Consider the following 144179-nt stretch of genomic DNA (forward strand, 5'->3'; position numbering starts at 1 on the left):
AAAAGGCCATAGACATGATGAGGAAATTTGGTAAAGGTGCTAACATGGCGAAGTGCGACATAAAGTCTGCTTTCAGATCGTTGCCTGCACACTTGAATGAATTCGAGCTGCTTAGTATGCGTGCAGAGGGTATGGTATTCATGGATAAGGAGCTTCAATTCTGAAGAAGGAAGGAGAAGAAGATGGAAGACATAACTAAGAAATACTGAAGCCAATAAATGTTTGTAGTTGTATGTTCGTAGTGACATGTTAATTGAAATTTGCTCAAAATTATGTACTGCTGATTTTGAAAGATTGTACTAATCCCTGAAGAGCGGACAGGCAATTAGATCAATTATTTTTGATTATTGAGAATAAGCAGGCACTTGAATACAGCGACCTTTTTGCAACAAAGAGCCTCTGGTTGGTTGGTCGTCACCCCTCCAAGATACACATGGTCTCTGTGCAATTTCATTCTGGCATCTCTTAGTATGCATTGCATCTTGGATTGAAAGGGCAAATCACTCCCCTTCAACCCTTGGTATTGCTCTACAGGAATCTCGAAAAGGGGTGAGAAAGGTAGGGGTGGGCGGAATTTGCGTAGTCTCGCTACGCAAAGCTCAGCGAAATGGTAAAAAATCTACGCAAGCACGTATAAATTCCGCAAACATGCGGGATTGCTTGTTCCGCCTGTTCGCGATGCTTTTTTCTTGTTGGCGAACGCTGTTTGTGTGCTCGGGGAGAAATATCTCGCGAACACGCATTTTGAAAGCGCGAACAAGCAAAAAATTCCACGAAGCCGCGGATCGCAGAATTTTTGGCAATTCCGCGTTCTCCGCGGAACGCGAAATTACCCAAATTCCGCAAATTCCACGAGTGGAGCGGGATTTACCGCGCAGGCCTAGAGAAAGGTACACAGGTTCTTCGGCCACTGCTCTCTTGCTGGAGAGATCAACTCAGTCCCAACAGTGTGTGTACCAATTTCTTGTCTGTGCCAGTAAACATACCAAGCATTGTTCATTAAAGGGTACATGAATTGTGAGGTGATCCCAAGGCATGTGTTCTGGGATGCACAAGAACACCTCTAACATGATTACCCAGAAATCCAAGCTAGCAGGGACAGGGCACACTGTCTTTTAAAGGTGGGATTACTTCCCATTGCAATGTCATGGCTGCTTGTGGTGTGGGAATTGGAAAACATTTATACTGGGATCCCAAGTTGTAGCAGTAGAAAACAGGCTGAGTCACGAGTGACATGGTCACGAGGAGCTGAGTTTGACAGTCACAACATACATTTATATTTTAAAGACTCTGCCTTAACAAAATTGACAAGAAGAACACATATGATGGTAAATCTGTTCAGCCTTAATTGGTAACAAAAAGGTTGCATTTTATAACATCAAGGGCAATAGCCACGTCCTGCAGAGATCGTTGTGTATACAGCAATAACTAGGGTATAATAGTCGTTAGATAACTCTGATGGTTAGTGTAGCTTAGCAAGTAATAAACCAGTCTCAAGGAGCTGCTTCAACTGAAAGGCATAAGTTTACAACCTTACAGGGTATTGTTTTGCCGTATACTAGGAGCTCCTTTGTGTCTGGTCAAAGCTAAACCTCTTTGAAGAGCTATAATGATAACAAAACTCATGTCAGGGGTAGCTTTTATCAATTCCAGGTTGACATGGATAGCATTTTACCAATCCACCGCTGTAATACTGTGCCTGGAGTTGTAAAGGGCTTTTGTCATTTTACAGCTCACCGCGGACGGCACAGTGCTAGTCCTATGCTTAAAGACTTTGCTGTAGAAATGGCAAAATACTTTATCCCTTTCTAGCTCAGCGTGGATACACTGTGCTAATCCTATGCTCAAAAACGTTGCTAGACAAACATACAACTGAGATGAGCAGATTCAGTGTCGCTGGTGTTGTAGGGTGCTCTATACCTGAGATGCCTTTCACATAAAGTTGGGAACTACCCAGAGTTCTCTGCTCATTTTTTGTGCGCATACACACACACACACACACACACACACACACACACACACATGCACATGCAGATGCATTCATAGGTGGGCTTTGGGCGTGCCCTCTTCATCCAATGCACACAAAAGGAACTGGGAAGAATGCATGCACTTTGTCTAAATAATGGCAATCACTAGCAGTTCAACTCATTGTTCTGTTACTCACCATACCAACTCAGAGTAGAGCAAGCCATATGCAAATCAGCCTTGACCCTGCTCCAATAGGAACAGTCCAGCAGACACTGCCAAGCCAGGTCCTCTCTGAACTGGAACCCAAGCAACCCAAAACCTGTTTCGCCCTGATTGGGGCTTGTCAGTCACGTGTAGCTGGGTTCCAGTGGGACAGTGAACATGGAACGCATGTCTGGGAATATCCTTGCTCACTAGGATTTTACATCAAACACACACACAGTGATGGGAGGAATGCTTGCTGTTTGTCTAACTACTGGCAATCACTGAGGGTGGCACTCCAACCCATTGTTCTTTTTCTACCATGCCACCTTGAATTAGACCTACCCATAATCAAATCAGCCCGACGCTGCTCCAATAGGAAAAGCCCAGCCTGAACTGCCAATCCAGGTCCTCTCTGAGCCAGGAAACAAGCCATCCAAGAGTGGTTTAGCCCTGATTGGGGCTTGTCAGTCAACTGTAGCTTGGTTCCAGTGGCACAGTGAGCCAGAGACCCTCGTCTGGGCATACACTGGGACACCAGGGCTCCACATCAAACACACAAAAGGAGATGGGAGGAATGTTTGCAATTCTTATAACCCCTTACAATCACTTGGGTAGCACTGCAACCCATTGTTCTTTTGCCCACCAGGAGACCTCGGAATAGATCCAGCCTTGCCCTGCTCCAACAGGAACAGTCAGCCCAAGCTAAATACTTTCTGAACCGGAAACACAAGCAACCCAAGATTGGTTTCGCCCTAGTTTGGGCTTGTCAGTCGAGTATAGCTTGGTTCCAGTGGCACGGTGTGCACAGGGCCCGCATCTGGGCATATCCTAGGTCACTAGGGTTTTACATAAAGCACACAAAGTAAACGAGAGGCTGCTTGCCATTTTTCTAACCACTGACAATCTCCATGGGTAGCACTCAAACCCACTGTTCTTTTGCCCACCATCCCACTGCAGATTAGACCCAGCCATAAGCAAATCAGGTCTGATAGCACTCAAATACGAACAGTCCAGCCCTGGTTAGAGCAGGGTCATGACTGATTTGCATATGGCTGTGTCTAAACTGAGGTGGCATGGTGGGCAAAAGAATGATGGTTCGAGTGCTACCCTCAGTGATTGCCAGTGGTTAAACTTATTGCAAGCATTCCTCCCATCACCTTTTGTGTGTCTCTTCATCCATTGGTCAAGTGGCATTCACATTTTGCTTCAACGATAACTGCATACAGCATGGTCTGTACTGTGAGAGATGGCGTTTTGATTGATCACGTGCATATCTGGAAAAGTAAGAACTGTTGAATGAAGCAACTGACTTGACGCCAACCCTACTGGCCTGTTCACTGTTCCCGACAATTGCCCCAAAGCCGACTCCTCCTGAGAGCTGCTGTGCCTCCAAAAGCCTGGGAGAACTACCAGCGCTTCTGCCAAGACTGAGGAACTCCTGTGGAGCAGTGGAGTGTCTTCCCGGCACCCTGCAGATACCAGAGAAAGAACTGTGAGGACTCCAGACTGCATAAACCCAATACCACTGCACCCGTTGCTGCAAACCCGAGTTGAAGCGGGCAATCGGTGCCAGTGTGGTCCCCCAGCCCTCCAGAGAAGAAACCCACCTTGTGTTTGCCAGAAGAGGACTTCTCGATGCCACCTGCAGCCTCTTTCTGCAGCCCCCTCTGACAGGGAGTGACCTGGCTGAACCCGACACCCCAAGACACCTCTGCGCCCGGTGCCCCTGGCCGAAGTGGAAGTGGATCAAAGGTGTCCACAAGCATTGTCAGACCTGAGCCCCCTTGCTTGTTCAGCCTGACTGGTTCCCGAGTCCAAACCAGCAACCTCTTTCCGACTAGACCGATCCCCATTGACTAACATTGGGCATCCAACGCCATAACACAACTCTGCACCCGGATGCCCTAGAGCCTCCTGAATTGACCTGTTGGATTGGCCTTGGACCGTGCCCCATAATCACCTGAAGACAAGGAGATCGGTTCCATAAGTCAAAGTGAAGTGCCCAAACGCAGTACAATTCCGCCCCCGCCCCCCTTATAGAATAACATTGTTAGAATAATGTCTGAGTTTAATACTGCGTCCCAAATATTGTCTACAAAAATATTGCCTGATTGGCAATCATAACAGAAAATTTAGACCCATTTGTTTTATACTTTTATAAACAATATTTAGGACACAATATTATGTCAAACGCTATTTCATATACGATGTTCTAAGATAGAACACTCCCAGGTTCTGGGCTGATTCAGATGAGCACAATGTTCACAATCAGGTTCCCCAAAAAGGAAATATTGAACCAAACATTAAATTTAAAAGCAAATACCACATTGTGTCCACATAATGACAGTCTAGACGATTGGTCAGAAAGGGGTAAAGAAGACATGAACAATGATACTACTCACAACAAATGGGCATTTAACCTTTTTTCTGAGTAGTATGTTAGGTTGCTTCCTAGTTTTTAGCGGCAGAGTAAAAGCCTGGATTGAAGTGCTGCTAGAAGGGATGAGGGACCCCCATGCGTCAGGGTTTATCTGTGGCTAAAGCCTGGATTGAAGTGCTGCTAGAAGGGATGAGGGACCCCCATGCGTCAGGGTTTATCTGTGGCTAAAGCCTGGATTGAAGGGCTGCTAGAAGGGATGAGGGACCCCCATGCGTCAGGGTTTATCTGTGGCTAAAGCCTGGATTGAAGTGCTGCTAGAAGGGATGAGGGACCGCCATGCGTCAGGGTTTATCTGTGGCTAAAGCCTGGATTGAAGGGCTGCTAGAAGGGATGAGGGACCCCCATGTGTCAGGGTTTATCTGTGGCTAAAGCCTGGATTGAAGGGCTGCTAGAAGGGATGAGGGACACCCATGCGTCAGGGTTTATCTGTGGCTAAAGCCTGGATTGAAGGGCAGCTAGAAGGGATGAGGGACCCCCATGCGTCAGGGTTTATCTGTGGCTAAAGTGTGGTAAATATTCTTTTTACCGAAACTGAATTTCATACGGAATCCTTAAAATAAAGTAAAATAGCTCAGAATAACAAGAGGCAGAAATCCGTGGTATAAGAGGTTTCTAAATGGGCTTTATTCCATCCAAAATGGCCGACTCGAGTCGCGGCCTTCAGGTTCCGTCACCACGAGGGTTCAGGAAGTGAAGTACAATACTTTATTGACAAGAAGTAACTTTTATAGGTCATACATTTACAATGAAACAAGTGCAAAAAGGCGTAACAATTGATAAGATAAATTAACATAGTGATACGTAATTGAAACTAGGCGTAATAAGGAGCAAAAAGAAACATGATTGGCTCTCATTATCTTACATAGGTGGATCTATACGATAATACTTAACATGGATGCGTGCGCAGCAGCATGACGTGTGATTGACGTGCAACTAGGGGGTGAAGGGGACTTGACATTTAGCTCTACATGTGGAGACGAGAAGTCTAGGGGGTCATGTCAACCTAATCCCAAATCATATCTAACATCCTATGTTTAGAGAACTATGTTATCCACAAGGAAGGACTCTCGGACAGAATCTATTCTATACTAACTGTATGTGCGTGTACAAGCGTCTAAGTGTTTATATGAGAAGCGAGGGACAGAAAACTTTCCATGGCAACAGGGCTATGAATCACTTGCAGGAGGACGGAAAGGCTGAGTCCTTTGCTTGTGAGCTAAAGGAAATGTTTACCTAAATCACTAGACAGGAATGCATCGGCTGAAGAGCAAAATAGATAATTCGAAGGTGAAATACAGCTTCTTGGCAGGCAGGCGAAAACTGGCCGAGGCAGGCACCGTTAGCTGCACAGGGAGTAGGACAAAGTTCATGGATACAGATGCGAGCTCAAGCTGAAACTGTCAGAGACAGAGAGCAGGGAAAGGCTTTGAGGAAAGAATCGGGCCTACTTGCCTGAACTGTAAAAATGGAGTACCTTAGCCATATAAAGTCGGTGGCTTTTCATACTTAGGAATTGAATATCCAGCCCATTGATGGCGGATCTGACAGAGAACATGTCGTCGGTAGACACACATATGTTTGCGTCTTGGAAACTGGAACTGGAGGGAACATACATGTACTTGTGACATGCACATAGAATCGTTGGGGTCCAAGATAGGGGACATAACTGATCAGGAAAATCCATATTTCCACATTCCCTCCTTGTCCCCTACTTGCCCTTCAAGAGATATCAATCTTCATTATTCCATCGATTTGCTCATGGAGCATCATTTCTTCTTCCTTCTTTTTCCGGCATTTTGAACGAGAACTTTGATATGGAATGCATGATGTGGCACACAGACCACAAATCGCTGGTCCACATTGCAGGCATAAACAACAACTGAAGAGCATAAGAAGGCCAATACCTAGGAAGGATAGAACTCTCCATCCCCAGGCTGATATCACACTCCAAAACCACCCGGACCACGTCCAAGTGCCTGGATTCTCGTGTATCTGGCTTACAATCTTATGAAGGCGTGTTATAGCTTTATATACAGATGGCGAATTTTCTGGTATGAATATGCAGCAGCTGGATCCGATGACCCTGCAAGCTCCGCCCCTATCGGCCAGGATGACGTCAAGGACAAGACGATTCTGGAGAACAACAATTCTCATCACTGATTGTTCCTCTGTCAGATTGCCTAGGGCGGTTATAGTCTCGTTTACTACAGCTTCAAGAGTCTTGGTGAGTCTGCGTATCAGCTTACTATTTGATATTGTACCTATATAGGGAAAGATACCTTTATTGAAATCTACATACTTGTCCCATGCCGTCTCAGTATAATCGACAACTGGGAGATCTCTACGCTCTCTTTTGTGTACTAAATGAACATTTCGATAATAATCAGGGGGAGCTAGGAAAACAGGTGGCAAAAGGAATGCTATGTAACAGGTACCATCCCAATCTAGAGGCAGACGCATATATGCCGTCTGACCACATATAAAGTAAGAATGGCGAGAAGCTCTAAATGAAGATTTCCCTTGATCACTATATTCTACTGTAGTAACACATTTGCTATGGCCCATGTGTATGGAACCAACTTTTCTCACACATAATTCACCCTTAACTGGAAATACTGACATAGTGGGCAGAATTAATTCAACTTCGGATTTGACGTTCAAAATCATGAGGTTAGGCGTAAAATTACCTAATTTATACACTTCATTTTCTAAATCAGTTCCTGTTCTACTGGGGTGACCTTCCTTATTAGGGTGACAGACTTTGAATAAAACTAGATTCAGATTTCCCCATATCCAATGTTGTTGATAAACTGCTGTGTCTGGGTCTATGGAATTTAGTAAACTAAACCATGCTCCACAGGAGCCATTGTGTGTGAACGGATGTGGAAAGAAAGGCAGAACTCCTTTGTTATTCTGATAGGGAGGGAGTCGGCCACACACCCAACAATTGGTGGCATTACTAGTCTGATGGGAATGATGTAACATACTAATGAAGGTGTTATTGCGCAGCGCAAGTCTATAAGATAATTCATGTGGCGGTAGGTCACTAAAAGAATGTTCAGCAGTAATATTATAAACATGTCTAGAAATAGGATGATATATGTGCAAAATCACACTCGTAATGATTATTAAAACACTCAATAAAAACAGAATTAATAATGTCCTCACACAGTAGCTACGCAGTGATTTACAATACGCCTGTCGTTTCAACATTTCTCTGGTATTTTCTCTACTCAGGTCCAAGGGATACATGTCAGAGACAATTCAACCGCTTCACCTTGGAGAGGACTTAAACAATCAAATTGCTCGACTGTTTGGGCCTAAGTTTTAATTTATAGTTCTGAGAGTCATTCCTTTCAACAAAGGGAAGTTTTGAATCAGTCTGTGAGGGAGTGCAGGGCACAGTGTCTATATCCGAGGATAGTCCATGAAATTTCTTAACGTGACTGGAATGTATCCATCCTTTGCGGCCCTCCACTTTCACGGCTGTTCTTGTGGTCAGCAGGACTAGCTTCGGTGTTTTCCACCTGGGCTCCAATTGGGTTTTCCGATCGAAATTCCTCACAAACACCAGATCCCCCGGAGCAACGTCATGGGGTTTCACCTCAGTGTTGTCAGGAAAAGCTGCAGCTACCTGTGAACGACAAGATTGTAGTGCAGACATCAAGGAAGCCAGGTAATCTGTCAGCATATTACAATTAACATCAGTTATTTTACGTGGTACAGGCGTCCCCCACATATTTGGTGGCCTTCCGAAGATCACCTCATACGGGGATAGCCCTGTTCGAGAGTGTGCTACCATTCTTATGTAAAATAGTGCAACTGGTAAGGCTACTATCCAGTCAACACCTTTCTCCTTACATATTTTAGACAATCTGATTTTCAAAATTTGATTATGTCGTTCCACGAGACCTGCTGCCTCGGGGTGTCGGACACAGTGGAACTTCCACTGATATCCCAACAAAAGTGAGACATGTTTCATTAATTCGGATGAGAAAGGCTGGCCGTTATCTGAATATACAACACGTGGTAGCCCGTACCGTGGGAAGAATTCTCGAACTAACTGTTTGGCAGTAGTCGGGGCCGTGTAATCTGATACTAGGTACGCCTCAGTCCATTGGGAGAGAGCGCAGACAACTACAAGAACATATTTGAATCCTCGACATCGTTCCATCTGGATATAATCCATTTGGAGCACTTCAAAAGGATGATCAGGAGTCTGGAATCCACCCTGTTCTACGGGAACACTTTTTCCCGGGTTGAACTGACAACATATCATACAGGTACGGACCTTTTGTTTAGCTGCTGCTCGTAAATGTTTATTGAACCAAATGTGTTGAATGCTATCTAGCATAGCTTTTTCTCCTAAATGCGCCGGGCTGTGAATTGTAGCTATAATGGCTTGGACCATAGAGTCAGGAAGAAACCATACAGATTTCTCCTTCGTCATCCATCCCTGATCTGTCTGGATCCCTCCTAGTTCAGTCCATTTCTTTAATTCTTCTGCAGTAGCATGTGTCTGTATGTCAATTACGTCAAGTGCGGGATCCTTAATTGTCATACACTGTGTTGGTGTCTGAACTATTGGCTTTGTCATGTCTAATGTGCGATTCTGAGCAGTCTGTTTAGCTGTTCTGTCAGCTAAATCATTGCCTTGAGAAATGATATCAGTAACCTTCGTGTGTGCTTTACATTTCATAATCGATATAGCAGTGGGTAGATGTATTGCGTCTAACAAGGCATGAATGAGGGGTCCGTGCTGAATGTGGGCACCATGGGAGGTTAAATAACCTCTCTCTCGCCACAGTACGCCGAAGTCGTGTACAACTCCGGATGCATAACGTGAGTCAGTGTATACATTAACTTTCTTATTTGTGGCTTGAATACAGGCTTGTGTTAGAGCAATAAGTTCTGCTGCTTGGGCTGACAAAGTATCTATACAATTTGTCTCAATAACTTCAGTGTCTGTTGTGACTGCATACGCGGCCACTAAATCTCCTGTACTTGTTCTCATGCACGATCCGTCTACATACAACGTCAGGTCTGGATCTAACAATGGAACGTCTGTCAAGTCTTGTCTAGGTTTCGTCTTTATTTCAATGATTTCAACACAATCATGAGCTAGTGGGTCTGTTCCAATTACAGGTAATAGTGTAGCAGGATTCAATGTATTACACCGTCGGATCTCTATGTGTGGTTGAAACAATGTCAGTTCATAACCGGTAAGTCTTGCTATGGTCAAGTGTTGTGTTTGTGTTCGGTTCACAAGAACCTCTACTGCATGTGGTACTTGTACTGTCAATGGATGTCCTAATACTATGGCATCGCTTTGTCTGATTGCTAAAGCTGTCGCCGCCACTGATTTCAGGCATGCAGGCAAAGCCTGAGCTACGGGATCTAATGTACTGGAAAAATAAGCACATGGCTTGCGTGATCCTGCTTGATCCTGAGTGAGTACTGACAAGGCAGTACCTTCACGTTCTGTAACAAAAAGTGTAAAATGTTTGCTATAACATGGTGTTGCTAAAACAGGTGCTTGACATAAAGCTTCCTTTAGGCTTTCAAAAGCTTGTGTATGTTCCTGAGTCCAAGGGAGAACAGTCGATGTGGCTGCCTCCTGTGTGGTTAACTGAATGAGTGGTTTTGCTAGAAATGCGTACTGAGGGATCCACTGCCTACAATATGAAGTGAGGCCTATAAAAGCCCGCACTTCCTTTTGTGTCTGGGGTATTGACATGTTAGCAATTAACTGGATGCGATCTGGTGTAAGCTGCCTTCCCTCCTTGGACAGCGAGTGACCAAGATAAATAACTCGCTGGACACAGAATTGCAGCTTAGAAGGAGACACCTTGTGCCCCTTGTCGGCTAGAAAATGTAAAACTGTCAGAGAAGCCTTTTCACATTCAGGTTCGCTTCTCGCGGTGATCAGCAGATCATCGACATATTGAAGCAGTGCAGTATTGACTGGCATGTGGATACTGTCAAGTTCTCGTTTCAGTGCTTGGCTGTAGATGCTGGGGCTTTCTGTGAATCCTTGGGGAGCGCGTGAGAATTTAAAGCTGCGCCCATTTAAACTGAATCCGAACAAATATTGGCTTTCCGGATCTATTGGGACGCTGAAAAAGGCATTCTTGAGATCAATTACAGTAAAGAATGTTGCTTCGGAATCAATTGCTGTCAATAATGATGATATATCAGGGACCACAGGAAATTGTGGTACAATGCACTTGTTTAGTTCACGCAAATCAATAACCAATCGGTATACTGGTGGGGCAGTAGGATCAGTTCGTTTAAGAATCGGAATTATCGGTGAATTACATACATTGGAGTCTGTTTCTACAACTACTCCCTGGGCAATTAGCTCATCAATGATTTTCAGCAAAGCCACTACAGCATCATGTGGCAACTTGTATTGTCGCATTCGTGGTAGTACCACTCCTGCTTTCAATGTGACTCGGTATGGTGTAATGTTCATGCAGCCAACATCCGTAGGGCCTTGTGCCCATAGATGTACTGGTAAAGTCTGTAGTCGGGGATCCATGTCCCTAGACACATAGTGACCTTTAAAATCACGTAGAAACAACCTTACTCCTTCCGGAGAACAACATATTATGGCTCCTAGTGCTTTCAGAGTTTTAATTCCTAACAGATTTTCTGGGCATGATTTAGTAAGCAATAAATCTGTAGTTCGTGTCAAAGGTCCTATCGTAAGTGGGAGAGGCTGTGATACTTCATTAACAATAGGTTTTCCTGAAAAACCAAGGGAAACATTTTGAGAGCCTGAGAGGGGTGCCCCTGGAACTTCACTACGTTTTATAGTTGTTCGACTTGCCCCTGTATCGAGTAAGAATTTTCTATCTTGACCTAACAATTCACTATGTACATACGGTCCTTCTTGATCTACAGGAATCTCGATGAGCGGTAAGTCAACTTCCCTCTCTAGGCTTGTTCATGCGTAACGCTGATACTCAGGATATTCATATTGTGCAGTCTGATACATTTGTCGTGTTGTGGTTTGTGTGGCAGTAGCAGGCAACGGTGGTGCAGCTGGCACAAACTGTATGGGCTGCTGTGAGGCTGGCATGGACTGTTGCTGAACTGGCATGGACTGTTGCTGAACTGGCATGGACTGTCCATGCTGCATAGCTCCTTGTTCATTCTGATCTTGTCTAACTAATCGTGGTCTCTCTTTTGCAATACCTGTAGCTATATTACGTTTCAGGACTGGACAATCGTGTACATAATGGCCTAGTTGCTTACAGTAATTGCAGGTTCCTTTTACAGGAGCTGCAGAATCACCAGAATGTGTCACACCCTTTTTGTGACCCTCTGCTGGTACTGTCTGAGAAACTAGCATTTTCATTTTTGTATCCTTCATGCGTCTATGCTCGTGTTCTTGTTCATCCCTAATTCTATTGTGATGATACTGTAACATTTGTAGCATTTGTGACGGAGTGTTACTTTGCCAGGTACTCTCGAATTTCAATATTCTATTCTTCACTGGAGGCAATGCATTTTCCACTAATTTTGTCACAAATAAATGTGGATATGAGTCACTACTTGCTTTTATACCACTGTTTATACCAAAACATTTTTCAAATCGAGCATAATAATCGCTTGTGTCTTCATCTTGCTTTTGTTTGCAGGCTGTGATTGCACCCCAATCTTCCTTTTTTGTAGTTAATAGACGTGGCAGTACCTGTACTAGTAAACCTGGTAACAGTTTAACTTTATCCCCGAGCCCTGAACCTGCAGTTCGGGCCCTTTCTTCCTCTGCTAATGCTGTCCAGTCTATCTTTTGGTCTCCCACTTCCCACTCTTTTTCTTTCAGTTTTTCATAGATGCCAGCAGGCAAAAGCACCTTTAATATCGTCATAATATCAGGAAAGGTGTACTCTCCCATTAGTAACATGTCTTTAATTTCTCGGTGGAAACCCGCTGGGTCTTTGTCATGACTAGGTACTACTTTCTTCATTTCTAATAATTCCATTTTTGATATGGGTGTGTAAACAAATACACGGTGAAACTCATTGTCTTCGCCTTTTATTGGGTGCACTTCTCGTAAAGGATTTTGTCTATCCATATAGTACGGCGTTCTTTCTCTGTGGGGCAGCGAGAGAGAATCCGGATTTACAAAAAGGACATACTGTTTACGTGACACTAATATCTCTTTAATTAGCTTGTTACTAGAACCTCTCCATCTGTTCGTGAGTAGTTCCGTTAATATATCAGGTAAAGGACCAGGGTCAGCATGTTGGCTCTTATATAATATAAGGAGTTGCTGAATCATATAGATTCCAGCTAAACGTTGTTCATCTGCACTGAGATTAAAAAACGTGTGTGCTACGGTCTCATCACCGTATATTTCAGGACTGTCAATCCAGTGAACAGCTGATCTGGCTAATTCTTGCTCATCCATGGAATCGAGGAGGTGGTAACCCCTTCGTTCTCGTAGTATTTTATCTGCGGCTTGAAACAAATGTTCAGGAGACTTCAGATTTATTACAGGCGTCGGGTACGTTCTGCTATTATTTGGGCATACAGAGTGTATGGGATCAGAAAAACATCTAGCATTATCACAGGATCTTCCTCTGCCTACATAGGCTATGGTCTCTGACTGTCTTGCGGAATTCCCTGATTCGGACACTTCATCTTGCTCGAACTCGTCTGTTCCCAATCTTTCTTCATGAATACGCTCTATTTCTCTACGGATTTTTCGGCACATGGCTATTATACAATTTTGCTTATCGTGTCTCCCTTCTGATATATTCTGGCTCCATCTTGTAAGAATAAGCATTGCATTCGGGTCTACCCCCGGACGGTCTTGATTTCTGATCACACAGTTTATGAGGAAACGTAACAGTTCCCCCTGTATCTCTACTTTCTGGAATTCCATAGCTCTGTTAATACATCCTGGATCTCGTCCTGTTTGAACAAAATGGTATATGTTATCTAGATGCGTAGTCATTCCTGGTAACCTTGCTAAATACTCTGCGGCTCGCCTGATGCGTAATGATGCCAGGACCATTTCGTCCTCTTTCCCAACCACCGGGTCATATCTACAATTTACAAGGAGTTCCTTAAGCGTACGTTCACTTACGAATTTAGGTGTACGTGAATGCGCTGATTCTTGAAAGACAAGTTTATTTATTCTGGGTGGTGTAAAGGTATTGCTAGCACCTCCCGTGGCCCCATCTGGGGCATCGGGTGTGAATGGGTTCGTTGAACGTGACACAGCAACTATGGGTGTCGATACCACTGTAGAATCGACTGCGGGGACAGATGTGCTTGCCGAAGCTTGTATCGGGACTTGCTGTTGCACGGGGTCGGATACCTGATCCTGACGTTGAACCCCTCCGCCAGACGGTCTATGTAGTGTGGCGTTAGTATACTCGGGAGCTGTGTCGTCTAGATATGAGGAAAGAAAAACATCTTCTGCGGTTCTGGGATGCCCTTTTTGATGTACCTTAATTGGAAATAACGGGGGTGGCAAGTCTTTTGGCATCCCTGGAACAGCCTTTGGTAGTCCTTCGGTTAGAAGGGGATACATACCATTCATAAGAGCATTTCTTTGTCTATTTACTTGTTCTGACTTCACTCGGATACCTTCCTCAATTAATAGATCTTCTTGAACTTTATTTGAACTTTCTTTACTCCTCTCTTCTTGTCTACGTGCTTTTTCTGTACGTCTATGAGATTCTTTACGCCATAACTCAACAGCGTCTTTCTGTGACTGTCTGACCTTTCTTTTCCATAACTCTTCCTCCACTTTCATGATGCACTCTGCATCCCAGGTTCCCGTTGCGGGCCACCTTTGACTTTCCGGCAATCCCTTGGTATAATCTACCCATAGATCAAGAAACAATATGGCATCTAAGCCATGCTTGTGGTACATAAAATGCCCTGGAGTGTCCCTAGGAGGAATAGGAACTGCTTCTTCAAGCACCCCTTTTCTGGTAGTAATCTGTCTTAACTTCGAGAAGAGCGGCATATTGACAACTGATCTGATACTTACTCTTGAATTCACTTAATACGAAAAACACAATAATGAACAGCGAACAAAGAACAATCATTCATACCACAATATGCAAGACATTTGAACACTTTAAACATTAAACATTAAACATTTTAACAATAACCGACAATGATGACAGTCTGCCTAACTAATCACCACGTTGAATTCTTGACAATAACTGAATACTTCGGAATACTTGATATACTGCTAAACAGTACATATACACTGCTAAACAGTGCCGACCGGATTTGTGTACCCAAATCCGTCTTGACCGGCACAACCTATGTGCGCGTCAACACGCCTCCTCGGCGATGGTACTCACCGAGTAGCTCCTTGAAACGGAAGGCCTCAGAGAATGGACAGGACTCGATAACTGCGGATAGCGGACCCTCTGGACATCGGGATTTCGAAAAACCTGGTGGGCTTCTGTATACCTCGGATCTTGCTCTCTCAGCTAGGCTCTGGTCGGGATACTTCGCACTTCTCACCGCCTCGTCTGGGTTGATCGCAGCCTCAGTCGCCCCCGCTTGACCGGAGGGAGCTTACAGGAAATCCTGCTGGTACGCGTTTATGGTCCGTCCAGCTGTGGCAGGAGACCGGGCCTGCAACGCACCGCCGGCGCGTGAGATGAGAAAGTGTCCCTATTCGGGCGCCATTATGTGGTAAATATTCTTTTTACCGAAACTGAATTTCATACGGAATCCTTAAAATAAAGTAAAATAGCTCAGAATAACAAGAGGCAGAAATCCGTGGTATAAGAGGTTTCTAAATGGGCTTTATTCCATCCAAAATGGCCGACTCGAGTCGCGGCCTTCAGGTTCCGTCACCACGAGGGTTCAGGAAGTGAAGTACAATACTTTATTGACAAGAAGTAACTTTTATAGGTCATACATTTACAATGAAACAAGTGCAAAAAGGCGTAACAATTGATAAGATAAATTAACATAGTGATACGTAATTGAAACTAGGCGTAATAAGGAGCAAAAAGAAACATGATTGGCTCTCATTATCTTACATAGGTGGATCTATACGATAATACTTAACATGGATGCGTGCGCAGCAGCATGACGTGTGATTGACGTGCAACTAGGGGGTGAAGGGGACTTGACATTTAGCTCTACATGTGGAGACGAGAAGTCTAGGGGGTCATGTCAACCTAATCCCAAATCATATCTAACATCCTATGTTTAGAGAACTATGTTATCCACAAGGAAGGACTCTCGGACAGAATCTATTCTATACTAACTGTATGTGCGTGTACAAGCGTCTAAGTGTTTATATGAGAAGCGAGGGACAGAAAACTTTCCATGGCAACAGGGCTATGAATCACTTGCAGGAGGACGGAAAGGCTGAGTCCTTTGCTTGTGAGCTAAAGGAAATGTTTACCTAAATCACTAGACAGGAATGCATCGGCTGAAGAGCAAAATAGATAATTCGAAGGTGAAATACAGCTTCTTGGCAGGCAGGCGAAAACTGGCCGAGGCAGGCACCGTTAGCTGCACAGGGAGTAGGACAAAGTTCATGGATACAGATGCGAGCTCAAGCTGAAACTGTCAGAGACAGAGAGCAGGGAAAGGCTTTGAGGAAAGAATCGGGCCTACTTGCCTGAACTGTAAAAATGGAGTACCTTAGCCATATAAAGTCGGTGGCTTTTCATACTTAGGAATTGAATATCCAGCCCATTGATGGCGGATCTGACAGAGAACATGTCGTCGGTAGACACACATATGTTTGCGTCTTGGAAACTGGAACTGGAGGGAACATACATGTACTTGTGACATGCACATAGAATCGTTGGGGTCCAAGATAGGGGACATAACTGATCAGGAAAATCCATATTTCCACAAAAGCCTGGATTGAAGTGCTGCTAGAAGGGATGAGGGACCCCCATGCGTCAGGGTTTATCTGTGGCTAAAGCCTGGATTGAAGTGCTGCTAGAAGGGATGAGGGACCCCCATGCGTCAGGGTTTATCTGTGGCTAAAGCCTGGATTGAAGTGCTGCTAGAAGGGATGAGGGACCCCCATGTGTCAGGGTTTATCTGTGGCTAAAGCCTGGATTGAAGTGCTGCTAGAAGGGATGAGGGACCGCCATGTGTCAGGGTTTATCTGTGGCTAAAGCCTGGATTGAAGTGCTGCTAGAAGGGATGAGGGACCCCCATGCGTCAGGGTTTATCTGTGGCTAAAGCCTGGATTGAAGTGCTGCTAGAAGGGATGAGGGACCGCCATGTGTCAGGGTTTATCTGTGGCTAAAGCCTGGATTGAAGTGCTGCTAGAAGGGATGAGGGACCACCATGCGTCAGGGTTTATCTGTGGCTAAAGCCTGGATTGAAGTGCTGCTAGAAGGGATGAGGGACCGCCATGTGTCAGGGTTTATCTGTGGCTAAAGCCTGGATTGAAGTGCTGCTAGAAGGGATGAGGGACCCCCATGCGTCAGGGTTTATCTGTGGCTAAAGCCTGGATTGAAGTGCTGCTAGAAGGGATGAGGGACCGCCATGTGTCAGGGTTTATCTGTGGCTAAAGCCTGGATTGAAGTGCTGCTAGAAGGGATGAGGGACCCCCATGCGTCAGGGTTTATCTGTGGCTAAAGCCTGGATTGAAGTGCTGCTAGAAGGGATGAGGGACCGCCATGTGTCAGGGTTTATCTGTGGCTAAAGCCTGGATTGAAGGGCTGCTAGAAGGGATGAGGGACCACCATGCGTCAGGGTTTATCTGTGGCTTCGCATGAGTAGATGTAAACAGCAGGGTTTTTAACGTTGACTTGAGATGTCTTAATTTATATCAAGTGAGACGGTACTGCAGACCCTCATCAAAATCAAACAGTTTCTTGTATTGAACTTTGAAGAACTGCAGCAAATACGTGTCACTTCCCGGCACGTGAGGCTGTCATATGCAGCATTCTTTTATACGTGATCGACAACGTAAATGTCATTACAGGCATTAACACGTGTCAACATAGTTCATATTTGTGCATTGAATTACGTATTTCATGTACGTTTGTTTACTGAGCATAAGTGCTGTTGGCCTGAAACCCAGTCTTCGAAATAGATGTCAGTATCTTTGCTGTATTTCGTGGAAACTGATGGATTATTTTGTGCACAATTGCCACATCTTCCGTTCTATGTAGCTTCGGGTAAAGGGAATAGATTTCCACCTGCCCTATAGAAATGCTAATGAAGGGCGGTATAAAAACTCGCCCTAATGTTGGAGGGTGAGAGAGAGAAACGCGTTGCAGGGAGGAATGCTGTCGGTTCAACATCTTTTGGTCTGAATGGGTCAGTAGAGCTGTGCCGTGGCACATCACTCAAACTCGCACTGTGACATGATGCCACCCATAGTCTGGGTACTTCCGGTGACGAGGAATGATGACCCTCTAGGGAGCTAGGCACGGCCAAGGTCTGCATACTTGTTTACTGGGAAGTCTCTACTGTCCCGAACCATGATCAACATGTTAAGAATGGTTTCCCTTATTGTTGCACTTTTATGGATACAACATGCATTCGAATAAGGTTATATTAAATGAATGATTGAATGGTTTCCCACGGGCGGGGGTGGGGGGGGGGAATATAAACTCCCTCCCACCGATCGAACGTGGCTTTGAAATACTAGCAGATCGAGTGCTATTTCTTCCCATCATCTTGGAATTGCCCCCCCCCCCAAGAGTAAAAACAAGCGTCATCACAGATGGTCTGACTGGAGTCTTGAACAAGCACAACTATGATGTGCTAGGAAGTCTAGAGTAAAAATAAACCTTATTATTATAATATGTTAAAAACTTCAAATTATTTCGCATAGTTTGTCCCTTTCCATTTTCTCTTTCATTAAAAGCAGGTTCTTATCGCTCCCTGTGATACATGTTTAATAAGTGGTTCATTATTACACATTCGGTCGTTTCATGGTCTGGCTTGACGACGCAGCTGTCGCAAGACAATTTCGTGAGCATTACTAGAGAGGGGCGTTGACACTGCCCACATGTTGGGAGCCAGGAGCACATGTTTTGATTGGACAGAAGTTGTGTGCTTCCACGAAAAGAGTGCTTGGCTCCAGACAGCTATGCTTGAACTTTAAGGGGCATACACATGACATTGGAATGCTATTAAAGTGTCTTAGAAAACTAGATCATGTATGCAGTTTTCCCTTGAAACCGCAGAGTTGTGAGAAGGGCAGTCATTAACCTACATGGATTTTTAGTTCTGGCTTAACAGTGCAACTGTTGCTTGACCTTTAAATCTATAACAATATTATTCCACAGTTCTTTGCTTACATACACTTACATATCTATTCCCATGCTATTTACTTGTAATGCTTCACATTACCTTGCTACATTCCTTTAAAGCCAGTCCTATTGTCATTGCCAGTGCTTGTTATGACACGGACTGAACTCCTGAGAGACAAGAAGGTGTCTCTGGTGATTTGTACCTCCGGATCCCTTCCCCCACACCCCTTCCTCACCCTAGAGTCTCTTTTATGATAAGTATCATTAGAATTCCACCAACATGCATGAACCACGCACCCGCCTCGTACACCTGCCATCTTATTGCAACGCCATTGTCTGCGTGCCAGCTTTGACATATTCTAAAACAAGTCCCTTCCCGCGATAGGAAAGACCTCCTGATCTGCAGGGCTTCATGGGAACTACTTGGCTCAGCAACAGAAGGAATAACAAAAAAAGGCAATAGGGGAGTTATAGATTAACTGGGTTTGGATATGTGAAGAACAATGCTCGAGGTGTTTCTATTATTCACTCTGATAATATTTGCAATTGCTGAGATATTCATTATTCATTATTAACATTTTCACTCACCTGGGTTGCAGAAAAATAGTACATAATACATACTAAATATTATAGAATACCTTTGTTAATGTGTGCATTAATATCAGGGGTTCGGGGCGTGGGCCCTTTATCTTTCGTCTGTTACAGCAAGAGATTCTCTGACAGGTCTACTCGATTCTAAGCATCCCTTCACTCTTGGAAGTACAACTCAGGAAAAGGGATTGCCAATGCCTGTCTGTTTACCTTTTATTTGAGAAGGTTAAAGTTTCCTTTTGGGACCAGAGAAATTCATCAGGTGTGACTCCCAAAAAAGTGGTGTTCTTACGACAAAGCAATGGGAAGTGATCCCCTATAACCATATCTTTTAGAGCACTTCAGAAGGCCCTAGTTAAGAGGCCTAAGACAGTACCATCAATCCTGACATCTGTAGGTCTCAGCTACAACTAGATTTAGGTGTCTGTAAGCCAGACCCACTGTTTCCAACACATTACAATGTACACAGAGTGCGCTTTGGGTCAGCCCTCTGCTCGTGATTGGATGGCTTTGTTGATTACCTCACTTCCCTGCTCTGGATTGGATGGCTTTCTTCCCTATTCTCGACTTTGTCTAACCCAGGAGCATTCTAATCTCAAAGTGTTTTGAATGGTTAATGTGTCGTGCTGACATCACTCCTTGCGTTGCATTACTCAAGGCTGTCCCTTCGCCCTCTCTCTCTCTCTCCTTGCCCCTCTTTCCTCTCTTACTGACCCCTCCATTTCCCTGCTCCCCATTCAGAGTCCTCTTGCCCCAGCACCCTCTTTTGCCCTCTCTTTCCCTAGCACCTTTGTTAAATTTCATCCATCCACTGCGCTATTTCTCGCTTCTCTCAAATTCCTCCTTTTTCTCATCATACCTTCTTTGACCGCCCTTCATATAGTTCCACCCTGCAGTCTCTCCTCATGTCTCCAGGACCCTCTGCCTCCTGAGCACTCTGTGATAAACTGTGACACTGTCACAGTTGCCGTTGGTGGTCACTGCAGTAGAAAATGCTACAAGTGCTTTTTTCCCCTTTAGCTACTCCCAGGCTCAGAAGGGGTAAGTAGGGGCCGTGAAGAAGTGTGAGGTTGCGGCTCTGTGATTGGCTGCAGAGGGACATGTACACCCCGAGCCTTAGACATTTGTAGCAGTACAAAAGGGGGTGGTGATGGACGGAGCATCAGAACCAATCAAACACTCACACCCAGTCAACAGATCTGGGTTTGATCCATCACCGTTCTTTAGCCCACTCTGCCAGTCCAGCCCGAACTGCCAAGCCATGCCTTCCCTGGACCGGAAACAAGCTTCCTAGGACCGGTTTCTGGTATTTCAGCCGTCTTCAGCCAGGCTTGCTTGAATCCAGTGGCAAAGTGAGCAAGGGACTCACATCTGAGCATACCCTGCCAACTTATGGCGAACAAAGCGGTACGAAAGGGGGTGGTGATAGGAAGCTTGTTTCCGGTCCAGGGAAGGCATGGCTTGGCAGTTCGGGCTGGACTGTTCCCATGAGGCACAGGGTCAGACTGATTTCCATATGGCCATGTCTGAACTGGGGTGGCAGAGTGGGCTAAAGAACGGTGATGGATCAAACCCAGATCTGTTGACTAGGTGTGAGTGTTTGATTGGTTCTGATGCTCCGTCCATCACCACCCCCTTTTGTACCGCTTTTAATACTATTGAGCCTCGCATCTAATAGTGCTGAATGACTGGGCAGTCTCAGATCATAACGACCCGGCCTTTTGGGGAGATCATTGGGATATGGGAGAAAGGGGCTATCCTACCGCATTAAACAGTAGAAATAAAGAAAGAGTACTCCCACCACACATGCAGACAGTAGTGCGCGCCTGGCGAGAGGCCGTCACACACCTAGGATGGAAGGGGTAGTTGACAGAGAGGACTATGGGACAGCGATCAGCTACGAGAGGTGGGGAACCTGACAGGGTTTAAAAAATGTGAGTACTGGGGATGGAAAGCCTGGGAGACATTTGATTTGATTGATTTGATTTGAGCATTTAAAAAGTGCACAACTGCCCGGAGGCGTCTAGGCGTAGGGGAGGAGACATGCACTACTTACGTTTGAGAACCTACAAACCGAAGACGAATTGGCTGACACAGAAAGATATAGATACTTACAGTTGGGCCATGCCCTGCACCAACATATTAGGGAAGGGGAAACACTGGTGGAGTATTCCCCACTAGAAGATAGACTAATAATTGAACACATGGCAACCAAGGCCACCTCCATTAATGTATAAGAAAATTGTATACAACGCGCCCAACCCAATAGATCCCCTGAGAGGAGCATGGGAAATGGAACGGGGACTCCTAGAAGACGATGACTGGGAGGAGGCAGTACAGAGTCCACGTGAGGTGGCGGTAAAAGCTAGGTTCCGCCTCATTCAGTTGCGTACCTGCTACAGGTCTTATGCCTACAGAACATTGCTACATCGATTGGGCCATGGTGTACTGTGCAAGAGGGTGTGGGGATATAGGCTCCTTCTTTCATATTCTTTGGGAGTGTAGGCACATTCACAACTATTGGAAGGAAATAACACGAATTATGGCAGAGGTCTCTGAGGTGGAGATCCCATCAGAACCCCGATGGGTAATACTGTGTGTGACAGGTCAGATAAAATGTCCCAAATAAATAATTATATGGCCTAAAATTGCGGCAATAGTGGCAAAAAAGGAATATTGACAAAAAGTGGGGGGCATCCAGACCTCTGGGAATGGTAGAAAGACTTAGATTGGTGCTCAGGGGCAGAAAAGGTAACATACACAGCAAGGGGGTGCCCACGAAAATGGGACAAAATATGGGGGTGGTGGAATACGTACAGAGAAATTTAAAAGAGTATAAAGCACCAAAGGAGGAAACAAAGCGGGCATAGAACATATATGGAAAGCGAAGATCTCAGTTACCCAGGTGTGTAATACATCAGATGACGAAAGGGTGGGAGATTACAAATAATAGTACACATTTATGGCATGAAAAGAGTGTGTTTGAATTCACTGTAATATTTGTGTAGGAAGATGTCCTGAGCGAAAATTAATAAAAAGTTGTTTAAAAAAAAAAAGTCTCTTCAATTACTGACGATTATAGATGTAGTATCCAGAAGAGTAGTTTGGCTTAGAATGCCAAAACTTGGGAAGACAACTTCAATGGGGTCGAGGTCGATTTAGACGGTAATGGGGTTCTATCAGAAAAAATACAGGTGGGAAATGGATTGAGGCAAGGGTGCGTCTTAGCTGCCCTATTATTTAGCCTTTTTGTTTCCTAATTTACCTTTGGAGACAGCGACTATGCGCTCCTTTGTGCTCTGTCTGCGGACGAGCAAGTCATAATGGGCTATAAGCCAATTGGCTCCTACCGAAACGGGATGCCCTTCACTCTTATTGCAATATTAATATATTAACAATAAATGTGGAGAAGACAAAGACCTTCCTCTTCCCCAAACAAAACAAAGACATTTTTGTGTTTTTTAAATAAGATTCCTTTGGAGCGGGTTAGAAACTATAGATATTTAGTTATAACATTTGCAAGTAGCTTGCATTGAGACAGTAACAAAGCTAATTTGAATATCTCACTACTTGCTACTGTGAATGCCTTAACAATATTTGATTGTCGTTTTTGGGGGACTCTTTGTGGAGCTTCTAAAAAAAAGGTCATAATTGGAAACACTAACCAGGAACGACACAGTGTTCTGTTCTGAAAAATTTAAGAGACTTATCTCAAAATTTGTGTCAAATTATAAATTGTGCACAGTCATATTTAATAGTGAAGAACTTTTTCCTCAAAATAAGTGGAAGAGTCTTTTATGTGTTGGGCTAAGAGAAGGAACATTCATTGGAGATCATTTGTACCTTTCTTCAAAGCGTTGTGTAGACCGCTTCTCCGAAAGTTTGGGTGAAGAAGAAACTTTTCCCTATTTCTCCAGGTTCCCAGACAAGTGTATCTGGAGTACCATTCTCCAGCTCTGGATAGCGCTGGTGTGCTGGAGGCACGTTTGAGTTCTCTGTCGTTGTCGCTGGTGCTCACTGGGATGCAACGGGCAAGGCAGGCTGGGTCACTCTTTATATGATGGGAGTCCGTTTGGTTTATTTTATTTAAAGGACAGAGGAAAGGGCAGCTGGCCTGTCCCCCTTTGCTCTCTCCTACACTATGTCTGACTATTTAAAGCCTAATCCCCGTAAATTAGAATGTGTTTCTTAGATAGTGCCAAAACTGGGCATGAGCCAAGATCTGTGCTTCCCTGGCCCATTTGACGTGGGGAGGGGAACGCCAAAGGACCATAAGAGGGAAGGGTCACAAACTGCCGAAGATGTCTTGCCAAGGCTGCGTGATACTGGGAACAGAATTTCCTCCAGGCTCTTCAGAGAACTTCGGGTGTGGATCTGCTGCTGGTGAAAGGTACCACTTTAAGGGCAGTGGTGGCCCTCACAGCAGACAGAGCTTCATCAGCAGGCCACCATGGGGTATCTGCAATGGGAGGAACGCTGGGAGATTTCATTTATTTAGAGTTCGCTCATTTGACATTTGCGTGGTTGGTGCTGTCCATGATGGGCAGGCTGGATGCCGTACCCTACAGAGGATCTTGCACTAAGGATGTCGCGGAAGAGTTGTCTGCAGAACAGACTGGTAGATGGCAGACTGACAGCTTACAGATGTAGCTGGTAACATCTAAGGTCTGTTTTAGAGTCAGCAGGAACGAGTTCAAATGCAGGCTGAATTCGATGGATTTAGAGATGGTGGGACTGATTTAAAAAAAAAAAAAAGCCAATAATGCAGGCACTCAAATAGGATGACGACGCAGGCCAGAACACACTTGCAGCATCATTCCGAGTGCTGATTGTAATCTAAAATCGGGCCAGCCACTGATTTCAGATTCCTAAATATTCAATCAGAGTGCCTTGGCAACGCAAGGTGCAGATGGGAGTTTGATTCAAATCAAGATGACAATTGTTGTGCTAATTTTTCATTCCCTCGACCCCCTCCCCCTGCACACATTTCTCCAAGTAATATCTGGTGGAATCTTATGCTGGGAAAAAAGCAATATACCAAATTACACAGCTTGGAATGGGGAGACCTATGTATGGTAATACCATGTTAGCTGCCATTCCAAGGTGCAGAACTCTTCACAACACCCAGTAAGTTATACACTCTGCAGTATTGGTATTTACCAGCTGCATGGTTACCTCGCCAAATAATGAGCAACTCCAAATAAGGCAAATTGCACACTGACTCACTCATGATATTTCACCATGCAAATCCCTCCAAGTATTACCTAGAGGAATTACTGCAAGAAAATTAATCTGAAACGTGTGCTTTCAATTGATAAGAAAACCATCACAGCACCTTATTACCCATTCTGACATTTGAAGCTAGGAGTCATAAGGAAAAACTGTCAGGGTGAACTGCAAGTGGAGACAACAAGGTCAGAATAAGAGGCTAAGTGCCAGATGTACGAAACTGTGATCACAGAATATTGATCGCAAGTTGCGACCAGTATTTTTGCAACCAGTGTGGAATTTTATGAACCAACCTCTGTATTGATAGGTTAGTTCACAAAATTCCAAATTGAATTGGCTCTGAAACTGACCTACCACATTCAAAACTAATGAGGTTGTTCACAAACTGCGACTCACTACGATTGGTGGTCATCACACGGATGGTGGCTGCTTGCCACCATGTGCTTTATAAAAAAAGTTTTAAGATTTTTAAAAGTTTGCTTGGTATTAAACCTTTTTTTTTACATTTGCAAAGGGAAAGAGTATCCTGCAGGATCAGTTCCCTTTTACAAATGGCTTGCTACCCCATGTTAGACGTTTGCAAAATTTTATTTTGTTTTGTGACCGGATTTCAGTTGCAGAACACTGATACATACCATAAAAAATTGCTATCTGAAAGGGATGCCATAAACATGCTCCTTCCAAATAGTGATTCGTCATGCCCTTTTAACCACATTTTGTTAAATGGGTTTAGAACATTCGAAAAAGACATGTACAGGTCGCAAACCGAGTGATTTAGCAAATCTAAGGGTTTGTGACGGCTCAATGGCTTTGTACATCTAGTCCTAATTTGTTGAATGAGATTCTACTTTAGACAAGGCCACCTACTTGCATCTCATCAATTTAGCTTCTGACCTGGCCATATTGTAACAGCAAATTCATAGATACTGGATGGTTTTCATCCCATACTGGAATAAAGGACTTCTCCGCCCTACTTATTTTACAACACCTGTTGGCGGCATTTGATGCAATCAACCGTAGCAGGCTTCTGCGTAGCCTAGAGTTTTGCACGAGTAGCAAAGGCTGTGGGCTGAGTTAACGTTCGCCTTTCTTTACTAATCGCCATCAAATACTGAAACTAGGGATAAGTTACCATGCGGAGCTCCTCGGGGTCCATCATTGCACTATCCAAGGTCTAGAGCCCATGGGCCTGGCCCGTGAGAGGGCAGGGGAGTCCTTCCATTGATATGACAATGACACCTATATTTATCTCAAAATGACCAATTGTTGTCATACCTCTTTTGCGTTCAAGTTGCGATGTGAGCCAAAACTGGATGATGAAAAACGTCCTACACCTGAATCCTAACAAAAAAAGTTCATCCATTTCTATTCCCCACAAAACTAAAGCTTCATCACACTGTACCAGAGCCCACGAAGCTCCAACACGCTCAAAATCTGTGAATTGACTGGATTTCTTCTTGGACCCTTCACACCAATGATAAAGTGAAAGAGGACAACTTCTCCCACCATTCTCTAAATAAAGGTGAACCCTCTCTTCTCGAAAGAACCACTAAAATTGCAGTGCATGCCCTAAATGATCCTCCCTTTCTTGCACCCCGCTTACTCTGGGGATCACAGGTGCATACAAAGGCGAATCGCCCTAATGATTGAAGTGGGCTAAACTGATCTCCCTCCACTCAAAACTGCTTCTTCACACGGCTGCAACGGCATCCTAGAAACTCGATCCCACCAATGACCTGATTACATGTCAACTGGAGTGGACTTAACGCGCGGAAATAAGTACCGCATGATTATAAGTTTGTAGGTTTTTACGGATGTGGGAAAACCATACGTAATTTTTCCGCATAGTCGCATGAGACTTTGGTTGCGGCAGCAGCCAAGTCTCCTCCCTGTCTTTTTTATGACAGGATAGAACATTCAATGAAACAGACTGGGCCAGAAATCACTCTATCCTTCCCTCTATTATGACCCTACTCCCTTCCCTCACTTCTGCCCCACCAGTGGTCCACGCATACGTGCGTTAAACCCCATGAAATTAGGAATTCCACGTGGTTTTACGACCAGAAGCATTGGTATCACATGGTAATTTCCCACCCCTGGGGGTCTAACTCTCAATTTGATAGTTCTGGGGCAGATTTACTGCACTGTAACGGTAAATCCACATGTACATGTTTAGTTCCCTAGTGCGGTCCAACTCATAGTCAGGGCCAAATCATCTGAACCCACAACTCCCTCATTTCCTTCAGGAAGCAGCTAAAGCCACACCTGTTCTGGACTATATTTTTAACCTTCCTTTGTCTGTTTTTCATCTGCCGCCTCACCTACTGGTCTTTGCAGCCATAAGAAACGCAGGCGTGGTCTACTCTCTCACCAGTGTAACTCCTACCCGTGTTGTTGCTATTGCTATTTGTAAAGCTCTTAAATACCACCAGGTACTAAAGCACTAAAGAATAATGCAAAATAAAAATATAAATACATCGATATGCACGTGGTCCGCCACTCCCATGTATTACATATTCCAAGCAATAGTCATTTAATCTGTCTGTTATTGTAGCCAGGTCTTGAAAAGAATCAACTATATGCAAAGGAACCATCTTGGAGATCCCTGTGTGCTCTGTATAACGCATGGACTCTGGGAGTGTACCGGGTGCCATTTATAGAATGGGTGCAGTGTACCACGCTGCACTTCTGCTCACTTTCCATTGGCTGCACCTAGCATTGGCGCAGGCAGTATGCCTTACTATAGAGAAACATATGCCCTCTCCCAGTGCGGGCACCACTGTGGCAGTGAAGCACTGGCAGGCAGATCAGCTGTTTGAACCCACTTGTTTGTCTTTCAGTGCAGAGAGACCTCCAGTTCTTTGGCTGTCTCTGCAGACGAGAGCAGTGAGTGCGTGCTCCCGCGTGCAGAGCAATGCCTGGGTAGTCTCTGGATCCTCCATGCGCTCCTCCTAACAGGTATACTTAGGAGTGCACCTCTTGCGTTCCACCTTATTTTTTTTTACACAGTTTTATATAGCGCGAACTTGACCCGGTATCGGGTATCAGAGGGATTTAAATGAGCACCAGTTGCGTTACATGAGGACACATTCATTTTTGTTGGGCACGGGGAGATTGAGTGATGTGCCCAGAATCAAAGGATGTTCAGCATCATTGCCTAAACTGATTCCAGTGGCGTCACTAGGGGGGTACGGGGGGTGCGGACCGCACCGTGTGACACCCTCACGGGGGGTGACACCAAAGGGCCGGTCCGGTCGGTGTGGTGTGGTGCAGAGAGAAATTGAAACCAGAAACGCAACAACGCAACCTAACTATTCAGCAGGAGGTGCCTGTGCGCAGCGCGCACTGTCTCCTCCTCCGCCGCGTCTGCGCGCCTCGGCAGTGATGTCGTCACTAGAGGGGTGCAGTCGGCTATGTTGTTTTGGAATACGGGAATCCGAATCCCGCATGCACATTGGGCCCCAAGTGCGCGTGACTTGGCATCACGAGGGACAAGGAGGTGAGGAGGTCTCGTCTCGTCTCAGGTCGCCACTATAATTTAATTTTATTCCAAGGACAGGAGCGGAGCCTGGTTTAAGGCTAGCCGCCGACCGAGGTAGTCCCCCCCCCCGGTCTGCCACCAACTCAGCAGGTGAGTGGCCTATTGCGTATTGCTAGCCTATTCACAGTGCCGCACCGGATGCCAAGTTCCGGAGGGCGCCATTTGTATGGAACCGAGTGCCGGGCCCGTTACTAATTTTCATTTTCACAGGTCAGGTTCCTGGAAACAAAAGAAGTCAAACAACATTGCTCACACGCTGGCGGTGCGCATTGACAGCAGGCCCGGTTCTAGAGGGTGGTCCGGGTGGGCCAGGCCCACCCAAACATGAGCCTGGCCCACCCAAACATGAGCCTTGGCCCTCGCAGTGAGGATATGAAGGCCAATAGAAAATGGGCACTTTAATTTAAAACGTTCCTCCGAACGTTGTTTTTCTTCATATTCTGGGAGATGCGTTATTGGGCCTGGGCTCGGGTGGGCTGTGTGTGCAAGTACAATAGGGGCATGGCAAAGGGAACAAATGCTTTATTTGACACCGAGTAACTTTGGCCTACCGTCCTGTGCTGCTGCGTGGATATTTCCATTTTTGTTCAGCATTTGAGAAAAGAAGTTTGTTTGTTTATTCTGATTCACCTTTCCTGACTCCTGCAGCTGCTTATCAGATCAGGCTGTGACACAAGGAGTAGGTCAGAGAATGTGTTACTGTTTGTTTTTATTTTAAAAATCTGCACAGGCCCAGCAAGGCACATCATTATCATGGCCATGGATGCAAGGCATCAATAAAACATGTCCAGAGATCTGGTGATTAATGATCCTGCTGGAGAACAGTCCTTTGCCTGTTGGTAGTTTTGAAATGCAGATAAACTGTATTTTATTTGGATAGCTCAGTGGGTTACTGCCTTTGTCACAGAGATTATTGTGTTACTTGCAGTTCAAAAGTTACAATCCTAACATAGGACAGTGGCTATGAACTGTCATCAAAGAGCTGCAGACAAACATGAATGGTATAGTTAGAACTTCACTTTTTTTGTGTTACTATAAAGTTAGAAATTCCCCAGTCTTTCATTATTTTAATGTTGCTAAAAAGAGTTTGGGCCGATATACATTTTTATTAGTAAAGCCAAGCCCCAACCACTACGGTATGCATTAAATCCTGAGTTTGTGCTTCCCCAGCCCAAACCCTCTTTAAATTTACTGCCCACCAGTATGGATGACATGTGATTCCTACATCTTGTAATCCTCATTGGCTCATGTGACATTCCCTGTAGACGGAATTACATACTAGCGATAAAACCGGCCCTGTCATTGCCTTTCTGTTTTTATTTAATTAGCAATCAGGTCATTAGGGCAACTGTGGAACATATTTTAAAGTGCGTGCTAATTATATTTACTGCTATATTTAATGTTTTAAGTTTGAAGGTGATTTTGCTAATGTTTTTTACGGGAATAATGAAAGTAGAGCTGTATGGGGCTGATATGGGGCTGGGGCCCGAAGGTCAGCTGTGAGATAAGGTACACAGGAGCGGGATGGTCAAAAAGTGGATAATCGGGCCTGGAAGTACTTGTATTAAAACCTGGCCTGCTGGAATTTGAGGGTTTGCACTTACAAACGTTACTAAGGATATTGTATGGTCCCGTTATTGCCAACTGTGTCCACTGGCGGACTCGGAGCGGAGGAGGTCCATGCGGTAAGTCGTAAGGGGGCGACACCAGGAGTTACCCGCACCGGGTGACACCAACCCTAGTGACGCTACTGCCCGGTTCCCCAGATTCAAGGTCGACCGTCCTAGCCGTTAGGCCAACTCCTCTCCCCTTATATGTGGCATACAATCAGTGCACCTCCCATCCACTTTCCTACCCCTGAGATGTTGTCTGTGATAAGATGCCAGTGCAAGGGCAAAGATCTCTCATTTGCATGGGGCCAAAGCATCATGCAAATTTAGGAACACCCGCATAGGAACGCACAGGCTCACATTTTGCAATCATTGATTCACAATGCTGAGGGGTTGCACCAGCGTCAGCGTTCCCTTCTGTACTACCAAAGTGCCTGAGGCCTCCTAAAAGAAGGCAGAAGCACCCCTTGCTCCCCAGGGTCACTTTGTGTAATGTGGCCCCAGTTGTTCATCTGAGAGAAGACATCTCTTCCCTCTGTACCCTTTTCTGCTTACATTCTAGGGAATAAATATGTTACCAATATTTTCACTGAGATTCTGGCAGGTTCAACAATAATAAAGTAGACATGGAACTGCTGTTCACTTTCCAAAACAAAATTCTCTAACTTGAGATCTCCATCAACTAGGATGAGATGAAGCTCTTGTTTCTAGCAGACAGCCCTGAACATGGCTGCAGGGCAATGACTGTGGCCATATGCCCTGTTCTTGTTATGTTATATTAGATACGCTTATGTAATGCACAACCAGTGATTATACTGGAGTTGAAGTAGAACTGGTGCAAAATGTAAAACAATTTCCAATAATATTTAAGGGTAAATTAGCCCGCGGCTTGCACCAATGGGAATGTCTGGTATCAAGTGCAGGTGCGGAGGACGCACGTTCACCACACCTGAAAGCCAAGCACACTGCGACGAGTTTCCAGGTAGTTTGACATTCTCTTTTGCACCAGTTGATGCACATGCAGCAAAGAGATCTCCTTCAGGTAGGTGAGGATCTTTCTGTATGGCAATTAGTGGTTTGACAGTAGTGGAAAGGGTCTCCATTGATTTGAAAGGCCACCCACCAAGAGCTAAATAACATCCGGTATTTCCCTTTTGGATGTCACTGTTCTAGTGCTTTGTCCCTCCTGTGGTGTATCTAAAAGCCAAGAGGTCATTCAGACAACAAATGATTCTTCCAAATTGCTACCCTGCAAAGGTGACACAACAAAATCAGATTGTTTGTGGCCCAGTCTGTTTCATTTTAAATAACCCTGGGCGTAGTGGGCGTAGTGGGGCTACGTGGAGCATCGCGTAGTGTGGCCAAATCTACGCACACTGGCGCGCTCCGTGTAGCCCCACTACGCGCCACCCGCCTCCCTCCCGCCCTCATTTTAAAATAAGTTAAAGTATTATAAAAGTAAATTAAATACCTTACCTGTTGTGCGGTGTCCCGGGGCTCCCTCTTCCTGCTTGACGACAACTTCTTCTCACAAATGCGCATGCGCTGACGCCCGCACATGTGCATTTCTTGCGAGAAATGCACATGCGCGGGCGTCCGCGCATGCGCATTTGTGAGAAGAAGTTGCCGGTCAAGCAGGAAGAGGGAGCCCCGGGACGCCGCACCGCAGGTAAGGTATTTAATTTACTTTTAAATTCTTTAATTTATTTTAAAATTAGGGAGGGCGGCGGGTGGCGGGCAGCTCTGCTTCACCCCGGCGTCTGCGTAGCGCTGCCTGCTACGCCTGCTTCGTAAACTGCGAAGCAGGCAGCGCTACGTACACTCCGTGGGCGGAGCGGAGTACTACGCCCGGGATTAATTTTAAGGACCTGATTGAGAGTTTGGTGTGAACTGAAAATCCTCTAATTCATGGAGGAAACTAGATAAGAAGGAGAATGCTCCAGCTGAATCCTCTGAAGCACATCCACCATAGGTGAAGTATTTTGGAGGAAATTCAGCCAATTGATTGTACTCCATCTGTAGGATTTCTTCAACTGCCACCTAACTCTAAAGCTCTAAGGGGCTTATTAACAAGCCCCTTATGCTGCTGGTATGTCACTTTTTCCCATATTAAAAGTGATGCATTTGTGGCACAAGGGGTATATAAATAAAGCCCTAAGTCTTTGTGGTGCCCAACATTCTTTGCACATCTGTCTACAGGTCTGACACCTGGCCTTTCAGGGACCATGTCAATACACATTTTGCCAGGGCTATTAATGACAGCTAAAGTGAGAGGTTGCTGTGAGGCATTTTCTCCAGGTCCATGGGCATTAAGTGACAACTGAGCAGTGCTGTTGATGAGAACCGCCATGTAACACTGATGTTGAAGATCCTTGGGTGGCATTGCATTCCAAATGGAAAGACTGGGACCCCCATTTAGCGGGCAGTGGGACGAAGTTTTCTCCCTGCACATGGGGCCATTGAGTTATTGTTAGCACAGGCATCCAGGCCTGACATGGCATTGAAAGGTAGTGAAATCTAGTCACGATCTTAGAATGCGGCCACATACACTATGACCCACAGTAGCAAAGGGCCACCATGTCAAGGATCAACACTGGCAAAACCAGCTGAGGTTCCACTGATAAAATACATCTAGTTACCCAACCAGGAAACCATGAGTTAGGTAAGATGGGAAACTCGCAGTTCACCCATGCTGGAAAATTCTAAATGAGGGCCCAAGTGCTTCCTTATTATGATTATGTGAGAAAGCAATTCTTTTGGCCCTGATCACCCCCATGTTTTGACTGATTCTGGTGGTAACTGACTCCGAATGTGCCCTGGGCTCTGCTAACCAGGCCCAGGGCCAGTGCTCTGATTAAAAGGTATATATTAATTAGGTGTAATTACAATTGATACTGACAACCTACCTGTAGCTATATACCATATGGTAGGGCTTATAGGTTTAGAGGCCCAGCAGATTTAATGCACTCAAGTGTGCACTGCTGTGTTGCAAGCTGTCATTTTAAAGGGCAGCTATGCTTTGCAAGCTGCCTTTAAATTGAAACGATATGCAAATTCGACTTTGGATTTACAGGTACTTCCAAAGTATCAAACTACCTTATTTCTACATATACGTCATCACTAAGGTGTACCTAGGCTTTCCTGTTTTCAATTTCTATTTTTGGTAAATTCTGGTGGGGTTTTTTCAGTTTTTTCAATTCCTTAAAAAACAGTGGTTATCAGTGGTTACACATTTTTGCGCCATTAAAAACAACAGAAACAGTGTTTTTCCGGTGTTTATGGAATTTTAAATTTAATTTTAATTATTGCTTGCTTTTGCACTGATAGTGCATGTGTATAGGTAGTGTGTGCACAGGGTATCTGAAGACCAAATACATTTTTAGTGCACCAGAATGAACGACTAAGTCAATAGCATTCTTCATTAACTCTGAAAATTGTAAAGATGCTTTCAGCATACCATCTAGCAAGTGACAAGGATCTCTTACAGGGAATCCCTTCAGCTCAGGTATCGATTTTGACAGGCCATCATACAACTTGTTCATATACGTAGCTGAATTACTGCAAATACAAACAATATCACTCCAATCTTAATTGAACTTGATAGGAACTTTTTTCAGCAGCACTGTGTTCCATGTTTACCAAATGCCTGGTGTCATGTTTTTACCACTAACTCAGATGCTTGGTGACAACATTCTTTTCACACATACCTGTCAGTACATCTTGCATTGAATGTTTGAAAACTGGGGTGTTTGGCAATTCCCTTACAATCAATACTGACTCACTAGAGGGGGGGGGCAGATGTATCATAGGATTTCACCCATTCTCTGCCTGTGGGTAAATGTGATGCTACATATTAGGAAAGATTCTAATGAAACTAGCCATTTGACCTATCAGTGAAGTCAAATGTAGCCAAAATTTCAAATATGATTTTGATATTTCCCAATTCTCTACAGTTTATAAAATAACTAAATAAGACCTAAAAATGCATCTAAACACTGCATCTTTAGACCAAAGATCACAAACGTAAAAAAAGCAGAAGGAAGAAGAGACAATGTTTCAGTGACATCCCTAAACAACAAAACTCAAGCAGAATATTTTTAGCCCAGTCTTTCTTGATAACCTTCCTTGTATAACAAAGTTACATTGTATTGGCCTCGTAAGGACGAAATAAAAATGACTCTTTCACTCATCTTTTCCTTTCTTTGAATGGCACTTAGTTTGTGGTTGCAAAGGTGTTTTTTCAGTGTTTATATGATTACACCAGTGATGGCTATTTTCCTTTCGGTGGGGTTTTATCAGTTATTATAGGTTTAAACCTAAAACCGAATAGCCTAGGTGTACCCTATGTGCCCCCAGGGTAAAGTAACATGTAAAAGTAAGCAGGGGCATGTTAAAATAAGTTTTATATGCCCTGTTGAGGGAAAAACTACAAATTAAATGTTTCCCCATTGTAGCCTTTCAAGGACTTAAAAGATTGGTAATGATAAAGTCACTGTTGAATTTATCATAACTAGTACAGAAAATAAGTTATAGAACTTTCTTTCCTGTGAGCCAAATCCAGCTTTCTAGCAGCCTCTCCTGATTGGTCAGCCCTTGACTGGATGGGTCAAATTGCTCTGATGAGGTGATAAGCGAGCTGCACAGAGACAAAGGATATCTGGTTGGGGAGATCTTCAGCTGCAGAGAACAGGCCAGGGAGCGGGCTGGCTAAACAAACTGGTCTTCAAAAAGAGCAGGACAGCAAGGATGCAAGCCAGGTCTACCCCAGTCTTCCTGTACAGCCAGCCAGGTGGGAGCCGCAGGAATGGAATTTGAAGGAGGTCTGGAAAGGAGTGTGGTGGGAAATGAGCCACACCAGTATGTTGTCTCCATCTTTAATTTTAAAGTACAGATGCTTGGTGACCACATTCTTTTCACACATACCTGTCAGTACATCTTGCATTGAATGTTTGAAAACTGGGGTGTTTGGCAATTCCCTTACAATCAATACTGACTCACTAGAGGGGGGGACAGATGTATCATAGGATTTCACCCATTCTCTGCCTGTGGGTAAATGTGATGCTACATATTAGGAAAGATTCTAATGAAACTAGCCATTTGACCTATCAGTGAAGTCAAATGTAGCCAAAATTTCAAATATGATTTTGATATTTCCCAATTCTCTACAGTTTATAAAAGAACTAAATAAGACCTAAAAATGCATCTATACACTGCATCTTTAGACCAAAGATCACAAACGTAAAAAAAGCAGAAGGAAGAAGAGACAATGTTTCAGTGACATCCCTAAACAACAAAACTCAAGCAGAATATTTTTAGCCCAGTCTTTCTTGATAACCTTCCTTGTATAACAAAGTTACATTGTATTGGCCTCGTAAGGACGAAATAAAAATGACTCTTTCATCTATTCCTTTCTTTGAATGGCACTTAGTTTGTGGTTGCAAAGGTGTTTTTTCAGTGTTTATATGATTACACCAGTGATGGCTATTTTCCTTTCGGTGGGGTTTTATCAGTTAATATAGGTTTAAACCTAAAACCAAATAGCCTAGGTGTACCCTATGTGCCCCCAGGGTAAAGTAACATGTAAAAGTAAGCAGGGGCATGTTAAAATAAGTTTTATATGCCCTGTTGAGGGAAAAACTACAAATTAAATGTTTCCCCATTGTAGCCTTTCAAGGACTTAAAAGATTGGTAATGATAAAGTCACTGTTGAATTTATCATAACTAGTACAGAAAATAAGTTATAGAACTTTCTTTCCTGTGAGCCAAATCCAGCTTTCTAGCAGCCTCTCCTGATTGGTCAGCCCTTGACTGGATGGGTCAAATTGCTCTGATGAGGTGATAAGCGAGCTGCACAGAGACAAAGGATATCTGGTTAGGGAGATCTTCAGCTGCAGAGAACAGGCCAGGGAGCGGGCTGGCTAAACAAACTGGTCTTCAAAAAGAGCAGGACAGCAAGGATTCAAGCCAGGTCTACCCCCCTCTTCCTGTACAGCCAGCCAGGTGGGAGCCGCAGGAATGGAATTTGAAGGAGGTCTGGAAAGGAGTGTGGTGGGAAATGAGCCACACCAGTATGTTGTCTCCATCTTTAATTTTAAAGTACAGTGCTTTGTGAGACAAGAATATGCCACAATTTGGAGGAAGCTGTCATACCTTTGGGTGACACCCTGTACCCCATTGGTCAGGGGTGCACCCCCATTTGTTGCACCAGAACAGTGGATAAATATGGCAGAGCTGCATAGCAACTCAGATCTACTGCCTGAAACTACAAGAAGAAGAAGGACTGCCCAGCTGGAACCCTGGCCTGCACCAAGAGGACTGCATTTTGAATGACTGCACCTGCTGCACGCTAAGGAACTACAGTCCGAAGGACTTGGCTTGCTTCAAAAAGAGAAGCAGGGGGCTCACTGAAAGCAACTGGTTAAATGAGCTCTACCTACATCATCTCCAGCAAGTAGAACCCAGCTGACCACCTTCAGATGGACTTTTAAAGGATTTGGCCAGGTGCATTGTGGGAACTGTAGTCCTAATTTCAGAGAAGCAACTCAGAAACTCTGGAACCTTGGATTTTGTTTGTGGACGCTTTGAACTCCCAAAAGGAACTTGAGAAAGCACCTCCTAAAATTTGGAGTACTTTTGAGAAATTTTGTGAAAAAGTTCCATAAAGTGACCGGCCTGGCATCGAGAGTTAAACCGACTACATCGAAACGCGACCCGGCATGGATTTTCGGTTCGTCCCGCTGAATGTTCCAGAGCTTTGACTTTCAGGAGTTGACCAGAGGTTCCTGCTGAACCAAGCTGACGAAGCTGCTGCGAATCTGGCCTGCTGGAGAGGCCTGCTGGACGTTAAGAGAAATTTCCCCAGAAACGATTCTAAGTGTGAAGGTAAAAGTTGGGCCGAGGCCTCCCACTTAGTGTATCTGACCTGGCATCCATCGCAGTCGGCCTCAAACTTTGACTTTGTCCCAGTCAAGCACGACCAGATGTCCCTATTTGGCCCAATTGTTTTTTTTCTTTTTTCACATCAATTTGTATTGTTTTTAGTCAGTACATCAAGGCCTATACAGATATATATAGCATCAAGAGCATCACAGGACTCAATGATACTGGAAATAAGTACCAAAACAATCCCCAAGAACAAGGCACAGTCACCACCCATCCTCCCATTTCCCACTGTGCAACTACAAATACATTAGAAAGAGATAAGGCGGGGCGTGGCTTAGGAGCCGAACATTGCGGGCGCGTCTTCCTAGAGCTCCGCTGTTCGCTCCTTCTCAGGACCAATATCCTGCAGAATCCTTGACCCCAGCGACTGCCACAGTGGGTCACCTGCCGCGGAACACGCCGCGAACCTGCTGACGAGGTTTGGTGGTGGTGGAGGGCTGGGAAAACCTCGACCCAGACCTGACCGGTGGGGGCCGCACACCAGGCCGGGAGTGGAGGAGGCTGTGCCGCAGCTGCTGTTTGCCTTTCTCGCCAGTGGGACGGCTGCGGAGACGGTGTCCCTGTTCAGTGCGGCCCCTGAGGTGCGTGAGCTGCGGACCAGCTCCTGAGAGCGGCTGATGTGTGCAGATTGGGCGGACGACCTACATCGTCGCCGCGGCGCCATTGTGGTGCCCATGCCCCCTGCCTCCCTGTGCATCGGCGCCCGTGGGGGAAGTGCTCCAGACCTGTTCTTAGACCGCCGCTCAGCCAGGATCGCCCCGAATGCCACATGGGACTGATCGTCGTACCCGGAGCTGCGGGATCTGCTACTGTGGGGGCGGTCACCCAGTTCGCCGATGCCTAGGAGACCCAGTTCGCCGATGCCTGATGTCTGTGCCTGGCCTGAGTCGAGTGTACTGAACTGCCTCGTTGCAGTGGAGTTGGCGTCACCTGTGGTCCTGTGCCTCGCCGATGAGTGGCTAGACCTGTGGCCGGTTACCGCTGTGTGGCACCCCACGGCTGCCCCCCGCGCCGGCTTCCCAGAAACAAGGAGTGCGACGTGCGGCCTGTGATCCTGAGGCTGCCTGACTGACGGTGCGTGTGTGCATCTGGATTGTTTCACCTGCGGTCACCTCTCTCCCCTGAGGCGAGGGCCTCCCTGCAGCACCTGGGCTGTGCTGGAGGCGGTTCTTCCCTGGCCCACCTGGGACACTGAGAAGCTGGTCCCGAACATTCACCGGGGGCCTTGGGGAGTGTGATTGCTGGGGACGTTGGGACAGAGCCCTACAATTGGACCCGGGGTGGTAGGACACGTGCCACTGATCGTTGCCCGCCTATCTCCTGCTGCCTCCTCCGCTGTTCCTGCCCGCGGTTGGGGCCGACCTGGTGCGGGCCCCTGCGGTCTGCTCCCTCAACCGCCATGGGCAAAGATAAGCATGGTGCGGCGGCTCCCAAACAGAACACCATGGATCACTGCACCACCACCCCTCGCAGGGAAGGAAGCTGAGGAGGGTCTGTCCTCTGACACGGTGACGCTGCTTGCGGTGATTAACCAGTCGCGGACAGCTCTCAAGGCCCAGATCGAGGCCGTGGGCTCAGAGGTGTCGTTTCTCCGCCAGGATCTTCGGAAGCCAGTGGACTGGATCACCGAAGCGGAGACAAGGGTCTCCACTGTGGAAGACACTGAATCCACCCTCCCGCAGAAAGTGGACAAACTTGCTATGGTCTCCCAGAAGCTGGCGGCACGGGTCGAGGACGCAGAGGGTATGGCCCGCCAGAACAATATCCGCTTGGTGGGTTTTCCAGAGGGCTGCGAGGGGACATCAATGGATAACTTCCTCTCGGGCTGGTTTAAGGCACTGCTGCCTCCTGCTTTGTGATTGATAGGGCCCACCGTGCTCTGACCAAGAAGCCGCTGACTGGGGAGCGTCCAAGGCCAGTGATCGCCCGGCTCCTCAATTATGCTGATCAGGATGCCATCCTTCGATATGCCCGGCTCCAGAAGGACAAAATGATTTTTTAATCTCATCCCATCATGGTCTTCCCGGGCTATACTAGGTTGGTCCAGCAGCAGCGCCAGTCCTTCGTGGCTGCCTAGCGACGACTTCAAGAATTGAACTTATCCTACGCGCTGCTGTTGCCCGCCTGGATGAAAGTGATCTACAACACCAAGACATTCAACTTTGACACCCCAGGGGAGGCACTTTGTGTGGACTGTTGAGAGACGCAACCTCAAGCCTAATTTGCCACCCCATATAGACCTGGACTCCTCCCAGGGCTCGCACCGGAGCGGTCGGCAGGGCAGAGACACAGCTACGAGGCGCAATAGATCTAGATCCAACTGGCATGCCCAGAGCCAGACAGGCCCCGGAGACTGAGGTAGCTTGGGCATAGAGACTTATCGTATCCTGTTCTTCTTCAATAGATGGGCGTAGACGGTGGTGGTGGCCCCATGCTGGGTTGCTCCTGATCCTATGGACGGGGTCTTTCTTACCAGCCCTGGAAGGTGTCGGACAAAGAACGCCCTGATCGTTTTGGGTAATATTGGGTTATGTTAGGTGGGGGGGGGGTCCATTGGAGAAACCGCTTGGGTCATCATGTTTGGGGCCTGGGACGGGATTCCACTGCGACAGATACTCCTTGTTCCTGGAAGTATGGGGGTGGGGGATGCGGGAGGGTCACAATTTCTTGCTCCATCACTATCACAACATCTAACACTACACACTATGAGAACTCGGAATGGACCACACCACGGATAACTTTCCGCTGGAGGAACTCAACATTTTAGCCTGGAATGTGCGGGGTTTACTGAAAAAGGTTAAGCGGGCGGCGTTCCATTTGGCAAAGCGCTACTCGGCCGACGTCCTCCTATTACAGGAGACACATCTTCTAGGCACTATAGCCCCTTGCCTCTCCCGGTATGGGTTCCCCACGGTGTATCACTCCGGCTGTACTAGGGGAGCGTGCGGTACGGCAGTTCTCATTCACTGCAGAGTGCCGCTCCAGGTTATACAGCACTGGCCAGACCCCGGTGTCCGTTTCACGGTTATCTCAGGCATTATAGCTGGCGAACAGATCACAATTGGGAGTGTCTACACCCCTCCACCGCTCGGTCAGACATTCATGGATAAACTGACACAACTCTGCGGGGATCTCCCGGGCAGCCTGACGATACTGGTTGGAGACGGGAATGACGTTATGAATCCCTTAGATAGGTGGCGAGCTAGGCCTCCAGATGTACCCCCCTCAAGATCCAAATTGCACACACTGGCACATACACTGGGCTGGGCGGACTCATGGCGGGCCTTTCATCCCCTCGGAAGCTGGGTTCACATATGCTTCGTCAGTTCACCCCACCCTTTCACGCCTGGACTATCTGTTCCTCCCACACAGCTATATACACAGAGTGACACACACATCCATCCTGCATCGGGGTCTCGCCGATCATTCGCCGGTTCAACTCAAGCTGCGCCGCAAACTCGTCAAGCCCCCTATCGGTGGCACATGTCTCCATGGCTGCTCTGTGGTGCCGAGAATCAGGAGATTTTTTAAAGGACTGAGTTGTATAACTTGGCTATAGGATAAACATATACCTATAGGTGAAATTTATCTCAAAATATATATATCATGAAATTGTATATTATGCATCAGTCATATATGTATATACAAATCATTTCTATCAGATTAAAACAGTTGAATGATCAAAAAGGAGAAAACAAAAGGTGTGTGAGAGACAAAATTAGTTTATATCAACAAATGGTAATTAGGGTACCTAAAATTCAGACAGTTGTACACAATTAGGAAGGAAATAGTGCATTCAATGATTCCTCCACTACATAATAAATCAAACACTTTTTCTTAATGATACTTATACGTTATCTAGAAAACAGTGTGATAGTCGACGTTTCGGTCTTTATGTTCAAGTTTATAAGACCATCTTCAGGACTGGTAATTTAAAAGTTGACCCCTCGTATTAGCGGGTGCAAAAGACCCGTATCTTGTACTTCAACTTGCGCGGTTCGTCTAACATTCAATTCAACATCACAGCACTCAGCAGACTAGACCGCTGTATCAATGCCAGTAGTCTATGAGGGAAGCCACGAACGCCCCGAGGTCATCTACCGGTTGTCTTACTCTTAAGCACCGTAGTTACGACATCGATTGATCCATCACAAGTTCTTTAAAAAAAAAGCTCTTTTTAAAAAAAAATCAATATGCTGTGATGTTGAATTGAATGTTAGACGAACTGCGCAAGTTGAAGTACAAGATACGGGTCTTTTGGACCCGCTAATACGAGGGGTCAACTTTCAAATTACCAGTCCTGAAGATGGTCTTATAAACTTGAACATAAAGACCGAAACGTCGACTATCACACTATTTTCTAGATAACGTATAAGTATCATTAAGAAAAAGTGTTTGATTTATTATGTAGTGGAGGAATCATTGAATGCACTATTTCCTTCCTAATTGTGTATAACTGTCTGAATTTTAGGTACCCTAATTACCATTTGTTGATATAAACTAATTTTGTCTCTCACACACCTTTTGTTTTCTCCTTTTTGATCATTCAACTGTTTTAATCTGATAGAAATGATTTGTATATACATATATGACTGATGCATAATATACAATTTCATGATATATATATTTTGAGATAAATTTCACCTATAGGTATATGTTTATCCTATAGCCAAGTTATACAACTCAGTCCTTTAAAAAAATCCCTTGAAGGCACTCTCTACCAGCACATATCATTTTCCCAAGCCCTCAAGGGTACATTGGGTTGTCCACTGTATATATTGAGAATCAGGAGATGCTGCATCGGGCAATTGCAGACTATCTTAGCTTCAATGCCGTAACTTCCCCATCCCCGGTCACTCTCTGGGAGGCTCTTAAGCCCACGATTAGGGAGGCAGACATTAGCTATCGCACGGGGAGAAGCAGTGCCGCCTGACACAGATACGGGACCTGGTGGGGGGTTCTGACTCCAGCGCCTGTCGTAATTTGCTGCATGTTCAGCAGCAGCTCCATCAGCTGTATACAGATAGCGCTCAAGACGCCTGGTTGGCAACCTAATATAGGATATATCAATGGGGCGATAAGTCCAGCCAGATGCTCCATAGGCTTTGCCAGGCCAGAGCGTCCCTGACGTAGGTCCCCCTACTGAGGTCCCCGGACAGCGAGATGTGCGCCTCCCCCGAAGCTGTGGTTCAGGCCTTTGCCGATTTTTACGCGGCACTTTATGAGGAATGCAAGGTCATTGCTGAATACCTTATAGATTATTTTTTTACAGATATCCCTCCTCGTCGCCTCGAGGACGAGCAGCGCGATGCCCAGGACGCACCCATATCCCTCGACGAGTTGCAGACGGCATTATCTAATACCCACCCCGGACACGCACCGGGCCCAAACAGGTTCCTGTGCGACTTCCTGAGCCCTTACATGGGGACTCTTGGACCTTATCTGCTTAAGGCGCTACAGGAGGCCTCCAAGCAGTGTATTCTGCCCCCAGACTGGCGACACGCCAAAATTGTTGTCTTCCTCAAGCCGGGCCGCCCTCCTGAAGACCCGGGTTCGTATCGCCCCATCTCCTTGTTGAATTTTGAGCCTAAACTGCCAGGGAAGGTTCTAGCCGACCGCCTCCGCACGTGTATCCAGGATCTGGTACATTCAGATCAGTCTGGCTTCATGCCACAACACTCCACCAGAAACAATATCAGACGGGCCCACAATGCAGTAGCGGAAGCTCAGCGTCTGGGTCGCCCTGCGGCAGTCCTGCTGGCGGACATAGAAAAGGCGTTTGACTCGCTGAGCTGGACCAATCTTTTTAAACTCTCAGAGGCCGTCAAACTGGGACCTCACTTCCGGGCCTATGTGAAATTATTATATACGGACCTTACTGCATCGGATCGTGCGGCCGGATATTGCTCGTCCCCCTTCCCCATTCGCAGGGGAACGAGACAGGGGTGCCCCCTTTCCCCTCTTTTATTTGCCTTGGCAATCAAGCCATTAGCCGTGTGGGTGCACCTAGACTCTGTCTTCCGGGGACTGTACTGGTCGCCGGAGTGCTCGGAAAGGATCGCGCTGTATGCTGTCGATGCCCTGTTCTTCATATTAGATCCTTGGGCCTCCGGGCCACGTGTGCTCCAAATCCTGTGGATTTTTGGAGAAACTACTGGGCTATGCGCTAACCCGTCCAAATCTATCCTGTTTCCCATTTGCGGTGAGCAGAGGAGTCAGGGTTGGGCCTCGCAACTAATCGTCGCTGACACGGGCTTTAAGTACCTCGGGTAATATCGCCCCGCTGCTACCTGCGGTCTGTGACGAAACGGCAGTGTGGTCCCACCTGCCCCTTTCGTTATACGGCAGGCCTGCCATTTTCAAAATGGTGTCTTTACTGCGCGTACTGTATCGGCTGCAGAATTATCTGTATCCTATGCCCCCGTCATGGTTTCTCCAAATGAATGCACTCCTGAATAGGTTTCTCTGGCAGGGGGGTGCAGTCTGGGTGGTGCTTACAACGTGCATCCAGTCTACGTACTGTGGTGGGATTGCGGCGGCCGATGTATGGGCGTATTACTGGGCTTTGCAGCTCCTGGTAATCAATGAATGGTGGTATGGTTCCCAGGTGGACCCGGCCTATGCTGTGGAAAGGCTCTTCATGGCGGATACCCCGCTGCTCCACCTCTTGTACAGCTGCTCGTCCTTGGAGGCGTTTCCCCCGGCCTGCTGGACAGTTATTCATATATGTAGGCGGGTAGTCCGGACTATGGGTTGGTGGGGTATGCTGACCGGGGCTACTTCCCTCTGGCAGGGATCTCACCTCCGGCCTGTCTCATCACTAGTGAGCTTTCGTAGGTGGGACGATATTGGGATATCCACTCTCGGAGATATTATGCAGGGGTCCACGCTTAAGTCCTTTCAGAGGTTGCAGGGAGATTTTGACCTTCACAAATCACAGTTCCATAGGTACTTACAGCTCCGCCATGCCCTGTTCCCCCTGATACGGCGTCTCACGTCTCTACCCGAGTTTCACCCATTGGGGGGTCTGTTGTTGATGGGTGATCTGGGGGCCCACAAAATCTGGCAAATCTATCAAACGCTCACTACACACTCAAAAACCACTATACACCGGACCCGAGCGGCATGGAGGAAGACTTGCCCGCTCTGACAGATGACGATTGGGCCGAGGCGCTGGCTAGCCCCAGGTACTCCGCAGTTTCCACTAGATACAGGCTGATCCAATTTAAATATCTCCACAGGATATATTACACACGCCTCCGCCTCTGGAAGATGGAGGCTATTCAGTCCCCCGCCTGTCTCCGCTGTAACTCGGACGAGGGGTCGTTTCTTCATACGGTGTGGAGTTGTGGGGCACTGCAACACTTCTGGTCTGGCGTCCTGTCTTGCATGGGGCGGGTATTGGTATGGGACATTCCTGCAGACCCTAGAGTGACACTCCTTCACAGCACAGAAGACATTGGGGGGAACAGATATAAAAGACACCTTCTGTTCTTGGGCCTTACATTGGCAAAGTGAGACATTGCACAGCACTGGAAGGCTACGTCCCCACCATGTGTAGTGAATTGGAAAATAGCCATGGAAAGGTGCCTGTCTGCAGAGATTGTGGTGTTTCAGGTGAGGGGCTGTCCACAAAAACATGGAAAGATCTGGGCCAGGTGGGCCAAATATCGAGGTATCAATTTGTCCTTAATGACGCAGCCTGTAAACCGAGATCCTCTTGAATGGCTAGTGGTAAATGACTGGCCAGTTTAATGTGATAGAATCATACAGATGTGGCTGGAAACTCATTCGATGTGTTTGTGCTACGTTTTTGATGGTACGTATGGTACGTGGTTGGGGGAGGTGGGTGGGGGCCTATTTCGAGTCTGATGTTCTGCAGACCTTCTGGGTGGAAAGTTTTCAGTACCTAGAGTTTTTACAATATGCCTTTCAACTGTATGTTGCTTCCCAGGCTTGGCCCATCTGGTACTGCGGAAAATCAATAAAATCTGTTGTTAAAAAAGAAAGAGATAAGGCATAGATGCTTATGATTCTGCGTCATATGCCCGTATCTCACTGTCCAACTGAGTCTTCATAGGCTGCTCTGGCGTCAACACTATGCCAACGTATTCAGCCCATCTCTGTCATATCTTGGTATGCTTTTGGGGGCAGTCCCTTATCCAAAACACTGCCACCTCTACACCCATGCAATGTTTCAATGCTTTCTTCCAGACCCCCACTAACAGCGGTTTCACCGCCTTCCAGTTTTGGGCGATGTCCCGCTTAGCCAACGTGAGTCCCAAGAACAATAAGTGTCATTTGTACCTGTAAACCCCAATCGGCGCCGTACTGTGAAGGAGGGTCAGTTTGGGATCCAGGGGGATCTCCCAAGAAAGAACCTTGGCCAGACATGCACTATTTGTTTTTAAGCACTTCAAAGTTTTTATTCTTTAAAAATTCATATTTCTGGTTCCCTACATTGGATTTTTGTCATTTTGGTGTCATTTCAAAGATAAAACTATTTCCTATTTTAAGAAACTAGTGTTGGATTTTTATTGTGTTCTCTCTTACTTATTTCATGTATTGGTGTTATTAAATGCTTTACACACTCGTTGCTAGCTACCAAGGGTTGAGCAAGGGAATAATTTATTGAGACCTTGCCTGGGTGTTATATTGTGTTGGTGGCCTTATCCTTACTAATAATGCACCTTCCAGCAGAATATTATTATTATTACTATTATTATTCTTTAACAAGCATATGTGCACTGGGGCGTTTTGGCTCTAGGAACAACAAAGACAAAATAATAGATAAAAGGAGAAGACATAAGAGACATCCATAATAAGAACGACAGCAGGATTTAGGTCTAAGTGGGAAGAGTTTGGGAGAAAAGGAGAGCCTTCACTGCTTCAAAATTGGCAATACCTTGCACTTCCTGTGGAAGCTCATTTCAGTTTCTGGGGCAAAGAATGCAAAATGGTCTGCCCCATAGTCTGTCCATTTCAAGCTGGACATGAAGAGGAGCAAGTCAGTCTTTGGTTGGCTTAGTTTGGCTATGGATGGAAGAAGTGTAATGAGACACTAATTAGCCCAGCTGACTCTCTAAAGATAGCTGAGCCAAGCAGTCCAATATTACTCTAGGAGGTGATAGTAGGTTTGGAACTCAAGGTACAGCAAGACATGATGATCTCTCTCTCTCTCTTTGTTTCTCTCTTACACACACACTCACTCTCTATCTCTGTCCCTCTCTGTCTCTATCTCTTACAGATGTCCAGCCATAAATCAATTGGCACCATCATCATTCTTTTTAAATTAGTAAATCCCACACTTTGTGCGGTCCAAACTTCTGATTTAGACAAAGGGTCCGATTTAGAAGTGGTTTCACCGCCACAGCGACTGAGTAAATTACTGCATTGCCCTAATGGAGATGCCGCACACCTAATTTATAAATGACCGCCAAGCTGGCGGTCATTTATAAAGCATTGGCTAGGACTGATGTCATCGGGGTTCCTGTCAATGCTTTTCACAGTTTGGTCTTGTACCATACTGATTCCTATTTTATTTTTAAAAAGAAAATCTTGAAGTGGTATTTTCTTTTCGAAAGTAAAAAAAGATAATGCCCCCCTCGCCATGGGAGTCATCACCTATGGCGAGGGCTACACTTTTTGTTTTGTAGTATCCCTTACCGCCAGGGTTTGCCTGGCAGTGACGAACAGGAAGAAACCGCTATATGCCCACCATCCAAATTGGGCGGACAAACATATAGCTAATTCTCTGGTGGCCCCTTAATCCTTTGGGCCATCGGAGAAGTTTGCTTATGGCACTGACGGAGTAGTCATCGCTGTAGCCAAACCTATGGTTTGCCCACATGTAATGCGGGCAGACAACTGCGTTGGCAAGGCGAGAACTCTGTCGCCATTGCGACGGAGTCCCTTCTCTGACAACATATAAATCAACCCCAAAGGCTTGACAAAGTCCACCAGATGAAACTCATGTTGGCTTCTTTCTGTATGGCTGGTTTCCATACCTGGAGCTGTTAAACTATGATCGAACATTAACAACCATGGACTCACATGTTGAATTAATATATACCTGTATACTTTCTGGTGTGCTCCAATATCTTCTGTTTACCACATTATCTGGAGGTAAAAATCGGTAAACGCAACAAGCACACTTATTGCTAGCCATTGTGTTTTGATTATGTTTGAACGCCTAAATTTTACTCCGTATGAGATATGAATTCTCTGAATTTGAGACAAACTAAACTTGCTGAATCGTCTTTCTTAAGAATGTGCAGACGGTTTTGCCCACTGCTACTACTGTAATAGTGGTACTGTTATCCAAGTTGACGCATTCTGTCACCATGATTCTTTTGACTTATCCCTCGTTTAGCGTCTGCTAGATCCATCATTGTCCTAAAAATATAAGACATCTTCTCTAATCAGATCCTATAAAAACCCAATTATCGAACTATAGGTAGAGAAGTATCTTTGCGCCTCGGCTGTCAAGGCAGAGGCCATGCCAGTCTGCAGGATCAACTTTAGATGGAGGCGACAGTCGCCTTCAGCCATGACTGTTTACTTTCCAGCCTCAATCAATATGTGATTAGAAATACTTAGCCTGCTATTCCATTACGAAAATACAGGTATCTTAGCGTATTGCTTAGAAATCGCTTGAGGGTGTTAGCAAGATAGCAAATCAATAACAATATCAGGTTTTTTTCATCTTGTTTTCATTTTCCATGACATGTTTTCATATTCTGTGTGATTACTATTCATATTTGGTGCACTAAGTTAGGATTTTAAAGTAAACATTTTGGAAGACTTCTCCCATTTCTTAGTGCCATCTTTGGGTGTATTAGTCATTAACAAAAGGGGATTTGGAGTTCTGCCGTCTCCCCGAACTCATCTTGTGGGACTGACCATTACCAGAAAACATTTCCCACACATTACTGCTCAGTGGGTTGTGTATGGGTTGCATTCAAACTGGATTTTAATTTGAATCAGCACATTGAATCAGTACTTGCACAAGGGGCTTAGAAATATGACCCATAGAACGTATTAATTGGCCCTTAAAGTAGGACTCAAAATATTTGGATCCTTGAGCAGTTTTTGATGACACAATTAAAAAAACAATCTTCACAGCATAAGGGGGAAGCCCATGGTAAAATTGGTTGACTCCTTCGGCTCAAATAAGAAGCACCTGTTTTCTGTAGTTTGCCAAGCTTGACCCATAAAAGGTTATTCCCCATTCTGTGATTTCTGAGTTTTTGAATCTGTTCACTAAAAATGGTGCAACGTTTTGGCAATAGGTATAAATCGCAGGACCCCAGTCACTCAACATTTTCTGAACATAGGTGTCCCGGTAGAAGGGAGTGCAGTGACACTTGTTGTAAAGGCATCTGCATTTGAATTTTTTACTCATAGGTGGAGCTTGATGCTGTAGATCCCAACTCTGGGGATTTCCTACATATACATATGCACTAGTAGCAGCAGATTACCAAGCGTATTGTGGCGTGGTAGTCCCTTTGACTTACCAAGAACCCAGAAATTGGTTCAGCAGCAGGTACCACAGAATGTCAGACTGGGCCCTCTATGCAAAGAAAGAGTCACCCGGCCTGCACGTGCCAGATTCACACAATTTCCTAACCCAGCAAATTTACCGATTGAGGATGTAGTACGACCATTAAATCAAATAGTAGTTATTTACAGGAGACTTAGACAATACGTACTGCGGACAACAGTCGACAGAGCAGCTCTATAAGACCTGTGCCCCAAGGGCGGGTTGCAGTAGAGGCCATCAGCCCGCTGATTATAAATGCAATCATGGGTGATGGGCTTGTAAAAGAAGATGAAACGTCAGTCTGGATTGCTGGTACAACCAACAGGTGCCTATCCTAAACCGATGCTGCAAGACAAGTATAGATTGTCGACCATGTGTCCACCCTTGGGATGGGGCCACCAATAGAAGATGCAGCACTGGGGGAAGTGCATTTGAGATCATCTACATTACTACACAGCACACACCCTCATTAGAGGTATCACTAGATGTGTTGACACAAGTACAAAATGAGCACGGAGCCGCACCAGCTCTTGATTTGGGTATGATATTAATGGGGAATTTTGAAACAGTTTCCTCAACCATTCTGACTAATATATACGTGGAGAAGTCGCTGCCCTGAAATACACCAGAGAATGGCAGCCATTTATGTATAGGACACTTTAGGGTCATGAGCTGTTAACAAGCATCTCATAACAAATAATGAGGCTGAGGTTTCCGGCAGAGGAAAAGCCAAGCCAGAGAGTAAAAAGAAGCAGAGACACTGGAGAGAAAAGTACACAGCTATCTTACGTGGAAAGAAAGCAAACATCTTAGAGGCTACGTATATACAGAACAGAATGGAGATTACAAAATGAACTCAGTTACTGTTCCCAGTTCCTCAGGCTACACTTAAGTAGTTTATAATGAGGGTCAGACGATTCCTATCGCTTACAAATCACATTTGCAATCCACAGCCGAAGCAAGCTTTGCTGCCACTGTAGTGCAGACAGCCATATTGCAAGAGCATGCTTTGGCACAAGGGGAACTAATTGTCATAGTCTCCCCTATTCCTATCCTCGAAGCGTGGACCAAAGCAGGGATTCCTAATGCTCACACTCTAAACTACACCTGTGCTGAGTCCAGTGGGCCACTACATTAAGTACAGTTTATGTAAAATGTGAATATGACCCTACACTCTGCATGCAAACATTCCTACCATATATACACAGAGGGCCATATTTATGGCCAAGTCGCGTAGTGTAGAGCAGCAAGTCACCTTGCGGTTCTGGAATGCGTGACAGGGATAGGGCAGGAATGCACCGTATTTAAGGCAATAAAGTCCTTCCCCCTACACTGGCGCCCTTTTTGCTGCCTAGCACAAATGCAGGCACCTTTACACCATGGTGCAAGGGTGCCTGCATTGAATGCAGGGTTATTTTGTGCAGGAAAGGGCTCCTAATGTTTTAACATACATGAATACAATGGCATGTCCTACAGGGACGGTTCTGAACAACCTGCAGTTGGAACAAAACAAAAACACCCCGTAGCTTGCACTGAAGTGCAGGAAATTCTTGCAAAAGGTAACTTCCAACCCCTACATACAAAGGGGCATATTTACAAAAAACTGACGCATCTGTACAGATGCGTCAGTTTCCATGTGCCTCCATACAAAACCCTTGCACCACTATGGATGTGCCATATATAAAATACAGCGCAACATGGCGCAAGGACTGACAGATGCGTCATAAATTCTGACGCATGTGTTGGCGCAGAAGAGACACATTGCTGGAGTTGCTCATGAAAGTTGCGCAACTCCAGCAATGCGCCACAACAGATAGGTGAGTCCCATTCAAAAAGCCCTGCGTCATTCCATAGGGATTTTGACGCAGTGAAGGCGTAGAGTGATGCAGTGAAATGGTGTAAATTTCACTACGTCAGTTCTACATGGCTTTTTGCATGGGAACACTCACCCTGAAAATATTATACCTTACGGAGGTATAATCTGGCGCAGGGCTTTACAAGGTGACGCATCTTCCTACATGTGTCACATTATAAATTGGCCGCAACGTGGCGCATTGTTTACGCTGCCACTGCATCACAAAAAGTGACGCAACGGCGGCGCAAAAGTGTCGCAAGGGGCTTGTAAATCTTCCCCAAAGACTAAAACCTCACGTGACTGTACTGCACAGCTTTCAGAAATACATGCCTTGTTGTTTGCGCTACAAAAGGCTGATCAGTCAGTTCCCACACTAATAGTATTGGATTCATGCTTCTGTGTGTAAGGTTACAATGCCGATTTAGCACACTGGTACCTGACTGGATTCAAGAAATGTAAAAGGGAAATCAGTAAAAAATGTACATTGCATTAGGGAGCTCTCTCTCAATTGGGTTGGAGTTAGATTCGGAATTGTCCACAGTGTGCATACTATTGATATCATAGCAATACGAGTGGGCCTAGTACTGCTAATAATATTTCTGAATGTGTTTTATGCCCAAAAAGTATATATAATGTTCGTTATAATGATTGAATTTGTGTGTTGAATATAAACTTTTTTACATGTATCCTGTATTAAGCCTCTTTTGTGACACTCAGTGTTTTTATTGCGAGTGACTGCTGTGCCTTTTCTTTACACATTGCCGCTGTGATAAGCCTGACTGCTAAGTGCCAAGCCCCCCAAGGGTGCGCACGGGTTGTACAGTGAGTGTAATCACCTGCCCTTGACGGGAGCGGTAAGCTCTGCCTGGCTGGCGGTATCCCTTCAGCCAACCAGACACTGCCGGTTCCAACATTGTCTGTTTGTAGGGACACATTCACTATTATTTCACGCAACGCGGCGCAGCATAAGAACTTGCTGCGCTGCATGAAAGGAAGAGAGCCGAAATGCGTACCCGTGTTATAGGCATGATTGTTGTTGTGTAGGAAGGGACAGCTTTTTTTTGCTTGCAGTTTTATATAGCGCAAACTCGACTCAAAGGTATTGGATCGCTTTACATGACCACCAGATACATTACACAAGGACATATTCATTTTTTAGGCATGGTGAGATTAAAAGATTTGCCCAAAATCACATGATGTTGAGCCTACGCCGACACTCGAACCTGGGTCCCCGGGTTCCAAAGTAGGCAGCTCTGGCCATAATTACACATGCCGGGATGCCACCTCATAGCAAACCAGCCAAAGCGCTATTTGCATTAACATACAGTCTACTTTCCAGCACAGTTATATTTTTGTGCTGGAAAATAAATCGTTAATTAAATATTTTCTTCGGTTTGCGTCACTTTTTATGACTTTGCACCTGTGCCAAGCGTTGATAAATCTGCCCCAACATGTGTTATTGGGAATTACTGCTTAGCTACTCCGAGCTCAGTTCTGCGCCCCCTGTGTTCTGCCTAAGTCCTCCAGAGGGCCAATACTAGAGCCTTGATGGACACTTCCCTTGCTCCATCCTGGCCTCGCGATGCTTTCGTTTTCACGACAGTCACAATCACTTACGATGCTTCCAAACCTGAAAACAAACTATGAATCATTTGTTTTATACAGGAGGGGTAAGTACCGCACGTCTGTCGTGTCTAAGGGACATTCATTGAATGTAACATCTTGCGCAACCGAAACTTTGAAGCACTGGCACTCAGGACTCGAGCAGGACGTAGAGAGACATGGAACTAAGCCATCTCTGAGAGAACCAGATCCAGTGCTTAATTTGTAAAAAAAAAAAATATATGTGCCAGGGCTCTCTCAGGAGGAAACTGCAGCTCGCCCATGCCATGCTGCAAGTGATAGTAACAGCACAACTACTAACCCACACATTCCTACAAGCTGACAATTCGGACTATTTCAGGACCCCAAAGCTATAACAGTGGCTTGGCTGGCAGGTGATAGACATGTCCAATGTATATTGAGTAAATAATTAGTTGTTGATGTGATCATCTCTAAATTAACCAGACAGCACCTCCTTGTCGTACCGAGCACCGGAAACCACCGGCTCAAATTAAGCACTGCCCAGACCTGTATAAATCACTCTAACTTCGAGTGAGCAAACTGCTCGCAATGACCCTGAAAGGTGATCATCTGTTGAACTTGATCTCTTTATAATTCTTCACCTGTGACGTCGGAACTGGTGAAAGTACGGTGTTCGGTAAGTCAGACGTCAGTGAACATCAGCTAAAGTCAATGGGCGCAGCTGAACCCTTTCAAGATACATGGTTTATTTTGAGAAAACGTAACACTTTATATACCAGACAAGTGCACTTTCCAAGGCCGCCCTTCAAAACACTGTAAAAGTGCTCCTGGCATACATACCGACGAGTGGAAATACCGAAAGATATTTATTTTCATTTGTCAATAGAAACACATTCAGGACATTTAAGAGCGAAAAAGTAAAAACAAAAAACGTGAGAAATATATTTTTAGTTTTAAAGAACTTTTATCACTTAATTAGGGAGCGGTGCCTCAAGTACAACTGAACAACTCAAAAGAAGGCTCCCCAATACCACGTCGGTAATATACAGCATAAGGTAACCCCATTGAGTACGTGTTAAAGATAGATTCTGTGCCAAAATCTGACTAGATCCTGTAAGTAATCCTCAGCGACACAAAATACCATTTTGATGTAGAGCTGGGGGTCAAATTTAGATGTAAAAAAACGGAACTGGGCTATTAACCTATTGACTGGCAAAACAGGCACCCAGGGGACAAACCTTCGAGTTTCTAAGTTCACACAAGAAGAGAGCCCTCTTGGTGTGGCAGAGACCACGGGACAGGGAGGGACTCCTCTGGGGTGAAAGCTAATACAGGACTGCCCCCCACCTCCCCCCCCACCCCCCCGTGGAGCACGGACCACAGAGCTGGGGGCCCTTCTGGCGGGACAGAGACAACAGGACAGGGTCACTTTCCTGCAGGTGCAGAGTCCAAGAGATAGGGTACCCCTCCTGGTGTGGTAGAGCCTACGAGATAGGGCATCCTTCTGGCGTGGAAGAGCCCACGGCCACGAGATAGGGTACCCTCCCTGGGGTGGCAGCGTCCACGGGAAAGGGCACCCCTCCTGGTGTGGCAGCGTCCGCGGCGCAAGGCACCCCTCCTGGTGTGGTGGAGCCTACGAGATAGGGCACCCCTCCTGGTGTGGTAGAGCCTACGAGATAGGGCACCCATCCTGGTGTGGCAGAGTCCACGGGACATGGTGACCCTCCAGGTTTGTTACAGGCCACAGAGCTGGTGACCCCTCCTAGTGCGACAGAAACCACGGGACAAGGTACCCCCCGAATGCCTGTTACCTGTCCAGGACAGAACAGGAGTGCAGCCGCTGCGAGACCGGCACCTGCTCCCCTCCAGCTTCCGCCCCCTGGCACAGTGCCCCCAGACTCTGCCCTTCACACACTGCCGCTGTGACTCGCAGAAGCCGCCTTACCATGGCTGCAGTGCGCCGAGCCGAGGCAGTGGCCCGGTGCCGGTCCAGGGCTCCCGGCGTCGCCTGCACGGAAGCCGTGCACGCACAGCCTCTCCGGTGGGATTACGGAGCAGGAATCTGGGCTGGCGGACTGGCAGCGAGGTGTGGGTGTGCGAGGGAGGGAGGGAGGGGCAGGAGCAGACATGCACTTCACTGGCTCAGGCTGTCCGAGGAGGCATCATATGATCGGCAGCGGGGGAGGGTGGGGGACAGCAAGACACGGGGAGCCCCCTCCGCTGCTCCGAGCTGCTGACAAGGCCAGACGGGACAACAGGGCATCCGTGACCCCTGTGTGTCCAGTTCTGCTCCACTTCTTCTGGGCTTGAGAGACGAAGAGGCAGCGAAGCGATGAAGGATGTAAAATATGCAGCGAAACATCACAAGTGATGGGCAGCAAAAAAAAAAAAAAAACTCAACTAAACACCAAGTAGGCATTATAGAGACAGATTTTTGCAGACAGACTCCTGCGGAAAGGAGGCTTCGCTCGCGAGACGATAGCAAAGCGAGCTGACCCTATACTCAGTAGACATCTCCCGGTCTCCAGTGAGCCGTCTCACTAGGGCTGCAGCCTGCGGGCCACACAAAGCCGAGACCTCCTCGCTAGCGCCTCAACCCACTGAGCTACCTCGCTGCGAGCGTATCACTTCACTCGAGCGGTCAAGAGCAGTTTAGCTTAGTAAATATACAAAAGAACAAGAGGTGGAATAATCAAAATAGCAAAAGCTAAAGTTTGTGGAGCGGCGTGAAAGGCGAACACCGGGCTCCATACCGGAGAATCATTAGCACAACTATCACCGGAGAAACATGGCGCCCTAAATAGTTTTCAAAATATCACATTGCACCATTGGGTGTTGATTTTCTATCACCGGAAAGATACCTGTAGTCACCTCAGAATGAAAGCTCAAGTCTGCAGTCTGCACAGTATGTGAAACTGAAGGGATAGTTCAGCCGTCCGAACCCAAAACTGTAAGAGCTTTGTTCACTAAAAGTCCAAGTATGCCAACGTATGTAACTTGAGGAATAGCTCTGCCATCCAAAGACTGAAACCGCAGGATCTATGAAAATTAGAGGGATAGCTCTGACGTTCAAGAACAGGAAGCGTAGGATGGATGAAACTGGAGGAATAGCCCTCCTCCCCTCAGAATGAAAGGTAAGGTCCGACACTACTGGTAACTTGAGGGATAGCTCTGCTTCCTAAGCGCTCAGATTGTAGAATCCATGTTAGTGCAAGGATAGCTCTGATAGCTAAGGCAGTGAAACAGTAAGGTATGTGTAGGAGAGTAGGATCTGCACTTATGTTGCCCCCACTTTTTTTCTGATGTATACACTGGTTTCTGGCTATAGTCTGGCTGGGTCCCTGCTAATCAGGGCCCCAGTCTCTCTGTTCTCTCTAAACAACTTGGAGTGCATATTAGATGCACTAGTGATTGGATACTGTGGTACCTTATGAGCCCCTAGTATATGGTACCTTAGGTACCAAGAGCATAGGTACTTCACAGGCCTACCAGGGGCTGAAGCATGTGTTATGCCACCCCTGGGAAGCTGACTAAATCTGACACCACAGGCCTGCTTATGCAGCCTGGGTGAGGTAGTGTTAGCACTCCTCACTGAGGTATAGGTTCCTATATCTCACCATACACACACATATAAATCTATCAGTCACCCCTAAGGCAGGCCCTATCAATCCTGAGGGCAGGGTGCTTGGCTTACAATGCAAGGGGGTGCCTCTGCATGAGCAGGACCCCTCTGCAGCTGGCAGAGTCTATTCTCTGTGGCTGTTTGTGGATGCGGTTAAACCGTAGACTCTTAAGTGCATTATAACCTCCCGGTAAATGCTAACTTTCGAATGACTGCATCAAAACATGTCGTGTTTGGTGTCAAACAACTTGGAATCATACCCCACACCAGTAACTGGTGTGGGAGTATGATCCCACCCTTCTATAGGGGACGACATGTACCCACTGTGGAAACACGGTAGAAACCTGAAAGAGCCCTGGCATCACAAAATGGATGCCACCAGCACAGACACTGGGCTGCGCTCCTGCTGCTGACTGAAACTCGCAGTGGAGGAGGCCCAACAATAGGCATCCTGTCACAGGGAGGTGTCACCACCTTCCAGACAGGATTTAGTGTATTGGGGCTGTGTGGGTGCACTCCTAGAGTGCTTTGAAGTCCTGTACTGGGGGAGCAGTAGGCTCCTCTGTGCATATCGGTTTAGGGGCTACCTGTCCCTGCTCTGGTGCGAAACTGGACAAAGGGAAGTGGGTGTAACCACCCCCTACCCTGACCCTCCCAGAGGAGTGGTCATAAAGCTAGTCCCTCCCTTTCTTTTAGTATAAGACAGGGAAACCTTGCCATTGCAAACTAGATATCCCTGGACGACGCTTTACAAGAAGAATCCTGGCCCTTAGATGTTCCACTACCTTTGGAAGACAGAAGAATCTCCCCTGCTTGGCAGGCACAAAAAACTCTAATCAACGGTCGCAAACTTTCCAGCTCACGCTGGAGCCCGAAGTCCCTGCAGCCCCGGGAGTAGATTTCCTGACTTCTTGACGGCCCATGTGAGTCCCCAGCAGAGCTGAGACGAGTGGACCACACGAGTGACGAGGAATAGCAATACCCAGGTACCGTGCACTATTGTCAAGCGCAACCCCTTCACGACGTTCTACGAACTTGTGCATTGGACCACGTGTGGTCCAGGCCTCCAGCAGGATTTCCCTTGAAAATCAGAGGCCTACCTCGTCCCGAGTGACCGTGGGCTCCTGTGAAGTGATTCCTCACAAGGTGTCTTCGCGATCCCTTGCCCGTTGGCTTGTGGGTCCCCTGAAGACTTTCTCATCAAACCAAAGGGCTCCCCTGGTTGCTCCAGGCCTGCTCTCACTTACCCTCGCTGGGTGAGTCCCTCAGACCTTGCTGGTTTGCACCGCTGACTTTCTTAATTTTTCACAAGACTTGCTGTTGCCAAGGCTTGTTGGCTCCAATCCGGTTGCCGACACCTCAGTAAGCTGCAGACTTTGTGGGACATCCAAATCCAGCTCCTGGTTGTCCTCGACGCCTCCTGGACCTCGTGGCTGAAGAGTCAATACACCCTTGATCACCTGAAATCACCCAACTTCCGTGGGCATCCATCTTCCTGGCCCCGGGTCACTGGCAAGTGACTGTGAACACTGTCTCTTCTGCTTTCAGGTCTTCTTCATCTTGAATCCAGCCTTGGATTCCACCGGACACTTCTTCAGTCTTCACAAGCAGCAAAACTTCTTCGGCTTTCATAGAAAACGACGACGTGACCCGACACCAAAAGACACCTAGGCTTCCCTGGGTGAGGTAACTCGTGCACTCCGGTGCTCCTGTGGGTGTTGGCCCTCAAACTACTTACCTTGTAAGTGACTTGCTTGTAGACCTCCTAGAAGTACCCTTAAACTTTAAAAATCCAACCGCGACTTGGTCCATTGAAATCAATAGGGATCCCGCGGCTGTGTTCCCACACTGCACGCGTCTCCCGTGGGTCTTTTACTTACCTGCCTTGGGTGGATTAGTGAAGCCCCAGCGATTCTACAGGCCCTAGGCCTGGTCCCCTTGCAAGTCGACATTCCTAAACCTCTTTTTTAGTATATGGTCTGGTAAGCCCCTAGGGCCCCAGCCATATTTGTGCTTAACTTATTTTGAAACGTTGATATTCGCATATGTTCCTGACTTCTAATCTCATAAAGAGATTAGTAGAGTGTGTCTAGAAATAAATACATATATATTTGATATATATACCTGTGTGGTGTCCTTTCATTTGATAATTCAAGAGATTATAAGGTAAAACAAGCTGCTTTACATTCCTCTGAGGCTTAGCCTGAAGGCTGCTCTCCAGAGCTACCACTAGGATAGCTTTCTTTAAAAGGTTGTCTTAAACCTATCTACCATAAGAGACGAATTGGACCGCTGCAAGGTGGCCACTATAACTAGTGACCAGCATATGCCAGGCCAACTTCTCACAGTATGTAAGCCCTGCAATGCGAGGTTGGGAACCTCTGGCTAAGATGAGGGATACCGCAGCTTTCAAAACCAGAGGGACAGCTCTACAAAAGTCCAAGGGTCCGATTCATAATGTATTTTTTCTATAAGAGGGACTTGCTCCTGGAGTTTTAGTTTTAGACCACTCTTACAGAAAATAAAACTTTGTTAACTTGGCTTCATGTGTATATGCATAGTTGAAGGGAAAGCTTTCCTGATTAAGGAACGATGCAGGGATTTGGTCTAGGGACTAAACTGGAGATCTGTAGCCAGGACCTACATACAAATCCCAGCTCTCTCACATTAACCAACTTGTGTGATTCTAGGTAGAACCCTTAATCGCCTAGTACTTCACCTCCTCTGCCAAACATCGTAGTGTTTAGAAGCAATGCAATGCGCACTAGAAGAGAAAGTGAATGTATTCATTCACCCTGTATAATCCACAAGTGTTGTTGGAGATTTCTCTAGTTCGCTGCGTGCAATCTTCGTTTTCAATTCATTGCACTGCCCTATGGCGTAAAACTGCTCCAAGGGTCTTGATTCCATATGTAAGGTCACTGCATCTGGAAGGTCTCCCATGTGTTCTTGCAACTCAAATTCTGATGGATAATTCTAACCACAGATTCCGAACCTTTTGAATACCTTTGGGAGCCAGACTGGATCCGGAGATTTTTCATAGCATTGCTTCTGCGCGGTGGTAGGCGATGTCGGGCAACTCCAAGTTGGCTTAGTCCTGCCCCAGAAGTGACATCGGAGGCACATATAAGTGCAATCTCTGCATGCAAATGTTAGTTTCTTTCTTTCTGTCTTTAGATGCAGATCTGGAGCCCGCTCCCCCAAACTTGTTTGTCCTCTGACAAATTTATCCTACAAAATCTTTTTCACAGTGTACAACGGAAATGTCTGTGACAGACCCTCACAATGCATGTTGCTCGTGCCTAGGGTCTTTGCACGACTCAAAGTCTTGTGGGTACTGTGCCTGCATGAACCCCAAGGCCATCTTTAACCACGAAGCCAAACTCCACATTCCAGAACAACGTCGAAAGGCATGTTAGAGCTGTTCCTGGTCGAAGTCGAAGATACAGAGTTGTTTCCATTCCTGTTCTCAAGGCTGTTCCAGCGACATACCTTGACACTCCAAATCTTCAGGTAAGTACAAGTAGAAAAAAAATCAGATGAAGCGGGAAGTTTCTTCGTCAAGGTGTTTCTTGGTCTTGGTTCCCAGTCTCCCAGCAAGGAACCAATTCTTCAACTTGTCCACTCTAAGCTCCCAGATCCATCAGTAAAGCAGCAACAAATAAAGGCTTTCAAGGCGGCCATGCTGCAGATTTATGGCACCCTGGGGTGCCTTTGGACACCAAGAAGCCAAGAAGGGCTCTCGACAGATTACTGTCAGCCGATCTGTCCTCTACATCGTCTGAACCTCTTGACTCCACTGTGGGGTCCTCTCCAACTCCAGTGCCAACACCATTCCTGATTCCAAACCCAGCACCACAATCCACACCGGATCCTGCCACATCAATGTTAGTTCTAACGCCACCAACACTGAAGGAGGACCCAGTTGTTTTATCAGACTCCAAGCTGGACCCGTCATTTCCTCAACCAAAGTCGTATCCTCCATAGCCTTTGATGCCGCTGGTCCATCCTCATCCAGATGTTATCTACAAGTACTTCAAGCTTTTTTGGGTTCAGACTCTGAGCATACTCAGCATTCCCTGGGAGATAATAATGTAGATGACGGCGATGACACATCACATTATTATTACACTGACAATCTTTATATGTACCTACAGGAGGACAGTGGGCTGGACACCTCCCCTGACACTGTTTGGAGCTAACACCCTCCCCCAGCACATCAACAGAGCAATCAGCCTCCTTTGCGTTGGTCGTCTAGAATGCGGCTGTAGTGTTAGACCTACAAGTGCCGTACACCAAAGGTAAAACCAATGTCCTGATGGAAGTCTTGTAACCCGGGCAGGTTTCCATGGAACCACTTCTGCTGTTTAATCAAGCCTTGACAGACACACTAATAAAGACCTGCGGCAAACTTTGCTCTTGCCCGCTGGTAAATAGGTAAATAGCTAGAAGATACAGACTTGCACCTAGGGTCCCAGATTTCCTCAGACAAGACCCTGCACCTGAAAGTTTGGTGGTCCAAGCATCCACATGTAGCCTCCTGATGGGAAAACAAAACATATGTTGGGATTTGGGAAAAGGATGTTCTCTTGTGCCATTTTCGCCCGGTGTCTATCAATGCCAACTGCCTCCTAGGTTGATACTAGTATGCATTGTGGCAATGATTAGCGAGATCTTGCCAACAGTCCCAGATAAATATCGCGCTAATCTTGTGCAAAGTATTCAGGATGGTCAAGATATAGTGAAGTACATCATCCGCTTTGGGCTGGATACTACTGACTGCATCGGCAGGTTAGTCGTACCAGCATGATGCTTCCGCACCACACATGGATGAGATTCACCTTTTTTTCAGGTGTTGTCCAAGCATTACTGGGTATATGCTCTTTTATACACCTGTCTCTTTGGAAATAAAGCAGACTCAGCACTGGAGGGCTACAAAGAAGGTAAGGCCAAAGTACACTCCCTCTGCCTTTCTGCACCCCTGAGGCAGTATTCCTAGCAGTTTCTCCCGTGTCGTGGCATTGAAAGGAGCTTGGGTCAAAGACAATGCCTAGGCCCACCTGAACAGCAACAGACTCTTCAGTCCTTTCTGGGGTTGGTGACCCAGCCAACAACGACCATGGCATCAGGGACAGCGTACTGCTCAGTCTCCTCACCCTGCCTGCTTTCAAATTGCATTATCTTGCCCTCAGCTGCATATGGCCATCCTGTAGGAGGCAGGATAAGGTATTGCCCCCACAGGTGGCAGGGTATCAGACCCGATAGATGGGTGCTCCAAATAGTCCAGCAAGGAAAAGCCCTACCATTCCTATCCAAACCGCTACATACTCCACCTACATCAGAGCAGCTGTCAAATGAACATTTGTCCATTTTGCAGCAGAAAGTCTAGGCTCTTTTGGACGAGGAAGCCATAGAGACCCTAAAGACTATGAAGAGCATCCACTCTGGAGCACCTTCAGACCACTGCTTGCCACATATCTTCCTCAGGGCTGCCACAGCCATTGCACCTGTGCTACGCTGGATGATCAGCTGCTCACTCGAGACCACCACATTCCCCAACAACTGGAACCACGCCAAACTCAAACCCCTCCTAAAGAAACCCGCCGCAGACCCAATGCTTCTTAAGGACTTCAGGCCCATAACGCTTCTCCCATTCGCAGCCAAGGTCATCGAAAAGGCCGCTCAACAACCAGCTAGCACACTTCATCGAAGCCAACAGCATTCTAGACACCTCCCAATCCAGATTCATTAGCAACCACAGCACTGAGACCGCCCTCCTCGCCGCCACAGACAACATCCGCGCCCTCCTCGACCAAGGCCAAATGGTAGCCCTCATTCTCCTGGACCTATCAGCAGCCTTCGACACCGTCTCCCACCACACACTAACCACCAGACTCCACAACGCCGGCATTCAAGAAAAGGCCCTAGACTGGATACACTCCTTCCCCACAGGCAGAACACAGAGAATAAGACTCACGCCCTTCCTCTCAAAACCGACAGTGACCAGATGCGGAGTACCCCAGGGATCCTCCCTCAGTCCCACCCTTGTCAACACCTACATAGCCCCCCTCGCAACTATTGTCAGAAACCATGGGTTCAACATTGTTTCCTACGCATATGACACCCAGGTCATCCTTTCCCTCACCAAAGAACCCAACATCACCAGGCACAACTTCCAAGAAGGGATGAAAGCCGTCGCAACCTGGATGAACATCAGCTGCCTGAAACTCAACTCAGAGAAAACATAAGTCCTCATCCTCGGCTCCACCCCTCCAAATGTGACGATACCTGGTGGCCCTCCATCCTCAGAAACCCACCCATCCAAACAGACCATGCACGTAACCTCAGCATCATACTGCACTCATCGCACACTATGAACCACCAAATCAATGCCGTCTCCTCCGCATGCTTCAACACCCTCACCATACTCCGCCAAACATTCAAATGGATACCCTCTGATTCCCAAAAAATGGTCACGCATGCCCTCATCACCAGCAGACTTGACTACGGCAACGCCCTCTATGCCGGAATCAACAAAAAATTCCTGCGCATTATCCAGACCATCCAGAATACTGCAGCCAGACTAATTCTCAGCATCCCAAGGCACAACCACATCACCCAACACCTACGTGACCTCCACTGGCTTCCCGTCAAAAGAAAAATAACTTTCAAGCTGCTCATGCACGCCAACAAGGCGGACCACAATACCTCAGCAACCGTCTCTCCTTCCACGCCCCCAAGAGAAACTTACACTATGCCGACCTCTCCCTAGCCACCGTCCCACGCTTCTACAGAAACAGAGCTCATGGAAGGTCCTTCTCTAACCTCGCAGCCAAGACCTGAAACGACCTCACCCTTCACCTCTGGCAAAGCCCGACACTGCACCAATTCAGAAAAGACCTCAAGACCTGGCTCTTCGAATGAACCCAACTTAGCTGCACACCCCCCTCCCAGCGCCTTGAGACCCTAACGGGTGAGCAGTGCGCTCTACAAACTCCTGATTGATTGATCTTAACTCTCAATTTCTTCCTGAAAAAGGACAAATTCATGATGCTCACATTAGCCCAAATTCTATCTGTCCTGAATCTAGATGACTGGCTGGTTAGCAATAGACCTGCAGGACATCTATTTTTGCCCTCCCGTCCTGCAATTCCATAGGCGGTACCCTCGATTAAAGGTGAGCCAAGAGCATTTTCAGTTTTCCATGCTCCCTTTCAGCCTCATCAGTGCCCCCTAGGTGTTCAGGAAAGTGATGGTAGTGGAAGCAACACACTTTTGGTAGTCAGGGATACCAAACTTTCCCTGCCTCGATGACTGGATGCTGAAGGCGGGCTCATGGCAGTCAGTTGTGGATCACCTCCAAATAATGGCAGACCTCTTTGCATCAGTCGGGTTCTCAATCAATGAGCTGAAATCAAATTTGACTCCTTTGCAGTGGCTCCCATTCATCAGAGCTGTTCTGTATTCAGTGCAGTTTTGAGCCTTCCTTCCAGTTAATTGAATCCAGGACATTCAGGCTGCGATCCCGATCTTGCAGGTTGGATCCTGGGTGTCTGTGTTAGAGTCTCTGAGGCTTCTTAGCCTCTTGCATCCTGCTGATGGACTACGCTAGATGACACAAAAGGGTACTAAAGTGGGATCTGTAGCCTCAATGGGCTCAGCCTAAACTGAATCTCGGAGGAGACCGCAAAAGTTTTGCAGTGGTGGCTGCTCAACTTCAGTTGAACTGGTGGCAGGCCTCTCTCCTTACCTATCAGTGTGTCCCTACTGCGTTGGGAGGACATGTGGGATAGATGAAGATCAGAGCACTCTGGTCTCTGGCATAGATCTGCTTCCACATCAATCTTTTGGGATTTGCTGTCCATTCGCTCTGCGTTGAAGACCTTCCTACTGTCCATCAAAGGAAGGCTATTCCAGGCCCTCATGGACAGCACCACTGCCATGTGGTACTGCAAGAAGCAGCATGAAGTGGGGTTCTGGGCCTTGTGTCAGGATGCCCTGCACCCCAGGAAGTCATCAGAGCATCTCCCTGGTTCTGAGTAGTAGTGGGTGGAACTTATGGAGTTTTAGTCCGTGGAATTCCACGGAGATACATAAAAACTCCGCAAGATTCTGTGGAGTTCCGCGAATGGGTGGAAATCAGTTCACAAGCCTGTTCCGTTCAGCAAAATCACCACAAACTGTATTATGCAGCATGCCAGAAGGCTCTGCTTCTTTGTTCCCCTGTGAGTAGATTTTCTACTTGAGCACCAGATTTCTCACTGCAAACGGTCACGAACGCCTATGTTGTGAAAATCTAGCTGCGCGCCCTCCTGGCACTGAAAAAGCATGCCAGGGGACGTCAATTCTCGCTCGACAACTTGCCATTGGCGAGCTGCATGTGAAAAAAAAACTCTGCCACGTGGTGGTTGGTGGAATTTGGCAAGAACTCCGCGTTACAGGCGTGAAGCAGAGTAGCCAAAACTCCGACAACTCAGTTGGCGACACCTAGTAGATCACGAATGGCAGCTGCACCCAGATGTGGTGCTGTGAGTCTTCCACCAATGAGGAGAAATCTTGCTTGATCTCTTCGCCACTGCGAGGATGCGTAGTGTCAACACTTTTGCGCATTGGAGTTCTCAAAAGGGCTTCCTCATGGAGACGTATTTTGCCTAGAGTGAAGCACAGGACTCCAAAAGGCCTTCCCTCTGGTGTCTCTTCTGCCCATTTTTCTGAGGAAGCTCAAGAACAACCAGGCCCAAGTCATCCTAGCAGCCCTGGAGTGGTACAGGAGAGTATGGTGCCCAGAACCTCTGGGCATCAGCATCTGTCCTCCGATCAGGCTGCCGTTTTTTTAGGGACATCTGTCGAAGCAGCACGGCAGGGTTCTTCATCCCAGGCATGCGCAAGCTACACCTCCATGTGCGGAGACTGAACGGTAAGACTGAATGGGCACTGGGTTAAGTTTGTAGCCTGGTGTTGGCCCCACTATATGGACCCAATGTAAGCAACATTGTTGGATGTTTTGCTTTTTGTGTTGCTTTTAGTCCAGCAAGGACTTGACGAGCGCCCTGTTAAAGGTTGTTTGTGTGCCCTATCAGCCTTTTTGCATTTACTTGACCAGCCATCCTTGTTTACATCACCAGTTGCATTGTGTTTTCTTAAAGGTTTTATTCATATGTTCCCATCCAAAACTTTTGTGATGCAGCAGTGAGACATTAACTTGGTTCTCACATTCCTTACATGTATCCCATTTGAACCGATGTACAGGTGTCCTTTATGTCTCCTGAATTTTAAAATAGTCTTTCTTATTATAACTTCAGCTCATTGAATGAGTGAGCTGCAAGCTCTTTCTATTGAGCCCCAATATACCACATTTCTCCTAGAAAAACTGGTTTTGAGGACCAGAGCAGCATTTTTATCGAAGGTTGTGACTCCTTTTCACATCGGCCAATTCATCACTCTTCCGGCATTCTTTGCTTTGCCTTCCCCCTCAAAAAAGCAGGACAGACGTCATTGTTAGGACCCCAAAAGAGCCTTGACCCTTTAGGTAGATCGTACCAAGGACCATCAAGTAGACAATCAGCTTTTTGTGGGGTCCTCTGGAGCGAAGAAGGGTAAGGCAGTGCAGAAAAGGACCATATCAAGGTTGGCAGTCCGTTGCATTTAGATCTGCTATGCATTGGCCTGGAAACAACCTCCAGAAGGTCTGACGGCTCTATCATCCAGAGCCAAGGCTAGTTCTTGTCTTGGACAACTGTCAGGCCGTGGTGTGGTTGTCAATTCACACATTCACAAAGCACTACGGCCTTGATAGCCAGGTCTGTCAATGAGGGGCACTTTGCCCCGTTGGTCCATTAGGACCTTTTGGTTAGAGCCTTTTCACAGACCCATCACCTTAGGAGGTACTGCTTTGGTATCTAGTCTCAAAGTGAGGAATCTGGGGTTAGAGTTATCCATCAGAAGAACAAGCCACTTAGCTCTTTCTGGTTGATACTTTAACTGCAGATTTCTCACCACCCTCCCACCTCCCTGTTCTGTTGAATGTTCTCTTTTTCCATACAAAAAAGGTTCCAATCTAGAGAGCTGCACACTGTCTCATCTGATCAGTTATTGCACTCCTCGTCCGAGGGTAGAACAGTGTCAAGAAAGAAACTGACATTAGGATAGTGAGATTACACAAATATGGGACTCCGATGTCACTTTCGGTGCGTAATGAAGCCGATTCAAAGCCACATGACGCCACCTATCAGCATGCAGTAACAAACCTATGAAAAAATCTCTGGATCTAGTCAGGTGCCTGGGCATATCCACAATGTGTGGTATCTGCACTTAGGTAGAGTATCCATCAGAAAGAGTGATACATAAGGCAAGTAACCTTTTCGATTGATTGAAACGCTCCATCTTGGTCCTTGTCCCAGTAGGCAACAAAAAGGGTGTGCACAGTGATACTTCTTCTTCAGTCTCTTGTTCAGCCTAAAGGAATCACAATTTGCTCCCACTCAGTCTCTGGAGTTCATCAGGGCACACTGTAGACAGATACAGACACAGTCTTCCTTTCAGCTCGAATGGTATTGGCCTTCCAATCACCTCTTGTGCCCTCCTTCAGTCCAATACAGCTCTGATCAGACTCATGTTTTAGGTACAAGTACATGGACACGTCATTCACTGTATTTTACTGGTGCATTATCTACCAGATCAATGGGAGATATGACATACTTTTGCGGTGCCTTCCCATTGTTAATTTCAACTCAAGCGGTGGCTTCACACTCCAATTGAATCAAAGGAATATCCCTGAATCCAACCTCTTGCTTAGTATTGCCAGTTGGTGCCATTGCCCTAGGTTGGGGAGAGTTTTCAAGCTCTCTAAAGGCCCATCGTTGATGGTCCATGGCCGAGTGCCTCCATTTATCCAAGTGGATGGAACTGGAAGACATATGAAGATGTCTTCAGTCCCATGCCTTGGTACTTCCTCATATGCATTTTGTGGTTCAGGTAGACAATACTGTATCCAGAGCAGATATCAAGAAGCAAGGGGAAACACAAGTTGTGGCATTGGCAATGATGGCAACACAGATGTTTCAATAGGTGAAAGCCCACCTTTCATACTTGCAAGTAGTTCTTATCATTGGACAACTAAATTGGACAGTAAATCTCTGGTTTGAAACTCAATGACTTTAACTTTTTGCTACAGGAGACAATCACGCCTTTCCCTGATTTCGTTCCCAAATCAAGGACTGCTTGGCTTGGGTGATAGATGCTCTACAGATCTATCTAAGGAGGGACAAACTGGAAACATATAGAGATTGCTGAAGGCTTTCCCTCAAATCCCTCTATTACCTGAAGTATGTTGATAGCCCCTTTCTAGAACCATTGAGTGTGATTAGCCCTTCTCGGGACCTCATAGGGGAGCCTCAATTGGTGTTACTTGTTATGAGTTGCTTGGTGCTGTCTTTTCCAGTTGTCATACTTTGCTTAGTGGTTTGGTGGTTGAAATGGCTCGGACTCCAAAATCTAGGGCAGAATGCAGATGCAGCTGAAGCCGTTCGACACTCTAGATGATTATCTGCACTGAGGTCTTATGGACAGCACTGATGTTCTTTCCATTCATAGGGTTTCTCTAAATCCTTGCAGTATGAGTGTTGTCCTTCCCCTAATATTGTTTTCCTGTTGGATCATTTCTGTTTGAGGTCTGCAGTGGCGCCATGAAAAGTCCAGGGGAGTGCTATCAAGGCCTTCTGGTTAACATGGGGTGGATTCGATGAAATCACAGCTTTGGCTTCATGTGAGTTGAAACGTTTCAATCTATTAAATCCTTCTAGGAAGAACTTAGTAAGGATTTATCAGGGCCCTTCTGTTGAACCTTTGCAATTTGTGTCTTTGGACCTTCTCACTAAGAAAGTAGGGGCATATTTACAAAGGCTTTATCTCCGCTTTTTTGGCTTAAAAAGCCAAAAAAGCGGAGATAAAACTATCACCCTATTTACAAAAGAGTGCTAACATGCATAATCGCATGTTAGCACCCTTTTTCCCAACACCTCCCTTTGCATCTCTAATGAGATGCAAAGTGGGCGTTACTGGGCATACCCCGGATGGACAATCTTCCAAATATCGCTGATGTTCACATCGCGATATTTACAAGGCTGCCCCAGCATTTTAGTACACGTTAGTTTTTGGAGAAAACAGCTGTTTTCTCCAAAAACTAACGTCTGCTAAAATGCAGACTTACCTATCCCCAACATTGGGGTGGATTATGCTGATACGACCCTGTTGGTCGTATCAGCAAGGTTATCGACGTTTTGCAGGGAACATCGCTGGAAAACCAGCGATGTTCCCTGCAAAACGGCGACAACCTCGCTATCTCTGGAATTTTTATCGCCCTGGAGAAACGCTCTGTTAATAACGCGCTACCAGGGCGATAAATTCCAGAGATAGCTTGCGATAATAAAATTATCGCTAAGCCGTTAATAATATGCCCCGTAGTTTTTATGGTGGCCATCTCGTCCTTTAGAATGTTTCTCTTTTCTAACCACAATATTATCATTATTCCAATTGGACAACTAAATGGTTCCTCCTAGGGCACCTGAGGATGAAGAAGGGGCACGGCTGAATGGTCTAGATGTGTGTGTGAGAATATTTCATTCTTCTTGCTTTGTGCAGCTGAAATTTGCAGTGTGATTCATTGTTTGTCCCATTTGGGACAAATAGACAATTGGAAGACCTTCTATCGCTACCCGTAGTAGATGGATTTCTCATCTCTAATTGTGAGAGCATATTACATTGTTGCTGTTCCTCTCACTCCATTTGTTCAGTATTGGTCATCTTGGGGAGTGGCTGCTCACTGGACCTGGGTTTGGGCCTCAGGTGTTCTCCTTTTAGATGTATGCTGAACGACTATATCGGGCTCCGCCTTCATTTCTAGTGGATTCTAGCATGCTGGTTTCTGATTCTGCTAACAAGGCAATAGGGCAGCCTACGCTTACTGCTGGTGGGAACGGAATTTATTACCATTACATGCTATCTATTTTTTTACAAGCAGAATTTGCTGGGGGCTACATCAACTCTAGTGTATTGTGTTGCTTTCATTATTATTTTTTCTTCTTCAACCGGTGGCTTTGCTATGTTCTCATTTTAGTTTAGGAAGGTTACAAGGAAGAAGGCAAGGGGAGGTAATGTTTGAATTATTATGAGAATCTTCATTACTCGTCCTCCGTTAGTTCTAGACCATTCCTTACCTAAGGTTGGGGCTGAAGGAGGGGCACGGTGGATGCATATATTGTGCTTTCATACTTTGCTGGGAGTTTGTAGGGGAAAAAAGTCTTTCATGGTCTCTCCCTGAAGCGGTTCGGCTAAAGAAAGGAAAACATAAAAAACGGACTACAGAAAGCCTGGGGACTTCCAATTAGGCCAGATAGGAGGCAAAATGCCTTATTTCAACATAGGAATGGTACAAGGGATAATGAAATGTCAGAGAAATGAAGATTACCTGAAGTGATCTAGACATTGTACTTAAAAAGCATCCATACAGGAATGTGCAGAATGACACAGGACCATTAACAGAGTCACAACAGAATCAGTGAATAGGCAAACAGTCAGAAACAAAGCAGATGTGTAAGCACAAAATGAGCATTGCATAGTTTAGAACAACATTTTGCATAATCCCCAAATTGTTTTTAAAAGTACACAAACTCAATGGTGCATGAATGTCTAAAATAACTTCCATTTGGCTGCGTTCCATTATTTATTGTGGCTCACAAATATTATAGTATGGGGGTATTTTAGACAATAAATAAGAATAGACTCTCTGAATTAGACACCAATTATTTAGAGACACTGTTGCTGTTATCTTATTACTTGTATCATAACAGTAATTGGTCAAACCTTTGTTGTAAACAGTTCTCCATATTTCTGACATTATAAAGTTTGCACCTGTACCATACGTAGTCCATCAGTTCCTCTCCAGTTGTTATAGGATGTACGACGTAACAACGCGTGTCTTTACAACGCGTGCAGTTACATCGCGGTTTTTACAATGAACGCGATGTAACCACGCGATGCCATTACAACGCAAGTCTTTACATCGACTTGCGCTAGATGGCGTGCTAACATTAGAAAAGCGTAATTTACTATTCCAACTCCAGTCCACTTAACAGTAGGGAAGGTGTTGGGATAGTAAACTACACTATTTGTAATGTTAGCACACCATCTAGCGCAAGTCGATGTAAAGACTTGCGTTGTAATGGCATCGCGTGGTTACAGCACGTTCGTTGTACAAGTTTCGTTGTAATGGTAGTGCGTTGTCAAAGTTTCGTTGTAAAGGTTGTTTACTGTTGTTATATAATATATATATACAGGAAATACAACATTGCAATGTGCTCAATACTACCATCAAAGAGTTTTGGTGACTTCATAAACCACAATACCAAAGAACGAACGGTTTGTAAATGTCACCAGAAGCTCAAGACGGCAACATAGCGGTTATGTATTTATTATATTGCATGCTTTTTGGGGTTGTTAGCTTCTAAAAACTTAATTATTTCAAAGCAAAGAAATGTTTATTGAATATAGTAATACTTCACTATAGCTAATTATGTAGTACAAGATGTAGGATTTTAGAAAAAAACATCCTTTGTGTTTTAAAAAAATATATTCGGTCAGTCGAAGAAGAGACGGCAAACGCTGTTCTCTTCAGGGTGAAGCTAGCAATGGGTACTGATTAGAGTTAGAAGGCTTAGGTTTTGTTTAGTTTTCATGAATAGATTGTTGATACTCAAGAAATAAAATTGGGGGGTTACGCTTTATTACTTTAAAGAAAGAATTTAAAACTCTGATCGGTACGAAGAAGTGGGAACCAAATGCAGAATGTTGGGAAGTAATGATGGCGACCATAGAGACTAAAATATAATGGCATTTCAGAGGTTGGTACAGAGTGGGATAGGAAATTCCCAGGGACAATCATCAGGCTCGGTGGGTGAGGAAGCGTGAGTAGAACTTCTAGAGGAAGCCTATGATAATCATACCACAACTATCCAGCCCCCATAAGATTCCTTGTTAAGGAGGAGGCAAAGGAGAGGTTGACAGAGTTAACAATCAAGAAAACAATTGAAATGTTAAAACGTAAAATGGCTGCATGTCCTGATAATCTACCGGTGGTAATAATAGGAACAAACACTGCATGGTGGACCAGTTTGTTTCATATCCTCTTCCAGGAAATACTTTCTGTAGGAGGCTGGCTTAGTATATGGTGCACTAATCCAGACAACCCTTATGGTGATTTTAATGAACTTAGACAACCTTAGAAAGCTCTCTGAGTGGTAGCTGTGTAGAGCAGCCTTCAGGCTTAGTCCAGATAGAGAATGAAGCACCTTGTTTAACCAGTACTAATCATAGAGTGTAGGTTAGGTGAAAAAGAACCACACAGTGTAGTTATAAATATATTTATTTATTATAAACACTCACTAACACATTGCAATATCTCCTACCCAGAGATATAATCACAATACACTCAGTACTTCAGTAATAGAACAAGTAAGTAGCCCAAATATACAGTGGTCACCAGGAGGAGACCAAACCATATACTAATAAATTGGAATGCAACCCATGACTGATGCTGAGATTGGACCCAGAAGACTTAGAAGAGCCAGGGACCCAAGAAACCAGCCAAGGTAAGTACCCAGGAACCCCACGGAGGCTGTGTGCAGAGTGGATACACAACCACATGCTCAATACAATGGGGAAGTCGCGGTTGCAGTTATCAAGAAGAAGGACCCTAAAGAAACTCCCTGGAAGATGGAAGGTTGGAGAGCCACCCTACCTGTGGATACCCCGGTAACCAGGATACCAACACCAGGGAAGCCAGAAGCATAGGTTACAAAGTGACATCGGGAACCGCCGTAGCCCACAATGGAAGACTTCAGAAAAGATGCTGGTGGCGAAGAAGGTGAAAGAGTCCAGTGAAATCCAACGGTGGATTCAGGAAAAGAGGTACCTGCAAGCAGAGGGGACAGAGTCTGTCTATGCCACTTAGGAGTGACAAGGAGGCTTGGAAGACAAATGCCCACCGATGTAGGGAGTTGTAGAAGAGTTGACATGACCTTGGCGATGTAGCTGTGTAGACCAGGCGACACCGTGGAAGACCAGGAGCTGACCCATGTTGGATGTCAAGTGCCAGGGGGTCGGAGTCCGGGGGGAGCGCCAACAAGCCTTGGCAGCGGCAACAAATATGGCAGATGAAAAGGTGCAGTGTCGGGACCAGCATGGTTCAAGGGACTCACCAAGAGCAGGAGAGTAAGAGCAGGCACAGAGAAAGCAGGGGAGCCCACTGAAGCCAAAGACGACCCTTAAGAGGACCCACAGGTCACAGGCACAGGCACAGGAGTTGCAAGAGGACCTCGAGTAGCTCACCAATGATGCAGGCCCACAGTGCAGAGGATGCTGTGAGGATGAAGATCTTGGTAGCAAGAGATGCTGGAGGCTGGACCTTCTTGGAGCCCGAAGATCTCTGGAGAAGAAAGTCAACAAGCCTTGGCAACGGCTGTGAGAAGTTGGCCTGGTATATGCTGTCCACTAGTTAAAGTGGTCACCTTGCACCAGTCCAAACTACCCTTATTGATGATTAGTTTAAAGACAACCTTTATTGAAAGCTATCCTAGTGGTAGCTGTGGAGAGCAGCCTTCACACTAAGTCTCGAAGGAATGTAAAGCAGCTTGGTTTACCAGTCTATAACCTTCTGAATGACCAAATGAAAGGAGAACCACACAAGGAATTTATAAAATATATGTATTTATTACTAAACACTCTCTACTAACCTCTTTATGAGATTAGAGAACAAGGCACACAATATTAAATCACTAGAATGACAATAAATAGCAAAATACACAGTGGGCCCCTGGGGGAGACCAAACCATATACTAAGAAAGTGGTATAACAACCACGACTTGACTAGACACAGTGCCTTGAGCACGTAGAATCGCTGGGACCCCAAGGAACCACCCAATGTAGTGACACAGGGGACCCACGGAGGATGGGTGCAGTGTGAGAACACAGACGCGAGCTCTGTACAACTCTATGGGAAAGTCGTGGTTGGAATTTTAAAGATTAAGAACGCTTAGGAGAGGACTTCAAGCAAACCCTTTGGAACATTGAAGGTTCTAAGGCCAGCACCCTTGAGAGTACCGAGGTACCTGTGTTACCTATCCCAGGAGAGCCGGGTGCATAAGGGTCAAGTGGTGTCGGAAACACTCGTTGATTTCAATGTAGTGATGCGAAGAAGTGCTGCTGCCAGGAAGATGAGAAGTGTCCTGTGTGATCCAAGCCTGGATTGGAGCTGAGAAGAACCTGAAAGCAGAGGGGACAGAGTCTGGGTCACTTCACAATGACCAGGGGCACGATAGACTAATGCCCACCGATGTCTGGTGTTTCAGGTGAGAAGAGGTGAAGCTTGACTCTGCAGCCACGGGGACCAGGAGACGTCGACGATAACCAAAGTCTGGAGGTGAGCTGTCCCACGAAGGATGCCGAGTGCTGGGGGGTCAGTGTCCGGATTGAACACCAACAAGCCTTGGCAACTGCAACCCACGTGAGCAGAGGAAAGATGCTTCGGTGAGGACCAGCAAGGATCTGGGGACTCTCCAAGCAATGGAGAGTCAGGGCATGTCTGGAGCAAGCAGGAAAGCCCACAGAAAGTCAAAATTACCTGCACAGGGACCCACAGGTCGACGAATCATGGATCGCGAAGGGACCCCAAGCTGAATCACAAAATACCAGCCCACGGAACACTCGTGGAGTGTAGGCTGGAAATCTTCTGTGGAAATACTGCTCGAGGTCAGGACTACAAGCAGCCCAAAGCACAGCCTCAGGGGTATCCAAAAAGCATATGCTGCTGCAAATTTATATGGTGCACAGGGGTTCGGGTTGCTCAGTCCCCACGAGGGATACAGGCCTCAGAAATCCTGAGAGCACAGATCATCCTCAGAGACCTCGGGAACCCACCTCCTGTGTTGCAGAAATCTTCGGAGTCCCCAGGAGCTTTGGAGATGCAAACCGGTCAGATGCATTTCAGGTGCCTGCCTTGCAGGGGATTAACTCCTTTACTCCAAGGGAGATTCTTCAGTCATCCAGCGTCACGCAGATCGTTTAAGTACTTGGTTTCTGTAGCAGAGTTTAGTCCAGGTAAATCCAAAGTCCTGTAGTAAGGGGTTCCTACTTTATACCTAAGGAAGGGGTGGGATAAACTCTGGGGACCCACCTATGGGAGGGTAAGGACAGAGGAGTGGCTACACCCATGTCCTTTGTCCAGTTTCGTGCCAGAGCAGGAGCAAATGGCTCCTGCAACCGGTTTGAGCTGGACTATGCACAGGGACACCAAATGTGCCACCAGTGCAGACATCAAAGCACTCTCAGAGAGCACCCACCCAGCCCCAATACACTAAAGCCTGCCTGGGAGATGGTCACACTTCCCTGTGACAGGAAGCCTATTTTCCAGCCTTTCCCTGCCGGAGTTTCGTCCAGCAGCAGGAGGGCAGACTCGTGTCTGTGGCTGGCAGCATCCATTTTGTGATGCCAGGGTCAAGAAAGCTTGTACCGGTGTTGTCATATTTCTCCCTCTAGGAGGGTGGAATCATACCTCCACACCAGTTACTGGTGTGGTGGTATGATTCCAAGGTGTTTGACACCAAACGCGACATGTTTCCATGCAGCCGTTTTAAAGTTAGCATTTACCGTGAGGTTATAATACACATAAATATATATGGTTGGGGCTGGGAGGTGGGAGGGGGGAATTGTTTTTAAGATTGGTTTGGATAAAGCGAATTCACTGAGACATTGATTGTAAAATATTGAAGATAATGGACGCTCCAAGGTGTTGCACTCACACATTGATGCTCTTAGATATTAGTACGGTGCGGTTCCTCGCCTCCACAGAGGTGAACTAACTAAGGAACTTCTGGCTGAGAGGTGTGAGGCAAGATTGATGAAGACCAAATAACAGGTTTGTGGATGACGCAACAACCGGACCACTTCCAGGTGCCACGTGTTAGATTGGTCCATTGGTAATCTGTAGATATCTGTCTCACGGCTTCCTATGTCGGAGCCTCTTTGAAGCATCTGTCGATATTGTTATGTTATGCAGTGTACTGATGATGACGGAAGTTGTAATCTTGAGGAAACCAATAAATTTTGTTTAAAAAAAGAAAAAAAAAGTATATATGGTTGGCTGCATCAAAAACAACCCCGGAATATAGGTTCCGAAGGCTGCAGAGGGCCTCTGCTCATGCAGGTGCACCCTCTCACATAAAACCCAGCACCCTGCCTTCAGGATTGATAAGGCCTTCCATAGGGGTGACGGATTGTTTTATATATGCAGTGATATGGAGTAGATATAGTGAACCTATATCTAAGTAAGGGGTGCATGCACCACCTTACACAGGCTGCTGTAGCAGACCTGTGGTGTCATTTTGAATGGTCTCCCAGGGGTGGCATAATACATGGTGCAGCCCCGGAGAGGCCTCTGGGAAACCTATGCCCTGGGTACATAGCATACCATATACTAGGGACTGTTAAGTGTACCCCAGAATCCAATCTGGAGTGTACTTAAGTACATGAACAACCAATTTAGAAAGAAAGCAGATAGACTGGGGTCCTGATTAGCAGGATCCCAGTCAGACTTAGTCGAAAACCAGCAAAACACTAGGAAATTAGTGGGGGTAACCATGTAGTCGGATTCCACCTTCCTACACTGGCAAGTCGACGTGGTGCACAGCGGTACTGCTCCAGCGGTTCCGACGAGGGATACTGGTTTCAAACTTGTTGTGAAGACAGTGCAGTCCTTGAGGGAGTTGCAGAACCACCACCCGTGTAGCTGAACCTTTCCAAGTCTGTGGGAGCTCAGGGACAGCATACCTGTCAGCTTCACTGTGGTGCCTGCAGATGCAGGGGAATGACTCCTTCACTCTAAGGGAGATTGCTTCGAGGGTCTTGGTTGCCCACAGGCCTGGAGAAGAACCTGGATGGAGCACAGGCACAGACGACCAGAAGACTGGCAGGATGACGAGACCAGGAGCAGCAGGAGTCTTCCAGATGCAGTCTCAGTTCCCAAAGCGAAGTCCAACGTAATCCAAACTGCTGCACACCAATGTAGGAGGCTGGCTTCATACATGGTGCACACCTATTTAGGTGGAGCACCTTGCACTAATGTATTTATTATAAACACTCACTAACACATTGTCATATCTCCTACCCGAGATATAATCACAATACACACAATACTTCAGTAATAGAACAGGTGAGTAGCATAAATACACAATGGTCTACAGGGGAAGACCAAACCATATACTAATAAATTGGAATGCGAGACACGGCCAAAGTCGAGACTGGACACAGAAGATTTAGAAGAGCCGGGGACCCAAGGAACCACCCAAGGTAAGTAACCCGGAACCCTACGTAGGCTGTGTGCAAAGTGGAAACATGACCACATGCTCAATACAATGGGGAAGTCGCGGTTGCAGTTATCAAGAAGAAGGACCCTGAAGAAACTCCCTGGAAGATGGAAGGTTGGAGAGCCACCCCACCTGTGGATACCCCGGGAACCAGGATACCTGGCAAAGAAGGTGAAAGAGTCCAGTGAAAACCAAGGGTGGATTCAGGAAAAGAGGTACCTGCAAGCAGAGGAGACAGAGTCTATGCCACTTAGGAGTGACCAGGAGGCTTGGAAGACTAATGCCCACCGATGTAGGGAGATGCAGGAGAGTTGACGGTGACCTTGGCACTGTAGCTGTTTGGATCAGGCGGTGCTGTGGAAGACTAGGAGCCATTCACGAGCTGACCCATGTTGGATGTCAAGAGCCAGGGGGGTCAGTATCCGGCGGAAGCACCAACAAGCCTTGGCAGCAGCAACAAAAGTGGCAGACGAAAAATGTGCAGTGTCAGGACTAGCAATGTCCAAGGGACTCACCAAGAGCAGGAGAGTCAGAGCAGGCCCAGAGCAAGCAGGGGAACCCACTGAAGCCAAAGACGACTCTCGGTGCAGAGGATGCGGTGAGAATGAAGATCTTGGTAGCAAGAGACGCTGAAGCCGGGAAATCTCTGGAGAAGAGAGTCAACAAGTCTTGGCAACGGCAAGTTGACACAGTACACAGGAGTACTGCTCCAGCGGTTCCGACGAGGGATACTGGCTTCAAACTTGCTGTGAAGACAGTGCAGGGCTCGAGGGAGTTGCATAACCACCACCTGTGATGCTGTACCTTTCGAAGTTCATGGGAGCTCAGGAACAGCAGACCGGTCAGCTACGTTGCAGTGCTTGCAGATGCAGGGGTTTGACTCCTTCACTCCAAGGAAGATCCCTTCGGGTGTCTTGGATGCCCACAGGCCTGGAAAAGAACCTCGATAGAGCACAGGCACAGACGACGCAGAAGACTGGCAGGACGACGATACCAGGAGCAGTAGGAGTCTTCCAGATGCAGTCTCAGTTCCCAAAGCGAAGTCCAATGAAGTACAAAGCACCCAGACGTTTGAAGACGGAGTGGTTTTGGATCTGAATTTTGTCTCACAACGAATCTGAAGGGCCAACCCACAGGTAAACGCTTAAGTACACTAAAAAGAGGATTGGGACGATTTAGGTGTCCCTCCCAGAGGAGGGACTGGGCAGTGGGGCAGATACTCCCATGTCCTTTGTCCAGTTTTGCGCCAGTGCGGGAGACAACAGCTCCCTGAAGTGGTCCCAACTGGAGTTTGCAAGGCAGTCTAGTGGCGCTGGCAAGCGCCCCCACCCCAGCCTAATACACTAAGTCCTATCTGGAAGGTGGTCACACCTCCCTGTGACAGGAAACCTATTGTCCTACCTTCCCCTGCTTGAGCTCGGCTCAGCAGCAAGAGGGCAGAACCTTGTCTGTGGTGAGCAGCAGCCCGAGCTTGCTGTCAGACTCTGGAAGACTGGTACTGGGATCACGGGGGCTTCCCGAAGGAGCCCCACAGTGCATGGAATCATACCTTCAACACCATTTATGGTGTTGGAGGTATGACTCCAACATGTCTGATGCAAACATGCCAGGTTTCGTTACAGCCCGTTTATAGTTAGCCATCGCGTAGTGACGCATGGCCACTATAGGTTTCATAATGGCTGACGCACTTGCAATGCCTGGAGAATGGACTCCGAGGTTTGTAGGGGTGTCCTGCTTATGCAGGGGCACTCTCACACTTATAACCAAGCACCCTGCCTTCAGGATTGAAAGATTGAAAGGCCTGCCTTTGGGGTGACTTATAGGTTTAAAGTATAGTGACCTCAGATATAAGAAAACGTATATCTGTTGTAAGTGGTGTTAGCACCTGCTTACACAGGCTGCAATGGCAGGCCTTTGGTCACAATTTGAGTGGTCTCTAATGGGTGGCATAATACATGCTTCAGCCTATAGTTACAGCAGGGGGACACCTGTTGTACCTATGCCCTGGGTACCTAAGTACCATGTACTAGGGACTTACAGAGGTACACCAGTAGCCAATCTGGGGGGTACCTAAGTACTCACCATGGTCCAATTTAGGGAGGAAGCACAGAGACTGGGGTCCTGATTGTACTGTGTTTTATATTGAGCGTTTTGTGATGGATTTTACACTGTCTTTTTAAGAATTCTTGCTTAAAAGACTAAAAGACCAAGGTATAAATAAACATATGTTTTGACTGACGGATTGTTAAAAAAACAATGGACGATGGTCAGGGCCAGTGGAATAAAGTGATACTGTGGCATTTACTGCGTGAGAATGGATTTCCCACACTTACCACATAATGTCCAATATAATTTTGCAGATTTCCACAAAACTCTTTCTAGCTCAAAAGGTTCAAAATATTACTGCTAGAGAAACTGCACAAAATGCCTCATAATTTAGATTTGCACAACATAATTTATACAGCCCTTCTGCATAAATTGATCCTCCATCACCACATAATCCTACTGGCCCCGATAATGGTAAAGCTTTGAAGACTAGCTTTGGGGCTGTCAAATGATGAAACCCATATTTCACAGAGACCTGTGAAATAATTTCAATATTTCATGGGTCACTGCGAAATATGGTTCTTTATACTACCACACCCAAACATTTAATATATGTAACTTAACTTGTACATCAAATGCAATGCTTATAACCTCACAATATTTATGCCAATAAATAACTATACGTAAAAGCACAAGACAATTAAATACCAGCACATACTCACACCAATAAGACCATATTTATAGTCGTCTTTTCATAGTGTTAAGAGTAATGCAGTAGGTAATCACATGTGTATGGTTTTTACACTTGCAATTGCAGGATGAAATCAGGAGCACTGCATTTGTGGTGAGAGTTATAGTTTGCATGCCATGTTGTGCAAGTTATAAATTGCACTCCAAACATAACTTGCAAAATTCTGGGGGTTTTCGGTTTTAATTCATGAACTTAACTGCACTCTAACTATGTTTTTTTCACTGAATTTTTGAGTTTTTTTTCAATCTACATTTAGGGATTATACCAAAGCTAACCATAACTCTACTATAATGCTTAGCTTTTGTTCAGTATTACATGGGTAAGCCTTCTTATTGAATCTTTGACAGTTGTTTCAAAGTTCATATTTCACAGAAAAAAGGTCTTAACTATGTATTATTTCCCGTAATCTACACTGGTGATTTAGCTTTCTAAACAAATAAAAATGTTAAATGGATGAATTTAACATAGCATTTCTTATTTCTCGCAGAGCTGGTAAAAAAATTCAGCATAGCTGGTAAAACAAATCTTTGCACATTTTAGAATACATTTTCTTCAGTTTCTTTATAATGCACTTTGCATTCAAATTTTAACTTACGAAACACGCACTGTTGCATAAAACACATTTTAAAAATAAGCACATTATCCCCAACATATTCACACATTTTTCAAAAAATTTACCAAAATATCTGCAGTCTTAGGCGAACGCTGATCTTTATTTAAAAGTACAAAAATTAATAAACTAATCATGTAATATGAAAAATACATAACAAGTGACATATGTAATACGGCCCTATATTGCCATTGAGTGATTCAGGTGACATAAAGCCTTCTGGGTATATAAATGTCACCAGAACCCCTCAATGGCAATATAGGCCCCATATTACACAGTTACCCATTATGTATTTCCTCTATTTTGTTGTCTCTTTCTTTACACACACGCACACACCACGCACACACATATAATACATATTTTTGTGAGTGTATATGTGTATATATATGTATATATCTATATCTATATAAATAAATATATACACATATATAGATTTATATATATATTACCTACTGGCAGTCGCCAGTAGGTAGTTATAGTTAGTATCAAGTTTCCATAGGAAGAGCATTTTTTGTTTTGCTTATAACTTTGGCGTCGTTTGATGAATCTAATGAAATTTTCCAAACTAATTCTTTGTTCATATCAGCTCCTATGTGGTAAGCTTGGGGGTGATTCGTCAAGGGGGAGCCTGAGAAAAAAGGGGGTTCCCAAAACGTGTTTTCTCCACGTTAATTTCTATAGAAAACTTTAGACAAGGCTACAGGTAGAACGGGTGAACGGAATTGCCCCAAATTTGGCAGGGAGAAGGGTCTTGGTCTAGAAAGCACGCTTTTGTTTATTTGGTGTAAATCCGTTGAGTAGTTTTGGAGAAATATCAAAATTTACAGATAACGATATTTGGGAATTCTGCCATCTGATTGGCTGAGGCATCATGAGCACGAGCTTGCTGTTTATTGGTTGGGAGCGCTGCGAGCGGTTGCAACTAGGAAGTGTTGGCCGCCATTTTGTGATTCCATTGAAATGAGTAAGGGGGAAAAAGGGCGAAAAGAGTAGGAAACAGGAGGATAGGAGCACTGTAACCTCTGTGGGGGAGTGCGAAGCGAAGTAGTCACACCTACCGGTCTGAAAGTGCGGTGTTGCTCAGAGTGACATGGTGCTGAGATGAGATGGTGCTACAGTCGGGTATGAAACCTAGAGCCTAAACCGGGAGGTCATTGCTGTAAAGTGATGTGCTCTGCTGTTTGTAGGATACCTGTGGAAGTAGTGTTAGTAGGTGTTTATACCATACAGGGAGTGGGAAGCGAACTACTGAGCTCTACCGTGCGTTTATACTATACCGGAAGTGGGAAGCGAAGTACTACGCCTACCGGTGTGAAGACTCGGGGATCAAACTGAGCTGATTGTTGTAAAGTGATGGGCTGTGGGCGCTGTAGCATACTGGCCGCTGTAGTATAACTGTAAGTAGTGATAGTATACGTTTATACTATACAGGGAGTGGGAAGCGAACTACTCACCCCTACTGGTCTGAAGACTCGGGGATTAAACCGTGAGCTCATTGCTTTAAAGTGATGTGCTCTGTGTACTATTTCAATGTAAGTCATAGTACAATGTTAGTATGTAATGATACTATAATGTAACTATGTAATGTTAGAATGTAGGGCTGTCATGAGGGGAATCTTGGGGAGTTTGTACACGGTGGTGAAGAAGACGGATGCCTTGGTGTCTGGTCCTGTTGGTGGCTGTTAAAGCTGTCTTCTTTTCCTGCAATACATCTACTTATCGGATCAATTGCTGTCTTCCTGTTCACTACATAAATTTGGCGATGGGCGGGAGAAGGTGAAAAGAAGGCAGCACTCACCAAGATTTTGCGCTTGCTTGCGTTGTGCTGAAGACGCGTTTTCTTGGTGAATCTGTTTCTACTCATCCCAGGGTCGTGTGCTAATGACCCGTTTTCTTGGTGAATCTGTTTCTACTCATCCCAGGGTCGTCGGCTGATCGAACTATGTGATCCTACCTCTGGTAGGATTTATATTTTTTGATTTTGGGCTTCCTCTGCCTCTTCACTACACTCTGGTTGCTGTACCACACGTGTGCAAGTAGTGTTAGTATGCGTTTATACTAATTCTGTAGTTATGCATTAAACAAAGCATCATGGTCTCACGGAGGGCCACCTCCCAGGCGCAGGTCATACAATGTCCCGGGGTGTGCAAGCGCGGGACATTTATGTTTGCTATTACAGGGCGGGAGCATTGCTTGCACTCAGTGATAGTAAATTCTTGTTTGCCTCGTTGAAGCGAGAGGAGGAAAACCTTGTATCGTTTCAATAAAGCGGAACCGGATGGTAAAAATGGAGAGAAAAAAAATTAAGCGGGGTCTCACCCGTTCATTTAAATGAGGACACTGGTGGGTAATGTTCCGGGGCCAATTCCATTATTATATTGCGGGGTCTCTGCAGCACTGGGGATCTTAATCTCACATGTAAATTAGGCGCGGGAGGGCACAGAGACGTTTCGCAGACTAGGGAATCGACACCTCCCCGGGTATTGTTTACGAATTGTTCGGGGGGCTTTGAGGCCAACTCAAGACCGGGGATCGGCAACCTCCGGGGCTTTATTTAAATATGCAGGGTGGGCCTCGCCAGTCCTTGAAGCCTCGGTGGCCCTAGGCAGTGCCTTATTGGTTCTGAAATCACACGGGCAGTACTCATGGTGTTATAAAGTGATACACTCATAGAACTCTTGCCGTTGTACAATTACCCAGGCTTCATTTATGTAATAGTCTGTTGATTTACATTTGGTAGGTGCACCAGAAAATTAAACAAAATTTCCCTTATAACCTACTATCAACCGCCGATTTTCACAATAAACTACAGACAAGTGTTGTCAGAAAAAGAAGACCCATACACCCAGTTAGTTATTGGTAAAAAAAAGAACTTTTATTAACACAACACAAATACATGGAAATGTAACTTTATTAGAACAACAGTAAAACATGAAAGAAGTGGGTGGGACTCCTCCGGAAGCAGTTTACAAAACCAGCAAGACAAAAAAGAAACATAAGTATGTGTGCTATATCTAAGGGAAAAAGAAAGGTAGTGAGAATGAACGGAGGAAAGTGAGAATGGGACAGAGAGCGAGTGGGTGGAAGGGAGAAGGGGAGGGAGAGTGAAAAGAACAGAGGGAGGAGGAGAGAGAGCGCCGGCCTACTGCACCCAGCCCTCACTGTTCACCTCCCGTCACCCGTTTGTCTAGGACGCTGGGGTCCACGAGAAAGAGTGCAGTCCAGCAAGTCCTTAAAATGAAACAGAGATATGAATGAGGCCAGAGATTACATTATTATCTATGGCAACATCGCTTGCCTGCACCTGTGCACCCAGGCTGCTGCACCCCAGCCCCTTCTCCACTCTGTGCTCAATTGCAGCTCCTGCGCGCCGAGGCTTGACTGCTCACCTGCCACAACCGGTGTGTTCAAGGACGTGCCGGTGCGAGCTCCAACTCCGGGGTGCCGCTATCAGGGTGGCCCAGCAGGTCTCCGGTCGGGGACGGTGTCTTGATACCACGGTGGAAGGCGTCAGAATGCCCAGGGCATCATCATGGGGTAAGCACCCGCTCCGCCCATTTTTTGGCTCCACTAACCCATTGTCTGAAAAGGGAGGAAAAATAATAATGTTGGAAACGTCTTGAGGTAAATGAAGGTTTATTTCAAGCTTAATAGAGAACGCCAGTTGAGTGCATCCTTCCTTCTTGAAGTATGATCTTCGAACTGTTAGTGGTAATCATGGTTCAAAGAGGAGTTGGAATGCACGAGAATACACAAAGTTAAATAATAATATGTTATGCCAATGTTCACATACAAAGGAACAGAGCCCATGCTCGAAGTATAATGTGCGTGTGTAATGCAGTGGCGCAAGCCTGTGTGCATGTACACTTAGTAATCAGCTCACTACAGTGCCCCAAAAGCCAACGCCATGTGTCTGTAGGGCAGCGCTGCCCGCTGGCTCAGACCTACAGTACGGTCCAGCAGGTCCTTAAAATGAGACAGAGATGTAACTGAATGAGGTCAGAGATCACATCGGTACGCAGGGTAACATCGGTTGTTCGCACCTTTGCACACAGGCTGATGCACCCCACCCCTCCCGCAGCACTGCGCTCAACATGTGTCTGTAGGGCAGCGCTGCCCGCTGGCTCAGGCCTACAGTACAGTCCAGCAGGTCATTAAAATGAGACAGACATGTGACTGAATGAGGACAGAGAACACATTATTAAGCAGGGCAATATCGCTTGTTTGTACCTGCGTACCCAGGCTGATGCACCCCACCCCTCCCGCAGATTCGCGCTCAGTTGCAGCCACTGTGCATCCAGGCCCCACTGCTCACCTGCTGTCATTGTTGTGTGTCCAAACACGACGGGCAGCAGAGTTCACAATTCAGGTGTAGTGTTGATTGTGACGATGGTGTACGCCTTTTGGATTCCTTTTTTTATTGCGCATTATGATATGCGAGGTGGATACGGCCATATCACCTGAGGCACTGTAGAAGAACTTGGACATGTGGCGTCGTCGTTATCCTATTTATACGTACGCAAAGTGGGCTGGGCTTGCGAACGCCAGGCGAGCGTAGGGGTGTGAATAATAGTTCCGGGGACCTGGGCGTTGTTCAGTTCCTGTCTGGCCAGGAAGTGTACTTATGTGTGTTTCCGTTGCAGTTTTGACGTCGCAGAATGCGCAATATACATTAATGTAGCATGTACCGGGAGGGCGGCAACTATCGCTAATGAGATGCTGTTCGAAACCATTCAATGGCCAACATCACATGTCGTTGTCAAGGTTGTGGATATGCGCAAACACTCATGTCAATGGTGTGCGGTATTATTGAAAGTGTTGCTATCGCGAAGCGCACACATGTGAATGTGCTAGGATTGAGGGAGGATCAGTAGTGAGGCTACGTCATAAATAGTGATAACGTTCATTATAGTCAAGCAATGCATGCCAAACGTGAATCTGAAAGTCTCACATACAACACACTACTATACTGGTAAAGCCTAACAACAGAGAATACAGCAATACAAATGTACACATTACTGTTTACTGTTTGTCACATGTGATCTAAGATGTGCACTCCGTGGCTGATGATACCCCTTCGGGCCAGCAATACCCAGGCCGAAGGCAGCACAATAATGTGCACACACACACACCAGGGGCATCGTGTAACACACATTTGATTTTTGATGCAACGTTTGAGATGCATGGTGATCACACGTGGAAGGCTAATGTACAGACCATGAATATTGATCAAGATGATCGTTGCATGTTGTGTGTAGTAGAAGATATGTGTACACAGCAAAAACACTTTTCATAAAAGCTCTCTAAGCAGAAGTGGTGTGTCTCATCAAACGCTGTAGAGAGAATGACTAAAATTGGTGGGGTCCTCCAACTGCTACAATGGGAAATGTTATGAACTAATCAAATGCTTTTTTTTAAGGTCACATGGTAATCGCACATCGAGGGTGCAAGGAGGCCGCACCCGACAAGATTTTGAGAAAATATATTTATCATAATATAAGTTTAATACAGTTAGAAATATATAAATGTTTAAAATATTTTAGATTATCGCTTGCTCTCATATATACATTTAAAGTTATTTAGATATAGTTTTGAGACATAACAAAAAAACCGAGGGAAGGGCGTACCCGGCGCGACACCATACGTCTATGACATAACACAGGGCCTGGCAGTGTGCACTTGTCGCATACGCAATGCGCAGCGGGCGCGACCCCATACGTACATGACGTAACACGTGGCTTGGTACTGCGTACCCGGCGGATACCTATGTAGCAGCTGGCGCGAACTCATACGTATATGATGTTACGCGGGATGCAGTGCCACGAATCCGTCGGATACGAAATGCGTATCCTTTACGAGTTTAGCAATATGGCGGATAGGATTTGCGTGGTGATGGAGCTTGGTACACTACTGGTATGGGAGTGCAGTTTTCTAAAAAAAAAAATATATATACATATTTCTGGGGGAAGATATAAAACATTACTTAATTTTTAAAGTTAAAAAAAAGAAGTATAATAGAGTTCCAAAATATTACAAAAAAATTTGAAAAAATATATGTTTTATAAACATTAAAATATCAAATTAACATTTAAAAAACCTTCGAAATTCACTGAAGAAACCATAGGTTTTACAGATGTGATAGCTAGGAATTAGCATTTAAAAAACCTTTGAAATGCACAAAAAAAAACATAGGTTTCAGGGACGTTATAGTTAGTTGGACATTTGACTCATATAAAACCAGAGAAATTCGCCTGTTATAGTTAGTTGAGCTAACTATAACTCGCGTGCCTGCAATGCACTGCTGATGATGTCACATATCACATCACTCATGACATGGTCGGTGACATCACTGATGACATCTCAAATGACATCACTGATGACATCACTGATGACATCATCCAGTGAATTGGTGTTAAGATGGCTACTTCATGCCTTCTGAGGACGAGGGCCTATACCAATGTGCAGGGAGGGGCTCTTATATCTTGTAACCCTTGAGTATATACTGATGGTTAAGACTATTGTTTAGAGGGCTGTACCCACTAAAGTTTATGAAGGGAGGTCTTTGTTAGAAATATCATAGACATATGGTATGAGAGTGATGCCATTGATACCACTGTAGAAATTGGAAGGTTTGAATGTGAAATATGGCGCTAATGGGTGTATCACCTTCAAAATAAGTGTGAGCTGAGAGATATGTACGCTGCAGCAGAGGGCATCCACCACATTTTATAGGTTCCCTCTCCCCCAGTAGAAGAGCCCTAATCTGTGCCACTGCAAGGGTACTCTCTGCAGTAGATTGTGTGCACAGTATAGTCCACAACAGGTTGGCATGACGGTCATCCAGGTCTGAGCCATCTCATGGGCACGGTTCAGCAGACTGTGCACAGGAGCTTTCATGGCACTTGGGAAGAAGATCTAAAAAAAATCCACACATACTCCATGACTTCTGGTGTGCACAATGCCCTGAACACCATAAGGAACTGCTCTCTGAGTACGTCGTTGTGACTGGGAACCATAGAAACCCCAACCGCCACTGCTATTCTGTGAGTTTTGCTATAACCCTCTAGGGCAGTGGTCTTCAAACTTTTAAATGCCATCCCCATAGGGGAAAAAATCACCACCCCCCCCCCTCAATTTTTCACAATTATTCTATTAAACTGCCAATGTTCAAATATGTCTGGACTTATTTCAACATTGCAGTTAAGTTATTTTACCGTTTTATATGATACATGATTGCCAAACATACCATTCTGGTCAGGCAGGCCTATCTAACGCGTACTAATATCCACAGTGTGATTTTTAGAAATGGGGGTGGGGGCTTTGAAGAATATTTGGAGTCTCTTTCCTTTGGACACCTTCTCCCAGCCAGAATATAAATGACAAAAGTTGTTCCCATTACAGAGCAGCTTACTGCTGCTCATATTTTTCTGCTAAAAACAAAGGACTGTTATCAGCATAATGCTACTTTTGGCCAGAGCCTGGCATCCCCCCCTGTGATCACTTGAGGCCCCCCTAGGCGGGCCGCCCCCCAGTTTGAAGACCACTGCCCTAGGGTATGCGGACAGCATGAACTGCTTCCCGAGCCCTTCACCTGCCGCTCAAGTCAGTCTACAGTCTATGAACTGAGTGGAAGGATGGGATGGTGTTGCCCAGGGCCTTAAAGCATGTCCATGCAAGCATTCCATAAAAAATAATTATCTGATCAAAACCTATAGAATTCAGAGCAAGTCTGATTTTCCACAATCACAGAAATGTGAACACCCATTTAAACACAATTAAGGCTGTGGGGTTCATCTTGGTCTACCACACTGGTATATATGGCCTTCCATCATAATTACCACTTTTGACCCAGGAACATGTGTTATATGTTTTGATTTTAGCCATGTTTCCATTAAAAATAAAAAATGCCACTCTATGTCCAGTCAACCCAAGAGCTGAAAGGTTTGTCAACGCCCTTTGATTAACTGACTGGTTTTCATTCAAACAATGCATCTACTTCCTAATTACGTAAAATAGACACTTAACAGTGGTATATTCCGGAAGTTATATTCTGGTGTAAATGTATGCTTTTTGTTTTGAATAATTTTTCCTTCTCCGGCTTACTCCAGGGATATGTACTTCTGCCTGTTATCTTCGTTTTCCAATTGTATTAATTTTTGCACATAAATATAAATGTAAATAATTTGGCCATTAACTGTCTTCCAATTCTGTAGGTTCTGCCCATCCCAGGCTTGTCTAATCCAGGAAGGGCTAAACTTGGGCTCTCACTCCCTACTTCTTCATTAACACATTCACGCAATACAGGTGGGTCTGTGTTGTCTACCTGCCGGTATGACCAGTATTTTAATATTCTGACCAGTACAAAAATTAGAAAAATCAGCTAAAGCCGGTATTTTTTGCACTTATCAGTACATTCCTTAACCAGTTAATATATGAGGAAAGCCTGAGTCATGATTCTTTATTGATAATTAAAGTTACAAAAAATGTAATGTTATGTTATATTTAAGCATCATGTCAAGGAATTTGCAAAATCTTAATAAAGTGAACTAATGGCTTTTCTCTGGGGAAGGTGGCAACCCTTATCCTGACTCATTATCTCTTTCTTGACGGTTGCTTTTTTTATTCCCTACTTTCTCCCTTTGTCATTGTTTCCTATCCTTTCTCTTCCTCCCTCTTAGTCCCTTTTCTGTATCTCTCAAATATGTCCCAGACCCAAAAAATGAGTGCCGGTGCCCACCACCTGCACAAAGGGGGCACTGATTCCAGGCTCCTGATGTTCTACTAGCACAGCAACAATTTTTTTTTTGGGTGAACACGCGCCATTAGGCCACGCCTAGAGGATTCTGGGTGTGGGGCTGCTGCCATGACACCTGATACGAAGTCAGCGAGGGCCTGACGTCAGCGAAGCCCCGTCCAGGGTCCTGAAGGTCTCCTCATGAGCGAATCAATAACCGGTGCAGGCTGCAGGTGCGCGCGGGCGGGAGCCGCTCCCATCAACCCCGTGACCATAGAAACCCACCAGGCTGTCGCCACTCGCAGGTCAATTAGGAGACCTCGTTAATGGCTCTTAACGAGGACACAAGTAAGACGACGCACGGATTAGAGAAACGAGGGCAAAGTAGAAGGGCAGCGGGCAGGGGAAGAGGTAGGAACAAAGAAGGGGAGAATGATCGACAGACAAAAATAGAAGGAAAAAAGATGTATAAATGTGCATTCTTCATCGGTAAATGACACTTGTAGCGGAAACACCGGATTACTGCAGAAATCAGTACCCCTGTTATTTGCAATTAGTATAATTCCCCGGACCGACATATTTAAATCCTTCCAAAGTCGATAGGGTGAGCACTAATGAGATAGGTGCTGATAACACGGTCTGGAAGTGCTATATAAAGGCAAGCACTACTACTTCTAATAACAATAATAATTGTAATACAAATAATGATGCATTATTTTAAATAGTAATGTTATTGCTTTTATTAAGGGCATAGATACTGAAAAATAAATATCATTCTGATAAAAGAAGAGGCCAGGGGAGATCAGGTAAAAAGGAAAGGGAAATGAGGTAAAAAAAAAAAGGACCAGTGCATGCATAAAATAGGGAGTGAACAAAAATAGATTAAAAAAAATAAGAGATAAAGACAAGAGAGAGAGAGAGAAATAAAAAGGATGTGCTGACTCACCCCCTTTCTTTACACGAGGCTTATCGCTGGCAGGAGAGAGGGAGACCATCTTGGATGAATAGCTGTAGTCAGAGTATTTGGGAAACACGGTCCAGTCTGGCTGCAGATCAGTGCTCCATGCATCGAAGCATTCAATATCCCCTGCCCTGTATGATTCCCTCACTCCACCTTCTCCCCCATACTGATCTATCCGGGCTACCTGAGGCCAACCATCGCCAGCTGCATAGCTGGCAGGCTTTCATTGCTTATGTGTGACATTTCTATGGTTTCAGTGCGCTTATGAGTGATGTTCAACTGTCAAATGTGTGACACTTTGAGTGACACTTTCTTGAGAGTAAAGCCAAGCAATGAAGTGTGTGGAAAGAGATAAATATCAGTTCTTTTGAGCAATGAGTAGCTCTAAAAAGGAGGATCTGCGTTGCCTATTCAGTGCCAGCTTTGCTGCTATGGACTGGACTCTCTGCAACCCCTGTAAGATATATTGAGGGGCTCCCAGATACAAGCAGTTGCAGTAGTCCAGTCTACATAGAATTATACTCCTCACTACAAGGGGTCTAGCTTCCTCAGGCAGCAGTGGAAGAATCTGCCGCAATGCTTTTAATAAAGCAAAGCAGACACTGACCGTTTTGTTAGCCTGTGACGCCATTTGGAGGTTGTCATCAATCAGGACGCCCAGGTTGCGTACGGTCTTAACTGGGGCCAGAGGGTCATCCCCAGGAGTGAGTTTAAACTCTAGCGGCAAATGCTGGGCCATTTTGGCAGTGGAACAGTATACCACCTCTGTTTTCCCCCGTTGAACTGCAAAGAGTTTTCTTTGAGCCAACCGGAGGTCTGGCGCATGTATTCCTGGAAAGTATCCATGGTCACTGCACGCTTCCCTTCCAGACAGAACACCAGTTGGGTGTCGTCAGTATAGTTTACCAGGTCAATCCCAAAAGATTTAATGATAGGAATCAGCGGGCACAGATATATATTAAAAAGAATGGGGTTTATTGCTGAACCCTGCAGCACTCCGTGACGTACCGGAGACTTAGAGGAGGCGAACGGAGTCATGGTTACCACCTGTTGTCTCTCTGAAAAGAACGATTGCAGCCACTTCAGGGCGCGACCTTACACACCCATTCTCTCCAGCCTTCCCATCAACACTACATGGCTCACTGTGTCGAATGCGGCCAACATATCTAGCAACACTAACACAGAAGAGTTACCATTGTCGGCTCGCATTCGCAGGTTATCCAATACGGTTGCCAAGGCTGTTTCTGTCCCATGTCCTGGGCAAAAACCGAACTGATCCCTGTCCAACAGATGATTCGCTTCAAGGTAGCCTGATAAGGACTTGCTGACAACCTTTTCCAGAATTTTTATAGGATAGCGCAGAAGGGATATGGGCCTAAAGTTTGCCGGGTTTGTTGGATCCAAGGAGGGCTTCTTAGGCAAGGGGGTTACCACTGCCTGCTTCCAGGCCTCTGGGACCACGCTGTCTTCTAAGGATTGCCAGCAAATCTGTTGCATCCAGGGAAGTAATTCTTGCCCACATTCCTTCCAGAACTTTTGAGGGATGAGGTCTAGGGGGGACCCAGACGATACACTTTGAACGCAGCTGTCAAAAAGCTCCTTGGTAAGGGGTTGGAAGTACTCCAAGGATGTTTCTGCCCAGGGTTCCTCAGCTAGTGTCTGAGGCAATTCATCCTGGCAACTAGTATTGCCTGGATCAAAACCTCCGACAATTTTGGCGATCTTTTCTTCAAAATGAGTGGCAATCTCATCGCATAATTTCTGCGATGCAACCACTTTATTGCCCATGCAGGTGGGGCTAGAAATATCCCTTATGATATTAAAGAGGGCTTTTGTACTATTTGGTGAATGTAGGATGGATTTAGCAAAGAAGAGTGCTTTGAACTTAGCAATAGTCTCCTTGTATTGGGCCCGCGCTAGTCTCAGCACTTTCCTATCTAACTCTGAGTAAAACCTTCGCCACCTCCTCTCAGCCTGTCTACATGTGATTTGCAGTAGTTTCAGCTCCTCACTGTATCGGGGGCTGAAGCTTTCCTTTTGTTCTTTATCCATTTTATAGGGGCGCATAGATCCAGAGTGTTGGTAATACGGTTAGAATAAGTTTGATAATTCTTGTCCACTGAGTCATCGGGAACAAAAAAGGTCTGATTCGAGAATATTGAATCTGGTCTGTTTTTTAATAATTTAGCCCAGTCTCTGCCCTTGCGATCGGTCAGTGAGTGATTGATATTATTCACTAAATTGGGCATGGTAATCCGGAAATGAATTAATGAGTGATCGGTCCAGATTTGAGGCAATACACTGATCACCTCTGTCTCGGTCTGGTTTGCAAACAATAGGTCCAACACATGCCCTCCTAAATGGGTTGGTTGTAGTACTAACTGATGTAGACTAAGATTCTCACATATTTGCCTGTCACAAAGAGACATCCGTGGAGGAGAGTTTCAAAGGCTTTGCCCTTTTGTAATGCGACCCCAGCTTCTCCAGGTCCCCTTCCTGTCCTCACCCCCTTTTTGTCAGGAGGACAAGTGGGAAACATAGAAAGAATAGGAGGTGTGCCCTCCTCTGCCAACTCTACCCCTAAGGTGCTGGAGGTGAGGTAAAGTACACTTCAGTGCCCACCGTCTTGAACATGTTGGCACTCCTCCAAATAGGATCAGGTATATGCCCACCGCCCACGTGGGGTGAGCATTAAGAAGGGGTAGTCCCCCTTAAAGTAAGTACCTCTTTGGCTACTACCTGGCACACCCTTTAAACACCCCTTAATGTAGTATTTCATTTTGAAATGTGAGTTTGTTTGTGAATATTGATTACTTATTAGGTACTTTTTCATTACTTTACCTACTAAGTTTCCATCTGGGTTTGGTGATGATGTTATAATATTGGGGTGGAAGAAGTTAGGCGGGAGCTTGGGGGAAAAGGGGAGATAATGGTTGTCAAGGTCCCAGTCCGGACCATTTGAATGTGTTGAAAGAGTTACCCTGGCTCTGCTGCTCTGGATCTTCTGCAAACCTCAACAGGCTGCGTCCAGAGGTGAAACAAATGCAAGGGCGCCGATGGACAAGAATGAATGTGCTTTCTAACCTCCCTCCCAGGCAGCTTGAGGGAAAGACCTGTTCACCCTCATTCCCTATTTACCCTACTTTCCCACCCCCACTCCACAGGAATGACCTGTGGGTAAAGTGACAGACTACCTAAACATTTCCTTTGTGTGCAAGTGTGGGTGCAGTAGTGAAAAATAGGAGCCAAAGAATCAAACTGAAGTAAGGCCCTCCCTACAGTTACTTGTGCCCATATTAAGTACCGCTAGTAGGATCACAGGACATGTAGGTATAGAGAGAGTTGGATAAAGTGCAGTACTGGTGACAACAGCAAGTCCTTTCTGGAAGAAGATGCTTTTGATATTAAATGTTTGAATATCCTGAAGAAAAGACTAGAAGAGTGATTAGATGTTCTGAGTTTTCTAATTCCATCTGGTAATTCCTGGGTGCGCCACCAATTGCACCCAGAAACAGAGCCGATAGGCAGCAGGTGAGGTGCAGGTAGGCGCTGTGCAAGTCACTGCAGCAGGTAGAGGGATAGCAAGCAGCAGTGTGACTGACAACACATTGACAAGCGCGTAAATACGTGAGATGAGCGGAAGACACAACAATGGCCCACTTGCCACTCCTAGTATGGCCTAGTTTACTAATCCACAGATCCAAAGCATGTTTGGAGCAGTCTACATACAGCCTGACTATTTACTCAGGGTCAGGCTGAGACCAGCAATGTAGAAAAGAGCTAGAAACCTCGAATGTGTGCTCTGACCTGACAAATGACCCTTTTACCCAGCATTGACAATTCAAATGAATTCTCACATCTACACCCGGATGTCTTACACCTTTACCCCAATATCCAGATCCCGGAGAAGCGTTTCGGTTACTTCATCATTCATTACCCATGCCAATTGCCCAAAATATGTGAGAATCCACAGCAATTTAGGGAAGAGTTACAAACACCGTAATCCAACTTGGGGCTGATATATATCAAATGTTGTCTGTTATTATGCCTGGAGAAGTGAAAGACTGGTTGGTGACTGTAGAAAGCTGGCTATGTATATGGAATGCCACTAGGTGGTTGTACCGTGCACAGAGTCCAAAAATTCACCAAAAGTGTACAAGGCTCAATCAAAAACTCAAAGTGCTCTATTAGTGGTAGTGTGGGTGAACAATTTGAGGCCTAACACCGAGTAGTTGAAGGCATTTATTGCACAACATTGACCAATAATGGACACACCAGTGGCAGATCCTCCACTGTGGTGGAGAAATATCGCCCCACTGCTTTTAAGCAGTGAGATGTAGAAACATAAAATTATAATAACTTTGAGTTCTTGTCATTTTATGCTTGTGCTGCTTTGCAGACGGGCGGGCGGGTGGGTGGGCGGGGCACCTCTGCTCTTGGAGTAGGGCAGGGGAGGAGTGGTTTGCCCACTCCTAAGTGCACATGACTGTTTTGCTGGCCTTCTCGGCCCGCCCAAAACAGTCATGCGCATTTTACCCGTTCTCCATGCAGGCTGCATTACAGCCTGCATTAAGAACATACCCAGGGCCCCATTTCCTGGCTGAGCGTCGAACCAGGACACTCAGACTAATCACAGCGCTGCACTGCAGCGTTGTGTTGGTCAGGGGAGCCTGGGTGCTTACCAATCACAACGCTGCATTGCACCGCTGTGATTGGTCAGGGGGGCCTGGCTGCAGAGGTGCCTTTCGATGTTGGAGTCTTCTTACTGTAGCCGGTCACTGTCAGGGCGAACCTCTGGATTCACACTGCAGGTGCCGCCATGGAGATCAGTAGAGGTCAGCTAATGCTGGAGAGACTTCACTACACAGATGAGCCAGTCAGACTCAGGCCATAGGCGTCAGGTGCAGAGTGAGCAGGACACCTTAGAGTTAGTTTCTTCTGGACAGGTCCACTGTCCACTGGAGATTGGAGTCTTTTTCAAAAGCATCAGTCCTCCCAGGGTTTTCGGAGGTCACTGGCTGCAAGACAGGTCGCAGGATCACAGACGTTTGAGACAGGCCGGTAGGGCTGGGGCTAAGGCAGTTGTTGTCTTCAGTCTTCTCTGCAGGGATGTCTTCTTTCTTCTTAGGCTGTCGCAGAACTAGTTTCTAGTTCTGTGGACCCACCTAAATACTAAATTTAGGGGCAGTTTTAGGGAAGGAGAAGGTAGGGCCAATGGGCACCTTACCTGGGGTGACTACACCCTCTATTATGCCACCCTCCTGTTGGAGGGAGTGTAGACCTAGCCCTGATTGGAGGGGTCTCCTCATCTTCAAGATGATATGGACTGAAAGATGTGCTTCACCTCACCTCCCCCACCATAGGGATGGAGTTGGCAGAGGTGGACATATCACCCATTCTTCCTGAGTTTTCCCACTGGTATTCTTGCCCAAAGTGGGGGTGTAAAGCGGGAGCTGCCATCTGCTGCTAGCAGCAGAGGATAGGGGTCGCATTAGAAAGGCAGCAGGCCTTTGAATCTTCCCATTTGATCACTGGCTCATCGTAGGTGTGACACCTCTGCCCAGGATGTGCATTATGTCCGGTCCCAGAGAGCAGAGTCTATCTACCCAGAGGTCCAGAAAAAGGCTGTCTACAGCCGGTCAGAGACCACACAAGGGTTGGTAGGTTCTCAGGGGGCACCTCTGGGATGGCCACTGACTATATGGTACAATAAATCCCACATTGGCATCAGTGAGGATTTATTGAGAGGAGTAGTTTGGCACCAAACACTCCTTGTACAGTGAAGCCATCATGGTGCTGTGGAACTCGAGTTATCGAATTTTCAGCCCATGTACTCTCTATGGCTTCACTGGCACTTACAATATTAAGGAATGTACCCTGATATTGTTGGGGCATATGTGCTCATGCAGGTATGCCCTCACCTGTGGTATAATGCACCCTGCCGTAGGGCTGTGAGGCCTGCTAGAGGAGGGACTTAACTATACATTCAGGCAGTGCTGGCTCGCATGGCACCTAGGCAGGGTGCCATGTTCCCCTCACTGGGAATGCAAGCTGCAAGGGCAGTGGCATGGTCTCAGTGAAGGGGTCCGAGGGGACCCTCTTTAGCTACAAGGCCCTAGGTACACAGGGTACCATTTACTAGGGACTTACAAGGGAACAGAAGTACTAGTTGTGGACATGTTTTGGGTAAGAAGCATTGGCATAGGGGACCTGGTTGAGGTACCCTGTGTACTACAACTGAAACCACATCGAAACCAGGCAAAAAGAGGGGGCTAACCATGTCAAAAGAGGCACTTTCTCACAGTGACCAAAGCTAACCGTTCACAACAGTCATCCACGGACAGTGCTCCTTTAATTGCTGATAGAGATGCTTCGTTGAATGCTATTACTGAAGTCTTTCTTACAAAAACCGAGTGGACTAAGATTAATAATTTCAAACCGAATAAATAGGAGGTCCCCACTCAGTGCTTAATTTGAGCCGGTGGTTTCCAGTGCTCGGCACGAGCACTTAATTGTCAGCTCCAGCTCTAGTTACAGTCCTCCACATGGTGATGCTGTCTGTCAATTTGTGACATAAAAGCACAACAACAGTGTTTAATAAGTCAACATACATTAAAAATGACTAACACTTTTCCCTCACACCATTATTATAGCTTTGGGTTGCCTGGAATAATGTGAATAGTTTCACATGTAGGAGTGCAATGGTTAGTACTTGAATTGGTTCTGTCATTGGCAGTGCTAGCAAGGGCAATGGGTGGTGCAGGGTGCACTGGCCTCCTGAGATGGGTCCAGGCAGTACTTTTATTTTGACAAATTAAGCGCTGCTCCAACTGCCTTCTTTGATCGCTTAAATGATATACACGTCATTGTCACTCTTATGAATGCTGCCAAAACAGCACAAGTGGTGAAGGCAGCTGGTTTCGTGAAAGGTAAGGCACAAGGGCACTTGAACAAAATGAGTATTGTATGGCAAACCAAAAATCTTATCGGAATTGGTTTCTGTAGCAAATCACTGTGTAGCAGTTCCAGAGCATAGGGAAGTATACACTGAATCCAAACTAATGTCTTTATGCAATTGTTCCAACAAAGGGTCAGAGGAACAGACAGCAGACTAATGGGAAGACATAGTGAGTTCAGTGAGAGCGCAAGGTATCAGGGCAGTGAAGGGTACAGTCTGCTCTGACTGACAATTCCTCATGTTTGAATTGTGGTGAATAGGGGCACTGGAAACAAGACTGCCCGAGAGTTCTCATCATCAGCCAGAGCAATCTGATGTCTCTCGTCCCCGATCAAACAGGTAGCCATAATTTGTTGGACGGCCTGAGGAAAGTCAACTGCTCTGTTCATACTATCATTCCAGTAGACCATCAAAGGCAGTTAGTACAATGTGTCAACAAAAACTCTCTTCATACCTTACTTATAGTAGTTCAAGTATAACACTTCTGCTCTAGGAACCTCAGATTTCCCTACCTTTCCTCTTGGGAGATATGATTGATACAGTTAGTATTTCTAACGCATACTCCTCATTTCATTTCCAAACCTGTGTCCAGTTCATTGGGTACAATTATAGACCAACATGTCTTCCTTTTAACCCCTGTGTCTCCAGTGAAGCTGCTAGGGTGGGGCCTTATGTTCAAATTTAATTATTTTACTGTAATATACTAGTGAAGATGTCTATTTGGGTGTTCTGTTTGAAAATGAAAAGTTTTTTTTTTTTTCAAAGATATTTTATTAAATTTTTGCAACATACATTCCGAGATAGTGCCAATACAACATCCCACGCAGGGGAAGTAGAATAATTCAGCATAAGTAGACAGGTTGTAAGAGGTGCATTGCCCAATACAATCAAGCTCCTTCCTTATGGAGTGGCCCGAGTAGCGGATACAGTGTCTAAATGTAATGGAGCTTGAAGTCAGTCCTTGCTGGTCCAATATAAGAGCAAGCATTGTTATAAAGGTGTCAACCTCCTGCTGCGACGTTAAATTCTCCATGTCATCCAAGTGAAATGTGTTACATGGAATGAGCATAAAGTCATACAGAAACTTATCTCAGATGTAAAATAACATAAATAAATAAAAAATAACCCCCCCTGAAAATCACCCCCCACCCTCCCCGTGGTGGCGGCAACAATCATATAATGATGGAATCACATGACACAAGAACTCTAATCAAAATTGAAAGAGATGAAGGGACCTTATGGTGGAAGGACAGACAGCCGACAGGAGGCCGCGTGAGAGGAAGGAGACTAAGGGGCCCCATTTGAATTCAAAGTTCTTATAGTTATCTCTGAAGATGTCAGACATGCGCTCTAAGCGAAGCAATTTCCATAGGCGAGCGTGCCAAAGGGAGATAGACGGAGCCTCCTTCCTCTTCCAGGCGGCTGCCAGAGTGATCTTAGCTGCTCCGATACAAAGCCACATGATCATCTTATCAGCCCGAGTCTGGTGTTCTAGGGAAGAGTCACGAAGTCCCAAAAGGACACCTGCCATGGTATTGGGGATGGGATATCCCAACATGTCTTTTATGTGTGCTAGTATTTCCTCCCAGAAGGGCCGAATAGTCGGGCAATCCCACCATATGTGTTGAAAGTCCTCAAGTAGTCCACATCCCCTCCAACATCTGTCAGAGGTGGCGGGGAAGATCTGTCTTAACTTGGAAGGGTGCAGGTACCAGTCCATCATGGTCTTCATGTGCGCCTCCCTGAGCTCTGTGGAATGGTTAAAACGTATAATATCAGACCATACATGCGTACATTCTTCATCTGAAATGGGGCGGTGTATAAAGTCTTCCCACATGGACAGATATCGCGGGCGCGGGGCTAGAACAGTTTTAAGCAGGAAGCTATGTAAAAATGAAATTACCCCTTTCATAGAGGTGGTCTTGGTGAGGAAGGCCTCAAATTTTGTGAGGGGTTGGGTGGCAGCCTCCCGTACTTGAGGAGTAAGGGCCCAATGCATCAGTTGAGTATATTGGTATTTTTCTGTATGCCCTATTTCTTAGTCCCGTTTACAGTTATCAAAAGTGAGAGGGTCGAAGTTATGGAACAGGTGTGTCAGAGCTAGGCAACCTCCCTTTCTCCAGGCGTCAAAGGGTCCCTCATGTAGGGCTGGGGGGAATGCCGGGTTAAAGTGGAGCGGTGTAAATGGGGAGGGGAACGAAGTCCACCTGTCATCACCGATATGGAATCCCAGACTTTTAGGGCAGCGCGTGTGGGAGTGCCAATGTATGTATTTTTAGGTCTATCCTGTCTAGGGCGCCACGCCAGATCCCAAATTGCCCTCCCCGTCACGCTGCGGAAAAGGTGTTTTATAATGTGTTATGTATAAATGAATGTGCAACTAATGATCATATCCCCATACACCCTGAAAGTCTGTTTCTTTTTGCCTTCAATTACTTGGGACCCAAATAATGTGGACTTGATAGCTCAGTGGTCTACAGTCACCTTCAATCTTTGCACAATCACCTAAGAAAGATTTAGATATTGTTTTTTCCAGGTGGTTCTTTCCTGATTTAATATTTCGATGGTGAATTGGTTGCCACAGATTCCCTACACCAATGCATATTTGACTCCATATATTTGCTCACTGAATAATCCACGTGAGGACATAAAGCCTCTGGAGAAAAACTGCAATTTTGTCTACCCGGAGTTCGATATTTAAATCCCAGCTTTTCATCTGGGAAAAAAAGACATCTGACTGCTGATTGCATCAAGGCTGTGTGTAAGCAGCCCTGTAGCTTACCCAAAGAGGATTCAGAGGCATGCAACATACAGTAGAGGTTAGCAATCTACGCTCCTTTTCATGGTAAACAACGAAAGATTGTGAATCCTTGAGAGATATTGTGAGTGTGTCTTGGGAGAGGTCATCTCAGTCTCCTCAAATGAATTCCTATTTTTAATGGTTATATCTTTACCCAAAAGTATTTGGGGACTCTAGTTTGCATTATTTACAGTACTGGTATATCACTAGGGTGCCTATTGTCCTGAAGAAATGCCACTGACCTGGCTAATGGTAATAGAGACATGAAAGATGCTGACAATTAAGACTTCAAACGTTATGACTAGCCCTCTTCTTTTTTTATGCTTAGCGCAGGGAGACAAACAAAGAGCATTCTTAATCGGCCTTAAGCAATTTCAACAGTAGGTCCCATTGTAGCTCTATACAGCAGACAAATAGTGTACCTCAGTGAGATTTGTTCATCACCAGAAAACTGGACAACAAGAGGAGTCGTACTCAAGTTCCAGCACCTAGGGGCTCAGAATAAAGTGGGGGCCTACCCTAAGCAGGTTCGGGAGTGGACCTTATGATGAAGCATGCCACCGAGTGTGTTTGAGGCTCACAATGCCTTTAACTCAAAGACCTTTTGAGTAAAGGGGATATGACTTTTAGGAAAAAGGAGCCACATTAGGTGACTGGTAATCTTTCCCAAGAAACAAATTTCTCTAGGTGTATGAACATTCTTTGTTTTTTGTGGTTTTTATACGCTACACTGACCTGTTACAGCTTGTTAGGTATGCTCGCTTCTAGTCTAGTGCCACTTTCCGTTCTCTGGGTGCTGTGCTGCCCACCCCCTTGAGGCAAGTTGCCTGCAGATGTGTGTTTTCTGCTGTGGATACCTTACCACATCAGAGAGCCACATGCCTAAGCAAGGGACACGTGGAGTCTTCCACCTCATGGTCCGCCTCTGTCTGGTCAGCAACAGTCACAACTGTTATATCTTGCTCTGCTAAAATGCCAGAAGAACCCCAGCTGGCCCACCTCTGAGGACATGGTCAGGGTGCTCACGCAGGTCATACCTTGCTACTGTTCACAAAGATTTCACCCTAGAAGAGGGTCAGTATCTGACATCCTAACACCATGTGGAAGTAATAAGCATATGTGGCCTGATACCTAAGGCAGCGACCCGAGTAGCAACCAAATATCCCTTGTATTCTTAAAGTTTTGGCTATGTTTGTTGTAGAAAGCGGAATTGAAGCCAACTTAAATTGGGTGGATCTGGATACTTTCTTCACATTATTTATTTTTTTATTTTTTATTTATAAAGTTTTGTATAGCGGGAACATGACCCTAGTGGGTATCAGAGCGCTTTACCTTGTTGTTTTTCCTCTACTGTTCGCATATTACTTTGATCACTCCTTTGATGCCATCTCCAACATCAGCAGGTTGTGTGGAACCACATTACTAATAGGTTCAGCATCCCTCCTATCCAGATTAACCTGATTTCCCTTAAGAAGTAGTCAAAGACCAAAAACTATACAGGTGCCACTCCATGGTGCCATATGACATTTGCAAAGGAATGTAGAATTTATGAATGGTAGAGGTCCCCACCCTGTCAGATGAACACCACTCCCGGAAGTGCACTCTAAAAGTAGGCAGCCGCCCAACCTACATTTCTCTAGATGACCAATAAGCCTTTGGAGGTTGCATTTTCAACTATGTCTGGTTCTCATCAATAACTGTCTTTGTGTTGTTGGATATGTCCATGTGTCTGTCAAATAGAACACCCCAAAGCATATTCAATTCCTGATTGTTTGAAAGATATTGTGTCTCTGTTGCCTGAGAGGACCGCCTTCACTTCTACAGGAACTGCGCGGCATTGTAGTACAACTGGTAGTCTGGAGCTTCGAGGTCTTCTAACCTCAGATGCAACTAGATCTTGTTCAAGGGAGCTCTATGTCTGCCTCCATTCCAACCCTGGCCTCTCGATAACGAGACTAGATTTCCAAACGGTGACAAGAGTCAATGGGATATTAACAAAGAAGTATAAACAAATGCATGAGCATAATTACCTTAGGTAAAGGGATCCTATAAAGCACCATTAGGATAGGCTGCACCAAAAGTGGACCCAATTTCTATCAGGTCACAGTACGAATGATATTGCCGGGTCCCCAGAAATGCAAATGCAAATGTGACTACTGTGTCTATATCATGTATTATTAATGGTTCTGACTGGCGGAGAGGAAACGGACATGATGTGTCCCTATCTACCATGAGGTCGAGATGTGTTCAAATTTATCTAGTAGTTGCATGTCATGTCTCATCTGCTTTCTCGGGTCCTGGATGTATAATAAGACATTGTCAGCATAGAGTGAGATAGTGTGCTGAATTTTATAGACAACTTTTCCTTCTCTAGCCCAATATCACCTAAAATAGCCAATGATTCCTTAGCAATAGCAAATAATATGGGGGATAGAGGGCACCCTTGTCTAGTGCCACGATCGATGTACCACTTCTCTCAGAGGGCAGCCATGCCTGGTGCCCTGTTAAAAATACCACCCCTTTTAGTACGTACATCCCACCTTTACTCTAGTTATAGACTGGGCATATAGCAGTTTAATCCTACTCAGTATATCCTGGCAAAACCCAATGCATTCCAAAACTGTAAACAAGCTTGTTCAGTCCAGTATGTCAAATGCCTTTTCAATATCCAGTGCCCCAGTATTCAGCATAAGAAAATGTGGGAACGGTGCCTCAGATTCATGGATGTACTACAACTAGGAACACGCCTGTTTTGGTCCATGTGAGTAAAGTGAATAAAACTGTGGTAGTGCACGTCATATCCTATTTGCTAAAACATTCCCAATTGTCTGCCTAAATTCAAGAGCAACAAGGGTCTATATGAGAGAGTCAACAGGGGATCCCTCCTCTGTTTGGTGAGCACCATTGCAAATGTCTCCTTCGGGATTGTAGGAGCACTCCCTCAATTACTGTTTCGGAGCCCAACAGTACGTGTAGGTATGCAGTCCATGAAAGGCGACTTACCTCTACACAGGGCTTTAAGTGGGCCGGGTCCTAGTTCTAAAAAGCAGGTGCTGAGATGGGTCCCTATCAAGCTCTCCATATTTGCCCTCATCCTCAGAGTGGAAAAAAATCTTAACGTGGCAGCAGCACTACCCTTTGCCGCCTTTGATGTAACCTCAAACAGACTCGTTATAGTTCTTTCACAGTCTCATCATTTCAGAACTGAAGCATTTCAATATTATATACAATCACAGATGACCGCCTTCCTACGTGACCACAAGTGCCACTGATGCCACTGGGGCCACAGACGCCCTCTACCCTTCACTCTGGAACACCTTCCTTCTCTACGGCTCCGCAGTTAATTCAGCCTCTTCAAGGGGTAGAGCGGAGAGTCACAAAGGGTGTAGAACCTGCAGAGAATGTGAATGTGAGTGTGAACTGGGAGCAGCCCCTTTTCTAGGGGGCACAAGCCGCACCAACCTAATGCTGGCCACTTCCGCATCACCAGGGTGGGGCTGCAGCCTAAGCCTCCACAGCACACTATTTTATACAACAAAGCCATAGTTGTTGTTTACTTAGCTTATGCGACTAACAACCATTGACAAAGTCAATAGTCCTGGTTTGTTGTAGGTGTAATGTTACTTGTTGTGTATGTATATATATATTATCTACTGGCGGTCGCCAGTAGATAGTTATAGTTACAACCTAGTTTCCATAGGAAATCTCAAAATTCTATTTTGAATAACTTTGGCGCCGGTTGCCGAATCCTCGCGAAATTTTCAAAACTAATGGGGCGCTCCGTTCAGCTCCTACCCTGAAAGTCTCGGGGTGATTCGTCAAGCAGGGGCCGAGAAAAAAGGGGGGTCCCAAAACGCGTTTTCCCCATGCATTTTTCTATAGGACCTTTAGACACAGCTACAGCCCGAACGGCTGAACAGAATTACTTGAAATTTGGCAGAGAGGTAGCCATAAGGTCAAGGAAGTGCCTTTTGCAGGTCTGGTGTAAATCTGTTCAGTATTTCCTGAGAAAATAGCATTTAAAAGCATATATATATGTGGGCGGAGCCTAACCACACATCTCATCCTGAGATCTGATTGGCTGTCAGCACTTCATCCAAGAAGTGTTGGCAGCCATCTTGGGACCAATATACATGATAGCACCTCATTAAAAAGCATTGCAGTTAATAGAAGGTTTTAAGACTTTAGTTACATTATAAATCATTTGTTGATGGTACCATACTCATTTTAGGAATTGTGGTATGTTCTAAGGTGATTTCACCATGTGAAAAAGCCTTCTGCTGGGATATCATGATTGAGAGAAAAATATTTTCTCATGCTTTTACCACAGAGGTTTGGAAGGTGATCTATAAGCTAAACTGAGAGCTTATTTTCTGTAAATTCACATTATCTTTCTCAGTCATGTGAGAATGAAGTCTGACATTCTCAGTAAAACATGTACATCCAACAAGGGCAGAGACTGTCAGTTGATTCCTTTGTGTTCTACTGCAGCTTCCCAGAGTGTTCCAAAGAACTACTAGAGCACTAACAGTCCTACTTATGATAAACGTATGGCACACCTGAAGCCATCTTGCTTGGATTAAAGTGGTAACTCTTAAAACATTTAATTTAAAAAGGAACAAAATGAGGGGGTTCATTTTTCCATAAAAAGTATGATTAGTGCTGCAGAAAGAAAAATTAGGGCACATTTTGAGTGACTTCTCAAATCCTCTTCTATTTCATGAAAAAATTCTGACATGCAGACTGAAACATGCACTTTCAATACCAGCAGCAGTTTTCCCTGGTGAGCAGTAGCTTTACTACAGTGATCTAATGAGAAAAAAGAATGCTAACATTCTGAATTTATGGCAAATGTGTGACACATCTGAATGCCTTCTTGATGGAATCAAAGTAAAAAACTGAAAGTATTTCCTACTGAGGAGACTGCAGTAAATGAGGAAATTAGGAAACTTCATAACAAATAAGTCTCCCAAGATGGCCACCAGAGACAAAAGAGCCCAAATGTAGCCCAAATATCACCCAGATGTAGCCCAAGTATAGCCCAATGACAGAATGTCCCAGAATGTTCTTAAAAACAACTAGAGCGCTTACTGTCTTCATTATGACAAAAGTATGGCACACCTGAAGCCATCTTGATTGGTATAAACTGGTAACACTTAAAACATTTAATTTAAAAAGGAACACAATGAGGGGATTCATTTTGCCATAGAAATTATGATTAATGCTGAAGAAAGAAAATGAGGGCACATTGTGAGTGACTTCTCAAATCCTCTTCTATTTCATTAAACAATTCTGACATGCAGACTGAAACATGCACTTTTAATACCAGGAGCAGACTTCCATGGTGAACAGTAGATTTACTACAGTGATCTAATGAGCAACTAGAGTGCTAACATTCAGAATTTATGGCAAATGTGTGACATATCTGAATACCTTCATGATGGAATCAAAGTAAAAAACTGAAAGCATTTCCTACTGAGGAGACTGCAGTACATGAGGAAATTAGGAAACTTCATAACAAATAAATCTCCCAAGATGGCCACCGGAGACAAAAGAGCCCAAATGTAGCCCAAAATCACCCAGATGTAGCCCAAATATAGCCCAATGACAGAAGTGTGCAAAACACTTATTATTTTGTGTTTTTGCAGTGTTATATAGTGCAGACTTGTCAGGTATTGGAGTGCTTTACATGAGCATTGGTTACATCACACAAGAACAAATTCATTTTGGTTATAGACATGGGGAGACTAAGTGATTTGACCAGAATCACAGAATGTCGAGCTGAAGCAGAAACTTCAACCTGGTTCCCCAGTTGCAAAGTCTGCAGTTCTGGAAGTAACACCACATCCTCTCCCCTACGTGCAACATTTAATCAAGTGGTCAACTGGATAAAAAAACATAAAGATAACAAATAATTTAAAAGTGCTTTGTCGCTATTTGAAAACTCAGAAAATATGTCCTTATTTTAGTCTTTTAGAGCACTAACCATAATTTTGATGGCAATAAGACCCTCTCATATATCTAATTTCTAAAGGAAATGCTCTAGGTATTACAGTTTTGATTACATCAAGATGATGTCAGGCGTTCCACACTTTTGTAATAAATATAGAATGTTAGCAATCTAGTTGTTCATTAGGATACTGTTGAGAGGCAGAGGCCAGGGGCACGGACTCTGAAAATTGAAGGCAGGTAGGAGGGTGCAAAGGCAACAATTTAACCACACTGAGCAGGCAGGAAGGGCCGTGGAAGCACAACAGACTATGGAGGGCAGTGGAAAGGGGGGCAGGGGCAACAAACCAACAATACAGGACTTGCAAGAGAGGCTGTGGCAATGTAATAGACCATTGTGGGCAGAAGGAAGAGGCAATGGTAGTACAACCATACATGCCAACAGACCCGATTCAGCCAGGAAACGTCCAATGTTTTTAAGCTCAAATGGGCTTTATTTGATCTGTCTCCTGTCTACAATAGCCTCTTTTTCAATGTAACTCAAAGGGGAAAATCAATACCCCAGTTGTTTTTCAAAATCTCCCTCTTACCAAGTTCAAAATGTTCGCAAGTATGGTACATTGGATCATGGAAGGTAATGGGATAGGGACATGGACTTGGATAACAGAGGACAGGAGGTACATGGAGAGGTGCACCAAACTGACCCTGCAGGGCAGGCATCAGGGTTTGCAGCAGCACAATACACCACACAGGGCATGCAGGACAGGAGTGCAGCACAACAATCCATAGAAAGCAAGAGGGAGGGGACAGGACCATGCACATGGACAACAGAGAACAGAGGGGCAAGAGGCAATGGTAGCTAGTTGACCATAATGGACAGACAGGAGAGAAAGCTGCAGCATAACAGACCATAAAGGGCAGGAGGGACGGATCAGGGGCATTACAATGGAACAGACAAGCCAGGAGGGAGGGAGTAGGGGTCTGCACATGTAAACAGAGGGCTGGGGGCAAGGGGGCAGGGCAGGAGCAGCAAGATAGCCATGGAGGTCAGGCAGGATGGGCACTAGAAGCAAGACACACCATGAAGAGCAACAGTGAGACTGTGATGGCATACACACAGACCATGGAGGGAAGGTGGGAGGGGGTCAGGGGCAGCTAACTGACCACACAGGGAAGGTGGGAGGGGCCATGGCAGCACAGAAGACCATGCATGGCAAGTGGGAGGGTTAGTGGCAGCACAATGGCTATGATGGGCAAGAAGGAGGGTGCAGTGGCATGCACAAAGGACAATGGAGGATAGAAGGGAGGGTCAGGACCTGTGCACAGACAAGAAAGTTCAGGGGAAGGGGCCTCACAACAGACCACACGGGGCAGGCAGGAGGAGCAGTTGCAGCACAACAGACCAGGGAGGGCAGAAGGGTGTGGCAGTACAATGGACCATGTAGGACAGGTGGAAGAGGATAGGGGCATGGCATGTGGACAGGCAAGGTGGAGGTGGCAGGGACAGGTTACAGTCATCTGACAATGCTAGGCAGGTGGGAGGGGAGTGGCAGCTCAACAGAACACTCAGAGTAGATAGGAGTGGCAGGTCCATGGGACATGGTGGGCAAAAAGGATGGAGCAGGGGCATGCACAAAGACATCGGAGGGCAGGGGGAAGGAGAATAGGGGCAGCAAGCTAAGCACAGAGTTTAAGCAGGAGGTCAATGATGGGGCATAGAATTGGGCAATGGAGGGCAGGAGGAGTGGACTGGTACATCATACTAAATTGAGGGCAGTGGCAGCACATCAGACCATGCATGGCAGGAGGGAGGAGGCTAGTCCATGGATTCACACAACAGAGGATAGGGAGGAGGGGGATGGGGCAGCAAGCTAACTGTTCAGAGAAGGTGGGTATTAGGAACTTTATTGTTTTTAAAACATTGTGTCTGTGCGAACTACTTAAAATATGAGCAAGCATGCAGCATAATCTCACTTTTATTCAGGAAGAAGAGGACGTTTGTGACTGTGACTCCGGGCTCACTTGGCAGAAACACCCCCTGACCCTCCACCCCCTATCGCAAAATGTAATGCCCGTGAAAAGGGTAGGTGAACACAGTATTCTATAGAATATAGTCCTGAGAGCACGATTGAAAATGAAAACTAGATATAGTGTATGGTATAAACTATGCACCAAAAAGTGTGATATAAGATGAACCGGGCGTGAAATATAATATGCAATACATTGTGCGCAATGACAGATTCATTGGAGAGCGCGAGATAGCACAGGCACTAGCGCGTGCTATGCGATATGCGCCTTGGAGTGTAATATGCACAGGGCAGTGTTGTGTAACCTAACTAGTCTCTAAAGTTGTAATATAAAATATGTGCTGGGGAGTGTATTGTTGCATATGCACTGTGACAAAGATATGGATCCCAGATTGTAATATGTATGGCATAGCACTGTGCGTTATAACATAGGCATCGAGGAAGGCACGTTAGATGGGGCAATATAACCCGTGCGAAGACAAGTGTAGCATGACATATTCACAGGGTGATGTTACAGTGCACATGGGCTAGAGAGTGTCATAGCATATGCACTAGCTAGTGGAATACAACACAGAGGTGTGTGGCACTCGGCAGGCAATGGTGGGTGTAACACAGCATTGGGCTCTGTCAGGAGCGCGCTGTGACTCTCAAGTGATGTTCGTCCCCTTTCCAGAGAGTAAAATAAAAAGTATTACACATCCGGCAGTGGATGTGTGTTTTATTAACCGTGAGGGGGGTTTCTTGCATAGTTTTGGTCGAATTTTTTTCGAAACCCCTTTGAATGGCTTGGTGTGCATGTGTATTAAATGTGCCCGTCAATAGCTACCCATGTTTGTATAAATAAACGACAAGGGTGTCTACCGGGATTAGGCACGGTAGGGCATCAGACATGTCAGAGCTTCACTAGTGGTGTAAATACATTCCACGTGGATTCATTGCATGCATAGTCGCCTTTTAATGAATATCACGCAAATCGTCATGGTGATAGGTACGTACGGTTTGTCCAGCATGTCCTAGGTGTGTCTATAAATATATATTTTTTTAAAATAATAAAAAACAGTGGCCGGCCCTGGGGATTGGGGTCAAAAAAATATAATTAGGAGACAGGCCCTGGGGGATGGGGTCATCAGGGCCAATAAATTAGAATAAGAAGGGGAACCACACAGCCCGCCTTCTTAAAAAATTAAAATAAATAAAAGACTGGCATTGTGCCGGAGGCCATGCCCCCTCCGTGCAGCACTCTGCAAACGTGCCCCCAACAGGCATCTCCAAATCAAATCAAATCAAATCAAATCAAAACATTTATATAGCGCACTACTCACCCGGAGGGTCTCAAGGCGCTGGGGAGGGGGGGTCCACTACTGCTCGAACAGCCAGGTCTTGAGCTGCTTCCTGAAGGCGAGGTGGTCTTGGGTCAGGCGGAGGTGGGTCGGGAGGGAGTTCCAAGTCTTGGCGGCCAGGTAGGAGAAGGACCTTTCTCCTGTTGTGGCTCTTCGGATGCGGGGGACGGCGGCGAGGGCGTGGCTGGTCGATCGAAGCTGGCGGGTGGGAGTGTAGAAGTTGAGGCGGCTGTTGAGGTATCTTGGGCCTTGGTTGTGTAGGGCTTTGTGAGCGTGGGTGAGGAGACGGAAGGTGATTCTCTTGTTGACCGGGAGCCAGTGCAGGTCTCTCAGGTGTCCGGAGATGTGGCTGTGTCGGGGGATGTCGAGGATGAGTCTTGCTGAGGCGTTCTGGATCCGCTGGAGTCTCTGCTGGAGCTTGGCGGTGGTTCCGGCGTAGAGGGCGTTGCTGTAGTCCAGTCGGCTGGTGACGAGGGCCTGGGTGACCGTCTTCCTGGTCTCGGTGAGGATCCACCGGAAGATCTTACGTAGCATGCGCAGGATATTGAAGCAAGACGAGGAGACGGCGTTGACTTGTCTGGTCATGGATAGGGAGGAGTCCAGGATTATAAGAGATTTTGATCTGCACTCAAATACAAAAAACAAGTCCACCAAATGTATCTATTTTTCAATTGTTCTTTATTTTCATGTTCTTTCTTCTAGTAGCCTTCCTAGTAGCCAACGCGTTTCGTCCCGTTTAAGGACTTCTTCAGGGCTCAGCCGATGATTTTCATATAAGTGTTTGAATAATTCTCATTCCGTTGATTCTACCTCGTTTTTGTCACTTAAATAGTGTTCAATCGTATTAATTGATCTGTAATAAAAATGGCGAGTGTCCTAAATGTATCTTGTAATAGTTTGATACGATTGAACACTATTTAAGTGACAAAAACGAGGTAGAATCAACGGAATGAGAATTATTCAAACACTTATATGAAAATCATCGGCTGAGCCCTGAAGAAGTCCTTAAACGGGACGAAACGCGTTGGCTACTAGAAAGGCTACTAGAAGAAAGAACATGAAAATAAAGAACAATTGAAAAATAGATACATTTGGTGGACTTGTTTTTTGTATTTGAGTGCGGATCAAAATCTCTTATATTGCTTTGAGTGGAAGTTTTCTTCCACTTTTGGGAAGCGAAGGGGTCGTGCTTCTCTGATCCTTGCACAATATATTTACTGATATTCCCGAGACAGGGATAAGTGCTGTACCTATATCCTAGACCTCTTTTGTAAATCTTTTGGAGGAGTCCAGGATGAAGCCCAGGTTGCGTGCGTGGTCTGTCGGTTTGGGTGTGCTGCCCAGGGCAGGGGGCCACCAGGAGTCGTCCCAGGCGGAGGGTGAGGAGCCCAGGATGAGAACTTCCGTCTTGTCTGAGTTCAGTTTCAGGCGGCTGGTCTTCATCCACTCGGCTACGTCTGTCATCCCTTCGTGTAGGTTGGCTCTGGCGGTGGCGGGGTCGTTGGTGAGGGAGAGGATCAGCTGAGTGTCGTCGGCGTATGAGATGATGTTGACGTTGTGTTGGCGTGCGGTGGCCGCAAGGGGGCTCATGTAGACATTGAAGAGGGTGGGGCTGAGCTGGTGGGGGGGTGCTGGCTCTGGGATGCGGTGAGCTGGTCGGCTGTGAACTTGTTCCAGCTTCTGCGTGCCGCTTGTTGCTGGTGGTGGTGGACCGTTGTTCTTCTGAAGCTGAAGTGGATGCAGCTGTGGTCCGTCCAGTGGAGTCCGGTGGCGTGGCTGAAGACGATGTCCTTGCTGGATGAGAAGACGGGGTCGAGTGTGTGTCCGGCGTAGTGGGTGGGGGTGGTCACCAGCTGCTTGAGACCGAGGTTGGCGAGGTTGTCCAGCAGGGTGGTGGTGTTGCGGTCGTTGTTGTTCTCCAGGTGGAAGTAGAGGTCCCCGAGGAGGATGTAGTCAGCGGAGGGGAGGGCGTGCGGGCTGATGAAGTCGGCGATGTCTTCGCTGAATTGTGTGCGTGGTCCCGGGGGTCTGTAGATGAGGGTGCCTCTGAGGGTGGTCTTGGGTTCGGTGTGGATCTGGAAGTGCAGGTGTTCGGCAGTTGTCAGGGTGTCGTCGGTGTTGGTCGTGATGCGGATGGTTTTCCTGTGGATGATGGCGATGCCTCCTCCGGTCTGGTTTCCGCGGTCCCTCCGGGTGATCTTGTATCCGTCCGGGATGGCGATGGCGATGTCGGGTGCTGAGGAGGCGTTCATCCAGGTTTCCGTGAGGAAAGCGACGTCTGGGGATGTGGTGTCAAGGAGGTTCCAGAGTTCGACGGCGTGTCTGTGGACGGAGCGAGTGTTGAGCAGGATGCACTTCAGGTGGTTGCTGCTGGTGCTCGGCTTGGTGGGTGGGGTGCAGGTCCGGATGCAGGTGAACTTGCAGGAGTGGCAGCTGAAGGGTCCGTGGGTTCGTCTCGGGGTGGCTCGGTAGCATCTCGGGATCCGGCCGGTGTTGAGTGCGTTGAGTTCGGTGGTGTTGTAGGTCCGGCGGGGGGGCTGGTGTCTGCGGGGGCCAGGGATTTGGGCGCTGGGCGCGGTCCAGGCGCGGACGGGCGCAGACGGGCTTACCTTTGGCGCGCCCGCTGCGCGTCAATGCTGCGCGTTTGCCACTCTGCCATATGGGGAGAGTGGGGGGGCGGAGCGAGGGAGGAGCAGCTGGGAGGCGGGAGCAGGGCGGCGAATGGGAAGGGAGAGAGAGAGAAGGGGGCGGGGCCGCAGGGGGGCAGCGGCGGGGAGCGGGCGGGAAACGCGACCGGGGCTGGCCACGCCAGAGGGGGATCAGAAAACGCAAATCAGAGGGCAGGGGCACAACAGAGAAAAATACAATACAATACAATGATGCTTAGAGCGCGGTGACAAAACAAAACGCAAATCAGAGGGCAGGGGCACAGAGGAGAGAAATACAATACAATACAATGATGCTAAGAGCGCAGTGACAAAACAAAACGCAAATCAGAGGGCAGGGGCACAACGGAGGAAAATACAATGATGTTTAGAGCGCAGTGACAAACGAAGGAATTACCACGGGGAACAGCGCAGAGACAGAGTGAAATAAATTACAGCAGGAGCACAGCTGCGGGCAGCGGCGGCACTCGGCGGGATCGGGGCAGCCTGGGCAGACAGGTGTTCTGAGGCCAAGCCCCTTTTTACACCTCTCTGCAACGCAGCTCTGTGGCGCTTACTGAAGGTACCTAGTGGTCTAGTTTGACCCTAGGGACCCTTAGGATTCAAGGGGACTTAATCTCTCAACTTAGAACAGCCACAGGGCGCGTTTACACAGTGGTGAAGGGAGGGGACGGGGCCTGAGGTGACGTGTGCAAACACGCACTATGGCACATTTTAAATTGGGGATATCATTTCCCTTCAATACTGAGGGCCCCTGGGGGCTAACTAGCCCACCAAGTGCTTCCAGTAAGCGCCACTGAGCTGCATTGCAGAGAGGTGTTCCAGGCCGTGCCACTTTTTACACCTCTCTGCAACGCAGCTCTGTGGCACTTACTGGAGGTACCTAGTGGGCTAGTTGGACCATAGGGACCCTCAGGATTCAAATGAACTTAATCTCCAAAACTAAAAACGGACACAGGGCGTGTTTACACAGTGGTGAAGGGAGGGGACGGGGCCTGAGTTAACGTGTGCAAAAACGCCCTGTGGCCTGTTTTAAGAGGTAGTTTTAATCCCCATGCCCTATTATATACTAGGGGCTTACAGAGGAGGTCATGCTAATCACAGGGGGACCCCAACGCATAATGTTCCCTAGTGTATGTAGGTGTTTTCACTGTATTCTAAGTGTCTTTTAACATAGCACTGGCTCTAGGGCTGGTTAGTCAGACTCAGTTACCACCAGTATCCGTCTGAAAAAGTTGAGGGTACAGAATGATTTTGCAACAAGGCTTCTTTCTGCTCTTCTTTTTGTTCTTTCTGCACGTTATCCTTCTTCCTGCACTTATCTTCGTATTTGAGGACTTCTGTTGCTTCTTTCTGCACTTCTTTTGTTTCTTTCTGTGCATTTTTTCTTCTTTCTTCACATGTCCTATCTCTGTAGGCATAGTTAGAAATTAGCATTTAAAAAACCTTTGAAATTCACAGAAAAAACCATAGGTTTCAGGCACGTTATAGTTAGGAATTAGCGTTTAAAAAACCTCAGAAATTCACTGAAAAAACCATAGGTTTCAGGGGTGTTATAGTTAGCTGGACTTTTCACTTGTACAAAACCATTGAAATTCCCCCGTTATAGTTAGTTCAGCTAACTATAACTCGCGCGCCCGCAATGCACTGCTGATGACGTCACATATTACATCACTCATGACATGGTCAGTGACATCACTGATGACATCACTGATGACATCACTGATGACATCACTGATGACATCATCCTTGTGATTGAGTGGCAGACCTCCTCTCACCCTAATATAACCTTTGATACACACATTCAAAAATAGAGACTAAAATTTTCTAAACAATGGACATGCCAATACCAGTTACAACAACCTCTTCAGTAATTCTAAGATCCACATACACATCCACTCATTCACCAACAGTCCTATACAGTCACTCATCATATGTACTCATACACCTATACATCCTGTTACACAATGCTACTCATCCATAGAGTTACTCACACACATAGTCACTCATGCTAATAAAGAATCAAACATACATTTACTTGCATATACAGTTATACACACACCACCACACTTACTTCTACGGAAACTTACACATACTTAGTCTTTTAAACAATCACTTATAGAAACACATACTTATTCATACAGGAACTCTTTCAATCTCTCACTCTCACATATACTCACATATATACACCAATAGTCACATATACTAGTTTAAAACATATGTAGTTACTCATAAAGACACTATTGAGACAGTCATTCACTCACTAACACACCCATACACACACTCATCCACCCATACAGTCCTGCACACATGCTGTGTTCAACACATACAAACAGTGAGTCACTCATTCATGCACCTATGCACTACGTAATACCCCCCACCGAACCATGCAGACACTCAGACTGATACTCAAAAAACCAACTAATAACCTATATAGACACCCATGTAGCTACTCACCAACCCATGCAGCCACTTATACACAAAGTGAGAGACTGATACAGATATTTACATATTTAAACATTACTCACTAAGCCATGTATTCACTATGATACACTTAATCAGTCAGTTACACAATCAATTTTTCAAAAACAAATCATCCATTTAGACACTTATATACCCATTTATTCTTCCATCGACCTTGAGATATACATATATAAAACATATTTAATTTTCAGAAAAACACACATGCACTGGATGATGTCATCAGTGATGTCATCAGTGATGTCATTTGAGATGTCATCAGTGATGTCTTGAGTGATGTCACTGACCATGTCATGAGTGGTGTAATATGTGACGTCATCAGCAGTGCATTGCGGGCGTGCGAGTTATAGTTAGCTGAACTAACTATAACGGGGGAATTTCAATGGTTTTGTACAAGTGAAAAGTCCAGCTAACTATAACACCCCTGAAACCTATGGTTTTTTCAGTGAATATATATATATATATATATATATATATATATATATATATATATATATATATATATATATATATATATATATATATATATATATATATATATATATATATATATATATATATATATATATATATATATATATATATAAGTGCACTGATAGAAGCACTCGGGCTGCACACTATGCCGAGCGAGATTCTTAGCTTATGTGTTTTTATGCCACGCCCTAAATTACATCTGCCACGCCCCTGTGAGAGACCCCACAGTTTTTTCATCCCACTAAAAGCCCTGCCTCTACCTATGTCCCTGCTGTCACCCTTAAATTCACCAGCAGTGAGTGGCTGGGCTATGAGATGGGACTGACACTGAATCAGGAAGTGGCAATGAAAACTGCATGTTTAAGGGCACATAGTAACTTTTGAAGGCACGGTTTATTTCCGCTTGTGCATGCAGAAAATTGCTGGTTCTCAGTGTCATTAGTTATGAGTTGATATGTTACAAAGTTAACAATAGGCCAACAGTCTGCGAGACTTGTTGCCTTCCAATGGGTCTTATCGACAGCAGTTCCACCACAGCAGCGTACTGCCAACACTTGCCACTCAATTCCACCTCCCATGTCTGGTCTGTTACATCTTTCACTTCCAACAGTTCAAGGTTGCCATCTAACAAGGCTAGGACTTCAGTAGCACAGCTTGCCTCCATGCAAACTTGAAGGTCTCCACGTCCCAAGCATGGTCGCCCACTGAATTCTTTAAAATAGTAATTTAAAGCCTCCATAATTAAGCCACAAAAACTGTAGAGCGGTCATGTGCAACTTCCTGGAGGTGACTCATGAAAATAGTGATGGGGTTGTGACCTGACAGTGCTTTGCAGAGGTAATCAGATTCCACTGTGTTGTCTAATTATCTTGAATATATTCAGCCTGAGGCATGTTGCACTTTATATCTTACATTTAGATTGAGTGCTGTCCCTACTCCGGTCTAATTGTAAAAGTTTAATAGAGCTCCTGTAATCAGTGAGTTGTGCCATTGTGCACATGGGGGCCGGGACACGACAATGCACTTTGTGCTTTTTTGTATAAAGACAAAGGGCCATATTGATGAAGCTTGCACGCAGCGCAGTGCAGCGCAGTACAACAAGCCACCTCGCTGTGCACTAAAACACTCCTCAGTGGCATTTCCCTATATTTACATAGAAAGAAGAAAAACAAGGAGGAATAAAGATACTTCTCTTCGTCACACATCCCCTGGGAGGCGTAGCATTTTGTGCACTCCCCGGTGTACCAGTAAATGTAAGTCTGGGAATGCGCCAAAATCCATGGGTGGATGTGTGGGATCACCCCCCACGCTCCACCCATGGAACGCATCCCTGGGGCAGAGTAACGCAACGCAGCCATTTGTCCTGCGTTGCGTTACTTTGGATTTATCAAGCCATGCACGTCCATGCAAGGTGGTCTTGCACGGCTTAATAAATCCAACTTAAGTTTTGCGTCGCCCTTGCGCCCACTTGTCTGGCGCAAGGGTGGTGCAAAATCTACATAAATATGGGCTTAAATCTATGCGCCATAAATGGCTAGATGCCTTATTTACGTTTTTCTGTAACAAACCATATTAATGCACCGGTACTTTGCTGCAGAACAGACAATCCCATAATATTTATGTCTATTGCGAGTTATATTTGGGCAGCATGGCTTGAGGAATTAGTATCTAAGTCTAAAGTTTGGGCAGAAGAGTTGTACTGATTACTGATGATGATTGAATGTTAATATTGTTTTTAACTGTTAAAAGACTTTTTTTAGAGTAGTATTTTTAAATGTGCTATTAAAAAATGCATTTGTAGAAATGTTGGAGTTTTTTTTTACTTCAGTATTCCTATTTGCTACTTTGCTATGGTTTATATTGCTTGAAAGAATAAAGATTGACACAAGTTATCTATCCTAGTGTGTAGTTTACGGTCCAGGGACTATGAGAAATCTTTTCACTCAGGGTGCATCTCCCGCTATACATCTTGTAGTCGTCAATTAAACATTTGCTTCACCATTGCCTTCACAGTGCTTCAGCTGCAGGCAGCAAGAGGAATGATCTGTCTCTATCTGTATTATTTACACAATTGGAACCTACCACATACTGAAGCCTTCAACCACTTGTTGCATCACTGCCTGTAGGGAGTCTACCGGTAGAATGTTGAGCGCATATATACAGATAAATGTTTTCGGGAGGCCATCTAACAATCCTTTCACTAAAACATCCCTCCTCCTCATCCACTATCGTTTTCTCAACCTCGAAGGGGACTCCAGGCATTATCCATATTAACATCCCTCTTCCATAGGAAGAACAACCTGTGGCATGAAACTTCCCTTTCCAGCAATTGCGGAGCCGAGCAACCTCCAGTCAACCAGGGGCAACTCCTCCGTTTGAGTGGAGGAGTGTCACCCCACTAAGAAACGCCCACCACCCTTGGTACATGCTAGCCACCACTGGCATCTACTAGAGGAACGGCAGGTGTTCCTCTTTGCTTTAAATAGGATAGAGCCCATTAACATTTAGTCATTGAGGCCGATACTCTTACATTCGAATTGAGGATGCAATAATGAACATTATTGGCCATAAAAACATTGCCATAGTACCACTGCTGAATGCACTCCTGTGCTCTTTTACCAGTACCTGCCCCCCTATGGTAGGCTGCCGTAACATTGTGTCCAGTCTGCCCTTCTTGAAGTTTAACCCTCATGACTGCGTCCTCAGACGGCTCACCTCACTCCGACTGACTGGAATCATCAAAACAAGCAAGAAAAATGAGTCCTGATTACAGGGATCAATACCGGTAGTACAGGGAAATCCCCACCCAGAGGAATGAGTTTGGGAACTACAAGGCCCATCAAACAAACCAACCTAACAGTTAAATCAAAACGACTGCAAAACTAAACACTGTAACAGTCAATGTTTCAACACCTCATGTGAAAGCGAATAGACCACCTATGCAGGGCACTGGCGAACATGGACAACTCTGGGGAATAGTTGGGGATAGAGTCTGAATAATGTTCCAGCCTAGAAGATGATATAGTATTACATCCCTAAGGAGTGCGGTACAGGGGGTGGGGAAATAAGGGGAAATAAGAGAGACAAATTGCAGGGTATTGGGGAATAGTAGTTAAGCTTGCAGTGTCCACCCATCCACTTCCACCCCTTGATTGTGACCAGTGCTCTCATTTCAAGCTGCATTCAACAGCCAACTGGATGTGCTAAAGTCAAAGTATGACCCCATGGAAAAAACTGCTGGACCTAGACAAAGAAGACCGCAGGGATGGAGGAAGGAGAAGGGGAGGTGCCCTCCTTTCAGTAAATGAGTCATTTGGAGGCTGACACATAGACTCATTACCATCAGAGGATCAAGTCAGCTGTCATGAGCATGACCATAGGTCCCATGTGCTGTTGATTGATCATGTGTTTTCTCTTCAACCACTAGCTAAACTAGTGGTGGTAGTCGAGTCCATCTCTTTCAGGGAGACCACTGCAACCACTCTACCCTCCTCGAAAATCTGACTCACTATGCACCACCATTGAACTGCCGCAATTCCTGTATCTAGTTTGCTGTCACTCCCGCTGAGGTCCAGGATGGCCTTGTTTCGTGTCCATTTAGTTCCAACACTGGGACACCTCTGTAAAAAATGCATTTTTGGTCCAAAATGACCTTTAGCTTAGACAGAGACAGAAGCATGTACTTGATTCTCAGGTCATGAAGTTTTTTTTCACCTCGAGGAATGTTCTAAAACACTACCGCACTGCCATGGTAAAGTACAGTAAGCTGGAGGTCCTAGAATCCCTTACTGGGACAGGCCCCCTATGGACTCTCTCAACTGAGAAGACGTTTGTTAGTGGTCCAAGGGAATTAGTGCATTATTCGAATGCCAGTATTTCAGAAACAATGCAGTGCTGTAACTCTCCAATCGCTCTGGGAAGCCCATAAGTCAGATGTTGTTTTTGCTGCCCTTTCCTCACTGTCTTCTGCACAGAATTCTGCATACTGGATTCTCTTCTGTAACTTGTTCATGATACTTCTTCACCACTAGTGTCAACCTTTTCAGGGATATTTCAGTGGTATCTATGAGTTTGTATTTGTCTGCTCAAAACAGACCCACATCCACAACACAGTGTCTATATTTGCTTCTAGGTCTGTATGTGAGTCTTGTAATGTAGCGCGAATTTGGTCTCAATGGTTTGCAGAATCTGGGGAGGCACTATTAGGAGGCAGCGGGTCACCAGTGGAGGCAGTCATTGGCTGGCACACTCTTGAACTAACTCAGTGAGTTGTGGCTGCCACATTTGCTTGAGTTTGCCCATGTTTCATGTGCTTCAACAAAATCTCAGTAGCTGCATTTTCTAGCCCTTGTTGGCACACAAGTGCTCTGACCATGGCTCCAATATGTGTTATATCATTGCAGGTGGGCTCAATTAACTGCAAGCGAATGCTACCTGGGTCCAGTCCTTTCACAGTGTAATACACTACCCCTGTGATGTGAACCCCCATCCACAATGTCCAGGCTGGACTCTACTGAGCCTTGTGCTTACCAAGCTGGCAGGAGAAGCTTTCAAGCTGCTGTACAGCAGCCTCGGGCCATGCTTCAACCCCAACTCTCAAGGCAGCTGTAATTTGATGGCACAGGAATACCCAAGTGCTGGTACTAGTTCAGGCCAGCACCTCCAATTTCCAAGGATGACTTTAGCACACAAGGTGACTGGTGTACATCTCCACCAGTCAACGTGAGGCCTGGAGGGTCGTGTCTCCTCATCTCTCAGGCTTGGCAAGATCACTGCAGTGTGGAGAAAAGGGCCACCTCCTCCTAGCCTGGATCGCCATTTCTTCTTCAGCTGGGCACCCTTTTGTTGTGGTTTAGCTGCTACCAGTGTTCGCAATGTATACAGCAGAGGTATGTCCCCGAGGACTGCAAGGAAGCCACAGGGACTTCTTTGGCACCTAAAGAGAGGATGAAGCATTTGAGAGACACCGCTGGAAACTCTTGGCGGGAAGAACGACACAGAGTCTAGTTGGAGCCTCCTGGACGAAAACACTGAGGTGTTGAAGCATTGGGAATCAGGCCAAGGAAGAAGAATTGTTCTCCGAGTGACGTGGACCGAAGAGGCAAACACTGGCGGGCCCTAACCTGATCCAGGAGACAAGACGGCGCTTCCCCCTGCTTACCTGGGAAAAGGACGGGAAAGAGCAGAGAGGCCCCCTGCATCGAACACCACCCAGTCACATTCCAGGAAGGACGTGGCTTAGCCAGGATTTCGGACTTTGCATTATCGAACCCCTATTGTGGGGCACTCCCCAAATTACAGCGTGTCTGAATGGAGATATTTCCTCCCTTTTGATTACTAAGGAAATTCGATGAGTGCCTTATTTGGCCGTCGTTTTGATGTTTGATCCTGTACTATTTAAAATGAATACGGTGATGTTATTCTTCATGTTGCAATCTGAGCCCGATGAAGTTTCGCCATAGGAACGAAACGCGTTTGCTGAAGGCCATTTTAAGATTTTGAATACTAATAAAGAAGACTACTGGACTCATTTGGATGTTTTGGACTTCTTTTCTGGTGCACCTTCCTCTTTCACAAAAAAAGAGGAAGGTCGATCTCAAATCTGGGGAACCGGGTTCGAGTCCCGGCAATGCCGCTCAACATCATGTTATTCTGGGCAAATCACTTAATCTTCCTGTGCCTAACTAAAAATTTAGTGTGTCCTTGTGTAACATAACTTGTGCTCATGTAAAGGGCTCTGATATTTGATACCTTCGGGTAAGTTTGTGCTGTATAAAACTCTGAAATAAAGAAAAATAGGAGTGTGAGCAGAGGGGCAGAGAGGAAACTGCATTTCTGGTCTCTCAGCTCAGTACTGCATTGAGCTATCAGGACTGAAGCACCAGGATTATTATTCCCTCCACCACAAGGACATGTATTGCTTTGTTTGTGTAACAGCAAATGGAGACTGAGGCAGCATTCTGGCATGGATGGCTAAGCACAGCTCAAGGATGGCTCATCTTTTCAGCCATGTTGCTGGCCATGCCCGCAATATTGTTATCCTGTACTTCACGCATTACCATGGTGTAATTCCCTTTCCTTCACCCTGTGACCCTGTCCCCGATGTCCCTCAATGGAGAATCACATGCTTGTATCTTCACTTCTGCCCACCTTACTAATCCCTTATTGATCTCTCTGACGTGACTTTGCCAAACCGTTGGCCTTGTAAATTATGTTGATTGGTTCTTGTCTCAGAAATAATTAAGAGTTATTGGTTGCTGGTTATGCTGTCTCCACCTAATATCAAATTGCTGAGAGCTGATGTTTACTGTAGGTACACTTTGCTGAAGCAGAGGAACTGACTGCTCTTACACGTGCTTGTTAGTTAGCTACCTAGAAAAAAGTGACTAACTTCAATTAACTCAAAGCATGCATTTAGAATCCCCCAGGACTTTGAGCTTCTGTGGCTGCAGCAAAAGTTTCTTGTGTCTGCAGGGTCCCCTATGGAGAATGGGTCCTGTGTTACAGATGTGCATGATGCTCTTCAAATGCACCTGAAAATTGGTGTTAAGTGTGCTAAGTGTTAAGTGTGTTGACTAAGTCAACTCAAGAGGAGACGTCCAAAGATAAGGCTTTATTGATTTTTCTGCTACAAATGCTGCTTTTTCCTCTGACTCCGAAGTGACTTTGTAAGTATCCCAAGTTGTTGTCTATGTTTTTTTTTATTTCAAAGTATTTTATTGATTTTAATTAACAGATACATTAGCATTTCTGTCGCAGGGTTAGCCAAACTTAGTATGTATTACAGTGATTACAGGTACATGAGATATATGTTCAGCTGAACCCATCTGCCTGGCTTGCAGGGAAAATAGGTATAGGGTGACAGAAACAAATTGACAGTTAAAGGATCTTGCAAACTTACAGCTCAAACTTACATTCAAGGAATTTTTTTTTAAATATGTGGGGATGTGTATCACTACAGAACCCAAACTTAGTTGTAAACGTAATATATGGTCCCAAAATCCTGCGATATGCTATGCACGGCTAGAACAACCTTGCCGTTAACATTATAGACAGAAAAATTAAAATTAAAAATAATTGCACACCCGCACGTTTTATATGTACTTCAGAAGTAACTATATGATAACCCATGAAGATGTTTGGAGGCTGTTAGGTTAGAGGGTTCTTTCGGACGGACAAGCACCCCATTGTATCGATGAATATATGTGCTCAACCGGTAAATGGCAACGGGTTGGTCCTGCAGATATACAACTGTACCACAGGCAGCCCAAACACTGCTTGTTAATGACTGGCCTTCTGGCCCCAGAGAACCCAGAATTTAGACTAGGATTGGAATTGTTGGAAGACAGCCCTGACCTAGGATTATTCTAGAGAGCACAGTTACCTTAGACCTTACCACACACAACATGCATCAGGCTAAAATGCTGGCAAGACTCATTGCCCTGGACCGATTGAGATGGCCCGTCCACACAACAGACCCCCTTATGGGAGGGCTCCTGGCTGCCTGAAGGAGACGCTCTCGAGGGATTTAGACCCTAGAACCTTGACGGCAGATATCAACAGTGGGAGATGTCTGCAAGGGCAGAGATATGAAGTCTTTTGCCGAAGTAGTAGAACAGTTCCTGTTGCATAACTTCCAGTTATTTAGATATTTAGAGCAGAGTCAGGAGCTGGAGCCATATCAAACGAGGCTGTCCCCCGGCCCCCCGAGTTTAACCGTGCAGAGGTAAAAGTATCCATGGGTCCGCTGGGGAAAAAAGGAATCTCCTGCATCTAGCGCTTCCTGGGAGTGAATGCACCCAAACAGGTTGAACATCTCAGAAGATGGAGGGGAAATGACTTCAGGCACTTAGAGGATGAAGACTGCAGAGGGACCAAGGTGGCTCCACATTAACAAGGACGAGAAACATCTCAAAGAGGCTGCGCTTGATACAATTCAGATATTTGTACCGCAAACATACAACCCGACAGACTGTGGAAGGTGAAAAAGACAAACCGAACCCCAGCAAATCCAAAGTAAACCAGTGTGGTCTTGCCAACATATTCAAAGCTACTGGAACAAATCTCAGACACATTCTCCGAGGTCTGTACAATCCACTAGAACTCGGCCCGAAATGATGTCTTTTGCGGATCATGGAGGGATGAGAGCGAACACAGGCTAGACCCAGCCTGGAGGGACTAGACCTTCCAGCAAAGCGGGAAATAGGACAACACTGGCTCCCAGGGAGAGCCCCTCGACTCACAGAGTGGCAGGAAGGAATGGACGATTGTGAGCACACTAGAGAGCTTTGAAGTTGATCGATTGATTTTAATAACGGCTTGATAGCATGCCAATAAGGCAATGCAAACATTGTATGTACATACAAAACATTTATCAAAATACGGCCCACTTCATTAAATCTCCATTCATCTGAAATACATTTTTTTAACCAAACTACAATTACAACCAAAACCACCCAATCGTCATTAAAATACAATTATTCTAAAAACCCAACGCTAGGCTTTGCAAGTAATATTACCAATTTTCTTCTCTTTTATGCAAACATGCAATTAATCAAACTTGACCTTTCCTTAGTAGCTTCTGCAAAATACTGTTAGTATACAAATACATTTAAAAGCAGAGCAGAAAGCGAATCGCACAGTCTTTTTACGCGAAATAGGGTAGATATGATTAGATAAGTGAAATACAATGGAAGGCAGTGCCCGGAAAATTAAAGCAAATTACTCCAAAAAAAACACACACGAAAACTGCCTATGGACAAACCTAGTATTGTGCAAAAATACAGTTCTTTCTGTGCAAAATACAGCTACAACAGTAATATTTATGCAAAGTACAATTATCTTTGTGCAGAATACAGTTAATTCTGCGCAAAATAGAGCCGCAATAGTAACAAATATGCAAAATGCAATTATAGCAGAAGAGGAAGCAAACTTAATTTCTCCTTTTCAAATGGCATAAACGAGCTATAGTGATTGAGGGAACATGTGGTGAGGGACAACCCTACCTGATTCAAGCGAGAACACTGATCGTTAAAGCCGGTTTCACAGAGGCCATGGATCACACATTGGAAGACCAGCCTCAAAGTCCCATTAATGTACATCTAGCACAATGGACTACTCCGTCCAGCTAACCGTTCACCTACTACAGCCAAGAATTTACCTACATCATAGCACAATGTTATGTTATTACATTTTAAAATTACCGTCATTAGGTCACAGATACGACAAATCTGTAACATTCTAAAAACGTGTCGCAGCGAACATCTGCTCTTATCAAAGCACGTGCAAAATAAAATTATGTGCAGAAAGGACAATGGAGCGTGTCGGCAGAAGGGCACATACCACTTCCTGCCCCAACCAGTATACCCAACTCCCACTTTATAAAGGTGGGACCTGCCTCAGCCTGACATTCAGGCCCCACTTCCTAATATTACCACTTTCATGTCCTGAAGGTAAGGCCGGGCATGCCCAGCGAGGTGTGTTCCCATGGCATTAAGTGGTGAAGATTATGTCTATTGCACATGTCCTCTATGTCGGCCTTCCTGGAGCACTCATTTAGTAAGCGTTTTAATATCTGTTTCAGCTGGACTACAGACATATTTTGAAATGTGTACCCCGCTGGGATATCCAGAGAGGCCTTGACATCCAGGAGATGAACAACTCATCGGCCAACGTACCTCTCCTGCAGGTAGGATTTGAATTTTATTATTTGCCTTAAGGCGCCCTCCTCCGCCTCAAGGCAAGAAGACCAATAGTTAAGGATCCACTGTTTATATTTAAATAATATGTTAGTGAGGCCCAGTTCTAATCTTAGTGCAGTGTTTACGGATCCTCTGGGCAAGGCAGCTAGTTTGTTTCCAGATGTTCATTTCAATAGTCTGCAACCGACTAGGATATTTTGCTGGCATGGCCTCACAGCCGTACAATAATAGATATACAATATTAGCATTATGGGTCTCTCTAAAAACTTCAACGAGCTTGTGGCCCAGAGCAAGGTCCAACTCATGTAATACACCTACAATAGCCTTGGAACAGGCTTTCTGTAGATCTATCTAAAAGAGGTTATATACGGGCGAGGGCCCACCTCGCTACGCACCAGAAAGAATGAGGCCAATGGCAGGTACACGTTGGTGCAGTGTTTCTTAACCTTTTAACTTCTGTGGACCCCCACTTAATCATTACTGAAACCGGCCCCCACCCCCACTAAATTATTATTGTATTCCGGGGGCCCCACTGAGTTATCAATGGAAGCTGGGACTCGAGCCTAAGCATTTTCGATGATTTGAAATGCAAATCAATGCACACAAAAATACAGAAAAAATCATTCATCACACAAATTTACAAATGATTAAATATTTAAATTTACAAACAAATATAAAAAAACGAATTTTAATTTTAATTGGAAGCTTGTGGTTTAAAAACAATTCAATTGAGGCCACTCATTGTCCATACTGTATTCTGTTTGCTGCACTTGCACTGCTCCCACAAATAAATCTGAGGATACTTATGGCCAAATCTATTTTCGCATTGCGTCACCCTTGCACCATACAACAGGGCGCAAGGGTGAAGCAACACTAAAAATAGATTTATCAAGCCACGCAAGTCATGGCTCTGAGAGTCTTGATATATCAAGAGTAGGGCAACCCAGCGCAAATGGCTGCATTGCATTCCTCTGCCCCAGGGAGGCGTTCCATGGGTGGAGCATGGGTGTTTCCATGCACCCACCCATGGATTTTTCCGCTTTCCCAGTCTTACCATTACTGGTAGACCTGGAAATGCGTCTAAATGCTACGTCTCCCCAGGTGAGGTGCAACATGGAGAAATATCTTTATTTCTCCTCGTTTTTTCTTCTTTCTATGTGTGCTGCATGCTGCATTCTGCAGCACACAAAGAAAGAGGAAAATGCCTCAAAGAATTATTTTGGTGTACGAAGGTGTACCTTCCTGCAGAAAAACAATCCTCTCTGCAAAGCAGGCTCCCTTCTGTAAGGGCGCCTGCATTGGCGCATGGCAGCACATTGTGGGCCAGAGCAAAGAAAGGCAAGGAATGCGCCGTATAATGTTTTTTTGATGTTGTTTTTTTTGTCCTCATTTACCGCCAATCTCCCTTGGAATGCACATTCAAGCAGTCCATTCCCACACTCAGCAAGCAGAGGCGTAGGCGGCTATAGATTAAAATCGCTCACCTACCGGCACTAAGACTTGCTGATGTGTACACCAAAGCACCCACTGAGATAACTATATTGCGAGCTTCTAGAGCTCGATGGCCTTGTCTTAGGGCTTCCACCCCATACTGGGGGGAGGGGGGGGGGTCCCGACCTGACCCTTAGAGTATTCAGGCAGCATTAATCATAGGACCCAGGAGAGAGAGAAAAAAAAAGAAAAAAAAAACATCCTCTCAACTGCGGGTCCCATTTCCTTCCAGTATATTCCAGAATGTTCTCTTCTTTTTGCTGCCTGTTCTCATTAAGTCCAACTTGGAAGTCGCCAGAACAGAAGATTGCCAGTCAAAAAAGGAAGGAGGGGTAGGATCTGTCCATTTCTTGCATATTTGTCTCCTAGCCAGGAGCACAGCATAAAAAAGTATGTTAAATACGGCGCATTCCTGCCCTTTCCCTTTCATGCAGCACAGCAGGGAGCCTTGCTGTGCCGTGCTGTGCTGCACTGCATGAAAGATTTATAAATTTGCCGCAAAATGTTAGCCTCCAATTTCAAATTCACTCATATTTACAGAAAGTTTTAATATCAATTGTAAAGTTTTCTCCTTTGTTTGAAATGTTTTCTTAATTTGTTCATATTATTATTTTTTTAAGCAGTCGTGGGCTCCACGAGTAAATTTGGTGGACCCTAGGGAGGTCGCGGACCACAGGTTGAGAACCACTGCTTTAGTGAATTCATGGCTTCTCCAACCTAAATTTATGGGCTTAGCATCTGAACCTCACGGTGACCTGGAACGATTGTCTATCTCCTGAGATATTTGTTTATCCATAACAAATTATATGTGTAACTGTTAAATCTTCAATAAAAAGATTTATTAAAAAACTAATTGGTCCCATTTCGGTAACATGGCCACCTTTCATAAAATTATATTTTTCAGCCATTCAGTAGTATTTTATTTTAATTTTGGAACTTTTTCTTTTATAGGGAACTGATTTAGGTTAGTCATGGAAGAACAGCCACAGGCGAAATAACATTGGTAAATGGTGAATAAAGAATATTCTTACCTCTTTGTCTGAAGAGTAGAGAATTCGTATCCAGACAGCCATCAGCGAGATGAAGCAGGAAAGAATGAGAGAAAAGAAAAAAGATGGTGGTTAATGAAGGCGAAAAACCGATCAAGCCAGCAGAGAGAACCTATAGAAATCATACATGCATGGAGGGCAACTGTCCTAATGCCATCTGTGCCACTTTCAGGCAGCCCTGCCTTTTTAGTTAGCAGACCTGTGCATTCAGGAACTATAAGCTCAAATATCCCAGCATGCACCATGGACTAGCTGAAGGTGTCAAGAATGACTTTGGAGCATTTGGCAGCTCTACACATGCCTGCTGCTGCTATGCACAGCTCTCAGAATATGTGACCCTCGTGCTCATCAGACATGTTTAATCCAACCCTCTAAGGTGGCACGTGGACTACAAACTGATAGGTCGCTAACAGCGTCAATGATATCCACTTATTCATGGATTAGACCTTCTGTATCTTTGATTGTGAAAACATTGGTTTTCTGAAACTTATGGAATTGGGCGAGGGACCGGAGGGATTTTCAGGCTGTTCCAAAGTTTGGGGCATGTATGGGAGGTTGTAGGTTAGCAAATTGAAAGGGACCTCTAGGGAGATGGTAGATATATTAGAGAAAAGGTAGGGGGAGCGTGTGCTGGTCAGGCGTTTGTGAGAGAGTCTGAGGTTATAGATTATACATGGGAGTCTGCAATTCCAGTACAAAAAATCGTCTCTTTTTTACTTATTAAATGCGACTTGTGACCTCTCTAGTCACCTGTTACAAAGAAATAATGTTGTTTCTCAACTGTTTCAACTTATTACAGTTGATTTCGTAATTGTAATGCATAATGTGAGAGCTAGCAGCCAAGGGGAAAGGCACGACAAGGAGTATAATTAACGCGGCAGTTCAAACAACAAAACCTTGCCTTTTCTTCTTCTGATTTGTTTTTCTAAATGAACAGTGATTAGCAGAAAGGAGATATTTACGCAACATATTGCTTTGGCACTCTAACTTGCAGTCCTATCTTTATGTCTATGACATAGCTCAGTTTTGGATTGTGTAAATATGGTCACCCTGACTTCAAGTCCTACCAGAATTTAAGCGAACCTTCTCAAGAGCCCATCAAAAGACTCGCAGAAGGAGGGTCAAGACAGACGATGGTCTGACCATTAACTCAATCTGACTAATGTAGGAGCGGCCAGCTTCACTGTAGGCTTTGGGACAGGTACCTTGCTAGATTAAGCTCTGTGCAAGTGTTGGTATGCGTCTTTATTAGCATTACTAATGCTAGAAGCATGCTCCTAAAGGTGTGAGAAACACCTCTGCTACAGCTGCTCCACTGCCATCAAAAGCTTGTTCATCTGCACAGCTTATGTGTACAGTGTGAAGGGCTGCATGAGGGACAATCAATCATTTGTTTGAACAGCTCATGTTTACAGTGTGAAGGGCTGCATGAGGGACCCTCAAACATAAGTTTGAACAGCTCATGTTTACAGTGTGAAGGGCTGCATGAGGGAAACAATCATATGTTTGAACAGCACATGTTTACAATGTGAAGGGCTGCATGAGGGACACTCAATCATATGTTTGAACAGCACATGTTTACAATGTGAGGGGCTGCATAAGGGACAATCAGTGATGTGTCTGCACAGTTTATGTTTACAGTGTGAAGGGCTGCGTATGGGACAATTAGTGATGTGTCTGCACAGCTTATGTTTACAGTGTGAAGGGCTGCATGAGGGACAATCAATCATATGTTTGAACAGCTCATGTTTACAGTGTGAAGGGCTGCATGCGGGACACTCAATCATATGTTTGAACAGCACATGTTTACAGTGTGAAGGGCTGCATGAGGGACAATTAGTGATGTGTCTGCACAGCTCATGTTTACAGTGTGAAGGGCTGCATGAGGGACAATCAATCATATGTTTGAACAGCTTATGTTTACAATGTGAAGGGCTGAATAAGGGACAATCAGTGATGTGTCTGCACAGCTCATGTTTACAGTGTGAAGGGCTGCGTGAGGGACAATTAGTGATGTGTCTGCACAGCTTATGTTTACAGTGTGAAGGGCTGCATGAGGGACAATCAATCATATGTTTGAACAGCTCATGTTTACAGTGTGAAGGGCTGCATGAGGGACACTCAATCATATGTTTGAACAGAACATGTTTACAGTGTGAAGGCTGCATGAGGGACAATCAGTGATGTGTCTGCACAGCTCATGTTTACAGTGTGAAGGGCTGCGTGAGGGACAATTAGTGATGTGCCTGCACAGCTCATGTTTACAGTGTGGATGGCTACGTGAGGGACAATCAGTGATGTGTCTGCACAGCTCATGTTTACAGTTTGAAGGGCTGTATGAGGGACAATCAGTGATGTGTCTGCACAGCTTATGTTTACAGTGTGAAGGGCTGCATGAGGGACAATCAATCATATGTTTAAACAGCACATGTTTACCGTGTGAATGGCTGCATGAGGGACACTCAATCATATGTTTGAACAGCACATGTTTACAGTGTGAAGGGCTGCATTAGGGACAATCAGTGATGTGTCTGCACAGCTCAGGTTTACAGTGTGAAGGGCTGCGTGAGGGACAATTAGCTGCGCCACTCCCAGCTTCACAATCCACGCTTGCTCCAGCTCACCTTTTCAGCATGAGGAACCCATGATGACCCTCTCATTTCTCTGTGATCAGAGAAGGTGTTTTTCCCAAACACCCATAAAATCGATCATGTTCACCCTAATCTCCAAAAAATAAATCTAGACCAGGATATATTGGAAAAACTACAGACACATCACTGGACTGCACTACCTCCTTGCGGCAAGATTAGCGAGAGATATGTCGCAAACCAGCTAGGAACCCGATTGATAAGACATTTTTAACTGAGTTTCTTAACAGGATATACCAAGCAAACAGCCATTCTCAAATGTATTGATGCCATCGTGAGTATTGTTGGTTTAGGAAGATCTTGCTTTCTCATTCTCCTCGGTCTATGCACAGCTTTAAATGCCATTGATCACTACATCCTCTATCGCACCATGAGCGGCAGAAAGGCTCTGTTCTAAAATTATTTGAAGAATAACTCGTAAATTGGTCACAATCTATGAAAATTTGAAAATCAACATCCAAACCTGTTGGTGTCCCTTTAGGAGTCCCTCATGCGTCTATTCTTCTGCCTGTTTCATTCAATCTATATGTGGAACTCCTGGCTGGGATGTTTACGAGATCTCCTATTGCCGTCTCTTTTTACGTTGAGGACAAACAACTTTATTTGAGGATTTACAATCTAGAAAGCTTCAACATTTTAGCCTCAGGTTTTAAAGATGTTGGTTCTTGGTAGTCCCAGATGAAATTCAGACCCTCACTAAATCGATTTTTTCTTCCTTTATTCTAGTAAACACCAACGTGGGCTTGTAAACGGCAATACTGAACTCAAAGAACGGATCACTCTCCATGAAATGGTGGTTCCGCTAAGTCTTGTGACTGATGGTTGAATAAGTTCCGTACTTTCACACTCAAGGCAAAGAAGTCACTAAACTGTGAATTTCAAACTACTGCACACTACAAACCCTTTCCTTTCCAGAAAGACCTGAAATCTGCTGTACCAACATTTTAATAGCTAGGAATCAATTTTGTAAAGCCATACTGACAGACCTTCTTTAGACCTGTCTTGCACTCATCAGAAACCATCCTCCTCTCTGCAGTCATATTGATTGCTAAAGCTAAGCAGCCTGACGTGATAACCCCTGTACTCGAATCCCTCCTTGACTCTCAATCTGCATCCAAAACAGCCAATCTAATGTCCAAAGCTCTCTACACAAACTCACTCTCCAAGGGCTATACAGCAAAATACCAACCCCTACTTTATGTCAAACCCCTTCTTCCAGAAAGAAAATTACCTTCTTAAAGTCCTTTCCTAGCAATCCCTGAGGATTTCGGACACACCATCAGTCCACATCAGACTCGCTCTTTCTCTGCAAATCTTCAAATTTACTTCATAACTAAGGTCTAAAGAGTTCTAAGGAGTTTTTCGCTCCTCCCTCTTTCTTGCATACCCTTGCTTTTGGAAATGCTGAGTTTCTATTCACCCTTCTCCTGTTCCTTCCTTCCCATTTTCCCTTTCATCGCTCCATAATTTTCTGCTATCTGATTAGGCTCTCATCACTCTGCGCACTTCCCAGTATATACTTTGCATGCACGCTCAGAACCCATACTATGACATGAGGAAAATGTTTTTCCTGCAATCGACTTTCCTAGAACATGCCTCCTATTCATTGGTGATCTACCATATCTATAATCCTTTACCTACATGGTTTTTACAACGCTCTGCCACTTTGGATGGGGTTTTGTCAGAAATTACTGAATAAATAAATAAATCAGAGCAAAAGCCACATCTTATACTCACCTTACTGAACTTTGTACTGTAGGGAAAAAATCTATATTTTTGACTGTATGTGACACTGGGAAGTTCATTGCCCCCAAGAAAAGAGAAGAGCAAAAAACCCTAGACCCCAGGAAATAGGTTGCATGGCAAATGTTCTGGGTCCACCACAGTGGAGATAACAGAACTCTCCTGGCCTCATGATGGAGGTGAGTTAGGGGTTTGCAGGGAAGGGAGCCATGATAATTAGGAGTGTGCAAGGAGTGAAGCTTTTTTTTCACAGCCTTCGCTGTTACAAAACACTACGGACATATGTGAGGGTCACAAAATTATTTGTGAACTGGACTTTCCTGTGAAAATGGGAACTTTCACAATACTTTTGTACAGAAGTTCAATTTGATGCATCTTACCCACATAAGACACTCAGCAGGAAAAGTCAATGTCTGGCTTACTTACCAGTAATCTTCATTACTCCAATTCCCTCCCCCTCATCCCAGCGCATACATTCTGAGGTTTACCTCATACATTGACATTACCCATAACCTCCAAATGACTTTTCTCTTTCCATTACAATGAACCCTGACCTCCCATAAAACTTCCCTGTCTAGCAGCACTTCCTGAATCATTATTACAGCCCATACATCATTAGAATGATAAGATGGCCCAGAAAATAGGAAAATAGGGAGGAAGGCAGAGTTGTAAGAACTGGGACGACAAAGAGAAAATCGGAGTAATGAAGATTATATGTAAGTAATCCAGACATTACCTTCTCATCTCCTTCCTTTTCCCATTCCTTACATTAACATATACCCTCTTATCACAATCATACCAAAGGAAAAAATAGAACACACTGGAGGTGTACAACCAATTTTCTATTGAAAACAAGAAAAACACCCAAATGTATCAAACAAAAAAATGGCAGAAGCAAAAAACAAAGTGTCAACAATTACGCAGAGCTACAGCAACCTTTCAGAGAACTCCAGAGACAAAACTCAGTTCACTAAGCTGAGTTAAATTGAACCTATGACGGGAAATAAATGTGGATGGGGAAGTACGAGTTGCAGCAGAACAGATGTCTACAACTGTAAGAAATTGGGTTACTGATTGAGGAGGGTAAAACCCGACTCAAGAGGGAACCACAATGCTTGTCATTGTGGAGTCACAACCAAACCTAAATTGCCCTGCTCAAACCTTGGGTAGCTTGGAACAGAGCAGTCAGGCTTAACTCATAGGTAATGTGTAAAATATTTGCACATCACTTCAAAACAGTAAAACAGTGAAAACACACCACAAAAGTTTTCCACACCAGATTAGAAAACAAGTGTATTTTTTAAAGAAATGAAACAAGACCAAATCGAAAAACATCCAACCAGTAGAAACAGAGATACGCAGGTTTAAAGAAAGTATAGCATAAAAAATGAACAAAGTGCCAATTGTGGATATAGGATTGCGCCGGACCAGGATAAGTACAGGTCAACCATGATGGAGCGCGGGCTGGCTGCAGAAGCCCAGGTAGACCCGCTGAACGAGAGTACCTTAAGTCCTGGTTGTGGAGCACTGCGAGGTCCCGCGCAGAGGATGTGTCGCTCGGCCAAGGTGACGCGCTGGTTCAGGGGTGTTGCATAGCTACGGTGTGAGGACCTGAGTCATCCACGATGATTGCATCCTCCGAGGACTTGCGATGCAGAGTCTGACATCGAGTTAGCGTTGCGCAGTTGAGGTGATGCGTCAGTTCCGAGGAGCTGTGCGGCTGCAATGTGTAGACCAGAGATTTGCAATGCAAAGTCCTGCATTGGGGACGGTTCCAATGCAGGCTGTGTGGATGATGCGAAGTCCTTGCATCCGGAGAACCCTCACAGCATGTGGTCACATTATACCACCATTTTACATGCTCACGTTTTTAAGATGCCTTCCTTTCTGAAACACAATGACATTTGACACACATTTGCTTGTGTGCCTGTGCAGGATAATATTCTCTGAAGCAGCTTTGCTTAAATTTCCACTTTGTAGGCATAATATCAAATACCTTGTACATTCTGTACAAGGGCTAAGTTCACTGCACAAAATGTTGTTGCTTGTTATTGTCTGTTAGGCAACTGAGGTATCACAATAGAATCAACAAATAGCGGCCTGACTAGGATTTCGGCATGGCAACTTTGGTTATGTTTATTATATAAACAACATCACCCCTTTGTTTAGTTAGAGGAGCATTTCGCTGGCAGTGCGAGGTCGACCCATGCTGGAATTCCAGCCCAGCTGATTCCTGTTTATCTCCCGAGTGGGATGAAGCCCAGCTCTCCACCAAGGTGGGCTTCTTGATGACACTTACTCACAGGTAATGGGTGAGTTAGATCACCCTACAGGGATTTGGCAGATTCCCCCACCTTAGGCACACTAGCATAGATAGGACTAGGTAAAAGCAAAATATAATAGTATTTATCTGCTTGCATATATTCTCTGTAAACAGCATGATGGTTGAATTATTCATCTTCTTCGCCATTCTTGTTTTGCTGATCACACTATTCTGTTTCCTTCTATTCGTTATTGCAGCATACGTATTTTACTCAAGCATCACAATGTTTCAATAAATATTGAAATATCATGTTGTGTGGTTCTTGTGTATCTCTTTGGGTATGCATGAGTTACCAAATTAAAAGGTTCTAGATCTGGTAGCAGGATTTCCTTAGGGAGTCGGTGTTGTCATGTTCTGAGGTTGGATATTCCACTTGTTACTTTTGCTGGTTAGGGGTACAGATTGTGCACTGTGAGCCAGCAGGACGAAGGGTAACATATCCTGATGGTGCGTGTAAAATCAGTCTTGCACAGTTTTGACGTTTATGTTGTCCAACAAATGCACAATTTTTACTTAGAAAGTAGAAGCTGCATGATGTGTCAGTTCTGCTCGAGGTTGCACCGCGGAGCAGAGAAGATGCAGTGGCTCTTCGGAGTCCACAGGTGGGCTGGCACAGCACCTTCAGCCCACTTCCAAGGGACCAGGACTATGGAGGTACCACTTGACAGGGCAGGACTCACAGCTGGCAGAGTCCGGGTAAGGGTTCAATGTTGTTGAAGCCATCCATTCCTGAGGCTCAAAGGTCAGCCAACTAGACTTTAGAGTCACTTTGGAGTCCAGGGTTCAACAGCTAAAGGTCCAGTCTTTTCACCCAGGAAAGAGAGCAGCAGGTCAGCAGAGCAAGGCATCAGCCTACCAAGGCAATAGTCCAGCACCGCAACAGTCCAGCAGAGTGGCAGTCCTTTCACCAGCACAGAAGTCCATCTTCCTGGTAGAGAAGCCACAGGTCCAGTAAGGTACTGAAGAGTTGTTGCCTGAGGACCAATATTTCTACCCATTTCTGTCTTTGAAGAGGCCGAAGCGAGGTGTCCCTTTGAAATCCCCAGGCATCCTGCCTTTTCTGTTCTGGCTCCTGGCTAACTACAGTGAATATGCAGCACTTTGTGTGAAGTCAGGACACAGCTTATTCAAGTGTGAGCAGGGGTGTGCCCAGCTCAACCCTCCCATCCAGGCACCCCTAAGCTCTCTATTGTGTGTGACTGTCTAGGAGAAATACACAAAGCCAGGAAAACGTCAACTGTCTAAAGTGGCATTTTCAAAACTGTAATTTAAAATCCAACATTACCATGAGAGAGAACTTTTCATTACAATGCCAAAGACACCAACATTAATGGCCACCAGCCGTGGTCTGTGCAGGTAACAGCGGTGGGACGGTGGGGCCGGGCGGAGGAGATTTCGAGGGACGATGCTGAGGGAAAATGTATAATTTATTTAATTTTCCCTCTGCATCGTCCCTCGAAATCCCCCCACACGGCCCCACCGCCCCACGGCTGTTACCTGCACGAACCGCAGCTGGTAGCCTGTTAATGTTGGGTGTCATGGGAATTGTAATGAAAAGTCCTAGTTGAGTGCGCTCACACACTGTCTGGAAATTGCTGCATGCATGCCTATAAGCTAAGGAAATCGTGATCCATTTGGCTAAAGTCAATTTAGAGGACCTGCAACACAACACTTGTTTGTATGGCCAAAATTGAGGAGCAAATAATCTGATTTCCTACACTGAGAGATTCTCGTTAGATAGATAGTAAGAGTCCTTGCCTCATCTAAGGATGATAGAGAGGAGTTTGCAGAACCAGATTCCAAAAGGAAAGCAGGAACATATTTCTGATTTTTATGGCAGGACAGATTTTTGTTTAGGATGGAAATTCAGACCCAGGGACAAAACCACCATATTCTCAACTATTTTCAAGTATGGCTATCAGCCACCAGTGGGAACCTAATTTCCCCAATATTTTGCCAGAGGTTATAGCAATTAAGAAAAAAACCTTACAAGTTACAAATGTTTTAGGAGTTTCTTTCAAGGGCTCAAAAGGAGGACCCTGCAAGAAAGACAAAACCAGGGAAAAGTCCTAAGGAGAAAATAAACTTTTCACCTTAGTCGTACTCATAAGAAATCCCTTAAAAAGCCTTGAGACTAAATCTATTCCTCAACTGTAGAAAGGATGCCCCGTGGTTCTAATACCTGACCACTAGAGCCTAAGAGCAGAATCAGACAATTGTTTATCAAAACCTTCCTCAAGAAATTCCACAATCTTTTCATTGGGAAGCCGTAAGTAATGCTTTTAGTTTACACAACCTACGAAAAGATAAGTAGTGATGATTATAAGATATTTTGGTTGATTACCTCCTAGAGGCCTGGCTCGAAAGAGACAGATAAGCGGTAAAGAAAAGTATTGCCAAGGACACAGAATTCAAAATGGATAACTTAGAGGTCAAGGAATCAAGGGAAAAATCCACTCTTTGACTGTTAACAGGGATCGCAGTAGGGAATGTCAAGATCTCCTTGGCCAAAATGTAACAACCAGAATGACATCCTTGCCCTCCCTCTGAATTCTAAGTAAAATCTTCCAAATTGGAGGGAATGGAGGAAAGGCATAAAGTAAGGTACTCAGCTAAGGATGTAGAAAGGCATCCACTCTAAGAGACTGATTGCTTATTGACTTTGAAAATAACCTTCAGGATTTGCGCTTTTGTCTGATCTGCAAACAAATCTATCACTTTAATAACCCACCTGAGGCATAGAGCCCAAAAGATTGAGGGATTGAGAGTGAATTTCGGAGAGCTAGGAAACATTTATCTCAGTCATTCTGCTTGAGCATTCTGGTACCTCTGATTGTGCACTACTTTTCGAGATAGAAGATTGTTCACCACTGATGACATTATGACCAATTTGATTCAGAGTCTGTCATTTTGTCCTGAAATAGCGGTTGACATAGGCTTTCGCTATTAGATTGTCTGTGCTGATCACTAGTGCAGAACTCTTGATTTGGGGAATAAACACCTGTAAGACTTTCTAAATGACTGTTAACTCTCTCCAGTTCGAAGAATTTCCTGAGCCTTGATATGACCAGAAACCCTGAACCTTTATATCTCCTAGAACTGCTCTCCTATCCTGACTGCTGGTATCGGTCGTTAAGATCGTTGGGCGTGGGAGAGAGAAAGGAGTCCCCTGGAATAGGGCGAAGTCTTTTTCCACTAGGCCATTTGAGTCCATATATAAGATGTCACTGGAATGCAGATAATGTACTGTTAAGAAGTTGGAGACCAGTGTCAAATAATGTGATGAACCACATGCCATAGGTGAAAACGAGCCCAAGGTATGACAAACACTGTTGCTGCCTGCAAGAAACAATTTAAAAAAATACATGTAAATTCACTCTGCTCTTGCTCATGCTATAAGAATATAAGAGTTGTAGCTAACAAAGAATAGTTTCAACCTATATCCCTGGACTTGTAGCCATTCTCTCACTGGAACATCTTGCTTCTTCAGGATCTGCTCCAAATAGCAGCATAACCTCAATCTTCTTGAGCTGAAAGGAACACTTTCCCTACATCTGACCTGAATGTTCGCACTAATATAATCCAGATCTTGAGAAGGTAGTATAAAAGATTTTTTAATCTTGATCAGAAACCCACATTTCTCCAACTCCTGGCAAACCTCCCTTATATGATCAACTGAGAGTGGGAACATGCCTGGACATGAAGGTTGTCCAGATAAGGGTAAACCTTTATTCCCTTGTTGTGAAGAAAAGCAATCACTGAAGCCAAGAGTTTTGTGAAAACTCTTGATGCAGTCTTTAACCCAAAAGGAAGAACACACAACTGCCAATGTTCTTCCCCCACACAGAATCTGAGATGCAGTTGACATACTATTTTGGTTAAAATAATATCTCCTTGCATCACCAAAGAAATACCCTGCTGCACAGAGTTCATTTTTTAAATATTCTATGGGAATATAGAAGCTGAGATCTTTGAAGTATATAATCATTCTGAATTCCCCCAATGACTTCTGCCCCAGGAAAAGTACCAACCGCAATTCCGTTGTTCTGGAAAATCTGCCTCTCTGTGGAATCAACAGAAGGGAGGGGTGACATCTGGCTGTCACTACCCCTGCTATAGTCATAGCTAAAGCTCTGAGACAAAGACGGCATCAGACAAACATTTGGCCTGCACCTCCATGCGTGCCAAAAGAAAAGTTGGGAGCAGTTTTCCTCTTCGTGAATCGCTGTAGATAGAGTTTGAACATCTTTAACAAGAGACTGAATATATCTCAGAGAAAAAATGAAACCCCCATAGGCACTTTTTAAAGCACCCTCTGTTTTCTTGTCTACGTTGTGTGAAACCACAATGTTCTCAGTCAAAAGGGAAGTCTGACCCACCAAATTGGCCAGTAGAGGGTCCATATACAAAGACAGCAGCAACTCAAGGTCTCCTTTAGCTAAAGGATAAGGTCTACCTGAAAATAGTGGGAAGTCACTTTACCCAGGTTTCTCCGTTTTCTTGGTAACAAACCCTGAATGGCTAGAAAAACAAAGAGCTTATGTATAGCGGGCTTCTGGAACTGGCAAACCAATCATCACTTAAGGAAGGTTGTTCCTTATCCTCTGGCAGCTGGACATTGGCTGAGAGACAGGAAGCAATCAGCTTCATTTCTTGTTTCTGGATATACTTCCCTCTATGGGTGGCTGAACTGTTAGGAAACCCCAACTCTTCTTCATCATATTCGGAGATGCCCAGGATGATGCTGAAGACAGAGATGAAACAAAAAATTGAGAAGATTCTGAAGGCAGGGGAAACTGATACAGGTGGACTCTGTAATGCTATAAGCGTTATAGAGCGATCTGACCATCTCTTGCAACTTTCTATCTTACCCTTCTATCAGTAAGGGTAAGAGCTGGTGTGTGAAGGGCCTCTTATCCCATGTACAAAATATTCCCCAGGAGATAGAGGAAGGAAAATAAGATGTCTGTTTTGTGAATACTTGCCCATTGTGACGCCACGCATCAAAAGAAGCAGAATGAGCCATTGAAACCTAGAAGGTTTATATAGGAAGAAAGAGACTTTACAAAGAAGACTTCAACAAACGCCCCAAAAAAGCATTAGTGTAAGAAAATATAACTTTTTAGGTACATATTACACAAATGTATCAGAACAAAGTCCCTTATACTGCCATTGAAAGAAACACTCCATATTTATATTTTTCTCATCAGGTAGTCAAAAAAGATACTTCAAAATGAGATAGAAAAGACTTTACTGCCCTTCACACTCTGTTTTTTAACCTCCAGCAAAAGTACAGCATGGAGAGAAAAGGAATGAATTAACCTGGTCCAAGTGACATGCAATTGGTAAGAAATAGAAATACACCTGTGAACAAGCCGAAAAATGAAGCATCTTCCAGGTATTGGTTTCCCAGAAACCTTGTCATGAGCATTCGAAGGAAAGCCCACCAACAATATTTTTACATATAACAAACTAATAAATAAATATAATTTTAAGAAAAAGGAAGATTTAGGAGCGCCCTTGCAGCTCCTAATACCCGGAGATTTAAAGAAAACAGCTGCACCAGAAAAAACACCGACAGGGGTCATTGTGATGGTAAGAAAAAACTGGAGGTTATGGATAATGGGCAAAAAGTCCCTGTGACGAGGTTATTGATTGCGCAAACCTGTGAGTATCCCAATGTAAGTCTCACATAATACTCTGGCGCTCCAAGGGGAAAGAGTGGCCACCAACACCCTCAGCTATGATGAGGACGAAATCCCCAGTTTGAATAAATTAATAAGACCTCTGAGCAACCCAATGTCCAATGATGTCAGTACATGAATACAGTAATATTTCTTTCTCTTTTTATTCTTTCTTCTTCACATCAAATTAGATGACTTCAATAAATCCAGTAATCACTTTGGTCAATCTTGTAGCCAACACATGTTTCGTCATTATGTACATGAAACTCTGACTTCATCAGGGCTGTTCTTAAGTTGTCACACTGAAACGCACTGTTGTTGTATAACTTTATCAGTTCCCCAAAACCCCATAAACCAGTCATAAAGAAGTAGTAGTCCTCCTCCTCATATATGTATTCACACTCGAATTGTAAAAGGTATCGTCACCCTGTAATCTGGTTCCTTGGTCTCCAAACGTGAGGAGAGTACTCCTACGGTGTGTGTGAGCCGGCGTGATATGGATAATGGTAATGCACGAGATACATCTCATATTGTAAGGAATGAGATGAGGAAGTAGATGAGGATATAATACCGTTTTAAAGGATTAACGAGAAAAAGAACCATTCACTTTCACCTCCATTTAAAACAATAGTAAACTACACTCTGGTGTAGGCGAAGAAAAAACAAGAAAACCTACAAACTTTGTAAAGGCCAAAAATCCATAACTACTAGAAACTCTTCTCATCCACATTGACAATCTAGTCACCAAAGCTGTCAAACTAAAAGTTGTCCAGTAAATGTTGCCTTATTTCAACTTATTAGCTTATTTAATTCCATTTCTCCATCATACTTGTTTCCTTAACTACAGTCTGCAACTTGGATGGAAGCTAATGGGGCCCTGCAGAAGTTTTGCCCCAGCCCCATACAAGCGTCCTGCAAGGCTGTTAAGCTGATCAATGGATCTCTTCTTTATCTACATTACTTTTTTTCTTGTCCATGCTTACTTTGATTGCCCATCAATCGTAACCCCACTCTGTATCCAATACATCTATGACCTGTTTTTCCATTTAGAAATCCAAGCCCCTAGATAAGCATTTACGGCACTCATGCATGGTAGTTGCGCGAGAATATGGAGGGGCGGTGTGCAATGGCTGAGCGATGTTTTAAGGCATGGACAAAGTGGGCAATGCTAAAAGGCATAGTGATGTTTTCCACGTTTATTAGTGGGAATATATAAGAACCAATACACACCAAGCCTCATCATGGCATGAGTTTGTACCCCTTTTGCTCTTCTGTGGCCCGCGCCGGTCTCCTGTCACCCGACCCCGCCGCTTCCTCCCCTGCGGCCCCGCCCCCTCCGCGCCCATTCATTACACCCGTCCCTCGCCTCCCGCCTCCCAGCTGCTCCTCCCTCCCCACCTCCCCATATATGCGCGGTGAGGAGAGCGACCCTTGACCTTCCTGGTAGGTCACTCCCCCCCCCGCGGCAGCTCCGCCTGCACCCCCGCTATCTCTGCTGCTGCCGCCGTTGAATCGAGGACCTCCACCACCCGCAGGCTTCCACCTGCGCCTCATCCCTGGTGGCCAGTGGTGGCCTTAGGTTCGTTTTTCGCTTGCTGCCTGTTGCTTTGTGCCCGTATCTGTCTGTGCCCCCTGCCCCCCGCTCGTCACTTTGCCTTTGTGCCCCTTTTATTCTGTACCCCTCGCCAACTTCTGTACCCCCGTACTGACTTTTGTGCCTCTGTGCCCCTTTGATTTTGCACCCCTTTTGCTCTTCTGTGCCCCACGCCGGTCTCCTGTCCCCCGTCCCATGCCGCTGTCTCCCTTGCGGACCGCCCCCTCCGCGCCTATTCGTTACACCCGTCCCTCGCCTCCCGCCTCCCAGCTGCTCCTCCCTCCCCACCTCCATATATATGGCGGCAGCGCGCAGCAGGGGCGCCGCTGGCGCACCAAAGGCGCGCCTAAGGCAAGCCCGTCTGCGCACGTCTGCGCCTGGTCCGCGCCCAGCGCCAGAACCCCTGGCCCCCGAACCAGCCACGAAGGACGCCTCCGCTACGACACCAAAACACTCGTCGCTCTCAACCCAGGAAGGACCCACACCTGCTGCAAGGCCGCCCCAAGGCGCACCCACGGCCCCTTGGTTGAAGATTGCATTAATCTCTTAGCATGAGCTGAAAGCCATTTTGTACTTGGCAGCCATTTTAGTTAGCTATGTGCTGGCCATTTCCTGTTTCCCTCTCCCAGAGTCTTGCACATGCTCAGATGGGCCTAGCTAGTAGAGTGCACCTATTCCTAGTATAGAACTGTCAGGCTGTTATAACTGATGTCAGCAACTTATTACTCCTCCTACTTGTTGACTGTGCAGTTTCTGTATGACCATCTATGTGCATAACTCTTCTCATGTGTACTTGTACCGCCTTTTTTCAGCCCCTGTGTGGGTATATAATGCCCCTGTTCTCTGTACTCCTTAGAAATGTCTCCTACAGTGATTTGAGAATTCTGTATGAAGCATTTTTCCCTCTTTAGAGGTTAAATAAAGATGTCTTTTATATTACAGCTTCTGTGCCAATCTCTTCTTTGTTGGTTTAAAAGGACCAGGTGTATCAGTGAAGCCCCAGAAGAGGTTTTGATTTCTACAATTGGTGCCCTCTGTGAGGCTCATCAGAGAAGTGGCTATCCAAGGAAGTGATCCTGATGGGAGACAGGAGTCTACTGAGGAGGACAGAACAGGACTCTAGTAAAAAGGTACCCTAAAACTGAGATTCTGTCTCTGCAGCCCAATATATTTCTGGTCTTCCTGATTGGACTCCTCCAACTGGTTACCACTCCTGACTGAGAAAATATTTGGCGTGAGTATTCTAAAAATGACTGTTTGGTCACTCAGAACTTAGCAGTTAGAATCTGGAAACTTGTACTTGGTAAGGTCGTTTGTTACGACGCTTCTTGGATTTGAATGGAAATTGGCCAATATTTGGAATTTGGAAATATGTAAACTGCAGTTTATGTAGGCAGGTAATGAGAAACTTTTGTAAACTTGAACTGCACACTTTGAGTTAAGTGCTACTTTGTGTATAATATTGTATATGCTGCAATATTTTTGGTATGCCTGTTCGTAGCACACATCGTAGAATGTGTTGCCTTGGTTTGTAGGTACCCTTGGAACTTGTATTGAATTAGCCGGCTCCCCTAGAGGGGATACTTAACCAGGTTAAGGTATAGAAACGTATTTCTTCCTTGGTGACTAGTACCCCGAGGAACTAAATATGTATGTAGAAAGGATCCTGGTCTGTGCACTTAGAAACATTCATAAGTGGTGATATGCAGAGCATTTTTTTCTTGGTGTTCTGCCAGCCAAATCTAGTGAATATGACTTACAACTAGTATTTACAAATAGTTTGGTTTAAGTACAGTCTGTGGGCTGTCTTTTGTTTCTGTCTTAAGTGTTGATCTGTGGGTTAAATGTGTGTTTAAATGTCTGTGGTTTGTCATTAGTGGTGCTTGTAAGTAGCGATTGCGCTCTTGGTGCAAGAATGGCTAGCCTTAAGTGCCCTGTATGATGTGTTCTGAGTATATGACACCATTTTGAAAATGTCTGGAATGAGCTCAATGTTTTTTTTTGTCATCATTCTGTTATGCAAAACATCATTAAAATAAAATATATTTTTAAAGAATCCAGCAATGAATTATATAATATATGCTAAATAGCTGTACGCTTTCATTAACTTGACAGAGTAAGACACTATACATGTGTGCAAATTGCAGATAAAATTAGAATCCACATTTAATAGGAATAAAAAAGCTTCAAAAAACGAAATTGTGTGTTTTGCAATAGATACAATTAAGATACAAAATGTCACAGCATTTATCCTTCTGTATTAGGTATTAACAGGCATTCACATTATCTTGTTGTTGACCTGAATACACATTACAGAACGACAGATTTGTGCTGGCTGGCTCGAAAGGCTGACTTGAAAGGCGTGTGAATTTGACGCCTTTACGTGTCAAGCAGCTGTGTCAGCACGTGGGTATTTCTGACTCCGGCCACAGAAAACAGTTGAAGTCAAAAACGGTTTAAAATCCTGCATTTCAGACTGCTGTTTTAAAAGTTAGAAATATAATTTCATTATTTTTGATAAACAGAGGACAGATTGACAGTAGGGATTTCTTTTCTTAATGCCTTTTTAAATAAGGATAAGAGTGGTTTTTGATGTTAAATAATAATGACTGTCCTTTTATTTAAAAGTGGCGCAGACTTTCAAGTTCGGTTTCTGTGCTTAGGGCTAAGAATGAATGTGTTTAAATATGATAGGCAAAGGGATGCAGCTTGCTTTTCATATGTGGACTCATCAAAATGATTAGATTTATTAAAAAAAAATATATATATTTTGATTATATAAAAAATGTTATTTAAAATAGGTGCATTAAATTCGTTTTTTAATATTTATAATGCCTAATAATGATGCTGTGACCTCCTAGCATCCAAATTGAATTTAAGCCATGCTATACAGCAATAGGGGGTCATGTGAAATGTCACTTTACCCAGGCATAAAAAACTCATTTTTATAAGGGTATACATTACACTTTTCTGATGCCACATCTCTGGGATATGTAGAGGACATTCTGGGGATGATTATTATGCAAAAACATTGTAGGATATTCATTTTTAAGTGCCCCAAACATCAAAGTCGAAATTGAGTAAAATTCACTATTTAAATGAGGTTATTCCCATCAGAGCAGCTTTTAAACTGCCTTAGGCTCCAGTAAATGCACATATGTAAGTATAGAATGAATAGCTGAAATCTATACTACTAGACAAGCACTCAGCACACTGCTTACAAATATAAATATGTACAAAAAACTGGCAGAAGTTATTAAGCTTACCTCTGAATTGCTGGTAGACAGGAATGGAGTGGGTTGTTGCGCTCTCAGTCTCCAGGGTCACTTTGAATTGGTAAAGGTAAAACCGCATGAAAACCTTGCACGCAAGATGGGACAGCTGCGAATAGGTTAAAGGTCGAAGTTCTACATTTAGAATCAGGGCTCAGCGCAACAGTTGCTTTGACATTTCGACATTTGAAAGACGAAATGGCAGGGCAGGGACAGAAAGAGGTTTTGCTTACTTTTTTTTGCAAAAGCAAGCTTTTGTTCACTCATATGAACAGATTGAATAATAATGGTATATGTGAGCTCTTATTAAGACAACGGCTCTGCCATATGTATAGCACTAATGCTTTTAGGGCTGAATTAAGGAAGCAATCGGATTTAGTTTGAATTCATGTGCCCTCGTGTCACACTTGTACATTTGCTAAAGGAATATGTTCTTTAGCTAGCTCAATGTACTATTTAGCTCCTCAGAGTTTGTTTATGCCCAGTTGCTACAAATTGGGGTTGATAGTGTTGACAGAATGAAACCTGTGACAGGTTTCCTACTGTCAAAAATGGGGGAAGGAGGCTAGCTCCTCTACAAATTAAGGGTAGGCACATTTATGTTTTCTCTCTCTTTTTCTCAAGTTCTTTTGAGCCTGTCTAAACTGTCTGTGAAATAGCCATGAGACATTTAATTGGCTATTCAGTAATACTGTTTTAAACATTATTAGCATTAATAAAATGAATAAATGAACTTGCTATGTTACTGCCCATCCTGTCTGATGAAATTATGAAAGGATGAGTAGTCTAGATTGCTGTTTCCTTATTTGATCTTTAAGGGGAACTAGCTGTGGGTAGTTTTTGTTCTGAAATTCCCAGGTGATAACACCACTATTGTTTGTTATTCTCATGCTACATACAGTTTTACAAGGGCATTGCTAGTTTTTATTAGCTAGTCTGTGTAAATAAACTGATAGTCCTTACTAGAGCTGATGTTGCAAAGTTTGGATTGTGAAAAATAGAATGCAGAGAAGGTGCCCATGTGATCCTTAGCAAACATTTTTGAGGAAAATATTGTTTAATAGGAGTCTGTTTGTCACAAGATGTTCTGCTGGAGAAAATGTACCC

Source organism: Triturus cristatus, chromosome 3_2 (genome assembly GCF_964204655.1).
Source record: "Triturus cristatus chromosome 3_2, aTriCri1.1, whole genome shotgun sequence".
NCBI lineage: Eukaryota > Metazoa > Chordata > Amphibia > Caudata > Salamandridae > Triturus > Triturus cristatus.